General features: G+C 42.3%; 2 protein-coding genes and 1 long non-coding RNA gene across 3 annotated transcripts; 2 read left to right on the forward strand and 1 right to left on the reverse strand.

The window, feature by feature from the left end:
- The first annotated feature begins 23,489 nt into the window (after nucleotides 1-23,489).
- Nucleotides 23,490-40,648, forward strand: LOC128703493 (uncharacterized). The gene is made up of 5 exons (XM_070104708.1): nucleotides 23,490-23,624; nucleotides 27,444-27,524; nucleotides 34,258-34,381; nucleotides 39,541-39,652; nucleotides 40,249-40,648. Exons 1-5 carry the CDS (start codon nucleotides 23,505-23,507, stop codon nucleotides 40,511-40,513), a joined length of 702 nt encoding a protein of 233 aa, XP_069960809.1. The 5' UTR covers nucleotides 23,490-23,504; the 3' UTR covers nucleotides 40,514-40,648.
- A 6,637-nt stretch (nucleotides 40,649-47,285) lies between these two features.
- Nucleotides 47,286-82,073, forward strand: LOC128703397 (keratin-associated protein 9-1). The gene is made up of 7 exons (XM_070104662.1): nucleotides 47,286-47,314; nucleotides 55,306-55,489; nucleotides 58,093-58,268; nucleotides 59,891-60,659; nucleotides 69,256-69,421; nucleotides 70,469-70,608; nucleotides 81,883-82,073. The coding sequence occupies exons 2-4, from the start codon at nucleotides 55,366-55,368 to the stop codon at nucleotides 60,122-60,124; spliced, it is 534 nt and encodes a 177-aa protein (XP_069960763.1). The 5' UTR covers nucleotides 47,286-47,314; nucleotides 55,306-55,365; the 3' UTR covers nucleotides 60,125-60,659; nucleotides 69,256-69,421; nucleotides 70,469-70,608; nucleotides 81,883-82,073.
- A 31,680-nt stretch (nucleotides 82,074-113,753) lies between these two features.
- On the reverse strand, nucleotides 113,754-114,784 carry LOC138855412 (uncharacterized). The gene is made up of 2 exons (XR_011394652.1): nucleotides 114,411-114,784; nucleotides 113,754-113,907 (listed from the first exon to the last, which is right to left on the reverse strand). It is a non-coding gene; the product is annotated as an uncharacterized lncRNA (long non-coding RNA).
- Between the last annotated feature and the right edge of the window lie 20,206 nt (nucleotides 114,785-134,990).

A 134,990-nucleotide genomic window follows, 5' to 3' on the forward strand; every position in this document is an offset into this window, starting at 1 on the left:
AGCAGAAGTGTTATAAGAAGAGCAGAGTATATGGAGAGTAAAAGAAAGGTAAAGAGAGTGGTGAGAGAGTGCAAAAGGAGAGCAGATGATAGAGTAGGAGAGGCACTGTCAAGAAATTTTAATGAAAATAAGAAAAAATTTTGGAGTGAGTTAAACAAGTTAAGAAAGCCTAGGGAAAGTATGGATTTGTCAGTTAAAAACAGAGTAGGGGAGTTAGTAGATGGGGAGAGGGAGGTATTGGGTAGATGGCGAGAATATTTTGAGGAACTTTTAAATGTTAAGGAAGAAACAGAGGCAGTAATTTCATGCACTGGTCATGGAGGTATACCATCTTTTAGGAGTGAAGAAGAGTAGAATGTAAGTGTGGGGGAGGTACGTGAGGCATTACGTAAAATGAAAGGGGGTAAAGCAGCTGGAACTGATGGGATCATGACAGAAATGTTAAAAGCAGGGGGGGATATAGTGTTGGAGTGGTTGGTACTTTTGTTTAATAAATGTATGAAAGAGGGGAAGGTACCTAGGGATTGGCGGAGAGCATGTATAGTCCCTTTATATAAAGGTAAAGGGGACAAAAGAGACTAAAAATTATAGAGGAATAAGTTTACTGAGTATACCAAGAAAAGTGTACGGTAGGGTTATAATTGAAAGAATTAGAGGTAAGACAGAATGTAGGATTGTGGATGAGCAAGGAGGTTTCAGAGTGGGTAGGGGATGTGTAGATCAAGTGTTTACATTGAAGCTTATATGTGAACAGTATTTAGATAAAGGTAGGAAAGTTTTTATTGCATTTATGGATTTAGAAAAGGCATATGATAGAGTGGATAGAGGAGCAATGTGGCAGATGTTGCAAGTATATGGAATAGGTGGTAAGTTATTAAATGCTGTAAAGAGTTTTTATGAGGATAGTGAGGCTCAGGTTAGGGTGTGTAGAAGAGAGGGAGACTACTTCCCGGTAAAAGTAGGTCTTAGACAGGGATGTGTAATGTCACCATGGTTGTTTAATATATTTATAGATGGGGTTGTAAAAGAAGTAAATGCTAGGGTGTTCAGGAGAAGGGTGGGATTAAATTATGGGGAATCAAATACAAAATGGGAATTGACACAGCTACTTTTTGCTGATGATAATGTGCTTATGGGAGATTCTAAAGAAAAATTGCAAAGGTTAGTGGATGAATTTGGGAATGTGTGTAAAGGTAGAAAGTTGAAAGTGAACATAGAAAAGAGTAAGGTGATGAGGGTGTCAAATGATTTAGATAAAGAAAAATTGGATATCAAATTGGGGAGGAGGAGTATGGAAGAAGTGAATGTTTTCAGATACTTGGGAGTTGACGTGTCGGCGGATGGATTTATGAAGGATGAGGTTAATCATAGAATTGATGAGGGAAAAAAGGTGAGTGGTGCTTTGAGGTATATGTGGAGTCAAAAAACGTTATCTATGGAGGCAAAGAAGGGAATGTATGAAAGTATAGTAGTACCAACACTCTTATATGGGTGTGAAGCTTGGGTGGTAAATGCAGCAGCGAGGAGACGGTTGGAGGCAGTGGAGATGTCCTGTTTAAGGGCAATGTGTGATGTAAATATTATGCAGAAAATTCGGAGTGTGGAAATTAGGAAAAGGTGTGGAGTTAATAAAAGTATTAGTCAGAGGGCAGAAGAGGGGTTGTTGAGGTGGTTTGGTCATTTAGAGAGAATGGATCAAAGTAGAATGACATGGAAAGCATATAAATCTATAGGGGAAGGAAGGCGGGGTAGGGGTCGTCCTCGAAAGGGTTGGAGAGAGGGTGTAAAGGAGGTTTTGTGGGCAAGGGGCTTGGACTTCCAGCAAGTGTGTGTGAGCGTGTTAGATAGGAGTGAATGGAGACGAATGGTACTTGGGACCTGACAATCTGTTGGAGTGTGAGCAGGGTAATATTTAGTGAAGGGATTCAGGGAAACCAGTTATTTTCATATAGTTGGACTTGAGTCCTGGAAATGGGAAGTACAATGCCTGCACTTTAAAGGAGGGGTTTGGGATATTGGCAGTTTGGAGGGATATGTTGTGTATCTTTATATGTGTATGCTTCTAAACTGTTGTATTCTGAGCACCTCTGCAAAAACAGTGATAATGTGCTAGTGTGGTGAAAGTGTTGAATGATGATGAAAGTATTTTCTTTTTGGGGATTTTCTTTCTTTTTTGGGTCACCCTGCCTCGGTGGGAGACGGCCGACTTGTTGAAAAAAAAAAAAAAAAAATTTGTAAGTGCTTTTATAAGTGTATTTTTGAGGGTCTGAAATGGACTAATCTAACTTACATTATTCCTGATGGGAATAAATTCGTTCGGTAGTGGCACTTGAACAGCCTTCTGGACTGAAGAAAGTTCTATATTTGAGGTTCCACTGTATAAAGATGAGGTAATCAGTACCTCAGTCTTGAAGTTGGTGAAGAGCACCGTAGTCTTGCAGAAACTGAAGCACAGTCATGGAGCTTGTAGCTTATATACCAGCAAGAGGTGAAGGATGTGAATACAAGAACATAATGTGAAGAATTATATACTGTATTTCATGGCATGTTTTTTTTCCATAAAATGTCTCCAAAAACCATCCTGCATCCTATAAATTGAAGGTCAGTGACGGGAGCTATAAGTTTGGGGTGTGGGGTGGGCTGTAGCTCTCCCAGTTATGTCCAATGCTGAGCCGTTGAAACTAAAGCAAGAATATGAGTCGCGTCTTATAAGCCACGAAATATGGTACCTCTTGCCGGTATATAAGCTAAAACCTCCATGACTGTGCTTCGGTTCCTTCAAAACTATGGTGCTCTTCACCAACTTCAGGACTGAGGGAGTAGTTACCTCATCCTTGTATATAATTCCTCACATTATGTCCTTGTACTGATAAAGCCACTGGTTGGCGAAACGTCTGCCATGAAGATACCCAGATGCTGCATGTCTAATTTTCGTCTTATTAGTATTGTATACCATTCATGTACGACTCTTGTTCTGCCAGTACAGTGGACCCTGGTTAACGATATTTTTTCACTCCAGAAGTATGTTCAGGTGCCAGTACTGACCGAATTTGTTCCCATAAGGAATATTGTGAAGTAGATTAGTCCATTTCAGACCCCCAAACATACACGTACAAACTCACTTACATAAATACACTTACATAATTGGTCGCATTCGGAGGTGATCGTTATGCGGGGGTCCACTGTACTACACTAATATAGCCAATACCTGCACAAACACCTTCCTAATAAAGACAGTTGTTTCACTTCTCTCTGTTAATATTATGCATCATTTATATATGAAACACAAGTGTATTGTGTACTCACCTAGTTGAGGTTGCAGGGGTTGAGTCCAAGCTCCTGTGTATGAGGGTGTTAGTGATGCCTGGTGAGCAGTCAGTGTATCAGGGTATGGGTATTAAAACACCTGTACATACCCTGGATACCTGTGTGTGACAGGTATTGTAATACATGTACATACCCTGGATACCTGTGTGTGACAGGTATTGTAACACATGTACATACCCTGGATACCTGTGTGTGACAGGTATTGTAACACATGTACATACCCTGGATACCTGTGTGTGACAGGTATTGTAACACATGTACATACCCTGGATACCTGTGTGTGACAGGTATTGTAACACATGTACATACCCTGGATACCTGTGTGACAGGTATTAAAACACTTCAGAACAGGAAGTAAACATGACATGTGTTTTTATTTGTATTTTCTATTGTACTAGATTTTGTTAATAATTTTTTGGGTAATAAAATTTGAACAAAGTTGTGATGTTTTATTTGTTAGTTAATATTAGAATGATGTTAATGCTTGTTAGAATGATGTTAGTGCTTGTTAGAATGATGTTAGTGTGGGTTAGAATGATATTAGTGTTAGAATGATGTTAGTGCTTTGAATGTTACTGTTTGTTAGAATGATGTAGTGTTTATTAGAATGATGAAGTGTTTGTTAGAATGATGAAGTGTTTGTTAGAATGATGTAGTGTTTGTTAGAATGATGTAGTGTTAGAATGATGTAGTGTTTGTTAGAATGATGTAGTGTTTGTTAGAATGATGTAGTGTTTGTTAGAATGATGAAGTGTTTGTTAGAATGATGTAGTGTTTGTTAGAATGATGTAGTGTTTGTTAGAATGATGTAGTGTTTGTTAGAATGATGTAGTGTTTGTTAGAATGATGAAGTGTTTGTTAGAATGATGTTCATGTTTGTTAGAATGATGTAGTGTTTGTTAGAATGATGTAGTGTTTGTTAGAATGATGTAGTGTTTGTTAGAATGATGTAGTGTTTGTTAGAATGATGAAGTGTTTGTTAGAATGATGTAGTGTTTGTTAGAATGATGTAGTGTTTGTTAGAATGATGTAGTGTTGTTAGAATGATGAAGTGTTTGTTAGAATGATGTAGTGTTTGTTAGAATGATGTAGTGTTGTTAGAATGATGTAGTGTTTGTTAGAATGATGTAGTGTTGTTAGAATAATGTAGTGTTTGTTAGAATGATGTAGTGTTTGTTAGAATGATGTAGTGTTTGTTAGAATGATGTAGTGTTGTTAGAATGATGAAGTGTTTGTTAGAATGATGTAGTGTTTGTTAGAATGATGTAGTGTTTGTTAGAATGATGTAGTGTTGTTAGAATGATGAAGTGTTTGTTAGAATGATGTAGTGTTTGTTAGAATGTAGTGTTAGAATGATGTAGTGTTGTTAGAATGATGAAGTGTTTGTTAGAATGATGTAGTGTTTGTTAGAATGATGTAGTGTTAGAATGATGAAGTGTTTGTTAGAATGATGTAGTGTTTGTTAGAATGATGTAGTGTTTGTTAGAATGATGTAGTGTTGTTAGAATGATGAAGTGTTTGTTAGAATGATGTAGTGTTTGTTAGAATGATGTAGTGTTGTTAGAATGATGTAGTGTTTGTTAGAATGATGTAGTGTTGTTAGAATGATGTAGTGTTTGTTAGAATGATGTAGTGTTTGTTAGAATGATGTAGTGTTGTTAGAATGATGAAGTGTTTGTTAGAATGATGTAGTGTTTGTTAGAATGATGTAGTGTTAGAATGATGTAGTGTTTGTTAGAATGATGTAGTGTTGTTAGAATGATGTAGTGTTTGTTAGAATGATGAAGTGTTTGTTAGAATGATGTTCATGTTTGTTAGAATGATGTAGTGTTTGTTAGAATGATGTAGTGTTTGTTAGAATGATGTAGTGTTTGTTAGAATGATGTAGTGTTTGTTAGAATGATGTAGTGTTTGTTAGAATGATGTAGTGTTTGTTAGAATGATGAAGTGTTTGTTAGAATGATGTAGTGTTTGTTAGAATGATGAAGTGTTTGTTAGAATGATGTAGTGTTGTTAGAATGTAGTGTTTGTTAGAATGATGTAGTGTTAGAATGATGAAGTGTTTGTTAGAATGATGTAGTGTTTGTTAGAATGATGTAGTGTTTGTTAGAATGATGTAGTGTTTGTTAGAATGATGAAGTGTTTGTTAGAATGATGTAGTGTTTGTTAGAATGATGTAGTGTTGTTAGAATGATGTAGTGTTTGTTAGAATGATGTAGTGTTTGTTAGAATGATGAAGTGTTTGTTAGAATGATGTAGTGTTTGTTAGAATGATGTAGTGTTTGTTAGAATGATGTAGTGTTTGTTAGAATGATGAAGTGTTTGTTAGAATGATGTTCATGTTTGTTAGAATGATGTAGTGTTTGTTAGAATGATGTAGTGTTTGTTAGAATGATGTAGTGTTTGTTAGAATGATGTAGTGTTTGTTAGAATGATGTAGTGTTTGTTAGAATGATGTAGTGTTTGTTAGAATGATGTAGTGTTTGTTAGAATGATGAAGTGTTTGTTAGAATGATGTAGTGTTTGTTAGAATGTTGGTGTTTGTTACAATGGTGTTCATGTTAGAATGTTAGTGCTCATTACAATAACGTTAGTTCTTGTTAGAATGATGTTAATCTTCATTAGAATGATGTTAGTGTTAGAATGATGTTAGTATTTATAGAATGCTAGTGTTTGTTAAAATGGTATTAGTGTTTGTTAGAATGTTAGTGCATGTTAGAATGATGTCACTGCTTTTCAGAATGATGTTAGTGCTTGTTAAAATGTTAGTTGGTGCTTGTTAGAATGACGTTCGTGCTTGTTAGAATGACGTTCGTGCTTGTTAGAATGATCCACCACGAGGACTGGTCACAGACCGATCTATCACAAGAACCAGTCTGTGACCAGTCCTCGGGGTGGATCATCCTGGCCACACACAAACCAATATATGAACCACAGCCCGGCTGGTCAGGTACTGACATGTGCCTGTCCAGTGCCTTCTTGAAGACAGCCAGGGGTTTACCTGGAGAGGGTTTCGGGGGTCAACGCCCCCGTGGCCCGGTCTGAGACCAGGTCTCATGGTGGATCAGGGTCTGATCAACCAGGCTGTTGCTGCTGGCCACACGCAAGCTGATGTATGAACCACAGCCCGGTTGGTCAGGTGCCTGTCCAGTGCCTTCTTGAAAACAGCCAGGGGTCTATTGGTAATCCCCCTTATGTATGCTGGGAGGCAGTTGAACAGTCTTGGGCCCCGGACACTTATTATGTTGTCTCTTAGAGTACTCGTGGCACCCCTGCTTTTCATCAAGGGAATGTTGCATCTACTGCTGAGTCTTTTGCTTTCATATGGAGTGGTTTTCGTGTGCAGGTTTGGTACCAATCCCTCCAGGACCTTCCAAGTGTATATTATCATGTACCCCTCTTGCCTGCATTCAGGGGAATACAGATCAAGGACCTTCAACAGTTCCCAGTAGTTTAGGCGCCTTATCGCACTTATGTGTGCCGTGAAAGTTCTTTGTACACTCTCCATGTCTGCAATGTCGCCAGCCTTGAAGGGGACCATTAGTGTACAACAGTATTCCAGCCTAGAGAGCACAAGCAATTTGAAAAGAATCATCATGGGCTTGGCATTTATTGTTAATCTCCATTATGTATGCTGGGAGGCAGTTGAACAGTCTTGGGCCCCTGACACTTATTATGTCTCTTAGAGTACTCGTGGCACCCCTGCTTTTCATTGGGGGATGTTGCACCGCCTGCCCAGTCTTTTGCTTTTGTAGGGAGATTTTCGTGTGCAGATTTGGTGTTAATCCATCTTCGATTTTCCAAGTGCATATTATGTATCTTTCTCGCCTGTGTTCCAGGGAATACAAATCAATGGACTTCAATTGTTCCCAATAATTTAGGCACTTTATCATACTTATGTGTGCCATGAAAGTTCTCTGTATATTCTCCAGGTCAGTAATTGTGCCTGCCTTGAAAAGGGGTCTTTAGTGTACAGCAATATTCCAGCCTAGAGAGAACAAGTGATTTGAAGAGAATCATCATGGGCTTGGCATCCCTGGTTTTGAAGGTTCTCATTATCCATCCTGTAATTTTCTCAGCAAATGTGGTAAGATACGTTGTTCTGATCTTTGAAAGTGAGATTCTCTGACATTATCACTCCCAGGTCCTGCACATTAGTTTTTCGCTCTGTTGTGTGGTTGGAATTTGTTTTATACTCCGATACAGTTTTACAGTAGTGTTGTTACAGTAGTGTTGTTACAGTAGTGTTGCTACAGTAGTGTTGCTACAGTAGTGTTGTTACAGTAGTGTTGTTACAGTAGTGTTGCTACAGTAGTGTTGTTACAGTAGTGTTGTTACAGTAGTGTTGTTACAGTAGTGTTGTTACAGTAGTGTTGCTACAGTAGTGTTGCTACAGTAGTGTTGTTACAGTAGTGTTGTTACAGTAGTGTTGTTACAGTAGTGTTGCTACAGTAGTGTTGTTACAGTAGTGTTGTTACAGTAGTGTTGTTACAGTAGTGTTGCTACAGTAGTGTTGCTACAGTAGTGTTGCTACAGTAGTGTTGTTACAGTAGTGTTGTTACAGTAGTGTTGCTACAGTAGTGTTGCTACAGTAGTGTTGTTACAGTAGTGTTGTTACAGTAGTGTTGTTACAGTAGTGTTGTTACAGTAGTGTTGTTACAGTAGTGTTGCTACAGTAGTGTTGCTACAGTAGTGTTGCTACAGTAGTGTTGTTACAGTAGTGTTGTTACAGTAGTGTTGCTACAGTAGTGTTGCTACAGTAGTGTTGTTACAGTAGTGTTGTTACAGTAGTGTTGTTACAGTAGTGTTGTTACAGTAGTGTTGTTACAGTAGTGTTGCTACAGTAGTGTTGTTACAGTAGTGTTGTTACAGTAGTGTTGCTACAGTAGTGTTGTTACAGTAGTGTTGTTACAGTAGTGTTGCTACAGTAGTGTTGTTACAGTAGTGTTGTTACAGTAGTGTTGCTACAGTAGTGTTGTTACAGTAGTGTTGTTACAGTAGTGTTGTTACAGTAGTGTTGTTACAGTAGTGTTGTTACAGTAGTGTTGTTACAGTAGTGTTGTTACAGTAGTGTTGTTACAGTAGTGTTGTTACAGTAGTGTTGTTACAGTAGTGTTGTTACAGTAGTGTTGTTACAGTAGTGTTGTTACAGTAGTGTTGTTACAGTAGTGTTGTTACAGTAGTGTTGCTACAGTAGTGTTGTTACAGTAGTGTTGTTACAGTAGTGTTGTTACAGTAGTGTTGCTACAGTAGTGTTGTTACAGTAGTGTTGTTACAGTAGTGTTGTTACAGTAGTGTTGCTACAGTAGTGTTGTTACAGTAGTGTTGTTACAGTAGTGTTGTTACAGTAGTGTTGTTACAGTAGTGTTGTTACAGTAGTGTTGTTACAGTAGTGTTGTTACAGTAGTGTTGTTACAGTAGTGTTGTTACAGTAGTGTTGTTACAGTAGTGTTGTTACAGTAGTGTTGCTACAGTAGTGTTGCTACAGTAGTGTTGCTACAGTAGTGTTGATACAGTAGTGTTGTTACAGTAGTGTTGTTACAGTAGTGTTGTTACAGTAGTGTTGTTACAGTAGTGTTGCTACAGTAGTGTTGCTACAGTAGTGTTGCTACAGTAGTGTTGATACAGTAGTTTTCTTTATACATTGTATGAGTCACAGGTGGGGTAATAAGGCTACAGCTCCTGGGCCAGGATAAACGGCAACACTAATACCTCAGTTCTTCCAAGAACCCTCACAAGAACACAGTTTTTCCCTGGGACGCAACACTCTCTCAACATCATAAAAAGTTGTATCAGAAAAACAAGTTCTGGGAGTGTTACAAGGTAACATACTTCCTGTATCATGTTGTGTTCTTTGTTCTTTTTCAAGGTTCTTGATGTAAGGGAGGATAGTGCTGCTAGTGATAGTACACTATCACGGTTCTTGATGTAAGGGAGGATAGTGCTGCTAGTGATAGTACACTATCAAGGTTCTTGATGTAAGGGAGGATAGTGCTGCTAGTGATAGTACACTATCACGGTTCTTGATGTAAGGGAGGATAGTGCTGCTAGTGATAGTACACTATCAAGGTTCTTGATGTAAGGGAGGATAGTGCTGCTAGTGATAGTACACTATCAAGGTTCTTGATGTAAGGGAGGATAGTGCTGCTAGTGATAGTACACTATCACGGTTCTTGATGTAAGGGAGGATAGTGCTGCTAGTGATAGTACACTATCAAGGTTCTTGATGTAAGGGAGGATAGTGCTGCTAGTGATAGTACACTATCAAGGTTCTTGATGTAAGGGAGGATAGTGCTGCTAGTGATAGTACACTATCACGGTTCTTGATGTAAGGGAGGATAGTGCTGCTAGTGATAGTACACTATCACGGTTCTTGATGTAAGGGAGAATAGTGCTGCTAGTGATAGTACACTATCACGGTTCTTGATGTAAGGGAGGATAGTGCTGCTAGTGATAGTACACTATCACGGTTCTTGATGTAAGGGAGGATAGTGTTGCTAGTGATAGTACACTATCAAGGTTCTTGATGTAAGGGAGGATAGTGTTGCTAGTGATAGTACACTATCAAGGTTCTTGATGTAAGGGAGGATAGTGCTGCTAGTGATAGTACACTATCAAGGTTCTTGATGTAAGGAAGGATAGTGTTGCTAGTGATAGTACACTATCAAGGTTCTTGATGTAAGGGAGGATAGTGTTGCTAGTGATAGTACACTATCAAGGTTCTTGATGTAAGGGAGGATAGTGCTGCTAGTGATAGTACACTATCAAGGTTCTTGATGTAAGGGAGGATAGTGCTGCTAGTGATAGTACACTATCCAGGTTCTTGATGTAAGGGAGGATAGTGCTGCTAGTGATAGTACACTATCAAGGTTCTTGATGTAAGGGAGGATAGTGCTGCTAGTGATAGTACACTATCAAGGTTCTTGATGTAAGGGAGGATAGTGTTGCTAGTGATAGTACACTATCAAGGTTCTTGATGTAAGGGAGGATAGTGTTGCTAGTGATAGTACACTATCAAGGTTCTTGATGTAAGGGAGGATAGTGTTGCTAGTGATAGTACACTATCAAGGTTCTTGATGTAAGGGAGGATAGTGCTGCTAGTGATAGTACACTATCAAGGTTCTTGATGTAAGGAAGGATAGTGTTGCTAGTGATAGTACACTATCAAGGTTCTTGATGTAAGGGAGGATAGTGTTGCTAGTGATAGTACACTATCAAGGTTCTTGATGTAAGGGAGGATAGTGCTGCTAGTGATAGTACACTATCAAGGTTCTTGATGTAAGGGAGGATAGTGCTGCTAGTGATAGTACACTATCCAGGTTCTTGATGTAAGGGAGGATAGTGCTGCTAGTGATAGTACACTATCAAGGTTCTTGATGTAAGGGAGGATAGTGCTGCTAGTGATAGTACACTATCAAGGTTCTTGATGTAAGGGAGGATAGTGCTGCTAGTGATAGTACACTATCAAGGTTCTCGATGTACGGGAGGATAGTGCTGCTAGTGATAGTACACTATCAAGGTTCTTGATGTAAGGGAGAATAGTGCTGCTAGTGATAGTACACTATCAAGGTTCTTGATGTAAGGGAGGATAGTGCTGCTAATGATAGTACACTATCAAGGTTCTTGATGTAAGGGAGGATAGTGCTGCTAGTGATAGTACACTATCGAGGTTCTTGATGTAAGGGAGGATAGTGCTGCTAGTGATAGTACACTATCAAGGTTCTTGATGTAAGGGAGGATAGTGCTGCTAGTGATAGTACACTATCAAGGTTCTTGATGTAAGGGAGGATAGTGCTGCTAGTGTTAGTACACTATCGAGGTTCTTGATGTAAGGGAGGATAGTGCTGCTAGTGATAGTACACTATCAAGGTTCTTGATGTAAGGGAGGATAGTGCTGCTAGTGATAGTACACTATCAAGGTTCTTGATGTAAGGGAGGATAGTGCTGCTAGTGATAGTACACTATCAAGGTTCTTGATGTAAGGGAGGATAGTGCTGCTAGTGATAGTGCACTATCAAGGTTCTTGATGTAAGGGAGGATAGTGCTGCTAGTGATAGTACACTATCAAGGTTCTTGATGTAAGGGAGGATAGTGTTGCTAGTGATAGTACACTATCCAGGTTCTTGATGTAAGGGAGGATAGTGCTGCTAGTGATAGTACACTATCAAGGTTCTTGATGTAAGGGAGGATAGTGCTGCTAGTGATAGTACACTATCAAGGTTCTTGATGTAAGGGAGGATAGTGCTGCTAGTGATAGTACACTATCACGGTTCTTGATGTAAGGGAGGATAGTGCTGCTAGTGATAGTACACTATCACGGTTCTTGATGTAAGGGAGGATAGTGCTGCTAGTGATAGTACACTATCAAGGTTCTTGATGTAAGGGAGGATAGTGCTGCTAGTGATAGTACACTATCAAGGTTCTTGATGTAAGGGAGGATAGTGCTGCTAGTGATAGTACACTATCAAGGTTCTTGATGTAAGGGAGGATGGTGCTGCTAGTGACAGTACACTATCAAGGTTCTTGATGCAAGGGAGGATAGTGCTGGTAGTGATAGTACACTATCAAGGTTCTTGATGTAAGGGAGGATAGTGCTGGTAGTGATAGTACACTATCAAAGTTCTTGATGTAAGGGAGGATAGTGCTGCTAGTGATAGTACACTATCAAGGTTCTTGATGTAAGGGAGGATAGTGCTGCTAGTGATAGTACACTATCGAGGATCTTGATGTAAGGGAGGATAGTGCTGCTAGTGATAGTACACTATCCAGGTTCTTGATGTAAGGGAGGATAGTGCTGCTAGTGATAGTACACTATCAAGGTTCTTGATGTAAGGAAGGATAGTGCTGCTAGTGATAGTACACTATCGAGGTTCTTGATGTAAGGGAGGATAGTGCTGCTAGTGATAGTACACTATCAAGGTTCTTGATGTAAGGGAGGATAGTGCTGCTAGTGATAGTACACTATCGAGGTTCTTGATGTAAGGGAGGATAGTGCTGCTAGTGATAGTACACTATCGAGGTTCTTGATGTAAGGGAGGATAGTGCTGCTAGTGATAGTACACTATCGAGGTTCTTGATGTAAGGGAGGATAGTGCTGCTAGTGATAGTACACTATCGAGGTTCTTGATGTAAGGGAGGATAGTGCTGCTAGTGATAGTACACTATCGAGGTTCTTGATGTAAGGGAGGATAGTGCTGCTAGTGATAGTACACTATCAAGGTTCTTGATGTAAGGGAGGATAGTGCTGCTAGTGATAGTACACTATCAAGGTTCTTGATGTAAGGGAGGATAGTGCTGCTAGTGATAGTACACTATCAAGGTTCTCGATGTAAGGGAGGATAGTGCTGCTAGTGATAGTACTATCAAGGTTCTCGATGTAAGGGAGGATAGTGCTGCTAGTGATAGTACACTATCAAGGTTCTCGATGTAAGGGAGGATAGTGCTGCTAGTGATAGTACACTATCAAGGTTCTCGATGTAAGGGAGGATAGTGCTGCTAGTGATAGTACACTATCAAGGTTCTCGATGTAAGGGAGGATAGTGCTGCTAGTGATAGTACGCTATCAAGGTTCTTGATGTAAGGGAGGATAGTGCTGCTAGTGATAGTACACTATCAAGGTTCTTGATGTAAGGGAGGATAGTGCTGCTAGTGATAGTACACTATCAAGGTTCTTGATGTAAGGGAGGATAGTGCTGCTAGTGATAGTACACTATCAAGGTTCTTGATGTAAGGGAGGATAGTGCTGCTAGTGATAGTACACTATCGAGGTTCTTGATGTAATGGAGGATAGTGCTGCTAGTGATAGTACACTATCGAGGTTCTTGATGTAAGGGAGGATAGTGCTGCTAGTGATAGTACACTATCAAGGTTCTTGATGTAAGGGAGGATAGTGCTGCTAGTGATAGTACACTATCAAGGTTCTTGATATAAGGGAGGATAGTGCTGCTAGTGATAGTACACTATCAAGGTTCTTGATGTAAGGGAGGATAGTGCTGCTAGTCATAGTACACTATCAAGGTTCTTGATGTAAGGGAGGATAGTGCTGCTAGTGATAGTACACTATCAAGGTTCTTGATGTAAGGGAGGATAGTGCTGCTAGTGATAGTACACTATCAAGGTTCTTGATGTAAGGGAGGATAGTGCTGCTAGTGATAGTACACTATCAAGGTTCTTGATGCAAGGGAGGATAGTGCTGCTAGTTATAGTACACTATCAAGGTTCTTGATGTAAGGGAGGATAGTGCTGCTAGTGATAGTACACTATCGAGGTTCTTGATGTAAGGGAGGATAGTGCTGCTAGTGATAGTACACTATCAAGGTTCTTGATGTAAGGGAGGATAGTGCTGCTAGTGATAGTACACTATCAAGGTTCTTGATGCGAGGGAGGATAGTGCTGCTAGTGATAGTACACTATCAAGGTTCTTGATGTAAGGGAGGATAGTGCTGCTAGTGATAGTACACTATCAAGGTTCTTGATGTAAGGGAGGATAGTGCTGCTAGTGATAGTACACTATCAAGGTTCTTGATGTAAGGGAGGATAGTGCTGCTAGTGATAGTACACTATCGAAGTTCTTGATGTAAGGGAGGATAGTGCTGCTAGTGATAGTACACTATCAAGGTTCTTGATGTAAGGGAGGATAGTGCTGCTAGTGATAGTACACTATCGAGGTTCTTGATGTAATGGAGGATAGTGCTGCTAGTGATAGTACACTACCCAGGTTCTTGATGTAAGGGAGGATAGTGCTACTAGTGATAGTACACTATCGAGGTTCTTGATGTAAGGGAGGATAGTGCTGCTAGTGATAGTACACTATCGAGGTTCTTGATATAAGGGAGGATAGTGCTGCTAGTGAAAGTACACTATCGAGGTCTTGATGTAAGGGAGGATAGTGCTGCTAGTGATAGTACACTATCGAGGTTCTTGATGCAAGGGAGGATAGTGCTGCTAGTGATAGTACACTATCAAGGTTCTTGATGTAAGGGAGGATAGTGCTGCTAGTGATAGTACACTATCAAGGTTCTTGATGTAAGGGAGGATACTGATGCTAGTGATAGTACACTATCAAGGTTCTTGATGTAAGGGAGGATAGTGCTGCTAGTGATAGTACACTATCAAGGTTCTTGATGTAAGGGAGGATAGTGCTGCTAGTGATAGTACACTATCAAGGTTCTTGATGTAAGGGAGGATAGTGCTGCTAGTGATAGTACACTATCAAGGTTCTTGATGTAAGGGAGGATAGTGCTGCTAGTGATAGTACACTACCAGTGTTCTTGATGTAAGGGAGGATAGTGCTGCTAGTGATAGTACACTACCAGTGTTCTAGATATAAGGGAGGATAGTGCTGCTAGTGATAGTACACTACCAGTGTTCTAGATATAAGGGAGGATAGTGCTGCTAGTGATAGTACACTATCGAGGTTCTTGATGTAAGGGAGGATAGTGCTGCTAGTGATAGTACACTATCGAGGTTCTTGATGTAAGGGAGGATAGTGCTGCTAGTGATAGTACACTATCAAGGTTCTTGATGTAATGGAGGATAGTGCTGCTAGTGATAGTACACTATCAAGGTTCTTGATGTAAGGGAGGATAGTGCTGCTAGTGATAGTACACTATCAAGATTCTTGATGTAAGGGAGGATAGTGCTGCTAGTGATAGTACACTATCGAGGTTCTTGATGTAAGGGAGGATAGTGCTGCTAGTGATAGTACACTATCAAGGTTCTTGATGTAAGGGAGGATAGTGCTGCTAGTGATAGTACACTATCAAGGTTCTTGATGTAAGGGAGGATAGTGCTGCTAGTGATAGTACACTATCGAGGTTCTTGATGTAAGGGAGGATAATGCTGCTAGTGATAGTACACTATCGAGGTTCTTGATGTAATGGAGGATAGTGCTGCTAGTGATAGTACACTATCGAGGTTCTTGATGTAATGGAGGATAGTGCTGCTAGTGATAGTACACTATCCAGGTTCTTGATGTAAGGGAGGATAGTGCTGCTAGTGATAGTACACTATCGAGGTTCTTGATGTAAGGGAGGATAGTGCTGCTAGTGATACTACACTATCGAGGTTCTTGATATAAGGGAGGATAGTGCTGCTAGTGATAGTACACTATCGAGGTCTTGATGTAAGGGAGGATAGTGCTGCTAGTGATAGTACACTATCGAGGTTCTTGATGTAAGGGAGGATAGTGCTGCTAGTGACAGTACACTATCGAGGTTCTTGATGTAAGGGAGGATAGTGCTGCTAGTGATAGTACACTATCGAGGTTCTTGATGCAAGGGAGGATAGTGCTGCTAGTGATAGTACACTATCAAGGTTCTTGATGTAAGGGAGGATAGTGCTGCTAGTGATAGTACACTATCAAGGTTCTTGATGTAAGGGAGGATAGTGCTGCTAGTGATAGTACACTATCAATGTTCTTGCTGTAAGGGAGGATACTGCTGCTAGTGATAGTACACTATCAAGGATCTTGATGTAAGGGAGGATAGTGCTGCTAGTGATAGTACACTATGAAGGTTCTTGATGTAAGGGAGGATAGTGCTGCTAGTGATAGTACACTATCAAGGTTCTTGTTGTAAGGGAGGATAGTGCTGCTAGTGATAGTACACTACCAGTGTTCTAGATATAAGGGAGGATAGTACTGCTAGTGATAGTACACTACCAGTGTTCTAGATATAAGGGAGGATAGTGCTGCTAGTGATAGTACACTACCAGTGTTCTAGATATAAGGGAGGATAGTGCTGCTAGTGATAGTACACTACCAGTGTTCTAGATATAAGGGAGGTTAGTGCTGCTAGTGATAGTACAATACCAGTGTTCTAGATATAAGGGAGGATAGTGCTGCTAGTGATAGTACACTACCAGTGTTCTAGATATAAGGGAGGTTAGTGCTGCTAGTGATAGTACACTACCAGTGTTCTAGATATAAGGGAGGATAGCGCTGCTAGTGATAGTACACTACCAGTGTTCTAGATATTAGGGAGGATAGTGATAAATTAGACACATATGCAACTCTTGGGTATCTTTATTGAGGAAACGTTTCGCCACACAGTGGCTTCATCAGTCCAAACGTAGGAGAAACTACATGTCAACATGTCGGTTCTCTGAACCATTCATCTACAAATCTGTCAGACACTGCAACTTCTTGGGATCTTAATACTTAGGAATTCTTCGCTTGCCTAATTCTTGGGCTCGACCTACTTCCACATTGAACAAATGTGACACCACCTATGACTGCTACACCTCTCCTGCCATACGGTTTATAAGCTGCTTCTCCGCTGATATGCCGTATTCTATTCAAGATTGATGGACTGAACACATCGACTCAAGGTTGAGGGTCTGATTACCTCATTCTTCTCCTGTTCTTCAAGTTTCTCCTACGTATGGACTGATGAAGCCACTGTGTGGCGAAACGTTTCCTCAATAAAGATACCCAAGAGTTGCACATGTGTCTAATTTATCAACATGTCGGTTCTCTGAACCATTCATCTACAAGGGAGGATAGTGCTGCTAGTGATAGTACACTACCAGTGTTCTAGATATAAGGGAGGTTAGTGCTGCTAGTGATAGTACACTACCAGTGTTCTAGATATAAGGGAGGATAGTGCTGCTAGTGATAGTACACTACCAGTGTTCTAGATATAAGGGAGGCGTTTTCAAAGACCACAACAACGTATCTACCACATCTGCTAGGAAAATGATAGGAGAGATAATGAGAACCTTCAAAACTAGGGACGCCAAGCCCGTGATTCTCTTCAAATCACTTGTCCTCTCTAGGCTGGAATATTGCTGTACACAAACGACCCTTTTCAAGGCAGGCAAAATTACTGACCTGGAAAATATACAGAGAACTTTCACGGCACATATAAGTACAATAAAGCGGCCTGGTCTCAGACCGAGCCGCGGGGGTGTTCACCCCGACACCCTCTCCAGGTATACTCCAAGTATACCTAAATTACTGGGAACGGTTGAAGTTCATTGATTTGTATCCCGTGGAACGCAGATAAGAAAGATGCATGATAATATACATTTGGAAAACTCTAGAGGGACTAATCTCTAATTTGCACACGAAAATCACTCCCTACGGAAGTAAAACTCCTGAAGGGAGATTCCTGGACGTTTGTGAGGGACTCTTGATCTAGGGAATTGGATCTGTGCTCCGGTTCCCTGAATTAAACCTTCCATCCCCTCCCCGCCCACATGCGCTGTATAATCCTACGGGTTTAGCGCTTCCCTGTGATTATAATAATGCGAAAGCAAAAGACTTAGCAGGAGATGACACATTTCCCTAATGATGAGCAGAGGCGCCACGTGTACACTGAGAGACAATACAGTAAGTGTCAGGGGCCCAAGACTGTTCAACTGCCTCCCAGCATACATAAGCGGGGATTACCAATATACCCCTGGCACTCTTCAAGACCCCTGGTTGTCTTCAAGACCCCTGGTTGTCTTCAAGACCCCTGGCTGTCTTCAAGGCCACTGGCTGTCATCAAGACCCCTGGCTGTCTTCAAGACACCTGGTTGTCTTCAAGACCCCTGGCTGTCTTCAAGACCCCTGGCTGTCTTCAAGACAACTGGCTGTCTTCAAGATAACTGGCTGTCTTCAAGACCCCTGGCTGTCTTCAAGACCCCTGGCTGTCTTCAAGACCCCCTGGCTGTCTTCAAGACCCCTGGCTGTCTTCAAGACCCCTGGCTGTCTTCAAGACCCTTGGCTGTTTTCAAGACAACTGGCTGTCTTCAAGACCCCTGGCTGTCTTCAAGACCCCTGGCTGTCTTCAAGACCCCTGGCTGTCTTCAAGACCCCTGGCTGTCTTCAAGACCCTTGGCTGTTTTCAAGACAACTGGCTGTCTTCAAGACCCCTAGCTGTCTTCAAGACCCCTGGCTGTCTTCAAGACCCCTGGCTGTCTTCAAGACCCCTGGCTGTCTTCAAGACCCTTGGCTGTTTTCAAGACAACTGGCTGTCTTCAAGACCCCTGGCTGTCTTCAAGACCCTTGGCTGTTTTCAAGACAACTGGCTGTCTTCAAGACCCCTGGCTGTCTTCAAGACCCCTGGCTGTCTTCAAGACCCCTGGTTGTCTTCAAGACCCCTGGTTGTCTTCAAGACCCCTGACTGTCTTCAAGACCCCTGGCTGTCTTCAAGACCCCTGGCTGTCTTCAAGACAACTGACTGTCTTCAAGACCCCTGGTTGTCTTCAAGACCCCTGGCTGTCTTCAAGACCCCTGGCTGTCTTCAAGACCCCTGGCTGTCTTCAAGACCCCTGGTTGTCTTCAAGACCCCTGGCTGTCTTCAAGACCCCTGGCTGTCTTCAAGACCCCTGGCTGTCTTCAAGACCCCTGGCTGTCTTCAAGACAACTGGCTGTCTTCAAGACCCCTGACTGTCTTCAAGACCCCTGGCTGTCTTCAAGACCCCTGACTGTCTTCAAGACCCCTGACTGTCTTCAAGACCCCTGACTGTCTTCAAGACCCCTGGCTGTCTTCAAGACCCCTGACTGTCTTCAAGACCCCTGACTGTCTTCAAGACCCCTGGCTGTCTTCAAGACCCCTGGCTGTCTTCAAGACCCCTGACTGTCTTCAAGACCCCTGGCTGTCTTCAAGAAGGCGCTGAACAGACACCTCAAGTCAATACCTGACCAGCCGGGCTGTGGTTCGTACATTGGTATACGTGCGGCCAATAGTAACAGCTTGGTTGATCAGGCCCTGATCCACTACTAGGCCTGGTCATGGACCGGGTCGCGGTGACGTTAACCCCCGATACCCCCTGCAGGTATACTCCAGGTAAGGAGGTTAGTGTTGTTAGTACTAGTACAATACCACGGTTATTAATAGTGTCCCGTGGCCTGGTAGGCAACCCTCTCGCCTCACACCGAGTACCCGTGGTTCAACCCAAGCAAGGGTGGAAACAGCGTGTTTCCTTACACCTGCTATCCCGTTCACCTAGCAAGCAAGTAGGTACCTGGGTGTTAGGGGACTGGTGTGGGTGGCATCCTGGAGGACAAGATTGAAGGGTCACAATGGAAATAAGACAGAGTCCTCGATGACCCACTGACTTCCTTGAGTTATCCTGGATGGCTAACCCTCCAGGGTTAAAAATCCCAGCAAAATCTTATGTATCGTTTCTTATCTTAATATAAGGATGAGGAATAGTTATGCTAGTACTAGTGAGAGGAACAGGAAACACATAAGATGTCATCACAAGTGTTAGCACATTACCTCTATAAAGACCACCTGAAGCTCCCACCAGAGGTGACCTCTAACTTGATGTCCTGGGGGGAGGAGGTCCTTATAAGTGAGGGTGAGCACCTGTGAACTTCACTCTTGTGGCAGCTCTGACCAGGTACACAGCTCTGTCATGTTAAGCTGACACTTTGTCAGGTGTTGTGACCTGTGTACCTGACACTGTGTCAGGTATTGTGACCTGTGTAGGCACTGTGTCAGGTGTTGTGACCTGTGTAGGCACTGTGTCAGGTGTTGTGACCTGTGTACCTGACACTGTTTCAGGTATTGTGACCTGTGTAGGCACTGTGTCAGGTGTTGTGACCTGTGTACCTGATACTGTATCAGGTATTGTGACCTGTGTAGGCACTGTGTCAGGTGTTGTGACCTGTGTACCTGATACTGTGTCAGGTGTTGTGGCCTGTGTATCTTGACACTGTGTGTGTGTACTCACCTATTTGTGGTTGTAGGGGTCGAGTCTTAGCTCCTGGCCCCGCCTCTTCACCGGTTGCTACTGGGTCCTCTCTCTCCCGCTCCATGAGCTTTATCATACCTCGTCTTAAAACTATGTATGGTTCCTGCCTCCACTACATCACTTTCTAGGCTATTCCACGGCCTGACAACTCTATGACTGAAGAAATACTTCCTAATATCTCTCTGACTCATCTGTGTCTTCAACTTCCAATTGTGACCTCTTGTTTCTGTGTCCCCTCCCTCGAACATCCTGTCTTTGTCCACCTTGTCTATTTCACGCAGTATTTTGTATGTCGTTATCATGTCTCCTTTAACCCTCCTGTCCTCCAGTGTCGTCAGGGCGATTTCCCTTAACTTTTCTTCGTAGGACATTCCCCCTTAGCTCTGGAACTAGCCTTGTGGCAAACCTTTCCAGTTTCTCTAATTTCTTGATGTGATTGACCCGGTGCGGGTTCCAAACAGGTGCTGCATACTCCAGTATGGGCCTGACGTACTCGGTGTACAGTGTCTTGAACGATTCCTCACTAAGGTATCGGAACGCTATTGTCAGGTTTGCCAGGCACCCATATTCTGCAGCAGTTATCTGGTTGATGTGTGCTTCCGGAGACATGCTCGGTGTTATACTCACTCCAAGATCTTTCTCCTTGAGTGAGGTTTGCAGTCTTTGGCCACCTAGCCTATACTCTGTCTGCGGTCTTCTTTGCCCTTCCCCTATCTTCATGACTTTGCATTTGGCGGGATTAAATTCGAGAAGCCAGTTGCTGGACCAGGTGTCCAGGTCTCTTTGTAGTCCTGCCTGACACTGTGTGTGTGTCAGGTGTTGTGACCTGTGTACCTGACAGTGTGTGTGTGTCAGGTGTTGTGACCTGTGTACCTGACAGTGTGTGTGTGTCAGGTGTTGTGACCTGTGTACCTGACAGTGTGTGTGTGTCAGATGTTGTGACCTGTGTACCTGACACTGTGTGTGTGTCAGGTGTTGTGACCTGTGTACCTGACAGTGTGTGTGTGTCAGGTGTTGTGACCTGTGTACCTGACAGTGTGTGTGTGTCAGGTGTTGCGACCTGTGTACCTGACACTGTGTGTGTGTCAGGTGTTGTGACCTGTGTACCTGACTGTGTGTGTCAGGTGTTGTGACCGGTGTACCTGACACTGTGTGTGTGTGTCAGGTGTTGTGACCTGTGTACCTGACACTGTGTGTGTGTCAGGTGTTGTGACCTGTGTACCTGACACTGTGTGTGTGTCAGGTGTTGTGACCTGTGTACCTGACAGTGTGTGTGTGTCAGGTGTTGTGACCTGTGTACCTGACACTGTGTGTGTGTCAGGTGTTTTGACCTGTGTACCTGACACTGTGTGTGTCAGGTGTTGTGACCTGTGTACCTGACACTGTGTGTGTGTCAGGTGTTGTGACCTGTGTACCTGACAGTGTGTGTGTGTCAGGTGTTGTGACCTGTGTACCTGACTGTGTGTGTGTCAGGTGTTGTGACCTGTGTACCTGACAGTGTGTGTGTGTGTCAGGTGTTGTGACCTGTGTACCTGACACTGTGTGTGTGTCAGGTGTTGTGACCTGTGTACCTGACAGTGTGTGTGTGTCACGTTGTGACCTGTGTACCTGACTGTGTGTGTGTCAGGTGTTGTGACCTGTGTACCTGACAGTGTGTGTGTGTGTGTGTCATGTGTTGTGACATGTGTACCTGACACTGTGTGTGTCAGGTGTTGTGACCTGTGTACCTGACACTGTGTGTGCGTCAGGTGTTGTGACCTGTGTGCCTGACACTGTGTGTGTGTCAGGTGTTGTGACCTGTGTACCTGACACTGTGTGTGTCAGGTGTTGTGACCTGTGTACCTGACACTGTGTGTGTGTCAGGTGTTTTGACCTGTGTACCTGACACTGTGTGTGTGTCAGGTGTTGTGACCTGTGTGCCTGACACTGTGTGTGTGTCAGGTGTTGTGACCTGTGTACCTGACACTGTGTGTGTCAGGTGTTGTGACCTGTGTACCTGACACTGTGTGTGTGTCAGGTGTTGTGACCTGTGTACCTGACACTGTGTGTGTCAGGTGTTTTGACCTGTGTACCTGACACTGTGTGTGTGTGTCAGTTGTGACCTGTGTACCTGACAGTGTGTGTGTCAGGTGTTGTGACCTGTGTACCTGACAGTGTGTGTGTGTCAGGTGTTGTGACCTGTGTACCTGACAGTGTGTGTGTGTCAGGTGTTGTGACCTGTGTACCTGACACTGTGTGTGTGTCAGGTGTTGTGACCTGTGTACCTGACACTGTGTGTGTGTGTCAGGTGTTGTGACCTGTGTACCTGACTGTGTGTGTGTCAGGTGTTGTGACCTGTGTACCTGACACTGTGTGTGTCAGGTGTTTTGACCTGTGTACCTGACACTGTGTGTGTGTCAGGTGTTGTGACCTGTGTACCTGACACTGTGTGTGTGTCAGGTGTTTTGACCTGTGTACCTGACAGTGTGTGTGTGTCAGGTGTTTTGACCTGTGTACCTGACAGTGTGTGTGTGTCAGGTGTTGTGACCTGTGTACCTGACACTGTGTGTGTGTCAGGTGTTGTGACCTGTGTACCTGACACTGTGTGTGTGTCAGGTGTTGTGACCTGTGTGCCTGACACTGTGTGTGTGTCAGGTGTTGTGACCTGTGTACCTGACACTGTGTGTGTGTCAGGTGTTTTGACCTGTGTACCTGACACTGTGTGTGTGTCAGGTGTTGTGATCTGTGTACCTGACACTGTGTGTGTGTCAGGTGTTGTGACCTGTGTACCTGACAGTGTGTGTGTGTCAGGTGTTGTGACCTGTGTACCTGACACTGTGTGTGTGTCAGGTGTTGTGACCTGTGTACCTGACACTGTGTGTGTCAGGTGTTGTGACCTGTGTACCTGACACTGTGTGTGTGTCAGGTGTTGTGACCTGTGTGCCTGACACTGTGTGTGTGTCAGGTGTTGTGACCTGTGTACCTGACACTGTGTGTGTGTCAGGTGTTGTGACCTGTGTACCTGACACTGTGTGTGTGTCAGGTGTTGTGACCTGTAGACTGAAAGTCTGTCAGACTGACGTTGTTCAACACCGTTGTTCTGCACTGTTGTTCAACACCGTTGTTCAGCACTGTTGTTCAACACCGTTGTTCAGCACTGTTGTTCAACACCGTTGTTCAACACCGTTGTTCAGCACTGTTCAACACCGTTGTTCAGCACTGTTGTTCAACACCGTTGTTCAGCACTGTTGTTCAACACCGTTGTTCAGCACTGTTGTTCAGCCCTGAGCACTTCAGAAAGTGACATGTTAAGCGCAAGTCATGTCAGTCATGGAGGTGAAGGTGAACAAGTGAACTGCCAGCCATCTGAACACTCATTCTCTCACGCTGTTCACCTGCTCTTGATCCCAGGAGGTGGAACAGGAACACCTCACTCCCAGCTGCTGGGTGTCCCTTGCGGGTTTACCGTGCTTCCAATGTACTTTTTTTTATTACAGTACTGAGGCAGGATGGGCGTACGGGCGTGGGCGTGGGCGTGGGTGGTGTTGGTGGGAGTGATCCACCTGCCTGTGAGTGCTGGCGATTGTCAAGAATATTTTAAGTTTCCAAGTGAGAACCATCCATCACTGGTGAGTAAATAACAACATGAGGGAAGAGCACTGCAGGAGGCCTACTAGCCCATATTAGGCAGGTTCTTCTCAGTCACAAACCCACTAACATAAATATTCACCCCAACCCATTATCAGTGTTACCCAAGGAACAAGATAACCTTGTTAACAAGTCCCACTCACAACCCCTCTCATGTACAAGTCCCACTCACAACCCCCTCTCATGTACAAGTCCCACTCACAACCCCTCTCATGTACAAGTCCCACTCACAATCCCTCTCATGTACAAGTCCCACTCACAACCCCTCTCATGTACAAGTCCCACTCACAACCCCTCTCATGTACAAGTCCCACTCAAAACCCCTCTCATGTACAAGTCCCACTCACAACCCCTCGCATGTACAAGTCCCACTCACAACCCCTCTCATGTACAAGTCCCACTCACAACCCCTCTCATGTACAAGTCCCACTCACAACCCCTCTCATGTACAAGTCCCACTCACAACCCCTCTCATGTACAAGTCCCACTCACAACCCCTCTCATGTACAAGTCCCACTCAAAACCCCTCTCATGTACAAGTCCCACTCACAACCCCTCTCATGTACAAGTCCCACTCACAACCCCTCTCATGTACAAGTCCCACTCACAACCCCTCTCATGTACAAGTCCCACTCAAAACCCCTCTCATGCACAAGACCCACTCTCAACCCCTCTCATGTACAAGTCCCACTCACAACCCCTCTCATGTACAAGTCCCACTCACAACCCCTCTCATGTACAAGTCCCACTCACAACCCCTCTCATGTACAAGTCCCACTCACATACAACCCCTCTCATGTACAAGTCCCACTCACATACAACCCCTCTCATGTACAAGTCCCACTCACATACAACCCCTCTCATGTACAAGTCCCACTCAAATACAACCCCTCTCATGTACAAGTCCCACTCAAATACAACCCCTCTCATGTACAAGTCCCACTCACATACAACCCCTCTCATGCACAAGTCCCACTCAAATACAACCCCTCTCATGTACAAGTCCCACTCAAATACAACCCCTCTCATGTACAAGTCCCACTCACATACAACCCCTCTCATGTACAAGTCCCACTCAAATACAACCCCTCTCATGTACAAGTCCCACTCAAATACAACCCCTCTCATGTACAAGTCCCACTCACATACAACCCCTCTCCATTCATCCACTACTAGGTAGACTGTTCCACTCATCCACTACTAGGTAGACTGTTCCACTCATCCACTACTAGGTAGACTGTTCCACTCGTCCACTACTAGGTAGACTGTTCCACTCATCCACTACTAGGTAGACTGTTCCACTCATCCACCACTAGGTAGACTGTTCCACTCATCCACTACTAGGTAGACTGTTCCACTGATCCACTACTAGGTAGACTGTTCCACTGATCCACTACTAGGTAGACTGTTCCACTCATCCACTACTAGGTAGACTGTTCCACTCATCCACTACTAGGTAGACTGTTCCACTCATCCACTACTAGGTATACTGTTCCACTCATCCACTACTAGGTAGACTGTTCCACTCATCCACTACTAGGTATACTGTTCCACTCATCCACTACTAGGTAGACTGTTCCACTCATCCACTACTAGGTATACTGTTCCACTCATCCACTACTAGGTAGACTGTTCCACTCATCCACTACTAGGTAGACTGTTCCACTCATCCACTACTAGGTAGACTGTTCCACTCATACACTACTAGGTAGACTGTTCCACTCATCCACTACTAGGTATACTGTTCCACTCATCCACTACTAGGTAGACTGTTCCACTCATCCACTACTAGGTAGACTGTTCCACTCATCCACTACTAGGTAGACTGTTCCACTCATACACTAATAGGTAGACTGTTCCACTCATCCACTACTAGGTAGACTATTCCACTGATCCACTACTAGGTAGACTGTTCCACTCATCCACTACTAGGTAGACTGTTCCACTCATCCACTACTAGGTAGACTGTTCCACTCATCCACTACTAGGTAGACTGTTCCACTGATCCACTACTAGGTAGACTGTTCCACTCATCCACTACTAGGTAGACTGTTCCACTCATCCACTACTAGGTAGACTGTTCCACTCATCCACTACTAGGTAGACTGTTCCACTCATCCACTACTAGGTAGACTGTTCCACTCATCCACTACTAGGTAGACTGTTCCACGGATCCACTACTAGGTAGACTGTTCCACTCATCCACTACTAGGTAGACTGTTCCACTCATCCACTACTAGGTAGACTGTTCCACTCATCCACTACCAGGTTGACTGTTCCATTCATCCACTACAAGGTAGACTGTTCCACTGATTCACTACTAGGTAGACTGTTCCACTCATCCACTACTAGGTAGACTGTTCCACTCATCCACTACCAGGTTGACTGTTCCATTCATCCACTACAAGGTAGACTGTTCCACTGATCCACTACTAGGTAGACTGTTCCACTCATCCACCACTAGGTAGACTGTTCCACTCAACCACTACTAGGTAGACTGTTCCACTCATCCACTACTTGGTAGACTGTTCCACTCATCCACTACTAGGTAGACTGTTCCACTCATTCACTACTAGGTAGACTATTCCACTCATCTACTACTAGGTAGACTGTTCTACTGATCCATTTCTAGGTAGACTGTTCCACTGATCCACTACTAGGTAGACTGTTCCACTCGTCCACTACTAGGTAGACTGTTCCACTCATCCACTACTAGGTAGACTGTTCCACTCATCCACTACTAGGTAGACTGTTCCACTCATCCACTACTAGGTAGACTGTTCCTCTCATCCACTACTAGGTAGACTGTTCCACTCATCCACTACTAGGTATACTGTTCCACTCATCCACTACTAGGTAGACTGTTCCACTCATCCACTACTAGGTAGACTGTTCCACTCATCCACTACTAGGTAGACTGTTCCACTCATTTATGAATATACGTTCTTCCTGTTTTTTCTTGTCTCCTGTATGATTCTTAAGCTCAAGTTAGACATTTCCTATTTCTCTGGCCAGTGCCTCCCTTCGTATTTCAGATATACTGTCCCCTTTCAGCAGCTCTGTGATTTTTCGCCTTCGCCTGTATAGGGAGCGTCTCTCTCTTTCTAGTTTACATCTTCTCTTCTTATTTCTTATAGGAATGTGCCTTAAGCATACTTCAAGTGCCACAGAGTTAATTCTTTCTAGTCAAAGGTTTGGATCCGTGTTGTTTAAGATACTGTATCAACTTTTTTATTAAAGACATGTTTAATTCAATCTTGGTTGATAGTCTTATTATCAAAATTGCACACACAATACACGAATAACCCGCACATAAAAGAGAAGCTTACGACGACGTTTCGGTCCGACTTGGACCATTGACAAAGTCACACTAACCAGAAGTGGAGCAGGACGGCTATATATAGGCAGGAAGTGGTGGTGGTGGTAGTAGTAGTAGTACAAGAATGGTTATTTATCAAAATTGATTTTGGTGAAGGAACGATTATGACTGATCTCATTTTGCTGGTCATAACTTCTATGTATAACAGTCTGAACTTAGATTATGTTGTGATATGAATTAATTGTTTTTAATACTGTTATATTCCCTAGCAAATAATCATTATTAATAAAGTTAAGGTCCAATGTATTTTCCACTTTTGTTAGCTCCAATATTTGCTGGCTTAAGGTGAATTTGCTGCAGAGATTTAACAGCTCATGTATGTGTGAATCTGAGCTGTCTCCTGGGGTGATCTCTGTTATAACATTATTTGATGCCTTGACATCATGATAGACACCATGATAGACATCATCTCTGTTGACAGTTTGATGGTAAATGGGTGACTGTTGCCAGCACCAGGAGACTTATGCCTTGCCACACTCTACACTTCTCTCAGAATGGATCTGTAAGTATAGTCTATTGTCTATTTTAACTCTTATAGTCTATTGTCTATTTTAACTCTTATAGTCTATTGTCTATATTAACTAACTCGACTCTTATAATCTATTGTCTATCGTAATTAACTGTCAACTTTGTAATTAAAGCTTAATTAACATAGCTGACGAAGCAGTTACCAAAGATGCCTTCCCAGTCGATGCCTGACCCATACATGTTTAGGGCTTCATCCTCTGTATATGTGTAATGTGTTACAGAGGGTGGTGTATTATAATAATAATAATAATAATAATAATAATAATAATAATAATAATAATAATAATAATAATAATAATAATAATATATAGTCACTACCAGTACATGTACAAGGTATACCAGTACATGTACAAAGTATACCAGTACATGTACAAGGTATACCAGTACATGTACAAGGTATACCAGTACATGTACAAGGTATACCAGCACATGTACAAGGTATACCAGTACATGTACAAGGTATACCAGTACATGTACAAGGTATACCAGCACATGTACAAGGTATACCAGCACATGTACAAGGTATACCAGTACATGTACAAGGTATACCAGTACATGTACAAGGTATACCAGTACATGTACATCTACATATCTATAGTTCACTTATCTGTTACAAGCAAATTTAAGAAATTTGTCAGCAGCACTCATAGCGTGTCAGCGTGCCTCGTTGTGCTCCCGGTTATTCTGGTGTTTTCACGGTCGCTCTTACGTGCTAGAACTTTAATTTGTGTCATCAATCCTATACGATACATCCCTCTAGCGCCTGGAACCAATCTTGGGCGGAAAACATTATATACTGAGTAAAAAAAGGAGAATTAGTGTGCACTTCCTAGCAGAGTTTACTGCCAGAGGGGAATCATAGGCCTGTCCCGTGTGGGAAAATAATAATATTGAACTTTGTGTCAGAGGAAAGAAAGTCTCCCTGAAAGCATTGAGTATACATAGTGTATAGTGTATATTACAGTGGCTCCCTAGTATATTGATGATAAAGGCTAAAGTGTCATTTGAAAACATGTGAATTTGTAAATGAAGTGATAAGCCTATAGAGGCAGGTGCCAGAAGTCGCCAGAAACTTACCACAGGTCAGCTGTTTTTAATAATCTTCCTGGCTTGCTAGTGTACTCGCATATAATCTAGTGATACCAGTGAATAGCAGAATACAGTGTTGTAGTAGCAACTAACCAGTATTATAATGGTACTTAGTGAAGTGGAGTGACTTTCATTAGTTTCTTTTTCTTGAAATACGAGACGTTACTGTGAATTTCATATAACCTGTAGTTACCAGCGGTCGCAATATACACAACGAGAAGCAATTATTACTACAGAAAAAGCGCCCTTCCTCCAAAATTTGCACCAGTCAACTATAGTGATAATATAGCATTTATTGTGGTGGAGACGGAAAAAAAAAAAAAAATAGAGAAGCTAGATACAGCGATTGATAAACAAAGGTGGAGGCTCGACCGTTCGTCATTGTAGGAGTGCCAGCAGTCACCGGCTCTTCAACACGCAAGTTATACTTTTGTATCAATCAAATCACATATTACTCGGGTAGATAATTTCCAGTAGATCCTTCATGTGTTAGCTCAAATCACCGACCAGTATGGTTTAAATAAGTGACCCACTGATCAGATCAGATAGACTGGTCCGAACCCTTGACTGGTCCGAACCCTTGACTGGTCCGAACCCTTGACTGGTCCGAACCCTGGACTGGTTTCAAACGGTTTCGTTGTGCACCACCTAGCAGGTTATTAATAGAATATTCAAGAGGTTGCTAGTAGAATTGCAGTAAATCAACCATTCAAATCATTATGAAGCTGTGTGTAGTCTGTGGTCAGTCAAACAAACGGGCTTCCACATGCATAAATTGTCATTTCTGTGGAAATTGGTGTCACGCCCCTTGTGCAGATATCCAAGAACTAGCTACAAGCAGTATTAAAACAGGGAAGTGTTTTTGGGTATGCCCAAATGAGATAAATCTGTGGACTAAAATCACAAGGGTATTAAAAGAGGTCAACATCAAAGCTGCTTTCATAGAAAACCTGGAAGCTTTCTACAACAGATGGGAACATAAAAAGTCCGGGCTGAATGGTACTGCCCTTGATACTGGCCATGTAGTCAGAAACTGTAAGGCTGGAGATGATGTCCTGGTAGTCAGTAAATGGGGGGCTGATAGTGCTGTCCTGGGAGACAGTAATGGGGAAGCTGGAGGTGCTGTCCTGGGAGACAGTAATGGTGAAGCTGGAGGTGCTGTCCTGGGAGACAGTAATGGTGAAGCTGGAGATGCTGTCCTGGGAGACAGTAATGGGGAAGCTGGAGATGCTGTCCTGGGAGACAGTAATGGTGAAGCTGGAGATTTTGTCCAGGTAGTCGGGAATTATACGCAGGAAGGAATACATATAAATGACCGCATAGGGGACAGGAGCCATAGTAGGGAAACAAGTGTAGTCAAAGATAAGATAAAACCAATATTGCAAACTAGAAATACCGCAGGAAATAGCAAACAAGAGGACTCCACTAGCAATAGTGAGGATATATTACCAAAAACAAATGGTGGGAGCTCCATTGTTGGTGCTAGGGAGGATAGAAGTAAGACAGGGAAACATGCACCAACAGGGAATACAGTCACAGAAACCCAAGGCAAACGGAAACCAAGCCTGTGCACATACTATGCACTCGGTATCTGCTGGCATGGGAAATCTGGAAAAACAGATGGGACGTGCAACTATGACCACCCTAGGAAATGCCATGCCCATATGACAACAGGAAAATGCAAACTCCCTTCCTGTAAGCTTTTTCACCCTGAACTGTGTACCTCTTCAGTACAGGAAAGACTGTGCTATAACTTAAATTGCCAGGCATACCATCTAAAGGGGACAAAAAGATACAAAACATCCAGGCCATGGGAAAACCTGGGTAGCCACAGCCACTCAAGAGGGAGAGGTTTTTTAGTGCCAGGAAGGAAAAAAAACTGGCAGGAAATGGCAGAAATCGTACACCAAATCCAGTCATTCCTGGAGTGGAACCACAGTCGATGGCCTCCACTCCAAACCAACAGATACAGATACTAATGCCGGAAAAAAAATCCCCCCCCAGTACCAACAATACCACCAGTCCGATAACATTCTTCTTTGCAAATATACAGGGTCTAAAGCCAGCAACAAACAACAAAATACCTTTCATCCGTGGACTGCTTGCAGAGGCAAAGGCAATGTTCGCGGCTTTCACTGAGACCCACATAAAGGATCACTTGGACAACGAAATATGGATCCCAGGTTACAACCTATACAGATGTGACAGAGTGAACAGGCAAAAGGGGGGGGTTGGCCTGTACATTGCAGAGTCACTTGTTTGCACAGAACTGCTAAATGCCTCAAATGATGTAGTGGAAGTTTTAGCAGTAAAGGTCGAGAACCAAAACCTAGTCATTGTGATAGTCTACAAGCCTCCGGATGCAACATCCCAGCAATTCCAGGAACAGCTGTTAAAAATTGACCACTGTCTGGAAAACCTTCCAGCTCCTGCACCCAACATCTTGCTCCTGGGGGATTTCAACTTAAGGCACCTAAAATGGAGGAATATAGCAAATAATATTGTTGCAGTAATAACACCAGGAGGCAGCTCTGATGAAAACTCACACTCACGCGAGCTTTTAAATCTCTGCACAAAATTCAATTTAAACCAGCAAATAATAGAGCCTACTAGACTGGAGAATACACTAGACCTCATCTTCACTAACAATGATGATCTGATAAGAAATATCACCATATCAAAAACAATATACTCAGATCACAACATAATTGAGGTTCAGTCATGTATGCGCGGAGCCCCAGACCGACATAATGAGATTAGTCACGAGGGAGCATTCACCAAATTCAACTTCAATAACAAAAACATAAAGTGGGACCAAGTAAACCAAGTCCTAACCGATATAAGCTGGGAAGATATACTAAGCAACACAGACCCCAACTTATGCCTAGAACAGATTAACTCGGTAGCACTCGATGTATGCACAAGGCTTATTCCTCTAAGAAAAAGGAGGAGTAGATGTAAAACAGAAAGAGACAGGCGCTCCCTTTACAGGCGACGGAAAAGAATAACAGAGCGGCTAAAAGAGGTCAATATATCTGAAATGCGTAGGGAGACACTGGTCAGAGAAATAGCAAGCATCGAACTTAAGCTAAAAGAATCCTTTAGGAGTCAGGAATCGCGGGAAGAACTAAAAGCCATAAATGAAATCGAAAGAAACCCAAAGTATTTCTTCTCCTATGCCAAATCAAAATCGAGAACAACGTCCAGTATTGGGCCCCTACTTAAACAAGATGGGTCCTACACAGATGACAACAAGGAAATGAGTGAGCTACTCAAGTCCCAATATGACTCAGTTTTTAGCAAGCCGCTAACCAGACTGAGAGTCGAAGATCAAAATGAATTTTTTATGAGAGAGCCACAAAATTTGATTAACACAAGCCTATCCGATGTTATCCTGACGCCAAATGACTTCGAACAGGCGATAAATGACATGCCCATGCACTCTGCCCCAGGGCCAGACTCATGGAACTCTGTGTTCATCAAGAACTGCAAGAAGCCCCTATCACGAGCCTTTTCCATCCTATGGAGAGGGAGCATGGACACGGGGGTCGTCCCACAGTTACTAAAAACAACAGACATAGCCCCACTCCACAAAGGGGGCAGTAAAGCAACAGCAAAGAACTACAGACCAATAGCACTAACATCCCATATCATAAAAATCTTTGAAAGGGTCCTAAGAAGCAAGATCACCACGCATCTAGAAACCCATCAGTTACACAACCCAGGGCAACATGGGTTTAGAACAGGTCGCTCCTGTCTGTCTCAACTATTGGACCACTACGACAAGGTCCTAAATGCACTAGAAGACAAAAAGAATGCAGATGTAATATATACAGACTTTGCAAAAGCCTTCGACAAGTGTGACCATGGCGTAATAGCGCACAAAATGCGTGCTAAAGGAATAACAGGAAAAGTCGGTCGATGGATCTATAATTTCCTCACTAACAGAACACAGAGAGTAGTCGTCAACAGAGTAAAGTCCGAGGCAGCTACGGTGAAAAGCTCTGTTCCACAAGGCACAGTACTCGCTCCCATCTTGTTCCTCATCCTTATATCCGACATAGACAAGGATGTCAGCCACAGCACCGTGTCTTCCTTTGCAGATGACACCCGAATCTGCATGACAGTGTCTTCCATTGCAGACACTGCAAAGCTCCAGGCAGACATCAACCAAATCTTTCAGTGGGCTGCAGAAAACAATATGAAGTTCAACGATGAGAAATTTCAATTACTCAGATATGGTAAACATGAGGAAATTAAATCTTCATCAGAGTACAAAACAAATTCTGGCCACAAAATAGAGCGAAACACCAACGTCAAAGACCTGGGAGTGATCATGTCGGAGGATCTCACCTTCAAGGACCATAACATTGTATCAATCGCATCTGCTAGAAAAATGACAGGATGGATAATGAGAACCTTCAAAACTAGGGAGGCCAAGCCCATGATGACACTCTTCAGGTCACTTGTTCTATCTAGGCTGGAATATTGCTGCACACTAACAGCACCTTTCAAGGCAGGTGAAATTGCCGACCTAGAAAATGTACAGAGAACTTTCACGGCGCGCATAACGGAGATAAAACACCTCAATTATTGGGAGCGCTTGAGGTTCCTAAACCTGTATTCCCTGGAACGCAGGAGGGAGAGATACATGATTATATACACCTGGAAAATCCTAGAGGGACTAGTACCGAACTTGCACACGAAAATCACCCACTACGAAAGCAAAAGACTTGGCAGACGATGCACCATCCCCCCAATGAAAAGCAGGGGTGTCACTAGCACGTTAAGAGACCATACAATAAGTGTCAGGGGCCCGAGACTGTTCAACTGCCTCCCAGCACACATAAGGGGGATTACCAACAGACCCCTGGCAGTCTTCAAGCTGGCACTGGACAAGCACCTAAAGTCAGTTCCGGATCAGCCGGGCTGTGGCTCGTATGTTGGTTTGCGTGCAGCCAGCAGCAACAGCCTGGTTGATCAGGCTCTGATCCACCAGGAGGCCTGGTCTCAGACCGGGCCGCGGGGGCGTTGACCCCCGGAACTCTCTCCAGGTAAACTCCAGGTAAACCAGTCAACTAACACCCAGGATGTGACCCACACCAGTCCACTACCACCCAGGATGTGACCCACACCAGTCCACTAACACCCAGGATGTGACCCACACCAGTCCACTAACACCCAGGATGTGACCCACACCAGTCCACTAACACCCAGGATGTGACCCACACCAGTCCACTAACACCCAGGATGTGACCCACACCAGTCCACTAACACCCAGGATGTGACCCACACCAGTCCACTAACACCCAGGATGTGACCCACACCAGTCCACTAACACCCAGGATGTGACCCACACCCGTCCACTAACACCCAGGATGTGACCCACACCAGTCCACTAACACCCAGGATGTGACCCACACCAGTCCACTAACACCCAGGATGTGACCCACACCAGTCCACTAACACCCAGGATGTGACCCACACCAGTCCACTAACACCCAGGATGTGACCCACACCAGTCCACTAACACCCAAGATGCGACCCACACCAGAGTGGTATAATAATGTGGTATATATACCACCAGAGAGTGGTATATAATGTATCATGTGTTTCAGAGAGTGGTGGTGGAGGAGGGATGGAAGATGGCAGGATGGTCAGTATCAGCCTGGCACTACAACACCACTGCCACCCTGACTCTCAGAGATGAGCATCTCTTCGTTACTGATTTTTCCTTTGATGGTGAGTTGTGACCCCATGGTGTAGTGACCCCCTGGTGTAGTGACCTGGTGTAGTGACCCCTGGTGTAGTGACCCCCTGGTGTAGTGACGCCCTGGTGTAGTGACCCCCTAGTGTAGTGACCCCCTTGTGTAGTGACCCCTGGTGTAGTGACCCCTGGTGTAGTGACCCCCAGGTGTAGTGACCCCCTGGTGTGACCCCCTGGTGTTGTGACCCCCAGGTGTAGTGACCCCCTGATGTAGTGACCCCCTAGTGTAGTGACCCCCTGGTATAGTGACCCCTGGTGTATTGACTCCCTGGTGTAGTGACCCCCTAGTGTAGTGACCCCCCTGGTGTAGTGACCCCCTTGGTGTAGTGACTCCCCTGGTGTAGTGACCCCCTGGTATAATGACCCCCTGGTAAAGTGACCCCCTGGTGGAGTGGCCCCCCCCCTGGTGTAGTGACCCCCTGGTGTAATGAATGACCCCCTGGTGTAGTGACCCCCTGGTATAGTGACCCCCTGGTGTAGTGACCCCCCTGGTGTTATGACCCCCTGGTGTAGTGACCCCCTGGTGTAGTGACCCCCTGGTGTAGTGACCCCCCTGGTGTAATGACCCCCTGGTGTAGTGACTCCCGTGTCAGTAATATGTATTGGCTATGTGTTCCCACCTGTGTCCATTACTTAAGTGTCACGTGACTCCCACTTGAACAGCGCCCGGCTAGGCCGTAGGCCAACCTGTTGGATTCAGACCAGGATCGAGGGCAGATGTACAAAAAAGCTAGGCAAAAGACCGTCAGCCACCCAGTGTGCCACGTAGTCAGTCAGGCAGCTGACACCACTGTTTCACATCCCACCGTTACCACCATTTGTCTTGTTCCTCAATACACCATAAGATAAGATAAGATTTCGTTCGGATTTTTAACCCCGGATGGTTAGCCACCCAGGATAACCCAAGGAAGTCAGTGCGTCATCGAGGACTGTCTAACTTATTTCCATTGGTGTCTTTAATCTTGTCCCCCAGAATGCGACCCACACCAGTCGACTAACACCCAGGTACCTATTTGCTGCTAGGTGAACAGGACAACAGGTGTAAGGAAACGTGTCGAAATGTTTCCACCCGCCGGGAATCGAACCCGGGCCCTCCGTGTGTGAAGCGGGAGCTTTAGCCACCAGGCCACCGGGCCACCTATGACAGTCTACCTCACTATTCACTCTAAGAACAGAGCCTGACAAATAGTGTCAGAGGTGGGATGTGAGACAGTGGTGATAGTGAGTGGTGGGTGCCACCTGGTTGACTGACCACGTGGCACACTGGGTAACTGACTTACTGGCACCTACACTCTGGTGGTCAAACATCACAAGATGCTATAATTCACCTAACCAAAGACAATCTTACTAGACCTTCACCTAGAGTTTTATGACTTTCTGACCGCGGGTTCTAACCCCACCCGTGGTATGGGTTGTTTCAATCGTGTCATTACGATTTCGTGAGTCCCAGCAACAGTTTTTGATTCTTATTTCATACTTCGCGAATTAAAGTTTGCATCACCTACATCATCCACTACTAGGTAGACTGTTCCATTCATCCACTACTAGGTAGACTGTTCCACTCATCCACTACTAGGTAGACTGTTCCACTCATCCACTACTAGGTAGACTGTTCCATTCATCCACTACTAGGTAGACTGTTCCACTCATCCACTACTAGGTAGACTGTTCCACTCATCCACTACTAGGTAGACTGTTCCACTCATCCACTACTAGGTAGACTGTTCCACTCATCCACTACTAGGTAGACTGTTCCACTCATCCACTACTAGGTAGACTGTTCCACTCATCCACTACTAGGTAGACTGTTCCATTCATCCACTACTAGGTAGACTGTTCCACTCATCCACTACTAGGTAGACTGTTCCACTCATCCACTACTAGGTAGACTGTTCCACTCATCCACTACTAGGTAGACTGTTCCACTCATCCACTACTAGGTAGACTGTTCCACTCATCCACTACTAGGTAGACTGTTCCACTCATCCACTACTAGGTAGACTGTTCCACTCATCCACTACTAGGTAGACTGTTCCACTCATCCACTACTAGGTAGACTGTTCCACTCATCCACTACTAGGTAGACTGTTCCACTCATCCACTACTAGGTAGACTGTTCCACTCATCCACTACTAGGTAGACTGTTCCACTCATCCACTACTAGGTATACCGTTCCACTCATCCACTACTAGGTAGACTGTTCCACTCATCCACTACTAGGTATACTGTTCCACTCATCCACTACTAGGTAGACTGTTCCACTCATCCACTACTAGGTATACTGTTCCACTCATCCACTACTAGGTAGACTGTTCCACTCATCCACTACTAGGTAGACTGTTCCACTCATCCACTACTAGGTAGACTGTTCCACTCATCCACTACTAGGTAGACTGTTCCAATCATCCACTACTAGGTAGACTGTTCCACTCATCCACTACTAGGTAGACTGTTCCATTCATCCACTACTAGGTAGACTGTTCCAATCATCCACTACTAGGTAGACTGTTCCATTCATCCACTACTAGGTAGACTGTTCCACTCATCCACTACTAGGTAGACTGTTCCACTCATCCACTACTAGGTAGACTGTTCCACTCATCCACTACTAGGTAGACTGTTCCACTCATCCACTACTAGGTAGACTGTTCCACTCATCCACTACTAGGTAGACTGTTCCACTCATCCACTACTAGGTAGACTGTTCCACTCATCCACTACTAGGTAGACTGTTCCACTCATCCACTACTAGGTATACCGTTCCACTCATCCACTACTAGGTAGACTGTTCCACTCATCCACTACTAGGTAGACTGTTCCACTCATCCACTACTAGGTATACTGTTCCACTCATCCACTACTAGGTAGACTGTTCCACTCATCCACTACTAGGTAGACTGTTCCACTCATCCACTACTAGGTAGACTGTTCCACTCATCCACTACTAGGTAGACTGTTCCAATCATCCACTACTAGGTAGACTGTTCCACTCATCCACTACTAGGTAGACTGTTCCATTCATCCACTACTAGGTAGACTGTTCCATTCATCCACTACTAGGTAGACTGTTCCACTCATCCACTACTAGGTAGACTGTTCCACTCATCCACTACTAGGTAGACTGTTCCATTCATCCACTACTAGGTAGACTGTTCCACTCATCCACTACTAGGTAGACTGTTCCATTCATCCACTACTAGGTAGACTGTTCCACTCATCCACTACTAGGTAGACTGTTCCATTCATCCACTACTAGGTAGACTGTTCCACTCATCCACTACTAGGTAGACTGTTCCATTCATCCACTACTAGGTAGACTGTTCCACTCATCCACTACTAGGTAGACTGTTCCACTCATCCACTACTAGGTAGACTGTTCCACTCATCCACTAGGTAGACTGTTCCAATCATCCACTACTAGGTAGACTGTTCCACTCATCCACTACTAGGTAGACTGTTCCACTCATCCACTACTAGCTGAAATATTAGATGATTTCTCTACTTATATTTGTAAGCTGTTGAATGTATTCAAGGTGTCCTCTGAATCTTCAACCTTAGCAAGTCCAGACTGTAGAGAGTTTGTCTTGATATTGGCATATTCACTGCCTATGGTTCCATTAAGCAAGTGTTAACACTTTCTGCTTTGTATATGTATTCAACTAATCCACCGATATATGATGTTAGTAGTGTATATAAATGGTCCAGAGAACCGACAAGTTGATGAATTAGACACATCTACAACACTTGGGTTTCTTTATTGAGGAAACGTTTGGCATATGCTGTTTTCCTTTCAAGATTGATGGACTGATTACATCGAGTCAAGGCTGAGGGACTGATTATCTCAAACTCCTTTTGCTCTTCACCATTCTCCTTTGTATGGATTGATGAAGCCACTGTGTGGCGAAACGTTTCCTCAGTAAAGATACCCAAGTGTTGCAGATATGTCTAACTTATCAATGCTAGTAGTGTTTATGAAAGCCTTTGGATTACGTGGTTAATGAGTGATAACCGTAAGAGGACTTCGTGAGACCAAGACTCACACCTGTAGGGAAGCCACACCGAGCTGGATTGCTCCCTCACTGCCTCTCACTTCTATATTCCAGCCATCGTTATCCTGGCCCCTGTTTCTCAATGCGAGTGACTTATGTGCAGCCTGCAAGGGGTAAACCTGGAGAGTGTTCCGGGGGTCAACGCCCCCGCGGCCCGGTCTGTGACCAGGCCTCATGGTGGATCAAGGCCTGATCTGTGCCCAAGGATCAAAAACTGTTGCTGGGAAATATTAAGCATGAAGAAAAGTTTAATTTTCTGACCAACTTGTCACATTATGAAAATCATGGTTGGTGTTGAGGTTGTTAACTTCTCCAGGTGAAGGAGATCCAGTAAGACTGTCTTTGGCAAGTTGAATTATAGCATCTTGTGATACTATACCACCAGAGTGTAGGTGCCAGTAAGTCAGTCACCCAGTGTGCCACGTGGTCAGTCAACCAGCTGATGCCATTCACCACCACCACTGTCTCACATCCCACCACTGTCACCAAGTAGTGACCCCTTGTGTAATGACCCTCTGGTGTAGTGACTGGTGTAGTTATCCCCTGGTGTAGTGACCCCCTGGTATAGTGACCCCCTGGTGTAGTGACCCCCTGATATAGTGACCCCCTGGTGTAGTGACCCCCTGGTATAGTGACCCCCCTGGTGTAGTGACCCCCTGGTATAGTGACCCCCTGGTGTAGTGACCCCCTGGTATAGTGACCCCCTGGTGTAGTGACCCCCTGGTATAGTGACCCCCTGGTGTAGTGACCCCCTGGTATAGTGACCCCCTGGTGTAATGACCTCCTGGTATAGTGACCCCTGGTGTAGTGACCCCCTGGTATAGTGACCCCCTGGTGTAGTGACCCCCTGGTATAGTGACCCCCTGGTGTAGTGACCCCCTGGTATAGTGACCCCCTTGTGTAGTGACCCCCTGGTATAGTGACCCCCTGGTATAGTGACCCCCTGGTATAGTGACCCCCTGGTGTAGTGACCCCCTGGTATAGTGACCCCCTGGTGTAGTGACCTGGTATAGTGACCCCCTGGTGTAGTGACTAGTATAGTCTGCTATCATTATTACTATTATTCAAAATTGATGTCTTCTCAGGGTTGTTGATGGGCGGCCGTGTTGATATGGGCGTTGTGGGTGACCACATGTTGATGATGCAGTGTTTATCAGTACTGTCCGTACCAGTACCAGCCATATCTGTTTTGTCCAGGTGTGTACCAGCCATAACTCTTTTGTCTAAGTGTGTGTACCAGCCATAACTCTTTTGTCTAAGTGTGTGTACCAGCCATAACTCTTTTGTCTAAGTGTGTGTACCAGCCATAACTCTTTTGTCTAAGTGTGTGTACCAGCCATAACTCTTTTGTCCAAGTGTGTGTACCAGCCATAACTCTTTTGTCCAAGTGTGTGTACCAGCCATAACTCTTTTGTCCGAGTGTACCAGCCATAACTGTTTTGTCCAGGTGTGTGCTCACCTATTTGTGGTTAAAGTTATCGAGTCACAGCTCCTGGCCCCGCCTTTTTACTGGTCGCTACTAGGTCACTCTCTCCTTGCTCCATGAGCTTTATCATACCTCTTCTTAAAGCTATGTATGGATTCTGCTTCCACTACTGTGTGTGTATGTGCGTGATTAGATAGTCAGGGTCAGTAACTATCCAACTTACAACTATTCAACTAGCACCCCCCACATAGTCATCCCCCCACCATTTTACTACCTCCAGAATATCTTCTTAACCTCCTTAATCATTGCCTTCAGTAACTTTTTACGTCTTTGTCATATCTCCTCACCTGCACTTTATACCCACCAGGAGTGTGCCCAGTGACGCTGCAGCAGTGGTGATGGGTACACTGGAACACTTCAAGGTGCCCAGGACTGGTCAAGACGTGGCACTGGTGCAACATGCAGGGTGTCAGGAAGTGTCAGGGGTAGTGGTGGGAGGTGCCAGGGCTTCCATCGTTGACAGCGGCACCTTGGACGACACTGCTGACTTCCTCGGCGCCCTCGTTCCTGACACTCCACAACGTACCTGGTCTCTTGTCGACTCTCCTGACAATTACGCTGATTTTGTGTAGTTAGTGTCAGCATATCTACTGTCAGTCATTGTGTACATCTGTAGTGTCAACCATTGTACATGTGTAGTGTCAGCCACTGTACATGTGTAGTGTCAGTCACAGTGTACATGGGTAGTGTCACTCACTGTGTACATGGGTAGTGTCAGTCACTGTACTTGTGTAGTGTCAGCCACTGTACATGTGTAGTGTCAGCCACTGTGTACATGGGTAGTGTCACTCACAGTGTACATGGGTAGTGTCAGTCACTGTGTACATGGGTAGTGTCAGTCACTGTGTACATGGGTAGTGTCAGTCACAGTGTACATGGGTAGTGTCAGTCACAGTGTACATGGGTAGTGTCACTCACTGTGTACATGGGTAGTGTCAGTCACTGTGTACATGGGTAGTGTCACTGTGTACATGGGTAGTGTCACTCACTGTGTACATGGGTAGTGTCAGTCACTGTGTACATGGGTAGTGTCAGTCACTGTGTACATGTGTAGTGTCAGTCACTGTGTACATGGGTAGTGTCAGTCACTGTGTACATGGGTAGTGTCACTGTGTACATGGGTAGTGTCAGTCACTGTGTACATGGGTAGTGTCAGTCACTGTGTACATGGGTAGTGTCACTCACTGTGTACATGGGTAGTGTCACTCACTGTGTACATGGGTAGTGTCAGTCACTGTGTACATGGGTAGTGTCACTGTGTACATGGGTAGTGTCACTCACTGTGTACATGGGTAGTGTCAGTCACTGTGTACATGGGTAGTGTCACTCACTGTGTACATGGGTAGTGTCACTCACTGTGTACATGGGTAGTGTCACTCACTGTGTACATGGGTAGTGTCACTCACTGTGTACATGGGTAGTGTCACTCACTGTGTACATGGGTAGTGTCACTCACTGTGTACATGGGTAGTGTCAGTCACTGTGTACATGGGTAGTGTCACTCACTGTGTACATGGGTAGTGTCAGTCACTGTGTACATGGGTAGTGTCAGTCACTGTGTACATGGGTAGTGTCACTCACTGTGTACATGGGTAGTGTCACTCACAGTGTACATGGGTAGTGTCAGTCACTGTGTACATGGGTAGTGTCACTCACTGTGTACATGGGTAGTGTCACTCACTGTGTACATGGGTAGTGTCACTCACTGTGTACATGGGTAGTGTCACTCACTGTGTACATGGGTAGTGTCACTCACTGTGTACATGGGTAGTGTCACTCACAGTGTACATGGGTAGTGTCACTGTGTACATGGGTAGTGTCACTGTGTACATGGTAGTGTCACTCACAGTGTACATGGGTAGTGTCACTGTGTACATGGGTAGTGTCACTCACTGTGTACATGGGTAGTGTCAGTCACTGTGTACATGGGTAGTGTCACTGTGTACATGGGTAGTGTCACTCACTGTGTACATGGGTAGTGTCACTGTGTACATGGGTAGTGTCACTCACAGTGTACATGGGTAGTGTCACTGTGTACATGGGTAGTGTCACTGTGTACATGGGTAGTGTCACTCACTGTGTACATGGGTAGTGTCACTGTGTACATGGGTAGTGTCACTCACAGTGTACATGGGTAGTGTCACTGTGTACATGGGTAGTGTCACTGTGTACATGGGTAGTGTCACTCACTGTGTACATGGGTAGTGTCACTGTGTACATGGGTAGTGTCACTGTGTACATGGGTAGTGTCACTGTGTACATGGGTAGTGTCACTGTGTACATGGGTAGTGTCACTCACTGTGTACATGGGTAGTGTCACTCACTGTGTACATGGGTAGTGTCACTCACTGTGTACATGGGTAGTGTCACTCACTGTGTACATGGGTAGTGTCTGTCACTGTGTACATGGGTAGTGTCACTCACTGTGTACATGGGTAGTGTCACTCACTGTGTACATGGGTAGTGTCAGTCACTGTGTACATGGGTAGTGTCACTCACTGTGTACATGGGTAGTGTCACTCACTGTGTACATGGGTAGTGTCACTCACTGTGTACATGGGTAGTGTCACTCACTGTGTACATGGGTAGTGTCACTCACTGTGTACATGGGTAGTGTCACTCACAGTGTACATGGGTAGTGTCACTGTGTACATGGGTAGTGTCACTCACTGTGTACATGGGTAGTGTCACTCACTGTGTACATGGGTAGTGTCACTGTGTACATGGGTAGTGTCACTCACTGTGTACATGGGTGGTGTCACTCACTGTGTACATGGGTAGTGTCACTCACTGTGTACATGGGTAGTGTCACTCACAGTGTACATGGGTAGTGTCACTGTGTACATGGGTAGTGTCACTCACTGTGTACATGGGTAGTGTCACTCACTGTGTACATGGGTGGTGTCACTGTGTACATGGGTAGTGTCACTCACTGTGTACATGGGTGGTGTCACTGTGTACATGAGTAGTGTCACTCACTGTGTACATGGGTGGTGTCACTGTGTACATGAGTAGTGTCAGTCACTGACACACACACACACACACACACACACACACACACACACACACACACACACACACACACACACACAGGTAAATATTGTTGTTCAGTAATATTCAGTAATGTTCAGTGTTCAATAATAATGTTCGGTAATGTTTAATAATGTTCAAGAATGTTCAATAATATTAAAAGATGTTCAGTGTTCGAAATGTTCAACAGTATTCAATTAAACATTAACATTATATATGTAATTTTTATTTCCTAAGCCAAGATAACCCAGGATAACCCAGGATAACCCAGGATAACCTAGGATAACCCAGGATAACCCAGGATAACCCAGGATAACCTAGGATAACCTAGGATAACCCAGGATAACCTAGGATAACCCAAGATAACCCAGGATAACCCAGGATAACCCAGGATAACCTAGGATAACCCAGGTTAACCTAGGATAACCTAGGATAACCCCGGATAACCCAGGATAACCCAGGATAACCCAGGATAACCTAGGATAACCCAGGATAACCTAGGATAACCCAGGATAACCTAGGATGACCAGGATAACCTAGGGTAACCCAGGATAACCCAGGATAACCTAGGATAACCCAGGATAACCCAGGACAACCCAGGATAACCTAGGATAACCCAGGATAACCCAGGATAACCCAGGATAACCTAGGATAACCCAGGATAACCCAGGATAACCTAGGATAACCCAGGATAACCCAGGATAACCCAGGATAACCCAGGATAACCTAGGATAACCCAGGATAACCCAGGATAACCCAGGATAACCTAGGATTGATACAATGTTATGGTCCTTGAAGGTGAGATCCTCCGACATAATCACTCCCAGGTCTTTGACGTTGGTGTTTCGCTCTATTTTGTGGCCAGAATTTGTTTTGTACTCTGATGAAGATTTAATTTCCTCGTGTTTACCATATCTGAGTAATTGAAATTTCTCATCGTTGAACTTCATATTGTTTTCTGCAGCCCACTGAAAGATTAGGCGGACATCAACCAAATCTTTCAGTGGGCTGCAGAAAACAATATGAAGTTCAACGATGAGAAATTTCAATTACTCAGATATGGTAAAAATGAGGAAATTAAATCTTCATCAGAGTACAAAACAAATTCTGGCCACAAAATAGAGCGAAACACCAACGTCAAAGACCTGGGAGTGATCATGTCGGAGGATCTCACCTTCAAGGACCATAACATTGTATCAATCGCATCTGCTAGAAAAATGACAGGATGGATAATGAGAACCTTCAAAACTAGGGAGGCCAAGCCCATGATGACACTCTTCAGGTCACTTGTTCTATCTAGGCTGGAATATTGCTGCACACTAACAGCACCTTTCAAGGCAGGTGAAATTGCCGACCTAGAAAATGTACAGAGAACTTTCACGGCGCGCATAACGGAGATAAAACACCTCAATTATTGGGAGCGCTTGAGGTTCCTAAACCTGTATTCCCTGGAACGCAGGAGGGAGAGATACATGATCATATACACCTGGAAAATCCTAGAGGGACTAGTACCGAACTTGCACACGAAAATCACTCACTACGAAAGCAAAAGACTTGGCAGACGATGCACCATCCCCCCAATGAAAAGCAGGGGTGTCACTAGCACGTTAAGAGACCATACAATAAGTGTCAGGGGCCCGAGACTGTTCAACTGCCTCCCAGCACACATAAGGGGGATTACCAACAGACCCCTGGCAGTCTTCAAGCTGGCACTGGACAAGCACCTAAAGTCAGTTCCTGATCAGCCGGGCTGTGGCTCGTACGTTGGTTTGCATGCAGCCAGCAGCAACAGCCTGGTTGATCAGGCTCTGATCCACCAGGAGGCCTGGTCACAGACCGGGCCGCGGGGGCGTTGACCCCCGGAATTCTCTCCAGGTACTCCAAGTAACCAGCACCATTCTGAAATCCAATGATAAGAAACACCAATATGAAAAGCAATGTAGACAGGGCTTAATACACAAAGATATTCTTAAACACTATTCATCAGTTCTCACCAAAGTAATAAAGAAAGCCAAACAACTATACTACTCCAGTAGATTCACAGACACTAGAGGAGATATAAAAAAGACCTGGAAAATACTCTCTCAGATTCTAGGGACCCACAAACTGAAAAAAACCAAGAATATTGTCCTAACTAAACCTAATGAAACACCACTACATCCCACTGACACAGCTAACAAGATAAACGACTTCTTCTCAACCATAGGATCTAATCTCGCCAATAAAATCCCACATACCAATGCCCACGCCGGGGACTACCTAGATGGGAATTTCCCAGATTCCTTCTATCTTGCACCAACTGAGCCCTCGGAAGTCACCGAGATTATAAAGTCACTTAAAAACAACTCAGGGAATCTGTCTAATGTCCCACCATTACTGTACAAGCGAGCGGCCCATATCCTTTCGCATGCTATTTCATTACTTTTTAACAAGTCACTAGAAACTAGCACCTTCCCGAAACTACTCAAGATGGCAAGGGTTACACCAATACATAAAGGTGGTGACCCTACAGACTTAAACAACTATAGGCCAATATCAAACTTACCATTGTTATCCAAAATCTTTGAGAAACTCGTGCACAGGAGACTATATTCATTTATAACGGCACAAAACATACTCAACCCCTGCCAATTTGGATTCAGGAAAAATAAAAGCACTAATGATGCAATCATAAAAATGCTAGATCTGCTTTACACAGCATTGGAAAATAAGGAATATCCACTAGGAATTTTTATTGACCTAAGAAAAGCTTTTGACACAGTACACCACGACATCCTACTCCACAAACTTGACCATTACGGTATAAGAGGCCATGCGCTTGCTTATTTCAAATCTTACCTTACTAATAGGTATCAGTATGTCACCATTAAAGACACAGCATCAACAATACGGCCACTTGATACTTGAGTTCCGCAGGGAAGTGTCAATGGTCCCCTGCTCTTCCTCATATACATCAATGATCTTCCATACGTATCCCAACACCTGAAACCCATTCTCTTTGCTGACGACACGACTTATGTCATCTCTCACCCTAATCTTGCCACCCTCAACACCATTGTTAACGAGGAGCTGATCAAAATATCGACTTGGATGACAGCCAATAAACTTACGCTTAACACTGACAAAACCTACTATATTATCTTTGGTAGCAGAGCAGGAGATGCACAAATTAACATTAAGATCGACAACACTCTAATTACCAGACATAATGAGGGCAAATTCCTAGGCCTATACCTTGACAACAACCTGAATTTCAGCACCCATATCCAACACATAACCAAAAAAGTATCCAAAACGGTTGGGATCCTCTCCAAGATACGATACTACGTGCCGCAAAATGCCCTTCTCACACTATACCACTCACTGATTTATCCATACCTCACCTATGCTATTTGTGCTTGGGGATCAACTGCAGCAACACACCTAAAGCCAATAATAACCCAACAAAAAACTGCAGTAAGAATAATTACTAAATCTCATCCCTGGCAACACCCCCCCCACTCTTCATAGATCTAAACTTACTCCCTGTTCAGTACATCCACACTTACTACTGTGCAATCTACATCTACAGGACCTTAAACTCCAATATCAACCTTTACCTAAAACGCTTTCTTGATAGTTGTGACAGAACCCACAGGCATAACACTAGCCACAAACATCTCTACGACATTCCCCGTGTCCAACTAAACCTTTACAAAAATTCAATGTATGTCAAAGGCCCTAAAATCTGGAACACCCTTCCTGAGAACTCTAGAACTGCAGACACATTCATCACCTTCAAAACTACCATTAGAAAACATCTTATCTCCCTGATACACCCCGTCAACTAACTACACGAATACCACCTGGTGGTTCACACTTACACTCACTCACCCATTTGACCATAAACAGAAATATTAATCTCAATCTTAAAATAATGAATCCTATGATACTCCAATACTGAAACTATGTACTGTGCCAAAACAAAAGCATTCACATTGCTAAACTCACAAACTAGTATTTAGTCACTTAGCCATAATACCAACTTACCTCATAATTTGTAATATTTTAAAATAAAGAATTAAACTAAGTCTGCCCGAAATGCCTAGCCATGCTAGGCGTTCTAGTGGTACACTCTGTAATCATTATTTAACTACATGTAAACCACACAATAACCAAATTCTGTAAATCCAACATTGTAATCCTTATAGAGAATAAACTTTGAATTTGAGAGTAACTCAGGATAAGCCAGAGTAACCTAGGATAACCGAGCTGGAAGACCATGAGAGTGACATAGTGTAAGCGACCAACACAACATAAACAAAGTTGATCATGCTAACAGTGGTAGTTGTGCGTCAGTCTTGGTGGGGTGTAGATTTATTTATTTTATTTATTTTATTTAGAAATTTGAGCACACATACAGAGGTACAAAAAATACAGATAAGAGCAGCATGCCAAAGCCACTTATACTATGCATAGCATTACGCTGACTTAAGATTAACTAAGCAATGATGAAGTCAGTGATAAAACATTAATGTAAACAGGTTACTATAAAGCACAAGTGAGTATGATCATATGGTTGTATGCATTATTGTAAATTCAGTAGAATGGAGTATTCTGTTAGGTAGTGTATTTAAAAAATAATAAAGTTAGATTGGGTTTTAGGTTTAACATTTATGTGATATAATTGTGAGAAACATTTAAGATATACAATTTATAAGGTTCAGTTATTCAGGGTGTGAGTAAGTGAACTTTGAGAAGAGACTTGACTCTCACCTGAGTGTCTGTAACACATTTCGCCCGTTCTTTCTGGCACACTTGTCCTCATTTACTTTACCTAGCCGGCACATTACAACGGAAAACTGGTCATTATCTTACTTTTAACAAGCTCCATTTTTTTCCGCTCTGTGGATAATTTTAAGTTTTGGAAAGTCAGTTCAGTTACTGACCTTAAGTTGGGGTATGGACGTGCCCCTGCTGGTGCCCCACCTGATATAACTGGAAACTTTCAAGTTCCAATTTCTATTTGCAATGGAACTTTTGTTCCTTTTCTGCCAAGGCTCAACTTTGGGCACTAAATCGCGCTGTATAGCCCTTGTGGTTTAGCGCTTCTTTTTGATTATAATAATAATGGGCACTAAATCTTCTCCGAACATCTGGGAATTTTTGTAAACTCAACGTTAACAGTATTGTTGCTGGAGGTCCCCTCAAGGAAGGTTCCTTGATGTTGGTGAGGGGCTCTTGATTTAGGGAATTGGATCTGTGCTCCAGTTCCTCGAATTAAGCCTGAATGCCTTCCACATCCCCCCCCCCAGGCGCTGTATAATCCTCCGGGTTTAGCGCTTCTCCCTTGATTATAATAATAATAATAATGTTGCTGAAGGTGGAGGTTTACTGTCCAGTAATTAATGACAACAAATATTCTACGTAGTTGCCAGTTGGGTTTAGTTGATTGTATTCAACCTACACTTCCAGTTGGGTTTAGTTGATGGTATTCAACCTACACTTCCAGTTGGGTTTAGTTGATTGTATTCCACCTACACTTCCAGTTGGGTTTAGTTGATTGTATTCCACCTACACTTCCAGTTGGGTTTAGTTGATTGTATTCAACCTACACTTCCAGTTGGGTTTAGTTGACTATTCCACCTACACTTCCAGTTGGGTTTAGTTGATTGTATTCCACCTACACTTCCAGTTGGGTTTAGTTGATTGTATTCAACCTACACTTCCAGTTGGGTTTAGTTGATTGTATTCCACCTACACTTCCAGTTGGGTTTAGTTGACTATTCCACCTACACTTCCAGTTGGGTTTAGTTGATTGTATTCCACCTACACTTCCAGTTGGGTTTAGTTGATTGTATTCCACCTACACTTCCAGTTGGGTTTAGTTGATTGTATTCCACCTACACTTCCAGTTGGGTTTAGTTGATTGTATTCCACCTACACTTCCAGTTGGGTTTAGTTGATTGTATTCCACCTACACTTCCAGTTGGGTTTAGTTGATTGTATTCCACCTACACTTCCAGTTGGGTTTAGTTGATTGTATTCCACCTACACTTCCAGTTGGGTTTAGTTGATTGTATTCCACCTACACTTCCAGTTGGGTTTAGTTGATTGTATTCCACCTACACTTCCAGTTGGGTTTAGTTGATTGTATTCCACCTACACTTCCAGTTGGGTTTAGTTGACTGTATTCCACCTACACTTCCAGTTGGGTTTAGTTGATTGTATTCCACCTACACTTCCAGTTGGGTTTAGTTGATTGTATTCCACCTACACTTCCAGTTGGGTTTAGTTGATTGTATTCCACCTACACTTCCAGTTGGGTTTAGTTGATTGTATTCCACCTACACTTCCAGTTGGGTTTAGTTGATTGTATTCCACCTACACTTCCAGTTGGGTTTAGTTGATTGTATTCCACCTACACCTCCAGTTGGGTTTAGTTGATTGTATTCCACCTACACTTCCAGTTGGGTTTAGTTGATTGTATTCCACCTACACTTCCAGTTGGGTTTAGTTGATTGTATTCCACCTACACTTCCAGTTGGGTTTAGTTGATTGTATTCCACCTACACTTCCAGTTGGGTTTAGTTGATTGTATTCCACCTACACTTCCAGTTGGGTTTAGTTGATTGTATTCCACCTACACTTCCAGTTGGGTTTAGTTGATTGTATTCCACCTACACTTCCAGTTGGGTTTAGTTGATTGTATTCCACCTACACTTCCAGTTGGGTTTAGTTGATTGTATTCCACCTACACTTCCAGTTGGGTTTAGTTGATTGTATTCCACCTACACTTCCAGTTGGGTTTAGTTGATTGTATTCCACCTACACTTCCAGTTGGGTTTAGTTGATTGTATTCCACCTACACTTCCAGTTGGGTTTAGTTGATTGTATTCCACCTACACTTCCAGTTGGGTTTAGTTGATTGTATTCCACCTACACTTCCAGTTGGGTTTAGTTGATTGTATTCCACCTACACTTCCAGTTGGGTTTAGTTGATTGTATTCCACCTACACTTCCAGTTGGGTTTAGTTGATTGTATTCCACCTACACTTCCAGTTGGGTTTTGTTGATTGTATTCCACCTACACTTCCAGTTGGGTTTAGTTGATTGTATTCCACCTACACTTCCAGTTGGGTTTAGTTGATTGTATTCCACCTACACTTCCAGTTGGGTTTAGTTGATTATATTCCACCTACACTTCCAGTTGGGTTTAGCTGATTGTATTCCACCTACACTTCCAGTTGGGTTTAGTTGATTGTATTCCACCTACACTTCCAGTTGGGTTTAGTTGATTGTATTCAACCTACACTTCCAGTTGGGTTTAGTTGATTGTATTCCACCTACACTTCCAGTTGGGTTTAGTTGACTGTATTCCACCTACACTTCCAGTTGGGTTTAGTTGATTGTATTCCACCTACACTTCCAGTTGGGTTTAGTTGATTGTATTCAACCTACACTTCCAGTTGGGTTTAGTTGATTGTATTCCACCTACACTTCCAATTGGGTTTAGTTGATTGTATTCCACCTACACTTCCAATTGGGTTTAGTTGATTGTATTCAACCTACACTTCCAGTTGGGTTTAGTTGATTGTATTCAACCTACACTTCCAGTTGGGTTTAGTTGATTGTATTCAACCTACACTTCCAGTTGGGTTTAGTTGATTGTATTCAACCTACACTTCCAGTTGGGTTTAGTTGATTGTATTCAACCTACACTTACAGTTGGGTTTAGTTGATTGTATTCCACCTACACTTCCAGTTGGGTTTAGATTGTATTCCACCTACACTTCCAGTTGGGTTTAGTTGATTGTATTCAACCTACACATCCAGTTGGGTTTAGTTGATTGTATTCAACCTACACTTCCAGTTGGGTTTAGATTGTATTCCACCTACACTTCCAGTTGGGTTTAGATTGTATTCCACCTACATTTCCAGTTGGGTTTAGATTGTATTCCACCTACACTTCCAGTTGGGTTTAGATTGTGTTCCGCCTACACTTCCAGTTGGGTTTAGATTGTATTCCACCTACATTTCCAGTTGGGTTTAGATTGTATTCCACCTACACTTCCAGTTGGGTTTAGATTGTATTCCACCTACACTTCCAGTTGGGTTTAGATTGTATTCCACCTATACTTCCAGTTGGGTTTAGATTGTATTCCACCTACACTTCCAGTTGGGTTTAGATTGTATTCCACCTACACTTCCAGTTGGGTTTAGATTGTATTCCACCTACACTTCCAGTTGGGTTTAGATTGTATTCCAACTACACTTGGGTTTAGATTGTATTCCACCTACACTTCCAGTTGGGTTTAGATTGTATTCCACCTACACTTCCAGTTGGGTTTAGATTGTATTCCAACTACACTTCCAGTCGGTTTTATGAGATCATATTCGATCTACACTTCCAGTCGGGTTTAGGAGATCATATTCGATCTACACTTCCAGTCAGGTTTATGAGATCATATTCGATCTACACTTCCAGTCGGGTTTATGAGATCATATTCGATCTACACTTCCAGTCGGGTTTAGTAGATTATATTCGATCTACACTTCCAGTCGGGTTTAGTAGATCATATTCGATCTACACTTCCAGTCGGGTTTAGTAGATCATATTCGATCTACACTTCCAGTCGGGTTTATGAGATCATATTCAACATACACCTCCCCCACTAATCTGATGGGCTGCCTGAGAACTGAAATGCCGCTATGGAACTTCATAGGTATGGTAATCTTTGACTTGCAAAATCTACGGAATCGGGTCTGTGCTCCAGTTTCCTGAATTAAGTCTGAATACCTTCCACATCCCCCCACAGGCGCTGCATAATCCTACGGGTTTAGCACTCCCCCTTGATTATAATTAGACTTGCAAAAGGCCTTCCATACTGTCAACCACAATATATTATGTAAGAAATTACAAGCTATCGGCATAGGTTTTGTAGACTGGTTTAAGTCCTAACAACCACAGATTGTCAAAATCAACTAGACAGAATCAGAACCGCTGCCAATAGCATGTGGAGTTCCCCAAGGTAGTATTCTGGGTCCCTAATTATTTCTATGTTATGTGAATAACATGCTCATCAGCGTTAAGTGTAAGCTTCTGTTGTATGCGGATGACAGTGCTCAGTTAGTGTCAGGTGAAGACCCACAAGATATAGCTAATGTACAATCACTAGAATTGGAGTCCTGCTCTGGTGGCTAAAGCTGTCGCTTCACATGGCGAGGGTCTGGGTTCGATTCCCAGCCTGGGTAGAAACACTGGGCGTGTTTACACCTGTTGTCTATGTTCACCCATCAGTAAAATGGACCCCAGTGGAAATAAGTCAGTCTGACTTTTTTGGGTTATCCTAGGTACTTTACACATGCTGCTATGTATGATAATTTATGTAACTGTATTGGTGTATACCTGAATAAACTTACCTGCGTGTGGGTCACATCCTGGGTGTTAGTGGACTGGTGTGGGTCACATCCTGGGTGTTAGTGGAATGGTGTGGGTCACATCCTGGGTGTTAGTGGACTGGTGTGGGTCACATCCTGGGTGTTAGTGGACTGGTGTGGGTCACATCCTGGGTGTTAGTGGACTGGTGTGGGTCACATCCTGGGTGTTAGTGGACTGGTGTGGGTCACATCCTGGGCGTTAGTGGACTGGTGTGGGTCACATCCTGGGTGTTAGTGGACTGGTGTGGGTTGCATCCTGGGTGTTAGTGGACTGGTGTGGGTCACATCCTGGGTGTTAGTGGACTGGTGTGGGTCGCATCCTGGGTGTTAGTGGACTGGTGTGGGCCACATCCTGGGTGTTAGTAGATTGGTGTGGGTCACATCCTGGGTGTTAGTGGACTGGTGTGGGTCACATCCTGGGACAAAACTGACCAAATTTGCTGGAAATGCTCAGCATAACAAGCAACTTTCTATATAGTAGTATGTCACTGATGTCAGCTATGATCTGTATACCTTGTACATGTACTGGTAGTAAATAAAGATATTATTATTATTATTATTAAGAGGCTAGTAGACAACAAATTATCGTTACACCTCAGGAAAACGGAAGCCATACTCTTTGGCACAAAGGATAAATTGAAAAGGGTAAATAATTTTGATGTCCAGTGCAGTGGGGAACCCATCATTACAGTATCTTCAGTTAAATATCTGGGACTCCCCTTTGACCCATGCATGTCAGGAGAACTGATAGGGAACAGTTTAGTAAAGAAAGGGCCCCAATGGAGATTAGTCACTTTGTGTGACACTTTTGGGTTATCCCAGGTTCTCTACACATATGCTGATCTATCTAACTGTATTTGTGTATACCTGAATAAACTTACTAAAGTGAATGCCAGGGTAAAGTTCCTCTACTCATAGGCAGTGTCTACCTACTGAGGCTCGCAGGATCCTGTGTCTGGCTTTTATACATTGTCATGTAGATTATGCTTGCTCTTCATGGTACTCTGCCTTAACCAAAAAAAAAATTGGAAGATAGACTACAAATCAGCCAGAACAAAATGGTAAGATACGTCCTGGACCTGGGTCCATGAGAACATGTAGGCGAGGATGAATTATAACAACTGGATATGCTGAATATTGAAGACAGAATAAAACAATTAGTTATGTCACGTGTATAAAATTGCACACAACCACTGTCCAGAATATCTTGCTGCCAATTTTGTTAAGGTTGGGAACCAATCAGTGGTTAGGCTTCAAGTATTGCAATAAAAAGAGTGAAACATACTATCTGCACATGTCAAAGCCTGCCATAGCATGAGCAGGTTCAAGAGGAGAGCCAAGAGATACCTAATGAATGTAGCTACAGAAAGAGGAGTTATTTCTTGTATATCTAACATGTACTGTAATCTGATCCTATCTTTAATATTAATGTACATAAGTGAATTTACCTTATCCCTAGTATATCTCCTTTTATTGTAACTGCCCTTCACATAGTTAAATTAATTACCTGGTTTTTAATCTTTAATTTTAATCAGCTGAATTTGCTTTCCCTTTATTGTAACTACTTTTCACATAGCTAAATTACTTACCTGTTTTAACTTTAAGGTTTAAGAGGAGCCCAATGGAAATAAGTCACTTTATCTGACTTGTTTGGGTTATCCTAGGTAATCTATACATACGCTGCTATGTATGATAATTTATGTATACCTGTATGTGAATCAACGTACTTACTTGCTGAGTTTAACAACCCAGGATAAAACCTTCCCCAGGATGCCGCCATAGGTAAGGAGTGCTGGTAGTCGTGCCTGGGATGCTGCCTTTAAGATGCTGGGTGCTGCCTTAAAGATGATATTTTGTTGGGATTTTTAACCCCGGAGGGTTAGTCAGCCAGGATAACCCAAGAAAGTCAGTGTGTCATTGAGGGACTGTCTGCCTTATTTCCATTGTGGTCCTCAATGTTGCTCCCAGGATGCCACCCACACCAGTCCATTAACACCCATGTACCTATTTACTGCTAGGTGAATGGGACAGCAGGTGTAAGGAAATGCACTCAGTGTTTTCACCCTTGCTGGGGATCAAACCACGGACACTCAATGTGTGAAGCACACTGAATGTCCATGGCCACTAGGGATAAGGTAAATTCAGTGCCCAGGCCATGGGCCTGTAGGTCATACCTAAGGAATGGCCCAGTAGTAAGCAAGAAGCGAGCCTTATTACCTCTGCTTGAGAGTCTTGAAGACTATGGTGGTCTTCAGCTACAAGGCTGAGGGACTGATTACCTCATCTTTTGTATGTAATTCTACAGTCTTCATGTTATGTCCTTGTATTAATGAAGCCTCTAGATGGTAAAACTTCTACAGATAAAGATATTTTAGATACTAACAATGAAGCAATGCAAACTGGATTTTTCTATCGTCTAAAATTATAAAAATTTTTGTAGGCCTCACAAAAATCAGTTATATCTCGATTATTTGTTACTAATTTTTGTATTTTATTCCCATGATGTATAAAAATGGAGGGGATTATTGCCAATATTATTTGTTTGTAGAATAATGACCCTGGAATATCTATTTTACAAATAATAATGATTAATTCATAAATAATTGAGTTACAACAACAAATATTATATTATGTATAGGCCTACCACAACTGATGTCATCACCACATTTATTATAATTGTAATAACTCCATTTATAATTATGATACAGAGATGAGATGCACCAAAATTTTGCTAAATTTAAGAATTATTTTTTAGTAAGCTTAACTCATTTTTCCCTGATGGCTACTCCTCCTTAATAATTTCATTTCCTATCACTATTCTTTTTTAAGTTCTTTCTGTTTTTGTGTTTTTTACACATTATTTTTGCTGAATTAACTGAAATTGTATATTAAATATTACAAATTTTGTTTTCAGGAGGAAGGAAGTAACAGTAAAAGAGTGGAAAGTAGCAGTAAAGGGGTGGAAAGTAGCAGAATGAGAGTGGAAAGTAACAGAATGGGAGTGGAACAAGTAACACTTCCACACTCATGGAACAATCCTCCTCTACCTGCCATCTTCTGTATTGCCATAGCAATCTATATTCTCCTTGTCATTATAGGTAAGAACTTGGATATAATGATAGCTAAACCTAGCAGTCTACATTCTCCTTGTCATTATACCTGGAGTATACTTGGAGAGGGTTTCAGGGGCCAATGCCCCCCATGGCCCGGTCTGTGATATAATGATAGCTAGGCCTGACATTATACATTCTTCTTGTCAGTATTGGTAAGAACTTGGGTATAATGATAGCTTGGCCTAGCCTTATATATTCTCCTTGTCATTATAGGTAAGAACTTAGATTTCTAACATGGATATAATGCCAGCTAGGCATTATATCCATGCACATTACAATAAAAAAGTATCTGAATCAGTTGTCATCCTCTCCAAGATACATTATTATATACCTCAAACAGCACTGCTCACGTTATACTATCTCTAATCTGTCCCTACCTCACCTATGCTATTTGTGCTGGGTATCACTACAACAAATCACCTTAAGCCAATAACAACCCAGCAAAAGGCAGCATTACTAATGATCACTCAGTCTACTGGCAAACAACACACTCCCCCATTCTTCAGTCTGCTGCCAGACAACACACTCCCCCATTCTTCAGTCTGCTGCCAGACAACACACTCCCCCCACTCTTCAGTCTACTGCCAGACAACACACTCCCCATTCTTCAGTCTGCTGCCAGACAACACACTCCCCCTACTCTTCAGTCTACTGGCAGACAACACACTCCCCCATTCTTCAGTCTGCTGCCAGACAACACACTCCCCCCACTCTTCAGTCTACTGCCAGACAACACACTCCCCCATTCTTCAGTCTGCTGCCAGACAACACACTCCCCCTACTCTTCAGTCTACTGGCAGACAACACACACCCCTATTCTTCAGTCTGCTGCCAGACAACACATTCCCCCTACTCTTCAGTCTACTGGCAGACAACACACTCCCCTATTCTTCAGTCTGCTGCCAGAGAACACACTCCCCCCACTCTTCAGTGTACTGCCAGACAACACACTCCCCCATTCTTCAGTCTGCTGCCAGACAACACACTCCCCCTACTCTTCAGTCTACTGGCAGACAACACACTCCCCTATTCTTCAGTCTGCTGCCAGACAACACACTCCCCCCACTCTTCAGTCTACTGGCAGACAACACACTCCCCTATTCTTCAGTCTACTGCCAGACAACACACTCCCCCACTCTTCAGTCTACTGCCAGACAACACACTTCCCCACTCTTCAGTCTACTGCAAGACAACACACTCCCCCATTCTTCAGTCTACTGGCAGACAACACACCCCCACTCTTCAGTCTACTGGCAGACAACACACTCCCCACCCAGTCTTCAGTCTACTACCAGACAACACACTCCCCCACTCTTCAGTCTACTGCCAGACAACACACTCCCCCACCCTTCAATCTACTTCCAGTGAACCTTGGCTTTATTTGTTCTCACTGTTACACATAAATGAGGATGGGTATGGGGTGTATAATAAAGATATTAAACCCACTGTTACACATAAACATGTCTATCTATCTATATCTGTCTGTCTGGCTCTGTCTCTGCTTATCTGTCTTTCTCTCTGCCTGTGTGTGTCTTTCTTCCTGTCTGCTTGTCTCTGTCTCAGAGAGAGACCTGCTCATGAACGAATAGGTATTACACATGATGTGAACTGCATCTCACCTTTCGACAGTATATAAATCTCTGTACTGCTGCTTAAACTTCACACTGTTCCAGACTATGGACCCAAACTCTTCTCCAGGCTGAGAGACTCACCACCTCAACACTATGTATTCAAGGGTGATGGACTGATTACAACATCTTCATATCTCTACTGCCTCTGCCAAACTCTTCTGTATTTGACTGAAGAAGCCTACTGTGTAGGCAAAACATTTTGGACTAAAGACACCTAAGTGTTGCATATGTGTCTTACTTATATATTACACAAGATGCAGAGTCATCATGTCTGATTCCTGAACAAGTGAAAATGCGTATTACTGCTAGTCATGCTTATATCTACAAGCAGAGTATAGCACTTTGTCTGTTTTTTTTGGGGTTATCCTAGGTAATTTACAATATGTATGATAACTGTACCTGTGAGATAGAGACAGAGACAGACACAGACAGCCAAAGTCAATCAGCCAGCCAGCCTGCCGAAAACATATTGCACGTTCCAGAATTGTTTCTCTTTACTTGGGGCATAGGTTATAGGACATTTTGGCAGGATGAAACTACCAGTGGTATCAAAATTGAAAGATGTGATACAAATGTTGCACATGGGTTATTATTGAGGTTTTTGATATTTCCTCAATCACTTGTGATCACCGTCTGAAAACCACTAAACTCAGGGTCAGATCACTATCCTCTTAAAAGGGGAGTGTTAATGCATCATGGCATCAGTGAATCCCTGGTATTTGCCACACTGTTTTTTCTAGCTGGCACTCAGTTGAACTGGTGCTCCCAGATTTTTTTAATACTGTCTACACCAAGTGTGAAGACCCATTCTATACTGACCAGACATCTCAGGCCAATCGTGCCAAATTTGGAGGCAGGAAAAATAAAACATTGATCTACGTTTGGAATGCTAGCAGTGAAAATGTAGATCTAAGTTTGGGCAGTTAACAGGCTAATGTATAATGTAATGTTTTACAGGTTTGTGTATAAGGCAGTGTTTGTTGAAGAAAGGTGTGTGTGGAGGTGGGTGCCAGCAGGGACCATGTTGCAGCTGTGCAGAGTTAGGTCTACACTGTGCTCAGACCTGTTGCAACTGGGGCCCCAAGCCAACATGTTCCTCTTTGCTTGACCATTGTTGTCCTACTGCTCACCAGGTACCACAGACATGGGATCATTTCTTCCTTGTCATCCATAGTATATATGTATATACATTTTTTAGGCCTAGCTCTATTACTCACTTATAATATGATAGTGTAAACATGTTATCAGGCTTTTATGTGCATTTGAAAGTGGGAAAAAGGTTATGCTTTTCTTTACAGTGATTTTCACTTTACAGCAGTAGCCTGGAACCTAACCTGCTGTATAAGTGGGGCACTCCTGTACAGGTATAGCCCAGAACCTAGCCTGCTGTATAAGCAGGGCACTCCTGCACAGGTATAGCCTGGAACCTAACCTTCTGTATAAGCAGGGCCCTCCTGTACAGCAATAGCCTGGAACCTAACCTGCTATATAAGCAGGGCCCTCCTGTGCAGCAATAGCCTGGAACCTAACCTGCTATATAAGCAGGGCCCTCCTGTACAGCAGTAGCCTGGAGCCTAACCTGTTGTATAAGCAGGTTCGCTTATGCAGTACTACACTACACACTCAGAAAGTAGCATTTTTACCAATATTATCTTTTGCGTTCTTCTTTGTCTCGATTTCTTAGTTTCTTTGTTTCCACAGTGTTGCTGACAGCCTAGCCTTAGTCCAGCAGTGACACACTCTTGTCTGTCTTAGTCTAGCAGTGACACCACCTTGTCTTAGTCTAGCAGTGACACCATCTTGTCTTAGTCTAGCAGTGACACCATCTTGTCTTAGTCTAGCAGTGACACCATCTTGTCTTAGTCTAGCAGTGACACCATCTTGTCTTAGTCTAGCAGTGACACCATCTTGTCTTAGTCTAGCAGTGACACCATCTTGTCTTAGTCTAGCAGTGACACCATCTTGTCTTAGCCTAGCAGTGACACCATCTTGTCTTAGTCTAGCAGTGACACCATCTTGTCTTAGCCTAGCAGTGACACCATCTTGTCTTAGCCTAGCAGTGACACCATCTTGTCTGCTGATCTTATTTCTTTCTCAGCAGACATTACGTATATCTGTCACTCTTCATTATACGTAATTGATAATGGAATGGATCTGCTGTTACCTCTATTATTCTACTTTCTTCAAACTCTGGCTGTTTAACCTAGCCAATATAGGGAATGTAAGTCAGTTAAACTCTGGTTGTAATTATAGCCGTACATCACTAATACAGCAGGTTAGATCCCAGATTGCAGCTGTAAAGCCAGTATCACCTTTAAGCAAAACAGTCTTTTTTAACTTGCCAGTGCATATAAAAGCCTAAAAACATGTTTACATTATCATTTATTAAGTGCACAATAGTGCTAGGCTTGAAAGTTAGATGCAAAAGTAAAAATAATAAATAAAAAATGCTGCTGTACTGTATTGTTAACTTTTAAGAACAAAGCACCAAGGATAATAAACATGAATATTTATTGAAAGCGCCGTGTTAGTGAAGTACTCTAGAGCAAAGCACCAAAAAGTGAGGTGCACTTTTTAGATTTTTTTCCAAAACAGTGGCCATCCCCCACCAAGGCAGGTGACCTGAGAAAGGAAGAAATGATAATTTTCCTTCTTTTTGCATTTGGTAATTTCTTGGTTATTAAACTGCATTAATATATTCATATACTGTAATTGTAAAATTGTGTACTTATTTAATTATGATAATCTGTTACAGGGATGTAACTGTCTTAAGTGTTTATCTTGTGAGATGTGCAGTTGTAACACTTGCACAGGTGATATCTGCCAGGACTCCTGCAAGTGTTGTAGTGGCTGGTGTGTAGCTCCTGGTCTCTGTACTGTTGGATCACTGTGTAACACCTGCTACTGCACTACACCTCAGTGTTCCACCATCAATTGTATGTGTTGTGAAATCACCATCAAGGGTCGTGGACCTCAGCAAGAAACTTAACAGTGACTGTAAGGATATTATTCTTCACTATTAACCTGTATGCTGGAAAATCTTAATTGAGACTTAGAGGAATAAACAGACTGATGACTCTAACAGATACTGACAACCTGATGAATAGTCTAAGGTCTATATATATACAGTAATACCTCATTAATACAGTGTGTTAGCTCCAGACTGCCGCAGTAAAACTTATACGTGTATCTTGTATCACATTATAGTGAATCACAGCCTTTTTTTCACTTGCCAGTGCATATAAAAGCCTTAAAAATGTTTACGCTATCATTTATTAAGTGTGCAATAACACCAGAACTAAAAAATTAATAAATAAAAATGCTGAAAATCATCTTAAGAAGACGACAAGCGCCAGAAATAATAAACATTAATATAACTGAAAAACTTCCGTATTAGTGAAGCACTAAAGTGAGGTACACCTATAATGGCTCAGTGAAGGATTTCTCAGCACCAGCACGAGGCTCAGACAGTGAAAAAGAATCCATGACAGTTCGTAGAAATATAGCCAAGCTTGATGTGAAAGGTACTAGTATATCGACAACATATTTATGTTTATTAAGCTTAGTGGCTTTATATGTTAATAAGAACTTAAATTTAATTGTTGCCTTGGCAGGGAGCGAATGCAGTTGTACAAGTAAGAACCACAATGGAAATAAGTCACTTTATCTTACTTGTTTTATCCTGGTAGTAATTTAGGCATATATTACTATGTATCATAATTGTACTTATGTGTAGCTATACTTTTTTGGGTTATCTGGTAGGTAATTTACACTTATGTTACTGTGTATGATGAATATACTTGTGTGTACCACTACTTAAAGTAGCTAACTTCAGTTGGGAGTAAAAATACCAGTCCAGTACAGACTGAAATCTTTCATAGGCAACAAGTGTGTACTGTAGTTAAATTAACTTCTTTCAACAAACCAGCCATATCCCACAAAGGCAGGGTGACCCAAAAGGAAAAACGAAGGTTACTCCTTTTAAATTTAGTAATGTATAGAGGAGAAGGAATTACTAGCCCTTTGCTCCTGGCATTTTAGTTGCCTCTTACAACGCGCATGGCTTACGGAGGAAGAATTCTGTTCCACTTTCCCATGAAGATTAGACTAACTCATAAACCAATAATTGCACAAATCAGTTTGACAGGAAACAATGTAGATAAGGACCAAAATGCTGTGCTCCTGAGTGTTGTCTAAAATGAAAGAGGATAAAGTAACCAAGATAGTTGGTTTTAAGACTGAGAAATTACCAGAAGGTAGGGATATAGTTTTGCAATAGTTGGTATATTGCTTCAGTATACAGTGGACCCTCGACCAGCGATGGCATCGATTAACGATAAATCTGACTAGTGATACATTTTATCGCAAAAATTTTGCCTCGATTAGCGCTAAAAAACTCGACCAACGCTATTCCTTCCGTCTGAGACGCGTCCACTTCTGGCCAGTGTTTACAAGCCAGCCAGCCACCGCGGTTGCTTCCAAGCATACAATCGGAACATTTCATATTATCACAGCCTTTTTAGTGATTGCACCTGCAAAATAAGTCACCATGGGCCCCAAGAAAGCTTCTAGTGCCAACCCTACAGCAAAAAGGGTGAGAATTACTATGGATATGAAGAAAGAGATCATTGCTAAGTATGAAAGTGGAGTGCGTGTCTCCGAGCTGGCCAGGCTGTACACAAAACCCCAATCAACCATCCCTACTATTGTGGCCAAGAAAACGGCAATCAAGGAAGCTGTTCTTGCCAAAGGTGCAACTATGTTTTCGAAACTGAGATCGCAAGTGATAGAAGATGTTGAGAGACTGTTATTGGTATGGATAAACGAAAAACAGATAGCATCTCTCAAGCGATCATATGTGAAAAGGCTAGGAAGTTGCATGACGATTTAATTAGAAAAATGCCAGCAACTAGTGGTGATGTGAGTGAATTTAAGGCCAGCAAAGGTTGGTTTGAGAGATTTAAGAATTGTAGTGGCATACATAGTGTGATAAGGCATGGTGAGGCTGCCAGTTTGGACCAAAAAGCAGCCGAAAAATATGTGCAGGAATTCAAGGAGTACATAGACAGTGAAGGACTGAAACCTGAACAAGTGTTTAATGGTGACACTGACAATGTTGTGAAACACTAGGAATGTCATAAAGGAACGGGAGGTACAGGCCTCTATGGGCAGATATGTTGTGCGACAGAGGTCCAGTGACTCTCAAGCTGGTCCTAGTGGCATTAAAAGAAGAAGGGAAGTAACCCCGAAAAAGGACTTGCCACCTCAAGTCCTAATGGAAGGGGATTTCCCTTCTGAACACTAAGACCATCAACACACTCCCCTCTTCCCATCCCATCAATCATCACCAGATCTTCAATAAAGGTAAGCGTCATGTAACTGTGCATGTCTTCTTCAGTTTGTGTGTATTAAAATTAATATTTCATGTGTTAAAAATTTTTTTTTTCAATGCTTTTGGGTGTCTTGCACGGATTAATTTGATTTCCATTATTTCTTATGGGGAAAATTAACTTGACTAACGATGAGCTCTCAGGAACGGATTAATAGCGTTAGTGGAGGGTCCACTGTATATACATACAGCCTCTCCTTACTTAAGGACGGAGTTCCATTCCTAAGACCATGTCGGTAAATTAATTCATCCCTAAGCAAGGAGCATACTATAATGGTAGTGGGTTTGTGTCAATCATCTTTGATATTGTTTTAATGTTAACTTTGCACCATTTATAACATTTTTAAATGTTTATACAGTAGTGTACTGTATATTGTAATAAACAGAATATAGGAAATCAGAACTAGTATACTACTACTACTACCACCACCACCTCTTCCTGCCTATATATAGCCATCCTGCTCCACTTCTGGTTAGTGTGACTTTGTAAATGGTCCAAGTCGGACCGAAACGTCGTCGTAAGCTTCTCTCTTTTATGTGCGGGTTATTTGTGTATTGTTCCAGTCACGGTATTGTACCTTTTTTTGTTATTTTAGAACTAGCATACATTATTTAGGTATGCATAGTGATCAGAAAGCCTGTCATAAGTCCGAATCGTCAGTAAATGAGTATACCGCTAAGTGAGGAGACACTGTGCTTGAAAGTTGAGGAATGAGACACTTGGGTAAGTTTATTGTGGAAATATTTTGCCAGCCAGTGGCTTCTTCTGTCTAATATAGAAAAGAATGATGGAAAATGAGGTAATCAGTCTCTCAGTCTGGAGTTGATGTGTCTCAGCCCATCAGTCATGATCAAGATTGATGGCCTGAACACATCCACTCCAGGCTGAAGGACTGATTACCTCAAGCTCCTCCACATCTTCCCCCATTCTTCTCTGTACTGGACTGAAGAAGCCACCGGCGGGCAAAATGTTTCCACAATAAACATTCCTAAATGTTGCACAAGTGTCTCATTGGGTGTCATCCGCAAAGGAAGACACGGTGCTGTGGCTTACATCTGTCTATATCAGATATAAGGATGAGGAACAGGATGGGGGCAAGTACAGTGCCTTGTGAAACTGATCTTTTCACTGTAACTACCTCAGATTTTACTCTGTTTACTGTAACTCTTTGTTAGGAAGTTATAGATCCATCTACCAACTTTTCCTGTTATTCCTTTATCATGCATTTTGTGCGCTATCACACAATGGTTGCACTTGTCAAGGGCTTTTGTTCAAACATTGACTTGCAAATGGTTGGTTGACCCGCTAATCGTCGTTCGTCCTGGACGCGTACTCACGGCTCTGAGCCGCCTCGGCCTCCGTTCCCAGCCAGTGTGCCATTGTTTACCAGTGAGCGACGGTCCCCTCACTTGTTCATATGAAATGTTTCATAATATTCCATTCATTTTAGTGCTTGCAAGTGCTAAATAAGCTACCATGGCTCCAAAGAAAGCTCTTGGTAAAGAAGGTGAGAAATATGATTGAATTTAAGAAAAACATTATTGAACAATACGGAAGTGGCGTACATGTGGCCGAACTGGCCAGGATGTATAACAAACCCCATACAACCATATCTTCCATCGTGGCAAAGAAAAAGGAAATCAAGGAAGCTGTGTTCTTCAGGATGAATGTACTTCAGTGGCCAGTGAAGGTAAGGGTACTACTGCCCCTGCTAATGGAGGTAAGCGCATTCTTGTGGTTGGTGACTCTCAGGTAAGATACATTGACCGTGCTTTTTGTAATAGGAATAAGAAGATGAGAGATAGAGTGTGCTTCCCTGGAGCTGGTGTTGGGGACATTGTCAACAGGCTGGATAATATCATGTCAGGTAATGGGAGCAAGCCCATTATCTGTCTCAGTGCTGGTGGAAATGATATTGGGAAGGGTAGGAGAGAAGAGCTGCTAGATAAGTACAGGTCAGCTATAGATTTCATTAAGTCTAAGGGAGGGATCCCAATCATATGTAGCATCTTGCCTAGAAGGGGAGTAGGAAATGAATGGTTGTCTAGGGCAATTGGTGTAAATTGCTGGCTAGACAGATACTGCAAGGAACTTGCAATCCCATTCATTGACAACTGGAACAACTTTTATGGCAAACATGATATGTATGCAAGGGATGGGGTACATCTCTCTGGGGCTGGGGTGGTAGCACTTGCAGACTCGATTGAGAAGGCCATTGGTGAAATGCCTATGATTTTAAACTGATGGAAGATAGAGGTATGGGTGTGTGTGGGAAACAAGCAGGTTGCAACACTTGGGTTGGAAACAGTAAATGTATAAAAGGCATTCAGCATGAAGTTATAAATAAAGACAATAGATCAGGTCAGCAAACAAAGGGGGACAGCAGAGGGCAGCAAGGGACTAGCTCCCTTAAGGTTTACTATACTAATAGCAGGAGTGTAAGAAATAAGATAGATGAGCTAAGATTAATTGCAAGTGCAGGAAACATAGATATTATTGCTATAACAGAGACCTGGCTCAATCTGAAAGATAGAGAGATGCACTCTGAATGTCACATACAAGGCTATAAATTATTCCACACTGACAGGGTCAACAGGAAAGGTGGTGGAGTAGCGATGTATGTCAGAGACAATTTAAATTGTTGTGTTAGACAAGATATTAAATTAGAAGCGTCAGCCACTGAATCTGTTTGGTTACAGCTTCTCGAGGGCCGAGAAAAACTAATTTTGGGTGTGATTTACAGGGCCCCAAATCTTGATAGGGAGTGCAGTAAACTTCTATGGGACGAAATTCGTAAGGCATCTACATACGAAAATGTTGTGCTAATGGGAGATTTCAACTATAGACAGATTGACTGGAGCAATTTGACAGGAAATTTAGAGTCAGGTGACTTTCTTGATACGATCCAGGATTGTTTTTTAAAACAGTTTGTGACAGAGCCAACTAGGGGAAATAACCTCCTTGACTTGGTTCTTGCCAGTAGGGAAACACTAATTAATAATCTTGTGGTTAATGATGAGCTTGGGGAAAGTGATCACAAATCACTCAGTTTTAATATATCATGGAATTCCCCTAATAATGGCAATCAAGTCTCCGTCCCTGACTTTCGCTTGGCTGATTTCATAGGACTGAAAAATTACTTAGGTGGGCTGAACTGGAATGACCTGACTAAGGGTCAGGTAGGTGGTGATGGTTGCCGATATGATGCTTTCCAGGGCATAGTTCTAGCTGCTCAGTCAAATTATGTTCCAAATAGGGAAATCAGATCAAACAAAAATGATCCTAAATGGATGAACAATAGATTAAAATATCTGATTGGTCAAAAGAGAGGCATATATAGGCAAATCAAAAGAGGAGAGGGGCAATTGAGAAATCGATATATTCAGTTAAAGAGAGAAATAAAAAAGGGAATTAGAAAAGCAAAAAGAGATTATGAGGTTAAAGTTGCAAGAGAATCGAAGACTAACCCAAAAGGATTCTTTCAGGTATACAGAAGTAAGATCAGGGACAAGATAGGCCCACTCAAAAGTTCCTCGGGTCAGCTCACTGACAGTGATAAGGAAATGTGTAGAATTTTTAACACATACTTCCTCTCAGTTTTTACACAGGAGGATACCAGCGATATTCCAGTAATGATAAATTATGTAGAACAGGACGATAATAAACTGTGCACTATTAGGGTCACAAGTGACATGGTCCTTAGGCAAATAGATAAATTAAAACCTAACAAATCCCCAGGCCCTGATGAACTGTATGCAAGGGTTCTAAAGGAATGTAAAGAGGAGCTTAGCACACCTTTGGCTAATCTTTTCAACATATCACTACAAACTGGCATGGTGCCAGATAAGTGGAAAATGGCAAATGTGATACCTATTTTCAAAACAGGTGACAGGTCCTTAGCTTCGAACTATAGACCAATAAGCCTAACCTCCATAGTGGGAAAATTTATGGAATCAATAATTGCCGAGGCAGTTCGTAGCCACCTTGAAAAGCATAAATTAATCAACGAATCTCAGCATGGTTTTACAAAGGGGCGTTCCTGCCTTACGAATTTATTAACTTTTTTCACTAAGGTATTTGAGGAGGTAGATCATGGTAATGAATATGATATTGTGTATATGGACTTCAGTAAGGCTTTTGACAGGGTCCCACATCAGAGACTATTGAGGAAAATTAAAGCACATGGAATAGGAGGAGAAATTTTTTCCTGGATAGAGGCATGGTTGACAAATAGGCAGCAGAGAGTTTGCATAAATGGGGAGAAATCAGAGTGGGGAAGTGTCACGAGCGGTGTTCCACAGGGGTCAGTGTTGGGCCCCCTGCTGTTCACAATCTACATAAACGACATAGATGAGGGCATAAAGAGCGACATCGGCAAGTTTGCCGATGACACCAAAATAGGCCGTCGAATTCATTCTGACGAGGACATTCGAGCACTCCAGGAAGATTTGAATAGACTGATGCAGTGGTCGGAGAAGTGGCAGATGCAGTTTAATATAGACAAATGCAAAGTTCTAAATGTTGGACAGGACAATAACCATGCCACATATAAACTAAATAATGTAGATCTTAATATTACGGATTGCGAAAAAGATTTAGGAGTTCTGGTTAGCAGTAATCTGAAACCAAGACAACAGTGCATAAGTGTTCGCATGCTTGGAGAAAATTGTGGCCAGATTGTGTCCACGAGGGATTTTGAAGGGTTTGTGGCTGACCCTGATGAGCCTATGTCAGTTGTGAAATCTATTGTGGCATTGGGGAGTTCCATGGGGTTGGATGTGAGTTTGGAGGATGTGGAAGAGGACCACAACGAAGAGCTGCAAGAGCTTCAGCAGGAACAGCAACAGATCGCAGCTCAGAATCTTTCTGCAGAGGAGGAGGAAGAAAGATGGAAGAAGGTGCCTTCTTCAGAAATTAAGGAGATTTTTGAAATGTGGGGTAGGATGGAAAGATTTATGGAGAAACATCACCCTGAGAAGGAAGTTGCAAGCCATATCGGCAACTTGTACAGTGACAGAGCCTTGGCCCATTTTAGGGAAGTTTTAAAGAGACGCCAGAAACAGAGCTCTCTGGACAGTTTTTTTGCGAGACAGGACTCCAGTGACTCTCAAGCTGGTCCTAGTGGCATTAAGAAACAGAGAAGTAACCCCAGAAAAGCACTTGGTACCTGAGGTGTTGATGGAAGGGGATTCCCCTTCCAAACAGTAATTCAATGTCTCTCCTCCTCCAGTCTTCCATACACTAAGAAGAATCGCCAATAAAGGTGAGTGTTATGCTGTTAATGTTTCATTCATCATGTGCCATTGTATTGTTTATGCACTACATCTATATTTCATGTAAAAAAATTTTTTGTTTTAATACTTCTGGGTGTGAGGAACGGATTAATTGTATTTACATTATTTGTTATGGGGAAAATTGATTCGAAAATCGTCTATTTCGATAATCATCGCACTTCCAGGAACGGATTAACGATGACAAACGAGGGACCACTGTACTTTACTAGGCAGTAAAAGTAATTAAGTATATTTACAGTGAAATATATACTTCACTGTCTATCCATATACAGTATATACATATGTTGGTTTATATACACTGGTCATCCAGAATATAGGTCAGATTTGAATTATTATAATAGTTTGGCAGCATTTATGATGATGACTTGTTAAATATCCTCTCTACTGTGGGTGACTTGATGCTGGTGAAGTGCTTTTGATCCTAGGAAGTGAAGCTACCCTCTTCTGTGGATCAAAAGTGATCATCTCTTGTGACCAGATAGTTCAACACTCCCCATAATTACCATCTGCATTATCATTTATAAGTATTAACCTTATTATCATTCTCATCTTGTGAATATAATGGTATACAGTATGAATAAATTGATAAGTAAGGTATCTTTAGTCCGAAACGTTTCGCCTACAGGGTAGGCTTCTTCAGTTGAATACAGAGGCAGTAGAAACAGTGATATAAAGACAATGTAATCAGTCTATTTTATCTTATTACCCTGGAAGATGTAATTTTGAGTTGGTCAGTCCCTCAGCCCATACAAGTGTTCAGCTACATAATGTGAATTGTGGTCCTGATTAATAAGGTTATCCTAGCATAACTGCACAAATTAGTTAAAAATCAAACGAATATTTAGGAATTTAAAACATTTACGGTTAGGTTTATTTAGGTATGAGTACACAAGTAGCTACATAAATTTAGGTCATTACAATTATTTTGCATAGTAACATGTAAATTATCTATCAGGATAACTAAAAAAAAGAAAAAAGGTTTGTGACTTATTTCCATTGGGGACCTTGTAAGATCTTATTAGTAGCCTAGCTCTTATATACAGCAGAATGGGATGGGGGAGGGTAGGTGTGATGAGATTTAAATGCTCTTGATTTGAGGAATTAGAGCTACCCTGTCATTTACTAAAACATTGTATATAAACCAAAGGATGCATGTATCAGTGTATATACACTGATAGTTTACATTATAAACTATTTTAGGTATTAAAGTATTCTTGACTGGTGGTGTACAAGTGACATGTATCTCTCAGAATATTATCAGTTTAAGCACTGAACCTGTAAGGCTCATACAGCACTGATCTCACAGGATGGTTATTACAGATGAGGGGAAGGGAGATTGGGTGGAGATTGTGCCAAGATATGTCTGAATGGAAACCCAAGAATAAAAATAGTCTTGCTTTGAAATGTTTTTCTGACGTCTGCATTGACTTCCGTAGGACAGTGAAAGTGGCAACTCTCACGTGTTCCTGTTCTCGTGGTGTCTTCCTCTGCTGCCCCCACCCTATGCTGCCTATCACATTATGTGAAGAAAATTGCAGTCTCTTTAATGGGAAAAGTACTGTATGTGGAGGTTGACTGAAGCACCACAACTGGCGAACAAAGGTAGGCAAGCTATTTTTGACCATTTGTCATATTCTATTATTAAGCGAATGTCTCGTGTTGTGGACGAGAGGGTAGTGGTCCTTGGGGCAATACTGGTGCTTTAGGATCAAAAGTGGTCCCTGGGGCTTGTTCAGGGTTAAAAGTAGTTGTGCTTGTTCAGAGTCAGAAGTGGCCTTGTGAATGTCTCAGTTTCCATCACCTGCCAATCAGACAACAGAATATCAACACTTGATCAGGGTAAATATAACTATATTTTATGAAGACCAACACATTCATTTGTATTATGATGACTCGAAATTGTAATAACACGATTGTAAACAAATTACAGAACATGTGGGATTTGAACCCCTGGCAAGTGAGTCTTAAAACTCAGAGCAGTGTGTTAACCACTTATCCAGCCCAGTGGTTAATGCACTGGCCTTCGAGTTTTAGGATTCACCATTGGGGCAAAGCCTATGTGCTCCGTTTGTACATGTATTATGATTCTGATTGGGAAGTTTCAGCTTTCCTGTGCGATTGTCTCTGATGGGTTGATAAGCCTCCACATCTGTAGCCCTAACTGGTATTACTGCTTTACATATGCTTCTCAGACTCATAAGATTGCAAGCTTGGTGCTAGTTTCTGGATTTGAGTCCTGTTAGACTGACTTTAAGCAAGAACTGCTGTTGATGTCCTCAATTGCTTTTCATATTCAATTTTCCCCCACAAGTTGATGCCATCTTGGTGGTGGGGATGTTTTTATTCATCAAATCAAAATGGGTTCATCATTGGTGTTAGCACCATACTATATAGTGAGAACAAAAGCAGCTTTTCCCTGTCATATTTCAAAACAGAGGATGGCTTTCATACTTGAGGTAATATAATATGTCAGCTTGAACCAGAAAACTTCAATAATTACAAAAGTTTTGCAAATTTCGTTGCAGTAGAGCTTATTTTTTAGAGGGGGGGGGAGGAGATTGTGACCTTTTTTTCCTGAGAGCCAAATAAAAATGTTATAGTAATGTTGACTTTGAAATGTTTTTCTAATAGCAAAATGTACTTCTGTAGGAAAGTCGTGCCTGGATGTGTCCTGCTGCTCGTACCAGGTACTGTGCTGTGTTGCCTGTCACACATTTTTGAAAATAATTGGACATTTGTGTGGCAGAAGTACTACTGGAGGTTGCCTGCAGATCCACCACTGAGTAAAGGTTTATGGATTTTATAATTTGTTTGTTTTCCATTGTTAGGTGAATGATGTTTGTGAGGGAGGGTGGCGGTGATCCCTGGAAAAGGCAGTGCTGGAGTTCCTAAGCTTAAATGATGGATTTCTTTTTCCTTAATGTGATGGATGTACTATGTACCCTTTCTCAACACAAGGACTGAGATACTTTGTATTCTGCCAAGCAGAATACGAAGAGCATAGAACCACATTTTAAGATTTCTTGTAGACATAGTGTTTATTTTGAACCATGTATGTAACCAATACTTAAGTAACCTTTCATTACATTTAGAAAAAGCATAGGGGAGCAATGTGATAGATGTTGCAAGTGTATGGAATAGTTGGTAAGTTACTGAATGCAAGTCTCAGTTTAAGGTATGTAGGAGAGAGGGAAATTATTTTATAGTGAAAGTAGGCCTTTAGACAGGGATGCATGATATCACTGTTTTTTTTTTTTTATTAACACATCGGCTGTTTCCTACCAAGGCAGGGCGACTAGATAAAGAAGAAACACTTTCATCATCATTCACACCATCACTGTCTTGCCTACATCATAGTTAAAAAACTGCAACATATCAACACCCCCCTCATTTAGACACTGTACTTTCACCTGCAGGACTTTGAGCCCAGCTAACTGGTTTCCCTGAATCCATTCGTGTTACTTTACACACACTCCAACAGCTTGTTGTCATAAAAACCCACTTGCTCATATTTAACATGTTCACGCACACTTGCTGTAAGTCCAAGCCCCTCACATAAAAAAATCTCCTTTACCCCTTCCCTGCCTTCATTCCACTATAAATTTATATGCCCTTCAAGTCATTCTATTTTGTGCTATCTCTATATGTCGAAACCACCTCAACAACCCTTCCTCTACCCTCTGGAAACCCCGCACCTCCTTATCTCAAGCTAGGGATTGTCCTAATTATATTCACACTGCCCTCAGGTGCATGACTGCCTGATCCTAACACTTTGTTTTGATTAAACAGTGGAACCTTGGCTTATGAGCCCCCCCACCATGCGAGTTTTCCAGGATATGAGCCGTCACTCAGTTGATTTTTTGCTTCTGGATACAATTATTATTATAATCAAAAAGAAGTGCTAAGCCACAAGGGCTATACAGTTCTGGATACAAGCTTCACCCTCAATGGAGGTTCCTTGATGCTGGTGAGGGGTTCTTGAATCTGTGCTCTAGTTCCCCAAATTAATAATAATAATAATAAGCGAGTTTCAGAACATCACCAGATCTGTGCAATGTGTTTATGTTGCAGTGGAAGCATTTCTTATGTTATTATTGCCAAATTTCTTTTTTCTAACCATGGGTCCTAAGAAAATAAGGGGAAAGGACAGTACTGAGAAGAAAAAGAGGATGATGTCTATGGAATTACATGAAATCATAGATAAACAAGCGAGGTGTGCGGTGGCAGTAGGAGCTAGTAGCCTATCTTCCACTCTCCACACTTTATTTCTTTACATTCTCCATTATGTTTTTATACAATATTTCTTATTTATGAAACTAGTGCAGTTAGCCTCACAAACACATTGTTTTCTCTTATAATAAAAGCATGAGAAGATATAGTCAGCGGGAGAGGGAATGGACGCTGCTGCCACCACTTCCCATATTATGGCCTATTTTATTCATGTAGAGTATAGTATATCATATTAGATGAATTGTGATAGATATACAAGCCATAGAGTTGTATTGAAGTACGCTAGGTCACGGAACAGATTAAAGTCATAAGCCAAGGTTCCACTGTCTCCATCCTTGTTGTTGCAACACTCAACACCCATATAAGAGTATTGGTACCACTGTACTCTCATACATTTCCTTTATTTACACAGTGCTCCACTCACCTTTTTCCCCTCATCAATTCTATGATTCATCAACCCATCTGCTGACAAGTTCACTCCCAAATACCAGAATACATTCACTTCCTCCAATATTTCATTACTCTTCTCTTTCCAAGATTCATTTTTAATTTCCTTCTTTTACATACGTTTTCAAACTCCCCCAAAAGCATAGTGTTATCCGCAAAAAGCAACTGGGATAACCCACTTTGTATTAGATTTTTTATCTCTTGCCAACACCTGAGCATTCACTTCTCTTACAACCGCGGGGACATCACACATCCGTGTGTAAGGCATACTTTTACTGGGAAATATCTCCCTCTTACATACTCTATCCTTGTAAACACTTAATTGCCTTCAATCACCATGGTTGTTTAACATCTTTATAGATGGGGTAAGAGAAGTGGGATTAAAAGATAAAGGATATAATACAAAGTGGGAGTTACCAGTTTCTGCTGATGACACGATCCTTTTTGGGATTCTGAAAGAGAAGTTGTAAAGGTTGGTAAACTATATAAAAGAAGGAAATTAAAATTGAACGGTAATGAAAAATTTATTGAGAGAATGGAAATGGGGGGGTGCATGGAGACAAAAGAACCTTATCCATGATATTGCATCTCTGCTTCCTTTCCCCTATTATTAGTTTGTGGCCACAATTGATAATACATTAAAATCTAATGTTACTTGACAAAGTTAATGGTTAGGAGTTAAACTTTCAAGATTATCACCAATAAACTCTTGTGACCTACCTAACCTTCACGCTTGTTCGAGTCAATAAAATGACGTTTTTCTTCTATTGTATAAAACTCTGAAGACTAGATATTCTAATCTGAAGGAATTATTATAATCAAAAAGAAGTGCTAAACAATACTCTGAAGGAATATCTATATGTTTGTGCTCTGTAACCATAATCTAGAAAACGAATGTGCAATTAATATTATTGGCAAATATTATCTTTTATATTAGTCTTCAATAAAACTTATTTAAATATAGTTGAAGATTATGCTATGCATAAGGCCTTTTATAGACCTGGGAGCATGACAATGATGGCAAAGGGGAATATGTACCTTATTAGTAGTGAAGCATGGATTTTCAATATTAGTGAGGAGGCTGGGATTCACTATGAATATTATGCAGAGAACTAAGTTTTGGGATTAGATAAACAAAATAAAATGACTATGGAAGGCAAGATTATTATAATCAAAAAGAAGCGCTAAGCCACAAGGACTATACAGCATGGAAGGCAAGATTAAAATAAGTGCTAAACCCACAAGGGTCATATATCAAATCAAAGGTTGGAAAGGGGTAATTATTATTATAATCAAAAAGAAGCGCTAAGCCACAAGGACTATACAGCTGGAAAGGGGTAAATAAAGCTAGGTGAGGGGCTTAAACATTTTATATTTCATATACTTGAGTGGAAGGTTTTATGATATGACATACTATTAGAGTAAAATAATTAAGATCAAGGAAACTGGTTAGCCATACTAGTCTTGCACTTTGAAGGATGGGTAGAGATATATGAATTGATAGAGACATTGAGTGAATGATGGTAAATGTTTTTCTTAAGGCCACCCAATCTCAGCAGCAGATAGGCAGTGTGTTGATAAAAGAGACACTTTTGTGCAACATTTAGATATCTTTATTTTTAAAATGTTTTGCCTTCAGTCTAAGTCAGAGAAAGGCAAATGAGATTGAGGTAATCAGCCTAGAACTATAGTATTCATTTCATCAGTCTTGTTGAAAATGCAATATATTCATGGGGCTTGTATACTGCTGACAAACGAGGTGGTCAAAAAAAAAAACCCACTAGCAAAAGTAGGTTAGACAAGTTTTGAAGAGGAAAAATATTTCTCCCTTCCTTAGGGATGGAGTGATGATGTCCAGTCATCGTGTACTCCTGTAGCTGAAGTTACTGCAATGGTCCATAACTTGATCTTTGCCTCACCTGAAAGGAGAAAACTGATTACTAAATCAGAATTTATTTTTATTATAATCAAAATCAGATAGAAACATTGTGGACAACTGACTGATCATGTGATAATCAAAAGTGAACATTTAGTAGCAAGAAAATCAAGCAAGTGTTCCCAGTCTAGAGACGTCTCAGCAACACCCTCGACAGCCTACATATAAAAATTATTCTTGGTTATATTCTATTATCTGAGAGGGCAAATTTTATACAAGATAGGCCTGGGGACATTAATGAACAGGAAAATTTGATTAAGCTGCAATAATATTAAATGATAAAAGTTGGATGCACCTGGGAGTGACAGAAAAGGGTGTTTTAATAGGCAATAGTTATTTTGAAGACAAGAGAATGTATGTGATATGATACTGGATGTAATGATAGTAGTATGATAGAGAAAAGGTTAATGGGAAGATTACTGGATGTACATGTTTTTAAAGGTACAAGAGATGTCTGATCATTAATGATAGCTAGAGTAAGAATTAGATGGTACATGGAGACTTGCCCTCTCAGATAAAAGAATATAACCAAGAATGATTGGTCATGGTTTAGACCCAATAAAATACACCTACCATCCAACTTACGACCGTGTTTTTTATGCCAAATTTTTGGGAAATAAACAACTTTGTGCTGTACACAGTGTTTATCCTAAACCTTACAGTATAAAATACAGTAAAGTAAAACATGAAATACCAAAATAAAACAATAAAATAAAGTCATTACAAAAATGTTTTGTTGATATTCAGTAGTAAAGTTCGACTTACGACCGGTTTCTCGGAACTGAACTCGGTCGGATGGTAGGTGTACCATAAAACACAGGAAAATTGCAAAAATCAAATATTTCTGCCACTTTCAGGCCACTTCTAAATCTGACCAAAATCATAAAAATCACCCTAGAAAATGCCCTAAAGTTGTCATTTTAAACCAAACTATCAGAAAGGTCACTGTTCCCATTATGCACTGTGGCAAGCTTTTTTTTTGTTATAATATGTACATCCAGAAATCAATCATGCACTGCACACTCATTGCATATTTGAGGGCACAGTGATTAAGTCAATTTTCAACAGCAGAATCTTTGTTAAAGCCTATGAACGTGTTTACAAATGTCCTCAAAATTTTCTTTTGTGTGCCGTTCATACATTGCTTTGTGAATTCTTTCCATACTGAAGCAATGTTCCTGATACCAGCATCAGTAGAAAGTATCATACAGCATATCGCTAACCCAGGAAAAGATTAAAGTTTGATGACTGCCGAATACGCATCGCTATCACACCTCTGTAAAGTTGAACAATTGTAAAGCAAGGAGCATCTGTAAATACATCCACTTCCCCCATACTGCCTCACTCCACTGATATTCAGTCTGTCATTGCCTATCCTCTTGCAGTTTTCTACATTCACTTTAAATTTTCTTCTTCTTTAACTTACCCTCCAAATTCATCCACCTACCTTTTTATTTTGTCTTCAGTATCTCTAAAAGATGTGTACTGTCAGCAGAGAGCAACTGGCATAACTCTCACATTCAACATCTTGTATTCCCATACCTCTTCCTAATACCCTAGTGTTTACATCCTTTACTACTCAAGCTATAAATGTTAAATAAACTACAGTGACACAGACAAGGGATGCATAATGTCTGCTTTTACTTGAAAATAATCTCATGCCTCCTACATACTCAAACCTTAGCCTTATTATCCAAATAAACATAACTGTTTTTGTAACAACCTACCTGTTCCATACACTTGCAACATGACTCTTGTATTCTATCTACCTTTTATGATTTTTCTAGATCCACAAATGCAACAAACCTGTATCTACATACCTCTCACTTACATGGTTCAAACACTTAGTATATGCATCCTCTACCCTTGCTGCTCTGCAGTCCTATTTTCTATTACCACTCTCTCAATAATAATTCTAATCATAATCTGGTATACTCAGTAGGTGTTGTCCCTTATAATTCTTACATTCTCTATTGTCCCCAAATTTCTTACACAAGGAGCTGCAAGCTCTGCCAATTATTTAATGTATGTATTGAACAACCACTCCAACACCTTATGCCTACCTGCTTTAGCATCTGTCTTGGCTCCATCTATCCTAGCAGCTTTATCACCTTTCATTTTACACACACTTCCCACGTCCACCTCAGGATATTCTTCGTTCATTAACATTATCTGTGCCCAGTGTATGAAATCAGTGCCTCCCATGCATCAACAACATTAATAAATGCCATGTGCAACATCTGAATAACTTTATTCTGCACAAGTGTCTCATTTATCAACTTGTTAGTTTTGTAAACCATTTATTCACATCAACATTTAACATGTTACAATATCCTCTCCATGTTTCTAGTGCCTCCATCTCCCCTCTTTTGTTCTGTTAGGTTCATATGCTTTCTAGGCTTCCTCACTTTACTGAGCTCTCTTCAAAACAACAACACTCTCAGCAGAGTTTGCTGATAGGGCCTTGCTGCCCATTTATTCATTACTTTCCTTTTGCATTACCTCTCCAGATATACCCTCTTTACCTCATCATTCCCGAGTTGCTCCTCTTTCCACCTGCACTTGCCCTCCTATACCCACAAACCTTTACTGCACACACTACCAGTGTATTCTTAAATTTACCCTATACCTGCTCCTCATCTGCAACTTCTCTAACTCACCCTTTCCCCAGTAGTTGATTATATCTTTTCCAAAAGTCTCCCCCACATTAATTTATTTTCACCATTACTGGAGGGTAAGTTAAAGAAGAAAATTTAAAGTGAATGTAAAAAAGGGCAAGATGATGAGGGTAACAAGTCTAGGCAATGACAGACTGAATATCATAGCAGAGCGAGGCAGTGGATGTATTTACAGGTGCTCCTTGCTTTATGATGGTTCAACTCGACAAAGATGCGTTAGCAATGCATTTTCAGTAGTAGTCAAACTTTAATCTGTTCCTGAGTGATGGCACTGTCAGGAACACTGCTGCAGCATAGGAAAAAGTCACAAAGCAATGTATGAATGGTATATGGAAGAAAGCTTTAAACACGTTCAAAGGCTTTAATAAAGATTCTGCTGTTGATGAAATAAGATTTATATGTATTCATTCATTTTATTTTTCAATACTGGTATTTATTATTTTTTTTTTTATTATCACACCGGCCGATTCCCACCAAGGCAGGGTGGCCCGAAAAAGAAAAAACTTTCACCATCATTCACTCCATCACTGTCTTGCCAGAAGGGTGCTTTACACTACAGTTTTTAAACTGCAACATTAACACCCCTCCTTCAGAGTGCAGGCACTGTACTTCCCATCTCCAGGACTCAAGTCCGGCCTGCCGGTTTCCCTGAATCCCTTCATAAATGTTACTTTGCTCACACTCCAACAGCACGTCAAGTATTAAAAACCATTTGTCTCCATTCACTCCTATCAAACACGCTCACGCATGCCTGCTGGAAGTCCAAGCCCCTCGCACACAAAACCTCCTTTACCCCCTCCCTCCAACCCTTCCTAGGCCGACCCCTACCCCGCCTTCCTTCCACTACAGACTGATACACTCTTGAAGTCATTCTGTTTCGCTCCATTCTCTCTACATGTCCGAACCACCTCAACAACCCTTCCTCAGCCCTCTGGACAACAGTTTTGGTAATCCCGCACCTCCTCCTAACTTCCAAACTACGAATTCTCTGCATTATATTCACACCACACATTGCCCTCAGACATGACATCTCCACTGCCTCCAGCCTTCTCCTCGCTGCAACATTCATCACCCACGCTTCACACCCATATAAGAGCGTTGGTAAAACTATACTCTCATACATTCCCCTCTTTGCCTCCAAGGACAAAGTTCTTTGTCTCCACAGACTCCTAAGTGCACCACTCACTCTTTTTCCCTCATCAATTCTATGATTCACCTCATCTTTCATAGACCCATCCGCTGACACGTCCACTCCCAAATATCTGAATACGTTCACCTCCTCCATACTCTCTCCCTCCAATCTGATATTCAATCTTTCATCACCTAATCTTTTTGTTATCCTCATAACCTTACTCTTTCCTGTATTCACCTTTAATTTTCTTCTTTTGCACACCCTACCAAATTCATCCACCAATCTCTGCAACTTCTCTTCAGAATCTCCCAAGAGCACAGTGTCATCAGCAAAGAGCAGCTGTGACAACTCCCACTTTGTGTGTGATTCTTTATCTTTTAACTCCACGCCTCTTGCCAAGACCCTCGCATTTACTTCTCTTACAATCCCATCTATAAATATATTAAACAACCACGGTGACATCACACATCCTTGTCTAAGGCCTACTTTTACTGGGAAAAAATTTCCCTCTTTCCTACATACTCTAACTTGAGCCTCACTATCCTCGTAAAAACTCTTCACTGCTTTCAGTAACCTACCTCCTACACCATACACTTGCAACATCTGCCACATTGCCCCCCTATCCACCCTGTCATACGCCTTTTCCAAATCCATAAATGCCACAAAGACCTCTTTAGCCTTATCTAAATACTGTTCACTTATATGTTTCACTGTAAACACCTGGTCCACACACCCCCTACCTTTCCTAAAGCCTCCTTGTTCATCTGCTATCCTATTCTCCGTCTTACTCTTAATTCTTTCAATTATAACTCTACCATACACTTTACCAGGTACACTCAACAGACTTATCCCCCTATAATTTTTGCACTCTCTTTTATCCCCTTTGCCTTTATACAAAGGAACTATGCATGCTCTCTGCCAATCCCTAGGTACCTTACCCTCTTCCATACATTTATTAAATAATTGCACCAACCACTCCAAAACTATATCCCCACCTGCTTTTAACATTTCTATCTTTATCCCATCAATCCCGGCTGCCTTACCCCCTTTCATTTTACCTACTGCCTCACGAACTTCCCCCACACTCACAACTGGCTCTTCCTCACTCCTACAAGATGTTATTCCTCCTTGCCCTATACACGAAATCACAGCTTCCCTATCTTCATCAACATTTAACAATTTCTCAAAATATTCCTTCCATCTTCCCAATACCTCTAACTCTCCATTTAATAACTCTCCTCTCCTATTTTTAACTGACAAATCCATTTGTTCTCTAGGCTTTCTTAACTTGTTAATCTCACTCCAAAACTTTTTCTTATTTTCAACAAAATTTGTTGATAACATCTCACCCACTCTCTCATTTGCTCTCTTTTTACATTGCTTCACCACTCTCTTAACTTCTCTCTTTTTCTCCATATACTCTTCCCTCCTTGCATCACTTCTACTTTGTAAAAACTTCTCATATGCTAACTTTTTCTCCCTTACTACTCTCTTTACATCATCATTCCACCAATCGCTCCTCTTCCCTCCTGCACCCACTTTCCTGTAACCACAAACTTCTGCTGAACACTCTAACACTACATTTTTAAACCTACCCCATACCTCTTCGACCCCATTGCCTATGCTCTCATTAGCCCATCTATCCTCCAATAGCTGTTTATATCTTACCCTAACTGCCTCCTCTTTTAGTTTATAAACCTTCACCTCTCTCTTCCCTGATGCTTCTATTCTCCTTGTATCCCATCTACCTTTTACTCTCAGTGTAGCTACAACTAGAAAGTGATCTGATATATCTGTGGCCCCTCTATAAACATGTACATCCTGAAGTCTACTCAACAGTCTTTTATCTACCAATACATAATCCAACAAACTACTGTCATTTCGCCCTACATCATATCGTGTATACTTATTTATCCTCTTTTTCTTAAAATATGTATTACCTATAACTAAACCCCTTTCTATACAAAGTTCAATCAAAGGGCTCCCATTATCATTTACACCTGGCACCCCAAACTTACCTACCACACCCTCTCTAAAAGTTTCTCCTACTTTAGCATTCAAGTCCCCTACCACAATTACTCTCTCACTTGGTTCAAAGGCTCCTATACATTCACTTAACCTCTCCCAAAATCTCTCTCTCTCCTCTGCATTCCTCTCTTCTCCAGGTGCATACACGCTTATTATGACCCACTTCTCGCATCCAACCTTTACTTTAATCCACATAATTCTTGAATTTACACATTCATATTCTCTTTTCTCCTTCCATAACTGATCATTTAACATTACTGCTACCCCTTCCTTTGCTCTAACTCTCTCAGATACTCCAGATTTAATCCCATTTATTTCCCCCCACTGAAACTCTCCTACCCCCTTCAGCTTTGTTTCGCTTAGGGCCAGGACATCCAACTTCTTTTCATTCATAACATCAGCAATCATCTGTTTCTTGTCATCCGCACTGCATCCACGCACATTTAAGCAACCCAGTTTTATAAAGTTTTTCTTCTTCTCTTTTTTAGTAATTGTATACAGGAGAAGGGGTTACTAGCCCATTGCTCCCGGCATTTTAGTCGCCTCACGGAGGAAAGATTCTTTTCCACTTCCCCATGGACAATAGAAGAAATAAAAAAGAACAAGAGCTATTTAGAAAAAGGAGAAAAACCTAGATGTATGTATATATATATATGCATGTGCGTGTCTGTGACGTGTGACCAAAGTGTAAGTAGGAGTAGCAAGATATCCTTGTTATCTTAGCGTGTTTATGAGACAGAAAAAGAAACCAGCAATCCTACCATCATGCAAAACAGTTACAGGTTTTTGTTTCACAGTCATCTGGCAGGACGGTAGTACTTCCCTGGGTGGTTGCTGTCTACCAACCTACTACCTATTTTAGTTAAAAGTAATTATTTTAGTTAAAAGTAATTATATGCTTATGTCATTCATATTCAACTCAAGACTTAGATATTTTAAATTTAGAATGGATTCATCAAAACATAACACCATCATAAGTCAAGGAGCACCTATACAATGTATATTCAAGAGTGGACATGCCAGCAGATAGATCTGTGAAACAGTCTAGATGAAAAAAAGAAAAAGGGAGAGTGATATGCTGAAGTATCTGTGGAAAAGTTTATCCATGGAGGGAAAAGAAAATGTATCAGTGTAGTGGTGCTAACATTTTGTGGGTATGAGGCAGTGAAAAGTAGGCTAGAAGCAACAGAGATGTCATGTTCAAGAGCAACAAGTGGTGCTAATATGTAGAGATTTCACAGTGTAGAAATTAAAAGGTGATGTGGGGTGACCAAAAGTATAATTCAAGAGTTGAGGTAGTTTGAGCATGCAAGGTAGAGTGAGATAGGTTGGCAAAGGTGTATAAATCTGGAGTAGAAGGTAAGAGAAGGGGTTGTCTCGGGAGGTACAAGAGGCTTGAGCATCCAGCAAGCTTTTGAGTGTGTTAGATAAGAGTGCATGAAGACAAGTGGCAACTGAATGAATGCTGGTGTTTTCTTTGCATCACCCTGCCTTGGCAAGCTATGACCATCGAGTTATGAGATATATATATGTACAGTATGACCTTGCTCCTCAGGAAAAAATGGATTTCATTAATGAACTATTCACATTTAATATATTTTCTCTCTTACAGCATGAAGAAACCAGTGAGAAAGTTACGCCATAATCACGATTTCTACGTTCATCAAGTTGACTTCCCAAACAAGTAGCCACCAAAAGCAATTGCAGATTATCAAATCTCTGAAGCCACATAAATGAAGAACAATTACATGGAAAATACATCATGAAGCAGCGTAGTGCATGGGAAATAAAACTACTTAATCACTACTGTCTCACTTTAACCTAACCTAAATATATACATCATGAAGCAGCGTAGTGCATGGGAAATAAAACTACTTAATCACTACTGTCTCACTTTAACCTAACAAATATATACATCATGAAGCAGCGTAGTGCATGGGAAATAAAACTACTTAATCACTACTGTCTCACTTTAACCTAACATGAATGCATTTGTTAGTAAAATATTGAAAATCACCTACATATAAGACAACTGTTAGATCTGGCCACACTAAAGTTAGACTAAGATTAAATTTGGTTAGGATATATTAAGAACTTTTTTTCTTCTCTTAACTAAACTGTTCAATTTGGGTAGTTGTTGCCAGGTCACCTAGTAATATTGCACATACAATAATGTACAAAAAAAGTTAAATTATGAATCTTTCAACATTTAATCTGTTGTGAATGCACCTGGCCATTTTCACATGAAATCAATTCATTCTGAAATGTTTAAACAAGTGATTTGTGATCGCTTTCCCCAAGCTCATCAATAACCACTTAAGATTATTAACTAGTGATTCCTTGTTAGCAAGAACCAAGTCAAGCAAATTGTTTCCTCTAGTTGCTTCTGTCACAAACTTTAAAAAAAAAAAAAATCCTGGATCGTATCAAGAAAGTCACTAGACTCGAGATTTCCTGTCAAAATACTCATAATAAATAAATGCTCAAGCAGTTCAAATGTATCATGTGTACAGGATAAAAATATTTGGAGAAAGTTTCACACAAGTATTCTATATTCCCTGTAACACAGGTGAAGAAGATACATGATAATATATACTTGGAAAATCCTAGAGGGATTAGTACCAAACCTACAAACGAAAATCACTCCCTACGAAAGCAAGACTCGGCAGGAGATGCAACATTCCCCCAATGAAAAGCAGGGGCGCCATGAGTACACTAAGAGAACACAATAACTGTCAAGGGCCCAAGACTGTTCAATTGCCTCCCAGCACACACAAAGGGGATTACCAACAGATCCTGGCCGTCTTCAAGAAGCATTGGACAGACCCCTAAAGTCAGTACCTGATCAGCCGGACTGTGGTTTGTACATCTTTTTACATGCAGCCAGCAGTAACAGCCTGGTTAATCAGACCCTGATCCACCACAAAGCCTTGGTTTCGGGGTGCTGACCCCCGAAACCCTCTCCAGGTAAACTCCAGGAGGCCACTTCATAAGAAATACAATTATTGCTATTAGCTACACTTTTCAAGATTTTTTTTTCAAAACATTGGCCATTTCCAACCGAGGCAGGGTGACCCAAAAAGAAAGAAAGAAAACAAAAAAACAAAGAAAAAGCTTTTGATATTGTTCAACACTTTCACCATCATTCATACATAATCGCTGTCTTTGCAGAGGTGCTCAGATAAGACCATTTAGATGCCACACTAAACTGCCAACGTCGCAAACCCCTCCTTTAAAGTGCAGGTATTGTACTTCCCACCTCCAGGACTTTAGTCTGTCTAACTGGTTTCCCTGAATCCCTTCACAAAATAGTACCCTGCTCACGCTTGCTGGAAGTCCAAGCCCCTTGCCCACTAAACCTCCTTTACCCCCCTCCCTCCAACCTTTCCTAAGACAACCCCTACCCCACCTTCCTTCCACTACAAATTTATATGCTCTCCAAGTCATTCTACTTTGCTCCATCCCCTCTAAATGACAAAACCATCTCAACAACCCCTCTTCAGCCCTCTGACAATACTTTTAGTAACTCCACGCTACAAATTCTCTGCATAACATTTACACAACACATTGCCCTTAGACATCTTCACTGCCTTCAGCCTCCTCACTGCAGCATTTACAACCCATGCTTCACATCCATATAAGAGTGTTGGTACCACTATGCTCTTGTATATTCCCTTCTTTGCCTCCATGGATGACGTTTTTTTTGTCTCCAGATACCTCAAAGCACCACTCACCTGTTTTCCTTCTTCAATTCTATGATTAACCTCATCCATCATAAACCCATCTGCTGACAAGTCAGTTCCCAAAATGTCTAAACACATTCACCTCTTCCATACTCCCTCCAATGTGATATCGCCTTACTCTTATCTACGTTCACTTTTAACTTTCTTCCTTTACACACCCTCCCAAACTCATCCACTAACCTTTGCAACTTTTCTTTAGAATCTCCCAAAAGCACAGTATCATCAGCAAAAAGTAATTGTCTCCTCCCATTTTGTATTTGATTTCCCATAATTTAATCCTACCTCTCTCCCCAACACCCTACCATTATTCATTCCCAAAAATAATGAGGGGATTCCTCTTACCAGGTAACTGTACTGAAGCAGAAAGGTGGAGTCTGCTATGGGTCACAATGGCTAGTTTTCCCTTCTCCACACGTGGCCACTGTAATAAAATAGAATGAGAAAGGTGCAGGCTAATCAAACACACTAATTTACATATATAAATAGCAATGGATAAATGTGTTTTAAAACATTACTTGAGTCAAGCTGAAATACTTATATTTCCTTGCTTTCAGCAACATGTGTTCCTGTACCATGGTATAGTGAACTTACAACTGCTACTCCACTTTCTTCCTCTCTTCATCCTGTCCTTGTTCTACTCTCCTACATATACTGGCTCCCTCACCTTCGTGTGTTAGTGTGACTTGTAAATGGTCCAAGTTAGACTGAAATATCATAAGCTTTTCTCTATGTGCTGGTTATTTGTGTATTATTAACGTGAGTGTGTGCACACTGAGAGTATATACTTCCCTAATACTATATGATTAACAGTCAACATATACTGACTGTGGCATGCAAAGAGTACGTAACCTTTATTCGGCGCATGTACACACCCTCATTTACAGGCTATCTCCCCCAACCAGCGAACCAGGTTGCTAAGAGTTGATGATGGGGCCCCGTCGTTCAACTAGTGACCAGGTTCTAGCCAATAAGAAGATGGTTTTGGCAATCGCAGAGGTTATGTGGGTACCGCTCTCCTGTCTGCCCTTGTCATTCCCATTCTAGAGCTGGTTGAAGCACGGTCTGCTATCTTGTGGCTTCTATTTCTGCTTTGCTTACCGTGGAGTGCACTATACTTATCTCTGTACATAGTGTACATATTGCTGTTATAAATTGGTGAAGGATAATATAAGTCTAAACTTTTTCTACTGTGTTTATTTTGCTCCCATTACACCCGGGGTAACAGGCCATTTGAATCCTGGGTTGTAATATGGGTAGCCTGTCCGAGAGCTGGAGCTGGACTTAGAGAAACGGTTGAGCTTAAGGTGAAGCTCGTAGCAGGAACATTGTGCAGCTTGCTGTCTGGCATTGCTTTACAAATTTTGCGTGTCAGTTGTTACTAGCCTGTTCGGTGTGGAGAATTTTGCAGTCAGCTTTGCTTGTATGCGTATTCTGCAATCGTACTGTGCATAGCTAAGCGTGTTCTGCAAATTAACGTGTTACGTTGGGGTATTCTGCAATCGTACTGTGCATAGCGAATAACTTATGCCACCTAGACGAGTCAGACGTCTGGTGTCGACATATACAGTGGACCCCCGCATAACGATGGCATCACATAGCGATTTTTCCGCATACCGATTACTTTTATCGCAAAATTTTTGCCGCGCATACCGATTAAAAACCCGCTTACCGATTTTCGTCCGAGACGCGTCCAATGTGCCCTCAGCCAGCCTCACATGTGCCAGCCGTCCCATTGTTTACCAGCCAGCCTCCGCGGTAACATCCAAGCATACACTCGGAATATTTCGTATTATTACAGTATTTTCGGTGCTGTTTCTGGAAAATAAGTGACCATGGGCCCCAAGAAAGCTTCTAGTGCCAACCCTACACCTCAAAGGGTAAGAATTACTATAGAAATGAAGAAAGAGATAATTGATAAGTATGAAAGTGGAGTGCGTATAGCCGACCTAGTCAAGCTGTACAAGAAACCCCAATCAACCATCGCTACTATTGTGGGCACCAGAAAGACAATCAAGGAAGCTGTTCTTGCCAAAGGTTCAACTGTGTTTTCGAAACAAAGATCGCAAGTGATGGAAGATGTTGAGAGACTCTTATTGGTGTGGATAAATGAAAAACAGATAGCAGGAGATAGCGTCTCTCAAGCGATCATATGTGAAAAGGCTAGGAAGTTGCATGAGGATTTAATTAAAAAAATGCCTGCAACTAGTGATGATGTGAGTGAATTTAAGGCCAGCAAAGGTTGGTTTGAGAGATTTAAGAAGCGTAGTGGCATCCATAGTGTGATAAGGCATGGTGAGGCTGCCAGTTCGGACCACAAAGCGGCTGAAAAATATGTGCAGGAATTCAAGGAGTACATAGAAACTGAAGGACTGAAACCTGAACAAGTGTTTAATTGTGATGAAACAGGCCTGTTCTGGAAGAAAATGCCAAGCAGGACCTACATTACTCAGGAGGAAAAGGCACTCCCAGGACATAAGCCTATGAAAGACAGGCTTACTTTGTTGATGTGTGCCAATGCTACTGGTGATTGCAAAGTGAAGCCTTTATTAGTGTATCACTCTGAAACTCCCAGAGCGTTCAGGCAAAAGAATGTCCTCAAGGATAATTTGTGTGTGCTGTGGAGGGCAAACAGTAAGGCATGGGTCACTAGGGAATTTTTCTATAACTGGTTACACCATGCATTTGCCCCCAATGTGAAAGATTACCTAACTGAAAAGAAATTAGAACTTAAGTGCCTCCTGGTGTTAGACAATGCCCCTGGTCATCCTACAGACGTGGCAGAGCGACTTTATGGGGACATGAGCTTCATTAAGGTGAAGTTTTTGCCTCCTAATACCACTCCTCTCCTGCAGCCCATGGACCAGCAGGTTATTTCCAACTTCAAGAAACTGTACACAAAAGCTCTGTTTGAAAGGTGCTTTGTAATGACCTCAGAAACTCAACTGACTCTAAGAGAGTTTTGGAGAGATCACTTTAATATCCTCAATTGTGTAAACCTTATAGGTAAGGCTTGGGAGGAAGTGACTAAGAGGACCTTGAACTCTGCTTGGAAGAAACTGTGGCCAGAATGTGTAGACAAAAGGGATTTTGAAGGGTTTGAGGCTAACCCTGAGATGATTATGCCAGTTGAGGAATCCATTGTGGCATTGGGAAAGTCCTTGGGGTTGGAGGTTAGTGGGGAGGATGTGGAAGAGTTGGTGGAGGAGGACAATGAAGAACTAACCACTGATGAGCTGATAGATCAACTTCAAGAGCAAGAGGCCAGACCTGGGGAAACTGGTTCAGAGGAGGGGACAGAGAAATTGAAGAAGTTGCCTACTACAAAGATAAAGGAAATCTGTGCTAAGTGGCTTGAAGTGCAAACCTTCATGGATGAAAATCACCCTCACACAGCTATTGCAAGCCGTGCTGGTGATTATTACACTGACAATGTTGTGAAACACTTTAGGCAAGTCATAAAGGAACGAGAGGTACAGGCCACTATGGACAGATATCTTGTGCGAAAGAAGTCCAGTGACTCTGAAGCTGGCCCTAGTGGCATTAAAAAAAGAAGGGAAGTAACCCCAGAAAAGGACTTACTACCTCAAGTCCTAATGGAAGGGGATTCCCCTTCTAAACACTAACACTCTCTCTCCCCTCCTCCCATCCCATCAATCATCACCAGATCTTCAATAAAAGTAAGTGTCATTTAATTGTGCATGCCTTTTTCAGTTTGTGTGTATTAAAATTAACATTTCATGTGGTAAAAAAAAAATTTTTTCACACTTTTGGGCGTCTTGCACGGATTAATTTTATTTCCATTATTTCTTATGGGGAAAATTCATTCGCATAACGATTATTTCGCATAACGATGAGCCCTCTTGCACGGATTAAAATCGTTAACCGGGGGTCCACTGTACTTTGCATAACCTACCTAAATTGTCCCTACAGCGTTGTTGGCAAATTGCTCGTTCCATTGGCATTACATACAAACACACTCTCACAGCTGCGCAACTGCGTTCACTGATTGCTGACAAACTTATAGAAGAAGAGATGGAAGAAGGTAGTAGGTTGGTAGACAGCAACCACCCAGGGAAGTATTACCGTCCTGCCAGATGACTGTGAAACAGAAACCTGTAACTGTTTTGCATGATGGTAGGATTGCTGGTTTCTTTTTCTGTCTCATAAACACGCTAGATAACAGGGATATCTTGCTACTCCTACTTACACTTTGGTCACACTTCACAGACACGCACATGCATATATATATACATACATCTAGGTTTTTCTCCTTTTTCTAAATAGCTCTTGTTCTTCTTTATTTCTTCTATTGTCCATGGGGAAGTGGAAAAGAATCTTTCCTCCGTAAGCCATGCGTGTCGTATGAGGCGACTAAAATGCCGGGAGCAATGGGCTAGTAACCCCTTCTCCTGTAAACACTTACTAAAAAAGAGAAGAAGAAAAACTTTATAAAACTGGGATGCTTAAATGTGCGTGGATGTAGTGCGGATGACAAGAAACAGATGATTGCTGATGTTATGAATGAAAAGAAGTTGGATGTCCTGGCCCTAAGCGAAACAAAGCTGAAGGGGGTAGGAGAGTTTCAGTGGGGGGAAATAAATGGGATTAAATCTGGAGTATCTGAGAGAGTTAGACCAAAGGAAGGGGTAGCAGTAATGTTAAATGATCAGTTATGGAAGGAGAAAAGAGAATATGAATGTGTAAATTCAAGAATTATGTGGATTAAAGTAAAGGTTGGATGCGAGAAGTGGGTCATAATAAGCGTGTATGCATCTGGAGAAGAGAGGAATGCAGAGGAGAGAGAGAGATTTTGGGAGATGTTAAGTGAATGTATAGGAGCCTTTGAACCAAGTGAGAGAGTAATTGTGGTAGGGGACCTGAATGCTAAAGTAGGAGAAACTTTTAGAGAGGGTGTGGTAGGTAAGTTTGGGGTGCCAGGTGTAAATGATAATGGGAGCCCTTTGATTGAACTTTGTATAGAAAGGGGTTTAGTTATAGGTAATACATATTTTAAGAAAAAGAGGATAAATAAGTATACAAGATATGATGTAGGGCGAAATGACAGTAGTTTGTTGGATTATGTATTGGTAGATAAAAGACTGTTGAGCAGACTTCAGGATGTACATGTTTATAGAGGGGCCACAGATATATCAGATCACTTTCTAGTTGTAGCTACACTGAGAGTAAAAGGTAGATGGGATACAAGGAGAATAGAAGCATCAGGGAAGAGAGAGGTGAAGGTTTATAAACTAAAAGAGGAGGCAGTTAGGGTAAGATATAAACAGCTATTGGAGGATAGATGGGCTAATGAGAGCATAGGCAATGGGGTCGAAGAGGTATGGGGTAGGTTTAAAAATGTAGTGTTAGAGTGTTCAACAGAAGTTTGTGGTTACAGGAAAGTGGGTGCGGGAGGGAAGAGGAGCGATTGGTGGAATGATGATGTAAAGAGAGTAGTAAGGGAGAAAAAGTTAGCATATGAGAAGTTTTTACAAAGTAGAAGTGATGCAAGGAGGGAAGAGTATATGGAGAAAAAGAGAGAGGTTAAGAGAGTGGTGAAGCAATGTAAAAAGAGAGCAAATGAGAGAGTGGGTGAGATGTTATCAACAAATTTTGTTGAAAATAAGAAAAAGTTTTGGAGTGAGATTAACAAGTTAAGAAAGCCTAGAGAACAAATGGATTTGTCAGTTAAAAATAGGAGAGGAGAGTTATTAAATGGAGAGTTAGAGGTATTGGGAAGATGGAGGGAATATTTTGAGGAATTGTTAAATGTTGATGAAGATAGGGAAGCTGTGATTTCGTGTATAGGGCAAGGAGGAATAACATCTTGTAGGAGTGAGGAAGAGCCAGTTGTGAGTGTGGGGGAAGTTCGTGAGGCAGTAGGTAAAATGACAAGGGGTAAGGCAGCCGGGATTGATGGGATAAAGATAGAAATGTTAAAAGCAGGTGGGGATATAGTTTTGGAGTGGTTGGTGCAATTATTTAATAAATGTATGGAAGAGGGTAAGGTACCTAGGGATTGGCAGAGAGCATGCATAGTTCCTTTGTATAAAGGCAAAGGGGATAAAAGAGAGTGCAAAAATTATAGGGGGATAAGTCTGCTGAGTATACCTGGTAAAGTGTATGGTAGAGTTATTATTGAAAGAATTAAGAGTAAGACGGAGAATAGGATAGCAGATGAACAAGGAGGCTTTAGGAAAGGTAGGGGGTGTGTGGACCAGGTGTTTACAGTGAAATATATAAGTGAACAGTATTTAGATAAGGCTAAAGAGGTCTTTGTGGCATTTATGGATTTGGAAAAGGCATATGACAGGGTGGATAGGGGGGCAATGTGGCAGATGTTGCAAGTATATGGTGTAGGAGGTAGGTTACTGAAAGCAGTGAAGAGTTTTTACGAGGATAGTGAGGCTCAAGTTAGAGTATGTAGGAAAGAGGGAAATTATTTCCCAGTAAAAGTAGGCCTTAGACAAGGATGTGTGATGTCACCGTGGTTGTTTAATATATTTATAGATGGGGTTGTAAGAGAAGTAAATGCGAGGGTCTTGACAAGAGGCGTGGAGTTAAAAGATAAAGAATCACACACAAAGTGGGAGTTGTCACAGCTGCTCTTTGCTGATGACACTGTGCTTTTGGGAGATTCTGAAGAGAAGTTGCAGAGATTGGTGGATGAATTTGGTAGGGTGTGCAAAAGAAGAAAATTAAAGGTGAATACTGGAAAGAGTAAGGTTATGAGGATAACAAAAAGATTAGGTGATGAAAGATTGAATATCAGATTGGAGGGAGAGAGTATGGAGGAGGTGAATGTATTCAGATATTTGGGAGTGGACGTGTCAGCGGATGGGTCTATGAAAGATGAGGTGAATCATAGAATTGATGAGGGAAAAAGAGTGAGTGGTGCACTTAGGAGTCTGTGGAGACAAAGAACTTTGTCCTTGGAGGCAAAGAGGGGAATGTATGAGAGTATAGTTTTACCAACGCTTTTATATGGGTGTGAAGCATGGGTGATGAATGTTGCAGCGAGGAGAAGGCTGGAGGCAGTGGAGATGTCATGTCTGAGGGCAATGTGTGGCGTGAATATAATGCATAGAATTCGTAGTTTGGAAGTTAGGAGGAGGTGCGGGATTACCAAAACTGTTGTCCAGAGGGCTGAGGAAGGGTTGTTGAGGTGGTTCGGACATGTAGAGAGAATGGAGCGAAACAGAATGACTTCAAGAGTGTATCAGTCTGTAGTGGAAGGAAGGCGGGGTAGGGGTCGGCCTAGGAAAGGTTGGAGAGAGGGGGTAAAGGAGGTTTTGTGTGCGAGGGGCTTGGACTTCCAGCAGGTATGCATGAGCGTGTTTGATAGGAGTGAATGGAGACAAATGGTTTTTAATACTTGACGTGCTGTTGGAGTGTGAGCAAAGTAACATTTATGAAGGGGTTCAGGGAAACCGGCAGGCCGGACTTGAGTCCTGGAGATGGGAAGTACAGTGCCTGCACTCTGAAGGAGGGGTGTTAATGTTGCAGTTTAAAAACTGTAGTGTAGAGCACCCTTCTGGCAAGACAGTGATGGAGTGAATGATGGTGAAAGTTTTTCTTTTTCGGGCCACCCTGCCTTGGTGGGAATCGGCCAGTGTGATAATAAAATAAATAAAAAAATGGCACATCAGACTCCTCCCTCTACGGGAGCTGGGGCAAAAACTCCTATGTTCTCGCAGGAGGAAGATGATACACCTTCGGAGCAAAATGGTCAGTATAGTGCAGCTGGGTTGTCTCAGGGTGAATCAGCGTCGTTGGCACTTGAGCTGGCAAAAATCAATCTTGAGCAAACTAGGGAACAGAGAGCATTCGCAAGGGAAGAATTTGATAGGGAAAGAGAAAGGAGGCAGTTTTCGCATTCTGTAAATAATTTTAGTTTACAGAAAGCAGTACAGTTTGTTCCCCGCTTCAATGAGGCCGAACCAGAGCAATTTTTCGAAAGCTTCGAAAATCAGGCTCGAGCCTTGAGGTGGCCGGAACAGCATTGGGCATCGTTGGTTCATACAGCATTATCGGGTAAGGCACAGAAATTTACGTCAGTATTAAATGACGCTGAATTTTCTGATTATCAAGTAGTGAAGACCACAGTGTTGGGAGCATATACGTGTATCCCAGCCAAATACCGCAAGAGTTTCAAATTGGGCAGACGGCAGCTTGGTCAATCCCTAGTCGACTTTGTGAGACAGCAAATCAAAGCTTTTACCAGCTGGTATAAAGCAAGTGGTGTCTCTACCTTTGAGGATCTGGTGCAGCTTATTCTGATTGATAACCTGCTGGATTCTGTGGGACCAGAGGTTCGAGTCTTTCTGCAGGATCGTGACTTAACCACTGCATTGGAGGCAGCCAGGTTAACTGATACCTTCGAAACTAACCGCTCCTTGTCCGAGCGGTCCCGTCTCTCTTTTCAACAGCCTGGCATCAGCAGAGATCGTCAACCTTGGAGAATGAAGTGCCAGCCGGAGGGAGAACGTCTACGTCAGCCAACCAAGTCACCTGGTGAGCCACGCTTCTCAACATATGGTCCACCTGCGGAGAGGCAAACTACTCATGGTGCATCTCGACAACAGTATCCAGAGAGACACCAGCCAGAACGACACCATTTGCAACGTCAACAGGGAGTAAAGGGCAAGCCTGTCGTCTGCTTCAGGTGCAATAAAGTAGGTCACATCAGTTCCAACTGCCCCCATAAACCCCAACCTATTGGGAAAATCTCTAATATCCCTAGTAACATGTCCCCTAGAGAAGTAGAAAAAGGTATGGCCCCTTACTATTGCAAAAGTCTTATTTCCCTTCAGGAAAACTCAGAAACAACTAAGGTAAAGACCTTTAGAGATACTGGAGCATATTGCTCACTTGTAAGAGAGGGAATATTACCCCTTTCAGAGAATACTTCTTTGAATTCCTCTGTTTTATTGGAAGCATATGGAGGAGCTATATATTCTGTTCCTTTGCATAAAATTTATGTACAGTGCAAATATTACACTGGGTACTTGACTGTAGGTGTCTCAAAAGGATTCCCCTTGAAAGATGCAGTGTTATTACTGGGTAATAACATTACTACTGTTAGTTCATGTCCTGAACCTATAATGATTAATTCTTCTCCGGTGTTGGCCATAACTCGGGCAACATCCCAAGGGTTGTCTGGAGAGAATGTTGACCTATCCTTGGACGACTCCGATCTCGGAATAGCCACATTGTTTTACGAGGAAAACTGGCCAGAGCCTCGTAGATCAAGTGAACAGACCCCGATCAAGCCTTCCTATTGCCAGATGTCTCTGTTTCCATGCCCGAGGGACTGTCCTTCCGGGAGGAACAACGAAAGGACCCTTCTTTAAAATTCGCTTTTGAGGCAGCCATGGGTAAATCCTCTTTGGGTCATCCGGTCAAGTATGAAGTTAAAAACAATTATTTGATCTGCACTGAGACTGGTAAGGAGATAGAGGGCCGGCAATTGTATGACAGGTTAGTGGTTCCAACGAAGTATAGACCTCAAATATTAAATATAGCTCATAATACGTCATTAGGAGGTCACTTAGGAATTACAAAAACCTTGTATAGAATCACAAAAGAATTTTATTGGCCAAAATTAAAGAAAGATGTGAAGAATCATATTAGGTGTTGCCGAGAATGTCAGCAAGTTGGAAAACCTGGACATTCCATTAAACCTGCACCTCTCCAACCTATACCTGCTGATGGAGAACCTTTTGCAGATTTAATTATAGATTGTGTAGGTCCACTACCTAGGTCAAAATCTGGAAATCAGTATTTATTTACGATTATGGATAAAGTAACCAGATATCCTGAAGCAATTCCCATGCGTAGTATTAATACTAAAGCTATTCTCAAAGCTTTAACAAAATTCATTTCTTGTTTTGGCATTCCTAAAACTATTCAAAGTGATCAAGGTACTAACTTCACTGCCAAAGCATTTAGGGAAGTATTAACTAGGTTAGGGATAATCCACAACTTATCCACTGCCTATCATCCTCAGTCCCAAGGCGCCTTGGAAAGATTCCACCAGACATTAAAAACAATGATGAGAAGTTTTTGCATGCACTTTCCTACAGACTGGGATGAATCACTACCTTTGTTGCTGTTCTCAGTACGAGAAACGGTGCAAGAGTCTACAGGGTATAGTCCTTTTGAGCTGATCTTTGGGCACAATGTACGAGGTCCTCTTCGGGTGCTCAAAGAAGGATGGATGGGAGAAGACGTTAGTTCAACACTCTACAATCCGTCTTCAAGTTTGCAGGTGGCACGTCAGTTAGCCAAGGCTAACCTAAAGACAGCTCAAAGCAAGATGAAACAGAGGTATGACAGAAGTGCACAATTCCGCTCCTTCCATCCAGGAGACAAGGTGTTGGTGCAGGAACCTATACCTGGCCACACCTTGAAAGCTAGATTTACGGGACCTATGCAGATTGTAAGTAGATTATCTGATGTAAATTATGTGGTAGCTCCCATTGATAAGACCTCAAAAACAAAAACTTACCACATTAATCAATTAAAATACTTCCGTACACCAGATAAAGTCCCAGTAATGACTCTGTCCTCTACCTCTGAGGACGACTCTGACTCTTTGCACTCTATCTCTGAAATTAATATTAAACTTTCAAATTCTGTCCTCCTCAAGGATCCTAGCCCTTTAATGGAGAGATTATCTGAAACTCAAGCAACAAATTTAACTGAGCTTCTACAGTCATATCCTAATATTTTTTCGGATGTGCCGAAAAAATGTACGTTAGGTTACCATGATGTAGATGTGGGAGACTCTAAACCAATTAAACTCTCCCCCTACAGAGCTAATCCTGAAAAGCAAAGGCTACTTCAGCAGGAAGTAGAATTTTTGTTAAAGCATGGTTTAGTGGAGGAGTCGTCTAGTCCATGGGCTTCACCGTGCATCCTTGTGAAGAAGGCTGATGGAGGGTTTCGTATGTGTACAGACTACCGTAAAGTGAACGAGGTCACAATTACAGATGCTTACCCTCTTAAGAACATAAGAACATAAGAACGAAGGAACACTGCAGAAGGCCTACTGGCCCATGCGAGGCAGGTCCAAGTCTCCTACCGGCTTAAGCCAATGCACCCAACCTAGTCAGGTCAGGTCACATTGACTTAAGGGAGGAACACGGCAACCGACCTGGTAGCACAAGCTATCAGGTCTAACTCACACCCACCCACATCCACTCATGTATTTATCCAACCTATTTTTAAAGCTACACAACGTTCTGGCCTCTATAACGGTACTTGGGAGTTTGTTCCACTCATCATCAACTCTATTACCAAACCAGTACTTTCCTATATCCTTCCTGAATCTGAATTTTTCCAATTTAAAACCATTGCTGAGAGTCCTGTCTAGGCTAGATATTTTCAGCACACTATTTACATCCCCTTTATTTATTCCTGTCTTCCATTTATACACCTCAATCATATCCCCCCTAATTCTACGTCTTTCTAGAGAGTGCAGATTCAGGGCCCTTAGTCTATCCTCATAGGGAAGGTTTCTGATACATGGGATCAACTTTGTCATCCTCCTTTGTACATTTTCGTCTGGATGACGTAATTGACTTTGTGGGTAAGGCTACTTTTGTGTCCAAATTAGATCTCCTCAAAGGCTACTATCAGGTACCTTTGACAGATAAGGCGAAGGAAATCTCTGCCTTCGTAATTCCAGGAGGTCATTATCAATACACAGTTACACCCTTCGGAATGAAAAATTCCCCCTCTTCATTCCAGAAACTTATCCATCAGGCTATTAAAGGACTTGAAGGCACGGCAGTGTACCTAGATGATATTGTTGTGGTGTCTGATACTTGGGATCAACACCTACTTAGACTTAAGGCTCTGTTTGAGACCTTTAAGAGTTCCCATTTAACAGTTAATTTATCTAAATCTTCCTTTGGCCAGGCCACTGTCACTTTTCTAGGCCATGAAGTAGGTAGTGGTAAAGTTGCACCTAAACTTGCTAAAGTTCTTTCTATTAAAGATTATCCAGTTCCTCATGATAGGAAATCTCTTCAACGTTTCCTAGGCATGATAGGATTTTACAGAAGATTCTGTAAGAATTTCTCAGATATTGTAGCCCCTCTTACCAGTCATAAAGTTCCCTTTAATTGGACGTCAGACTGTAACACTGCTTTTAATAAAGCAAAAAGATTATTGTGTACTGCACCCATTCTCTTGTCTCCAGACTTCTCCAAACCTTTTTCATTACAGGTTGATGCTTGTGAGTCTGGGGTTGGGGCAGTACTATTACAAATCGGGAACAAGGAGTTGCAGCCTGTAGCATACTTTTCAGCAAAGTTCCAGCCGCATCAGAGGGCTTATTCTACCATTGAAAAAGAAGCCCTCGCGCTGGTACTGGCTTTGGAGCATTTCGATGTTTATGTGGGCCAGACATCGCAGGTGGTCACAGTCTACAGTGATCACAATCCTCTAGTATATCTCCAAGCCATGAAGAACCACAACACAAGGCTTATGCGATGGACGCTAAGGCTGCAACCCTATAATCTGTCCATTAAATATATTGCCGGCAAAGAAAATATGTTGGCAGACTCTTTATCTAGAGTATAATATATTATTTAGGTTAGGATGTTATTTGTGGTAACCCCTTTTCATGCTCTTTTTTTTTTATCCCCTGGTGTGGGGGTTTTTTTTTAGTGAGGGGATGCGGGCTACCGTCCGCCTGTATCTTGGACCTATGCTAGCCTGTCTGACTGCTGTCTCACTCTTAAGTTTAGAGTTTGGCTTTTGGTCACGAGAAAAGCTGAGCTCTATCAAAGAGTTGGATGGTGGAGAGGAAAGGCGGTCCCATTATTTTGTGCCATGGCGGCACGGTTACCACTGGGAGGTGGCAGCCTAATCCTGAGCCTTCTCGGGGTGGGGGTGTGGCATGCAAAGAGTACTTAACCTTTATTCGGCGCATGTACACACCCTCATTTACAGGCTATCTCCCCCAACCAGCGAACCAGGTTGCTAAGAGTTGATGATGGGGCCCCGTCGTTCAACTAGTGACCAGGTTCTAGCCAATAAGAAGATGGTTTTGGCAATCGCAGAGGTTATGTGGGTACCGCTCTCCTGTCTGCCCTTGTCATTCCCATTCTAGAGCTGGTTGAAGCACGGTCTGCTATCTTGTGGCTTCTATTTCTGCTTTGCTTACCGTGGAGTGCACTATACTTATCACTGTACATAGTGTACATATTGCTGTTATAAATTGGTGAAGGATAATATAAGTCTAAACTTTTTCTACTGTGTTTATTTGCTCCCATTACACCCGGGGTAACAGGCCATTTGGATCCTGGGTTTGTAATACTGACAATCATACTAAGGCATTCCACTGCTGAATCAACTTGCTTAACTAACATGACAAGAAACTCTGTACTTGATGAGGAGTGTACATACACACACCAACCCTTCACTGATCTACATTTCCCTTCCTTTTTCATCAAAGACTGCAAGAAAAGAGCCCTTCAGATCAATTCTCCACGCACTAACATCACTCCTAACAAAGTTATAATATTTCCCTACAGTTAGGTTGCAATGAATGTCTCTAAAGTACTTGCACAAGCTAACACTAGAGTGGCCATTGCAACTAGTACTTCCATAAGAGATCTAGGACAAAACTGACAAAAATTGAGCCAATCAACACAGGAGTTTATATTATCCCCCATGGAGGTTGTGATAGAATATACATAGGTGACATGGTAAGAATCTTGAAACACAAATGCATGTAGGAATGACTAAGTTGAACAATGCCTGCGCACAACATCGAAATTCTGCCAATCACCTGACGAAATTTAACAATGCCCAGCTAGTGATCAAAGAACCCAATTTCTGTAGATGTAATGCCTTGATTCATCATTAATCACTATTTCTAACACAACCAAACAGAATAAAGGCACCTTCATTATCTCTGAAACATTGGCAAGAATTCTCAGAACAATAAACTCTGCCACCACATAGCTGCTACAACTACTACAACCACAAGTATTACTACTACTTACAACGATTATATTATGTTTTGTACCTCACTCTGTACCTATATATTCCTGTGTGTCCCTGTATTATTTGTAATGGCTTGACAAAGCTCCTGGAGAGTGAAACGTTGCCACAATAAAATGTTACATTAGTTGCACTTGTGTCCTTTTACTTAGCAAGACCTGCCTTGTATGGGCCTACTGCACTGTTCCTCCATTCTTATGATGTTGCATATATTGACAGTCATACTGAATCATACCACCAATGGATCAACTTGCTTAACAACCAACATACACTGACACACATTAAGCTTCTTGCTAATTTAGATAATTTACAATCTGCACAACCACCAAGGAGGAGTCTAATTTACCAGTCACAGCTCACAATAGTACATACAAATAGTATACAGATTCTTTGTGATTAATGAACATACAAAAACCATAAAATCATGTTTGCATCTTTTACTAATACAGTGGACCCCCACATAACGATTACCTCCGAATGCGACCAATTATGTAAGTGTATTTATGTAAGTGCGTTTGTACGTGTATGTTTGGGGGTCTGAAATGGACTAATCTACTTCACAATATTCCTTATGTTAACAAATTCGGTCAGTACTGGCACCTGAACATACTTCTGGAGTGAAAAAATATCGTTAACCGGGGGTCCACTGTATATGCAGTTTCTTTGCCATTAACACCTTGGTGACTGCCTCTATTTCCACCACTGCTGTCATCACCGCTATGATAATTATCACCTTGTCGGCCTTCCTATGTCTGCTGCCACCATCTATGTTCCTGTGCAAAAAAAATCCACATTAAAGTGATGACTATTCTTAACTGTGACCCCTGGAACTCTCTCCAGGTAAACCTGGAGGGTGTTTCAGGGGTCAATGACCAGGCCTTGCAGTGGTCAGGGCCTAATCAACCTGATCTATAATGATTGAGATGTCTTAAAAACTGTGATTTCAGTAATGTACATATTCCAAAATTTAGGCAACAAACATGCAGAAAAAGCAGGATTTTAAACCATGGCAAGCCAGTGGTAAAACAAGCCTGATAGGATGGACACTAGCTTAGCATGGGTGCCAAGTTTGTTTTATGCACTTGTAAAAAAAAATAAATATTATTACAAGTCTGCTCATTCTACCAAGTTGTTTACAAACTTAAGATTTCACAAGTCAAATTTATTAAGTTTACTTAGGTACAGGTACACATAAGTACAATTATCATACATAGTTTAACGTGTGTAAATTACACACCAGGAAAACAAAAAAGTCAGTGACTTGTTTCCATTGGGGTCCTTGTAATATCTTACCATTTACAGCCTAGCTGTAAGTCACAAGTTATTTACTTTTAAGAACTAATGACATTATTAATTAATAGGATAAAACATAATGAATAAAAAATTCATACTAATTGCCTGGAACACTACACAAAGAGCCTTCCCTTCTTATTTTAGTGTGACTTGTCAATGGTCCAAGTTGAACCAAAATGTGTGGATAAAGCAAGTCATTGTATAATATTTCTTGGTTCTACTTTACAGTCAACTTTCGAGGATGTTACTGTGTATAACTGTACTTGTACCTAAATAAATTTCAGTTTGGAGTAAAAATACAAATTCAGTACAGACCGAAATCTTTTATAGGCAACAAGTACTGTAGTTAGACTTAACTTTTTTCAACAAACCGGCTATATCCCACCAAGGTAGGGCGACCCAAAAGGAAAACGAAAGCTTCTCCTTTTAAATTTAGTATTGTACAAAGGAGAAGGGATTACTAGCCTTTTGCTCCTGGCATTTTAGTCGTCTCTTACAACATGCATGGCTTATGGAGGAAGAATTCTGTTCCACTCCCCCATGGAGATTAGACTAACTCATAAACAGATAATTGCACAAATCAGTTTGACAATTAACAATGTAGATAAGGACCAAAATGCTGTGCTCCTGAGTGTTGTCTAAAATGAAAGAGGATAAAGTAACCAAGGTACATAGTTGATTTTAAGACTGAGACATTACTAGAAGGTGGGGATATAGTTTTGCAGTAGTTGGTGTATTGCTTCAATATATATACAGCCTCTCCTTACTTAAGGATGGAGTTCCATGCCTCTAAGACCACGTCGGTAAATGAATTCATCGCTGAGCAAGGAGCATACTATAATGGTAGTGGGTTTGTGTCAACCATCTTTGATATTGTTTTAATGTCACCTTTGCACCATTTATAACATTTCTGGTATATTTTTAAATGTTTATAGAGTAGTGTACTGTATATTATAATAAACAGACTAGAGGAAATCAGCTCTAATATACATTATTTAGGTATGCATACTGGTCAGAGAGCCTGTTGCAAGTCCGAGTAGTCGGTAAACGGGTACCTCGCTAAGTGAGGAGAGGCTGTACATAAACAAATCTACTCCTACCTCCTATCCTGAGGAAAATACTGTATATATTTTCCAGAAATACAGTAGTTATATGTAAATAAATGGCCATACTGTATTTAATAAAAATTTGTTATAAAAAATGGTTAGCTGCGCCTGCGCAGAGGAGACTCGCCAAGTTTGAACTAGTCAACAGAAAGTTAGTAAAATCGGAAGAATTTTCGTGCTCTAGAGGTTAAAATTGGGCTGACACCTCTCAAATAGGAGCCGAAATTGTTGGATGTGCATTCCTGCATAACTTTAGATATCAGACAACTGGACAAGACAGCTCCAGGAACCTCAGATAAGCTATATAGATTTGTGTTATAATTCTGGCCAGTATTATTTTCATAAATTTAGTTAGTGAGGTTTTCTGAGTATGATACACCTTGATCTCCAGTGAAATTGGCGAGTGATTTTAAGATATTCCCCTTCTGTTATGTAAATGTGTACATATATAATCCTTTATTAATTTAATATACAGTCCACAAATTTATATATTTACCAGAATTTCTGGTGATACATATTTCATTTGAAATTAATAGGTCTAGAGCAACTTGTCGATATGACAGTTTTAGGTTTCGAAGGGGGACATTTTTGCGACCTAGGTGTCCCAAATTCCTACTTGTCTATGTAACTGATAACAGTAAATGATAACAAAGATAATTATTATTTATGTACATAATGAGTTACAATCAGATAAATGTATTTTTCCACATTTAATTTGCCCGTTGGTCCTTCGAACCGGATACAATGGGCAAATTAAATGTGGAAAATTACATTTATCTGAATGTAACTCATTATGTACATAACAGTAAATGATAAAGATAATTATTATTTATCAGTTACATAGACAAGTAGGAATTTGGGACACCTAGGTCGCAAAAATGTCCCCCTTCGAAACCTAAAACTGTCATATCCACAAGTTGCTCTAGACCTATTAATTTCAAATGAAATATGTATCACCAGAAATTCTGGTAAATATATAAATTTGTGGACTGTATATTAAATTAATAAAGGATTATATATGTACACATTTACATAACAGAAGGGGAATATCTTAAAAATCACTCACCAATTTGACTGGAGATCAAGGCGTATCATACTCAGAAAACCTCACTAACTAAATTTATGAAAATAATACTGGCCAGAATTATAACAAATCTATATAGCTTATCTGAGGTTCCTGGAGCTGTCTTGTCCAGTCGTCTGATATCTCAAGTTATGCAGGAATGCACATCCATCAATTTTGGCTCATATTTAAGAGGTGTCAGCCCAATTTTAACCTCTAGAGCACGAAAATTCTTCCGATTTTACTAACTTTCTGTTGACTAGTTCAAACTTGGCGAGTCTCCTCTGCACAGGCGCAGCTTCCCATTTTTTATAACAAATTTTTATTATATACAGTATGGCCATCTATTTACATATAACTACTGTATTTCTGGAAAATATATACAGTATTTTCCACATATCCCTTAATATATTGAACCCCTGCTAGTTTGGGTTTAGGCTGAAAGAAAGCATGAATGATGCAATTGTTCAGATGCTCGAATTACTAAATACAGCAATTGAAAAAATGAATATCCTCTGGGGCTCTTCACAGACCAACAGAAAGCATTTGATACAAAAGACCACAATATCTTGCACCTAAAACTAGAGCATTATGGGATCAGAGGACATTCTAAATTACCTAAAATCTTATCTTAGTGGTAGACACCAGTATGTATACACAAATGGCATGACCTCCAATATTCAGCCTGTAGTTGTTCAAATGCCACAGAGAAGTGTCCTAGGTCCTCTACTCTTTCTTATTTACATCAATGACCTCCCAAATGCATCGCGACTCCTTGAACCAGTTCTATTCACAGATGACACCACTTACGTCTTCTCCCACCTAAACCCGGCTATACTTAGTAACACTGTAAACAGCGAGCTACATAAAATGTCAAACTGGATGATGACCAATAAATTTGCTCTCAATACAGACAAAACCTATTTCATGCTTTTTGGAAAGAGCATTAAATATCCAGCTAAACATATCAATAAATGGTTCCTCCATTACAAGACACACTGAGGGCAAATTTTTAGGTTTCCACCTTGGCTGTAATCTTAAATTTCAGACCCACATCCAGCATATAACTAAGAAAGCTTCCAATACAGAAGGTATCCTTTTCAAGATATGAGACTATGTACCCCAACGGGAACTCCTTACTTTATATCACTCTCTAATATACCCTTACCTCACCTATGAACTTAATATACATGTAAGTACAAAATATACAAACGTATTACTGTGCCTACCATATATACAGAACATTATACTCCAATATCAACCCGCCAGTTAAACTTCAAGACAGCTTCAACAGAACACACACGCATAACACGAGGCACAAAATACTTTCCGACATCCCTCGTGTCCATCTCACTATGCAAAAATGCAATGCACAAAGGGCCTGAAGATCTGGAACTCTGCCTGAAACAGCACTAGGTCCCCTGCCCACAAATCAGTTTAGGACTACGTTGGAACCTCTGGTCATGACCATAATTCGTTCTAAACCTCTGGTCACGACCACAAATCATTCCAAAACTCTGGTTGCAACCCGATTTGGTCGTGACCCAAACCAAATTTCCCCACTGGATTGTATGTAAATACAATTAACCCATTCCAGACCCCTACGAACTATATGTATTGTTTTTCTTTTTAATATTTTTAAGCACAAAAATAGTTAATTATACCATAGAATGCAGTGTAGTAATAAACTAAATGTAAAAACTCTGAATAACACTGAGAAATCCTTGAACAATAAAGAAAACACTGCACGAGTCCTAAAGAGTTTTTATAAATCCCGCTTTGATCGTCTGCGGAGTCTTTTGCTTTCGTAGTGAGTGATTTTCTTGTGCAAGTTCGGTACTAGTCCCTCTAGGATTTTCCAGGTGTATATAATTATGTATCTCTCCCGCCTGCATTCCAGGGAATACAGGTTTAGGAACCTCAAGCGCTCCCAGTAATTGAGGTGTTTTATCTCCGTTATGCGCGCCGTGAAGGTTCTCTGTACATTTTCTAGGTCAGCAATTTCACCTGCCTTGAAAGGTGCTGTTAGTGTGCAGCAATATTCCAGCCTAGATAGAACAAGTGACCTGAAGAGTGTCATCATGGGCTTGGCCTCCCTAGTTTTGAAGGTTCTCATTATCCATCCTGTCATTTTTCTAGCAGATGTGATTGATACAATGTTATGGTCCTTGAAGGTGAGATTCTCTGACATTATCACTCCCATTCTATTGTGTGGTTGGAATTTGTTTTATACTCCGATATAATTTTAACCCTTTGAGGGTTTTGGTCGTACTAGTACGTCTTACGCGTAGGGGTTTTTGACGTACTAGTACGCATAAATTCTAGCGGCCTCAAATCTAGTGGGAGAAAGCTGGTAGGCCTTCATATGAAAGAATGTGTCTATGTGGTCAGTATGCACAGTCTAAAAAAAATCCTGCAGCACACAGTGCATAATGAGAAAAAAAAAACTTTGACCATTTTTTTGGAATAAATGAGCGACTTTGCAGTGTATTTTCGTATGGTATTTATTGTTGTATTCTAGTTTTCTTGGTCTCATTTTATAGAATGGAAGACATATTACAGAAATTGAGATGATTTTGACTGGTTTTACAATGAAAGGTACCTTGAAATTGAGCTCAAAGTAGCAGAAATGTTCGATTTTTACCAAACTTCAAAAGTAAAGAAATCGTGCCAAGCGTGCAATACTCGTCAACTGGTGAGTCTAATATTCTTTCACAAGTGCAGCAATAATATTTATACCATTTTTTACACTAATGCAGTAGTCTGCATAACAGTAAATCTTATATTTTTTGTGAGAATAAAAATTCAAAGTGGAAAGCAAAAGAATATAAGAGGGGCCTTGAGACGTGACTAATGACTAGAGGAAATGTCATTTTAGTGCCAGGAATGTCTTTCTTGTTTATTCTGGACCCTATTCGGAAATTGGCATCTTTTGAAATTTGTGTGAAATTGGCAAAATTGCTAAATTCTGACCACTGCGCTGGATAGTTGAATTTCATAAATGGGTGGTTTCTTGCACCCATTCGATAGAAAAAATGGAGTTCTAGCGAAATATTCATGTTTTTTGTCGACTAGTACAGTGAAATTGGCCGAAAATGGGGCTCAAAGTGGGCAAAATCGCCGATGCGTAAACATCGCCGAGACCGCTAACTTTGCGAGAGCATAATTCCGTAAGTTTTCTATCAAATTACAAACTTTTGGTGTCTTTATGATCAGGAAAAGATTCTCTATCTTTTCATAAGAGAAAATAATTTTTTTTTTTAAATTTGGCCGACCCTGAGAACGAGTTTCGGAGAGGGCCTGTCGACCCTCGAAGGGTTAATTTCCTCACGTTTTTCATATCGGAGTAATTGAAATTTCTCATCATTGAACGTCATATTGTTTTCTGCGGCCCATTTAAAGATTTGGTTGATGTCCACCTGGAGTCTTGCAGTGTCTTCAATGGATGACACTGTCATGCAAATTCGGGTGTCATCTGCAAAGGAAGACACGGTGCTGTGGCTTACCACTATCAAAACTAAGCACTAAACCCAAAGATGTCAAATACGTAAGCCCAACATCAAGGAGACTGTTTTCAACACGAGTCCAAGGACATTGTTCATTAGAATTACGAATATTTGGCAAATGAGTGTGTTTGGGCTAGTGTTCAGGTCTTTTCAGATATCAAGGCCACGTTAACACACAGTAACAAGACTGTGTTAGTTCCTTAGTAATTACCAAGTGACAACCATCCCTCCTACCCCTCCCCATCACCCTCCCACCAGTAACAACTAACTACTCAGCTGCATTACCTTTGTAAATTGAGAGTTCATTACCTTTGTAAATTGTGAGTTCATTACCTCTGTAACTTGCTCAGCTATCAAAACTTTGGAGTCCAGTCCCTGGACCAATTATGTACCTCTGTAATCTTTTGACTACCGCCCACAGGATGGGTATGGGGTGCATAATAAACATATTAAACTAAGCTGCAAACCCCCGATCCTTCCCTTAACGACCTTCCCCCTCCCCACAAACAACCACTGACGTCATCACCCTTCCCCCTCCTCCATGTCAATGGCGCCATTTAGCCATGGAGGTCAAGAATAGTGGCGCCACTAGTCACTCCTCTGCCATCCACCACACCAACAACACCTCCAGGTCCATCAACCTCTGGTAATGCAAAAACTTGAATTACTCCAATTTCATGGTAATTTTTGATCAACTTCGAAAATATTTTAGCTATTTTTCTTTCTACAAAATGTTGAAGGAAGCATTCTAGATATATAGTAAGACTTTAAACTATTGCTTACTGCAGTTAACGAATAATCTAGTAATGCCCATACTTTTATCTTTGCAGACACTGTTTTGGGGTGTTGCTGCTGGTGATGACATATCTGAAGACTTGCAGCTGCCCACAACACGGTCTTCGCCACACAGCAGCTGCCCACAACACGGTCTTCGCCACACAGCAGCTGCCCACAACACGGTCTTCGCCACACAGCAGCTGCCCACAACACGGTCTTCGCCACACAGCAGCTGCCCACAACACGGTCTTCGCCACACAGCAGCTGCCCACAACACGGTCTTCGCCACACAGCAGCTGCCCACAACACGGTCTTCGCCACACAGCAGCTGCCCACAACACGGTCTTCGCCACACAGCAGCTGCCCACAACACGGTCTTCGCCACACAGCAGCTGCCCACGACACGGTCTTCGCCACACAGCAGCTGCCCACAACACGGTCTTCGCCACACAGCAGCTGCCCCCATGAATATCTTCAGTCTACAAGATTTGATGATCTTAAGTTTATCAATTAAAATGTAATAAATAAAAGTGTCTTTATCACAGCAAAATGTTAAAGGAACACAATGGTGTTCAAAGAACACAAAAGAAATAGAAAAAAGAAACAGCTTTGAGGAGCCTCAACTGCTGTTTGTCAGCAGGAGACAACATTCACACAACTCGGGAGCTTTAAGCTCGGGGGAGAAAAAAAAAAAAAAAAACCTACCCCAACCCTACTAACAGTAGTAATGAGGCGAACAGCCTCAATGCTGCCATTGTTAGTAGTTTGAGGTATGATACATTTTTTTTTAATGAAATAGACCTGGTGTTTGGTTCCTGATAATACAAAGTGTTTACCTGGAGAGAGTTTCGGGGGTCAACGCCCCCGCGGCCCGGTCTGTGACCAGGCCTCCTGGTGGATCAGCGCCTGATCAACCAGGCTGTTGCTGCTGGCTGCACGCAAACCAACGTACGAGCCACAGCCCGGCTGATCAGGAACTGACTTTAGGTGCTTGTCCAGTGCCAGCTTGTACACAAGTCACACATAGGCTATTAGAACACTGGTCTCCAGTCATGATCACGTCTTGTCAGGAGGATTCTGCTGCAATTAAACAAGTTGGAGGGTAAACTCCGTAACAGATACATTACAACCTAACCAAACCTACTCCTAATCCTTATAGGCGTCTATTTAACTGGAGGAAAAGAAAAAAATTATAAAGCCAACTAGCACTACTCTCCTCTGAATCAAACCTGATTGACTTTCATCGACCTGTCCCCCGAGAGTTTACCGCTTCCCCCCCCCCCCCCATTCAAACAATTTTACATTGGGTAAATGTGCACCTAACAAAATTTCCCATAACTATATATTACCCATAAGGGTTATACACATTGCCCAAGCTGTTGGGCAATCAGGTTTGATCCAAGGAAGGGGAGGGTACTCGCAACTGCTTGTCTCAAGATACCTTCACTAATCGACACCCCTTGAAGGGAATCCAAATTTAACATGAAAATGGTCCTAACTACCAAGACAACAGTCTTACCAGTTGGAGAAGCGCTGTCGTGTACCAGTCTCCTAACACACTACTATGCTAAGCCTGAATTCATAAGGTAGGTTATTTGCCAGTCATGGCTGGCATCCTGGTCACCACTACATTCCAGCCCCCACACACTTTACCTATTATTGGGGTTTCTAACCCAGCAGGGTTAATAATCTTATTCTCACTAATACCAGTCTAAATCACCCCCCTAACTATACTCGTCAACATCAAATAATAGTGAAGCCTTTCTGCCGACTAACACTTCACTTCAGATCTCAGAGGTTTTCATTTTCATCATTAATGTACTGTTGCCAGAAGTGTTAGACTTCACTACTTACAAACTATCAAACCAACTGTAATTCTGAACGCTAGTACTTTTATTTTCATGGGAACCTGAACGCCGCTTAAATTTTCCAAATATGAAATTGTGTAAACTCAATGAACCAATATTAACCATACCACGGGCGGGAATAGAACCCGCGATCAGTCACAAAACTCCAGCCCGTCGCGTTACCCACTAGACCAGCTAGCCACAATAAGATTCGTCCAACTAGGTATATTTCTACACCATAGGAAGGTTAGCATAGGCCACCACTGTGACCACAAATGCATGTTTTCACAGACGAATCTCCAGCTAGCGTGGCCGTGACGAACTCTAGCTCAAGCCCCCTCAAAGCCGTTAACATGACTCACTAAATCGTAATGACATGATTACAAACCATACCATACCCGCCCGTGGTACAGTTTGTTTGCAATCATGTCATTACGATTTCGTGAGTCATGTTAACTTTGCACAGTTTGGCCAAAGGCATAAAAACGTAGAACACCCACCACTACCACTACCCAAGCTGGCACTGGACAAGCACCTAAAGTCGGTTCCTGACCAGCCAGGCTGTGACTCGTACACTGGTTTGCGTGAAGCCAGCAGTAACAGCCTGGTTGATCAGGCTCTGATCCACCAAGAGGCCTGGTCACAGACCGGGCCGTGGGGGCGTTGACCCCCGGAACTCTCTCCAGGTAAACTCCAGCCCGAAACCCACCAAAATCCCCACGGAAACCATGTGCAATAACAGACTGCAGACAGCTACTGAAGGTCGTTGGTGGGTTCCCAGGCTAACAGTTCTACGTAATCTATGCCTTCAGGGGAGATTACTCTCCCCTGCTATATGCATTCATAATGCATATAGCAGATTCTCCAGTTCTATACCTTACCTATTCTACTTAACATCCCCTAATTCTACAAGTTACTTTGATATTAAAACTAAGTAACTGTAGGCCTACAAAGTGCAGCATACTCCAGATATAGGCCTTACTAATTAATAAGCAAGTAAGTTTATTCAGGTATACACAAATATATTATCATACATAACAGCGTGTGTGTAAAGTACCTAGGATGACCCAAAAAGTCAGACTGACTTATTATTTCCAGTGGTGGCGCAAAGGGGGATGAAGGGAGGTAAAGGTAAGATGAAGGGGGGGTCTAGGAAAGATCAAGGGATCAAGGGGTCTAGGTAGGATCAAGGGGGATCTAGGTAAGATCAAAAAGTCTACGTAAGCTCAAGGGGGTCTAGGTAAGATCAAGGGGAGGCTAGGCAAGATCAAGGCGAGTCTAGGTAAGACCAACTGGAGTCTAGGTAAGATCAAGGGGTCTAGGTAAGGTCAAGGGGGTCTAGAAAAGATCAAGGGGGTTTAGATAAGATCAAGGGGGTCTAGGTAAGATCAAGGGGGTTTAGATAAGATCAAGGGAGGTCTAGGCGAGATCAAGAGGGGTCTAGGTGAGATCAAGAGGGATCTACGTAAGATCAAGGGGGTCTAGGCAAGATCAAGGGAGGTCTAGGTAAGATCAAGGGGGTTTAAGTAAGATCAAGGGAGGTCTAGGTAAAATCAAGAGGGGTCTAGGTAAGATCAAGACGATGTAAACTCAATATTTAACTTTGCACAGTTTGACCAAAGGCATAAAAAACGTAGAACACCCACCACAACCACTACCCAAGCCCGAAACCCACCAAAATCCCCACGGAAACCATGTGCAATAACAGACTGCAGACAGCTACTGAAGGTCGTTGGTGGGTTCCCAGGCTAACAGTTCTACGTAATCTATGCCTTCAGGGGAGATTACTCTCCCCTGCTATATGCATTCATAATGCATATAGCAGATTCTCCAGTTGTATACCTTACCTATTCTACTTAACACCCCCTAATTCTACAAGTTACTTTGATATTAAAACTAAATAACTGTAGGCCTACAAAGTGCAGCATACTCCAGATATAGGCCTTACTAATTAGTAAGCAAGTAAGTTTATTCAGGTATACACAATTACATTATCATACATAACAGCGTGTGTGTAAAGTACTTAGGATGACCCAAAAAGTCAGACAGTGACTTATTTCCAGTGGTGGCGCAAAGGGGGATGAAGGGAGGTAAAGATAAGATCAAGGGGGTCTAGGTAAGATCAACTGGGTTCTAGGAAAGATCGAAGGTGATCTAGATAAGATCAAGGGGGTCTAGGAAAGATCAAGGTCTAGGTAAGATCAAGGGGAGTCTAGGTAAGATGAAGGGAGTCTAGCTAAAATGAAGGGAGTCTAGCTAAGATGAAGGGGGTCTAGGTAAGATCAAGGGGTCTAGGTAAGATCAAGGGTTCTAGGTAAGATCAAAGGGAGTCTAGGTAAGATCAAGGGGAGTCTAGGTAAGATTAAAGCGTCTACATAAGATCAAGGGGGATCTAGGTAAGATCAAAGGGGTCTAGGTAAAATCAAGCGGGGTCTAGGTAAGATCAAAGGGGTCTAGGTAAGATCAAGCGGGGTCTAGGTAAGATCAAGGTCTAGGTAAGATAAAAAAAAGTCTAGGTAAGATCAAAGAGTCTACGTAAGCTCACGGGGGGTCTAAGTAAGATCAAGGGAAGATCAAGGCGAGTCTAGGTAAGATCAAGGGAGTCTAGGTAAGATCAAGGGGAGTCTAGAAAAAATAAAGGGGGTCTAGGTAAGATCAAGGGGGTCTAGAAAAGATCAAGGGGAGTCTAGGCAAGATCAAGGCGAGTCTAGGTAAGATCAAGGGGTCTAGAAAAGATCAAGGGGTCTAGGAAAAATCAAAAGGGTCTAGGTAAAGATCAAGAGGGTCTAGGTAAGATCAAGGGTGATCTAGGTAAGATCAAGGGTGATCTAGGTAAGATCAAGGGTGATCTAGGTAAGATCAAGGGTGATCTAGGTAAGATCAAGGGGGGTCTAGGTAAGATCATGGGGAGTCTAGGCAAGATCAAGGGGAGTCTAGGTAAGATCAAGGGGGTCTAGGTAAGATCAAGGGGATCTAAATAAGATCATGGGAGTCTAGGTAAGATCAAGGGGGTCTAGGTAAAATCAAGGGGGTCTAGGTAAGATCAAGGGTGATCTAGGTAAGATCAAGGGTGATCTAGGTAAGATCAAGGGTGATCTAGGTAAGATCAAGGGGGTCTAGGTAATATCAAGGGATCTAGGTAAGATCAAGGGGGTCTAGGTAAGATCAAGGGGAGTCTAGGTAAGATCAATGGAAGTCTAGGTAAGATTAAGGGTGTCTGGGTAAGATCAAAGAAGTCTAGGTAAGATCAAGGGGGTCTAGGTAAGATCAAGGGGGTATAGGTAAGATCAAGGGGAGTCTAGGTAAGATCAATGGGAGTCTAGGTAAGATCATGGGGAGTCTAGGTAAGATCAAGTGGGTCTAGGTAAGATCAAGGGAGGTCTAGGTAAGATCAAGGGCGTTTAGGTAATATTAAGTGGGTCTAGGTAAGATCAAAGGGTCTACTTAAGATCAAGGGGGGTCTAGGTAAGATCAAGGGGAGTCTAGGTAAGATCAAGGGGGTCTAAGTAACATCAAGGGGGTCTAGGTAAGATCAAGGGGATCTAAATAAGATCATGGGGGTTTAGGTAAAAATCATGGGAGTCTAGGTAAGATCAAGGGGTCTAGGTAAAATCAAGGGGTCTAGGTAAGACCAAGTGGGTCTAGGTAAGATCAAGGGGGGTCTAGGTAAGATCAAGACGATGTAAACTCAATATTTAACTTTGCACAGTTTGACCAAAGGCATAAAAAACGTAGAACACCCACCACAACCACTACCCAAGCCCGAAACCCACCAAAATCCCCACGGAAACCATGTGCAATAACAGACTGCAGACAGCTACTGAAGGTCGTTGGTGGGTTCCCAGGCTAACAGTTCTACGTAATCTATGCCTTCAGGGGAGATTACTCTCCCCTGCTATATGCATTCATAATGCATATAGCAGATTCTCCAGTTGTATACCTTACCTATTCTACTTAACATCCCCTAATTCTACAAGTTACTTTGATATTAAAACTAAATAACTGTAGGCCTACAAAGTGCAGCATACTCCAGATATAGGCCTTACTAATTAATAAGCAAGTAAGTTTATTCAGGTATACACAAGTACATTATCATACATAACAGCGTGTGTGTAAAGTACCTAGGATGACCCAAAAAGTCAGACTGACTTATTTCCAGTGGTGGCGCAAAGGGGGATGAAGGGAGGTAAAGGTAAGATAAAGGGAGTCTAGGTAAGATCAAGGCGGGACTAGGTAAGATCAAAAGTCTAGGTAAGATCAAGGGAAGTCTAGGTAAGACCAAGGGGAGTCTAGGTAAGATCAAGGGGGTCTAAATAAGATCAAGGGGGTCTAAATAAGATCAAGGGGGTTTAAATAAGATCATGGGGGTCTAAATAAGATCATGGGGGTCTAAAGTAAGATCATGGGGTCTAGGTAAAAATCAAGGGCGTCTATGTAAGATCAAGGTCTAGGTAAGATCAAGGGGGTCTAGGTAAGATCATGGTGGTCTATGTAAAATCATGGGGTCTAGGTAAAATCAAGGGCGTCTAGGTAAGATCAAGGGGGTCTAGGTGAAATCAGTCTACAAAGTCTCTAAATATACACTGTGTAACCAAATTTCAAAACAAATCCCCCCCTAGACGCTCTAATACAGACTCTGGAGTCGTAAGCGCTAAACCCACAAGGCTATACTACTGAAAATATTTCTGGGACTTCAGAACATAAAATTACTTGGCCATGTCCTCTACAACACTACTGAAAATAGGAAGATGATGTGTGGTTTTAAAATTATTTTAGATAAAGACATGAGTGGATGTGGGTGGGTGTGAGTTGGACCCGACTAGCTTGTACTGCTAGGTCAGATGCCGTGCTCCTTAAGTGAATGTGACCTGACCTGACTAGGTTAGGGCGTTGGCTTAAGCCTGTGGGAGACTTTGACCTGCCTCGCATGGGCCGGTAGGCCTGCTGCAGTGTTCCTTCTTTCTTATGTGAAGTGCCGATGGATATAAGGGAACATCCCCACTTGTGCCAGGGATCGAATCTCGGTTCTTCAGTTGACGCCACTACCAAATGAGCCATGATATATCACTTACACATTTCATCTCTGCTTCCTACAATCTTGTAGGCTGGCTATAGGCTGCATATTATAGATACCACACTAACTAAAACTTGTAATAAAGTTGGTAGAATTACCGACAATATGTAAAGTAAAAGGACACAAGTGCAACTAATGTGCCATTTATTGTGGCAACGTTTCGCTCTCCAGGAGCTTTATCAGGATAAAGCTCCTGGAGAGCGAAACGTTGCCACAATAAAATGTCACATTAGTTGCATTTGTGTCCTTTTACTTTACATAACTAAAACTTCCTAAAATCTAATCAGTCGTCAATTCTAAGCTTTACAACCCATTTCTCTAATTTTTATCTCCACCCCATTGAAGGTAACCTATAGAATACATTCCTCATTATTTCCCGACCAGAGATTTCATCTCTGGTCGGGAGGTAAGTTAATACTTCCCACTAAGTTACTTCTGATATTAATTACTTCCAGTTTTTTATACTCTCACTACCACCTCCCTAATACAATTACTATCTGCTTCAGTAACCAAACTCTAGTGGACTTATAACCTGGAAATACCTTACAAGTGGGCCCCGCCCACCTCTAACGAGGTCTCCAACTGCTGCATCTCTAAATCACACTAAATGTTATGGGTCAAACCATTTACTAGTGTGGTTGTCTCCACCCCTCAGACTGGTCAATGTTGCCGTGTTGATCAATGTTGCCGTGTTGATCAATGTTGCCGTGTTGATCAATGTTGCCGTGTTGATCAATGTTGCCGTGTTGATCAATGTTGCCGTGTTGATCAATGTTGCCGTGTTGATCAATGTTGCCGTGTTGATCAATGTTGCCGTGTTGATCAATGTTGCCGTGTTGATCAATGTTGCCGTGTTGATCAATGTTGCCGTGTTGATCAATGTTGTCGTGTTGATCAATGTTGCCGTGTTGATCAATGTTGTCAATGTTGCGTGTTGATCAATGTTATCAATGTTGCGTGTTGATCAATGTTGCCGTGTTGATCAATGTTGCCGTGTTGATCAATGTTGCCGTGTCGATCAATGTTGCCGTGTTGATCAATGTTGTCGTGTTGATCAATGTTGCCGTGTTGATCAATGTTGCCGTGTTGATCAATGTTGCCGTGTTGATCAATGTTGCCGTGTTGATCAATGTTGCCGTGTTGATCAATGTTGCCGTGTTGATCAATGTTGCAGCAGACACAGCCTGGCACAGCAGTCCTCAGTTACCACACCTGAAACAAAACATTCACATTATAACCATGAACATTACACACATTTATATAAACATTACCACGTAATATAAACTAGTAACATTACTGATATAAACATTAATATTAAGCAGTAATCTTTTTCTTTAATATTTCTTTTACATGGACCTGATGACTTAATTTGTTTATATGGAAATTATCTGGATCACGAGGCGCAAGTTCCTTGGATCAAGAGACATTGTTATTTTTTAATAATGGAAAAAATAACCCAGAACTGGATACACAATTATGGGTTATGTAACGTCTAGTGTGAGAGTTATTGTTTGATCAGAGGAAGTGGAGCAGCTCCAGTTCCTTGCATCAAAACTCCTCCACTAAGGTCAATCCCCCTCCCCCCCCAAAGACATTCGACCCCAAAGAAAATTAAGACAAAATATTAATAATTTGGTGACCTAACTGGTGGGGACCAGGAGCTGCAGCTCAACTCTGCTGTCGTACTGACAAATGCGTCACCAGACAATACTTACGTTATTTAGGTGTATTAAGAGGCTGATGAAGCGGTAAAGCCGGCGGGGCGGCAGGAGGAGGAGGAGCAACACGTCTTTCCTGTACGATCACTGAAGTTCAACTAACTTTTAGTGACCTTGAGGTTGGTCACTGTCCTGACCTTCACTATAACACCAACACTGATAACCTGACTAACTCTGACTACCACCACTAGATGGCACTGCTACACCACTATCAGTACTACTCATGATAGAGCGCTCAACCCGTGGGTGTCATGCGCCACCTGGGAGGATAAGTTCACTCCCAGGTGGCATAGATCACATTCCTTGGATCAAGAGACCATCATCATCACCTTAGATCACATTCCTTGGATCAAGAGACCATAATCACCACCTTCAAAGAACCTCTCTCAAGGCCGGATTTAGACCTTGGGGGCCCCGGGGAACTTTAGGTTTGGGGGCCCTCAATATGGACATTAAATTGAATTTTAAATAAGAAATGAACTAAAATGAATGATAAACAGCAGTTTTTGAAAAAAAAAATTAGGATTTGCAGACAGGAGCGACCTGTTCTAAACCCATGTTGCCCTGGGTTGTGTAACTGATGGGTTTCAAGATCACCACCCATCTAGAAACCCATCAGTTACACAACCCAGGGCAACATGGGTTTAGAACAGGTCGCTCCTGTCTGTCTCAACTATTGGATCACTACGACAAGGTCCTAAATGCACTAGAAGACAAAAAGAATGCAGATGTAATATATACAGACTTTTCAAAAGCCTTCGACAAGTGTGACCATGGCGTAATAGCGCACAAAATGCGTGCTAAAGGAATAACAGGAAAAGTCGGTCGATGGATCTATAATTTCCTCACTAACAGAACACAGAGAGTAGTCGTCAACAGAGTAAAGTCCGAGGCAGCTACGGTGAAAAGCTCTGTTCCACAAGGCACAGTACTCGCTCCCATCTTGTTCCTCATCCTCATATCTGACATAGACAAGGATGTCAGCCACAGCACCGTGTCTTCCTTTGCAGATGACACCCGAATCTGCATGACAGTGTCTTCCATTGCAGACACTGCAAGGCTCCAGGCGGACATCAACCAAATCTTTCAGTAGGCTGCAGAAAACAATATGAAGTTCAACGATGAGAAATTTCAATTACTCAGATATGGTAAACAGGAGGAAATTAAATCTTCATCAGAGTACAAAACAAATTCTGGCCACAAAATAGAGCGAAACACCAACGTCAAAGACCTGGGAGAGATCAAGTCGGAGGATCTCACCTTCAAGGACCATAACATTGTATCAATCGCATCTGCTAGAAAAATGACAGGATGGATAATGAGAACCTTCAAAACTAGGGAGGCCAAGCCCATGATGACACTCTTCAGGTCACTTGTTCTATCTAGGCTGGAATATTGCTGCACACTAACAGCACCTTTCAAGGCAGGTGAAATTGCTGACCTAGAAAATGTACAGAGAACCTTCACGGCGCGCATAACGGAGATAAAACACCTCAATTACCGGGAGCGCTTGAGGTTCCTAAACCTGTATTCCCTGGAACGCAGGAGGGAGAGATACATGATTATATACACCTGGAAAATCCTAGAGGGACTAGTACCGAACTTGCACACGAAAATCACTCACTACGAAAGCAAAAGACTTGGCAGACGATGCACCATCCCCCCAATGAAAAGCAGGGGTGTCACTAGCACGTTAAGAGACCATACAATAAGTGTCAGGGGCCCGAGACTGTTCAACTGCCTCCCAACACACATAAGGGGGATTACCAACAGACCCCTGGCAGTCTTCAAGCTGGCACTGGACAAGCACCTAAAGTCAGTTCCTGATCAGCCGGGCTGTGGCTCGTACGTTGGTTTGCATGCAGCCAGCAGCAACAGCCTGGTTGATCAGGCTCTGATCCACCAGGAGGCTTGGTCACAGACCGGGCCGCGGGGGCGTTGACCCCCGAAACTCTCTCCAGGTAAACTCCAGGAAGACGTCTGATTATATTATTCTCAGTTTTATTGACTTAAAGAATAACTTTGCCTATATTTTTCAGTTTAATATATTTCATCTATAGTATATAATAATTATGGATGTGTATTTATTTAATTCTTTGGTGTCAGGTTTTCAGTATCTATATATTTTCTTTCATAATTTTTCCAGTCTGCAGCAAATCACCAAATTAACAAATCAAACATTACGTAAGTAACTGGAATTAGCAATCCATACATCACATTTATGCATCACATGGCCTGGTGGCTAAAGCTTCCGCTTCACACACGGAGGGCCCGGGTTCGATTCCCGGCGGGTGGAAACATTTCGACACGTTTCCTTACACCTGTTGTCCTGTTCACCTAGCAGCAAATAGGTACCTGGGTGTTAGTCGACTGGTGTGGGTCGCATCCTGGGGGACAAGATTAAGGACCACAATGGAAATAAGTTAGACAGTCCTCGATGACGCACTGACTTTCTTGGGTTATCCTGGGTGGCTAACCCTCCGGGGTTAAAATTCCGAACGAAATCTTATCTCTTATCTAACATCTGCCAAATCTTTAACTAACTCATCAAACTATCTTCTTGAGGACACTGATCTCAACATCCAATAGGCACAAACCTGGAGTTTACCTGGAGAGAGTTCCGGGGGTCAACGCCCCCGCGGCCCGGTCTGTGACCAGGCCTCCTGGTGGATCAGAGCCTGATCAACCAGGCTGTTGCTGCTGGCTGCACGTAAACCAACGTACGAGCCACAGCCCGGCTGATCTCATTCTCAGATAATTATTCATCAGAGCCAATTTGCTGAACGATCTTTCTCCCTCACAACTAGTGTCCATCATGTTCAAATATATTCTAAGGGCTACATTAACATCTCCCCTTAAGGGAGGTTCCTTGACGCTGGTGAGCGGCTCTTGATCTAGGGAATTGGATCTGTGCTCCGGTTCCCTGAATTAAACCTGAATACCTTCCATCCCCCACCACATGAACTGTATAATCCTACGAGTTTAGCGCTCCCTCTTGATTATAATAATACTAATAACAATACATTCATCTGGACAGGTATCAATAAGCCCTTTATCATGTAGTGAAACAGGACCTGAGCTTGACAAAGGCTGCAAACTGGACAATTTCCTCAATAAACACACTAAAGTCTTGAAGGTAAATAATGATAAGTTTCTTACAGCAAGTACAGGGACATAAGCCAACAGTATCAATTTGTCCCAGTGGGATCAGAGACCTTGGGATCATGGGGTAAAAATACCACGTTTCCTTAAAGAATTGGGTTCCAGACTCATCAACACCACCAGGGACCCAAGGGCAGCCACTTTCATGTTCCAGCACCTCAGTGTGGCCATCCAGAGGGGAAATGCTTGCTGCATACTTGGCTCGCCTCCAGCTTCGGAGGAGCTGGAGGAAATTCATGATCTTTAATACATTGTACCATTGTATTCATGTTTGTGTTTTTCTGCACATGTATTCTGTTTATCAATAAATGTTTGCATAGTATATATATACATATATATATATATATAATGTGTGTGTGTGTACTCACCTATTTGTGGTTGCAGGGGTCGAGACTCAGCTCCTGGCCCAGCCTCTTCACTGACTGCTACTAGGTCCTCTCTCTCCCTGCTCCATGAACTTTATCATACCTCATCTTAAAGCTACCTCACTTGCCAGACTATTCCACTTCCTGACTACTCTGTGACTGAAGAAATACTTCCTAACATCCCTTTGACTCGTCTGAATCTTCAAATTCCAATTGTGACCCCTTGTTTCCGTGTCCCATCTCTGGAACATCCTGTCTCTGTCTGCCTTATCTATTCCTCACAGTATTTTATGTGTCGTTATCATGTCTCCCTTAACCCCCCTGTCCTCCAGTGTCGTCAGGCCGATTTCCCTTAACCTTTCTTCATAGGACATTCACCTTAGCTCTGGAACTAACCTTGTTGAAAATCTTTGCACTTTCTCTAATTTCTTGACGTGCTTGACCAGGTGTGGGTTCCAAACTGGTGCTGCATACTCCAGTATGGGCCTGACGTACAGTGTCTTCAACGTGTGTGTACTCACCTAATTGCGGTTGCAAGGGTCGAGACTCAGCTTCTGGCCCCGTGTGTGTGTGCGCATGTGTGTAACAGTATAAGATATAATTGAAAAACGATGATATATTGCAAGCCTTTGTGAACAACACACGTGTAAAAATCGGACACCACTGCCTACCACTAATTGACTCATTGGCTATTGACCTCTACACTTGACACTAACCAGAAATAGCCCTTCTGAGGTCGACATAGCCAATCAAAGACATACATGCAATACAGACACACACACATGGTGGGTGCAGACATGGGTGCACAAGGCTCCGAGAACCTTCGTGTTTTTGAGGCATGCAATAACCGCTAGCAGTAATCAGTGGTAGTGACAAAGTCAGTGAACAAACCTACGAGTGATAACTATAGTTATTAGTTGAAAAAATTCGAGAGGAAACCTGAATTCAGTATTTTTTTTTTTAAAGTGCCAAACCGTTGTGGATCTATTAGGCACTGTTACCACACAGATACAAACATAAAAAGATCAAAGTGAGTGTGGAAATGGGTGATCAAGAATTACCAGCGTTTGGAAATGTGGGGCATCGTAATGTGAGAGTGAAAAAGTTAATAAGCAAAAGGAGAAAGAAAAAATAAAATATACAACAAGGGAAGGTGGCAGTAGGCCTACTGAAGCAGTGATGTCACAACAGTTTGTATGCCATTATACATATAAAGTGTAACACCGAATGTGAAGTGTATTCTGTAATAAGCGAAAAGTGAAATCACTTGAGGAACGCGGGATGCATGAGCATATATGGTTATAAACATCACGGGTGAAGGAGTTACAAAATAGTGATAGAAGGCCTATGTACGATGACTACGTCATCAGCATCTGGCAACTTGTCATCACACCGCTGTCAGCGCAAGTATTCACCTGTTGAGGTTGCATTTTGCAAGGTTGAGTCTGGTCCTGCATCACTGTTAGATACTGATCACTCACTCCTGCAAGCCATTACCAGAATTAGAGTAGAAATAGCATAGACGAGGGTGCAAGGAGTAAAGCGGTAGTGAGGGGGTAACGTCAGACACTTAACTGAGACAAGCTAAATTTTACAGCCTAGCTACTTTCTGAATTTTAGAAGTACAATTGATAAGTGTTACAAGTATTGGTAAGCTTAGAATTACTGGTATCTACCGGTATTTATTAGCAGTATGAATACTTAGAAGTGGGGGCACACACACACACACGCACACACACACACACACACACACACACACACACACATACACACACACACATACACACACACATACACACACATACGCATGGGTCCGTGGGGTGCAGACGTGGGTAACAAGGCTCCGAGAACCTTAGCATTGTAAGGCATGCAATAACAGCTAGCAGTATTCAGTGGTAGTGGAACGTCAGTGAACAATACTATGAGTGATAATTAAAGTTATTAGTTAAAGAAAGTGAGAGGAAAGCTGAAATCATAATATTTCAAAGTGCAAACCGTTGGGGGTCTTAGGCGCTGTTGCCACATTGGCAGCGGTAGGCCTGAAGAAGTGACGTCACGACAAGTTGTGTGCCATTATACATATAAAGTGAAGTGTATATAATGTGAAGTGTATACTATCATCAGTGAAGAGTGAAATCGCGTGAGGAAGCGGGATGCATGAGAATATATGGTTATAAACATCACGGGTGAAGGATCTCCAAAATAGGGATTTAAGGCCTACGTACGACGACTTCATCATCAGCAGCTGTCAACTGTCACCGCACCATTGCAGCGCAAGTTTATTCGCCTATTTGTGGTTTGCATGTTGACGGCCCTGGCTGGCCTTGCATACTGTTTGATACTGGTCACTCACTCCTGCAACCTATTACCAGAATTAGAATAGAAATAGCATAGACATAGAGAATATAGTGTTGACAAGTGTGAGAAGGTAGGTGGGACAAGCTTTTAAGGGCAACATTGTAAGATGGTGCTAGGGTCAAGTCCCAGGAGGGTTGTGTCAGGTCACAAGAAGTTGCGGCCAGTCATTACACCGCACAAGACACTCTCACACACTCACACACACACACACATGCACACACGCACACAGGCAGTGTTACTACCGGTAGTTATTAGCAGTAAGAATACTTAGGAAGCTAGAAAGTCCTCTCTCAATGTGAACAAGGAAAATGATAATAACCAGCAACAATTAATATGTAAATCCAGAAAGGGCAATAAGTGGAGAGTAGCATAATTGGGAAAGATAAATGAGACTAAATTTGTGCCTACACGACAGATCTTTCAACCACACCACCTACCCCCCCCTAACCCTCCCTCCCTCACACACACACACACACACACACACACACACATACACACACATACACACACACACATACACACACATACACACACACACAAACACAACACGTAAGGGACACTACAAGAGAGAGAGGAGAGGATGAACCAGCAAGACTGGACTTAGTATTCACCTTGAGTAGTGCAGATATTGAGGACATCACATATGAAAGACCCCTTGGGGCCAGCGATCATGTGGTTTTGAGCTTCGAATACACAGTAGAGCTACAAGTGGAGGGGGAAGCAGGAAGGCAAGGACAAATGAAACCAAACTACAGGAAAGGGGACTACACAGGAATGAGGAACTTCCTGAATGAGGTTCAGTGGGACAGAGAACTGGCAGGGAAGCCAGTTAATGAGATGATGGAATATGTAGCAACAATGTGCAAGGAGGCTGAGGAGAGGTTTGTACCCAAGGGTAACAGGAATAATGAAAAAGCCAGGATGAGCCCATGGTTCACCCAAAGATGCAAGGAGGCAAAAACCAAGTGTGCTAGGGAATGGAAGAAATATAGAAGGCAAAGGACCCAGGAGAATAAGGAGAGCAGTCGTAGAGCCAGAAACGAATATGCACAGATAAGAAGGGAGGCCCAACGTCAATATAAAAACGACATAGCAGCAAAAGCCAAATCTGACCCGAAGCTGTTATACAGCCACATCAGGAAGAAAACAACCGTTAAGGACCAGGTAATCAGGCTAAGGAAGGAAGGAGGAGAGACAACAAGAAATGACCGTGAAGTATGTGAGGAACTCAACAAGAGATTCAAAGAAGTGTTCACAGAGGAGACAGAAGGGGCTCCAGAAAGACGGGGAGGTGGGGTACACCACCATGTGCCGGACACAGTACACACAACCGAGGAAGAAGTGAAGAGGCTTCTGAGTGAGCTAGATACCTCAAAGGCAATGGGGCCAGATAACATCTCTCCATGGGTCCTGAGAGAGGGAGCAGAGGTGCTATGTGTACCCCTAACAACAATATTCAATACATCTATCGAAACAGGGAGATTGCCTGAGGCATGGAAGACAGCAAATGTGGTCCCAATCTTTAAAAAAGGAGACAGACATGAAGCACTAAACTACAGACCAGTGTCACTGACATGTATAGCATGCAAAATCATGGAAAAGATTGTCAGGAGAAGAATGGTGGAACATCTAGAAAGGAATGATCTCATCACCAGCAGCCAACATGGTTTCAGAGATGGGAAATCCTGTGTCACAAACCTACTGGAGTTCTATGACATGGTGACAGCAATAAGACAAGAGAGAGAGGGGTGGGTGGATTGCATTTTCTTGGACTGCAAGAAGGCTTTTGACACAGTACCACACAAGAGATTGGTGCAAAAACTGGAGGACCAAGCAGGGATAACAGGGAAGGCACTACAATGGATCAGGGAATACTTGTCAGGAAGACAGCAGCGAGTAATGGTACGTGGCGAGGTGTCAGAGTGGGCACCTGTGACCAGCGGGGTCCCACAGGGGTCAGTCCTAGGACCAGTGCTGTTTCTGGTATTTGTGAACGACATGACGGAAGGAATAAACTCCGAGGTGCCCCTGTTTGCAGATGACGTGAAGTTGATGAGAAGAGTTCATTCGATCGAAGACCAGGCAGAACTACAAAGGGATCTGGACAGGCTGCAGACCTGGTCCAGCAACTGGCTCCTGGAGTTCAATCCCACCAAGTGCAAAGTCATGAGGATTGGGGAAGGGCAAAGAAGACCGCAGACGGAGTACAGTATAGGGGGCCAGAGACTACAAACATCACTCAAGGAAAAAGATCTTGGGGTGAGTATAACACCAGGCACATCTCCTGAAGCGCACATCAACCAAATAACTGCCGCAGCATATGGGCGCCTGGCAAATCTCAGAACAGCATTCTGACATCTTAATAAGGAATCGTTCAGGACCCTGTACACCGTGTACGTTAGGCCCATATTGGAGTATGCGGCACCAGTTTGGAACCCACACCTAGCCAAACACGTAAAGAAACTAGAGAAAGTGCAAAGGTTTGCAACAAGACTAGTCCCAGAGCTAAGAGGTATGTCCTACGAGGAGAGGTTAATTATTATTACAATCAAGGGGGAAGCGCTAAACCCGGAGGATTATACAGCGCCTGGGGGGGGGATGTGGAAGGCATTCAGGCTTAATTTGGGGAACTGGAGCACAGATCCAATTCCCTAACTCAAGAGCCCCTCACCAACATCAAGGAACCTTCCTTGAGGGGAGGAGAGGTTAAGGGAAATCAACCTGATGACACTGGAGGAGAGGAGAGATAGGGGGGGACATGATAATGACATACAAAATACTGAGAGGAATTGACAAGGTGGACAAAGACAGGATGTTCCAGTGATTGGACACAGTAACAAGGGGACACAGTTGGAAGCTGAAGACACAGATGAATCAAAGGGATGTTAGGAAGTATTTATTCAGCCACAGAGTAGTCAGTAAGTAGAATAGTTTGGGAAGCGATGTAGTGGAGGCAGGATCCATACATAGCTTTAAGCAGAGGTATGATAAAGCTCACGGTTCAGGGAGAGTGATCTAGTAGCGGTCAGTGAAGAGGCGGAGCCAGGAGCTCGGACTCGACCCCCGCAACCTCAACTAGGTGAGTACACACACACACACACACACACACATGCATGCATGCACAACCTGGTCACCTCTGACTTCATGGTCTGGTCATTTACCTCTAAATTCACACTAACCAGAAATAGTTAAGATATTCAAAGGGAGAGGGGGTGGGGGCACCCTTTATTTCTATTTCCTGATGCTCCCCCACACACTTTACCTGCATCTCCTTTTATTAATTAAACTAATTTATTTATTATTGCATTTTGTTATAAAGGAAGTCCTTCGTTGGGGGGCCCCTCTGGCAAGGGGGCACCAAGGCATTTGCCCCCTTATAAATTCGGCCCTGAGTAGTGCGCCTGCTTATCATTGGGGAATGTTGCCTCATCCCCTGAGTCTTTTGCTTTCATAGGGAGTGATTTTTATGTGCAAGTTTAATATTAATTCCTCTAGGATTTTCCAAGTGTATATAATCATGTCTCTCCTGCCTGCATTCCAGGGAGTACAGGTTGAGGAGCTTCAAGTGCTCCCAGTAACTAAGGTGATTTATAGCAGTTGTGCCATGAAGGTTCTCTGTACATTTTCTAAGTCAGCAATTTCACCTGACCTGTAATGTGCTGTTAGTGTGCAGCAATATTCCAGCCTAGATAGAACAAGCGACCTGAAGAGTCTCATCATGGGCTTGGCATCCCTAGTTTTGAAGGTTCTCATTATCCATCCTGTCATTTTTCTAGCAGATGTGATTGATATAATGTTATGGTCCTTGAAGGCGAGATCCTCCGACCTGATCACTCCCAGGTCTTTTACATTAGTTTTTCACTCTATTATGTGGTTGGAATTTGTTTTATACTCCAATATAGTTTTAATTTCCTCACATTTTCCGTATTGGAGTGTTGTGATAGAAACACAGGCCTTATCTCTAGGCTTTATTGAACATAGAATCTTCATAGTACTTCTGCAACAACAAAATATAATGACTAGTACATCTAATAATGGCTTCTACAGGGATGGTGATGTCTTGCATATGTCAAGAGAAAAGTTATAACTACAGGCCACATATTTAAACTCACCATGTAATCTGCATCGCAGATAAATGGATAAAGTATAAGAGAATCACACACCATGTGTTGGAGCCCATGACCACACCAAACTGTTGTTGTTGTTGTTAAGGGCCCCTAGAGGTGGTGCAGTATTATCCTGCTGCTGCTCCTCACAGGACCAGTATCACTACAATCTCCCCCTTCTAAAATATCAGAGACAGTAATCTCCCAAACTGTTAGGTGGGCGACGTACACGTCCCGACCTTCGTAGCCCTTGAGCCTCTTCACCAGGTTCGATATTTTCCAGCGGGGTTTGATTAACTGCTGGAGCAGAATCCTCTATTTCCATAGGGGTAGTCTCAAGGGGCTTTCCAGGAGAAAACGAAGCATCTTTCACATCTATTGGTGTATCTTGAGATTCCACACTAATAGGGATTTCAACTGGGGCTAAATGTCTTGTAGATACTGTAGTCTCTTCACCATTTTGGTAGCGAATGTGGGCGTAATGTGGATTAGCTTGCAGGAGCTCTACCTCTTCCACTAAAGGATCCGTCTTGTTCATCCTACGGTGACTCTTCAGGAGAACGGGTCCAGGATGACATAACCAAGTGGGCACGGAGGCTCCCGTAGAGGAACGACGTGAATAGTTGAGGAGTCTTTCATGAGGGGTTGCATTAGTAGCTGTGCACAGCAGTGATCTAATAGAGTGAAGAGCATCCGGTAGGACAGTTTGCCAGTGTTGAACAGGTAGATTGCGCGACTTTAATGTCATTGTAACTGCCTTCCATATAGTACCATTGAACCGCTCCACTTGACCATTGCCTTGAGGGTTGTAGCTTGTTGTTCTGCTGCAGGCAATACCTTTGCTAGCCAAAAACTCCTGAAGTTCGTTACTCATGAACGAGGATCCCCTGTCTGAATGGATATAAGCTGGCATACCAAAAATAGAGAACAACTGTGAAAGACAACTAATAACAGTTGAAGCAGCCATATTTGCACAGGGGAATACAAAGGGAAACCTTGAATATTCATCTACTATGTTAAGGAAATACCTATTCTGATTTGTGCTTGGTAGAGGTCCTTTGAAATCTATATTCAATCTTTCGAAAGGCTGGGTGGATTTTATGAGATGAGTCTTCTCTGGCTGATGAAAGTTTGGCTTGCACTCTGCACATACTCTGCATGCTCTGATCACTTGTCGCACATCTTCCACTGAGTAGGGCATGTTCTTTGATTTGACAAAATGGTACAGGCGTGTAACTCCTGGGTGACACAAAGCCTTGTGGAGAGATGAGAGTGATTGCAAATCATGACATGCTGCTCCACAGTGGGACCTAGAGAATGCATCAGGTGAGATGTTCTCTTGACCCGGTCGGTACAGGATATCAAAGTCATAACACGATAGTTCCATCCTCCAGCGTAATATCTTGTCATTCTTTATCCTACTTTTGTGCCTCTTGTCGAACATATACATCACGGACCGTTGGTCAGTCCTTATGGTGAAATGTCTACCAGTTAAATAATGCCTCCAGTGGCGAACTGCTTCTATGATGGCCTGGGCTTCCTTTTCTACAGCAGCATAACATTTCTCTGATCCTTGAAAAGTTCTCGAAAAGAAGGCTACTGGTCGTCCTGCCTGAGATAAGACTGCAGCAATGGCAATGTCAGATGCATCCGTTTCCACTTCGAATGGTAGGGACTCATCAATGGCTTGAACTACTGAGTTTTCAATGTCCTGTTTGAGAGTATGGAAAGCGGCTTCTGCTTCCTTTGTCACAGGAAATGTGGTAGCACTCAATGGGCGGACTTTACTTGAATAGTTGTAGATCCATTGTGAGTAATAAGCAAAGAGACCAAGAGTTCTTCGGAGTGACTTTTTGTCTTGAGGCATTGGAAGTTCCCGTAGAGGTCGTAGTCGTTCAGGGTCTGGGAATATTGAACCTCCTTCCACTACATAACCAAGGATGCTAAGCCTTTTAGTTGAAAAAGTGCACTTTTCCTCATTGTAACTGATATTTTTCTTCTTGGCGGCTTCCAAAAACTTATCAAGGTTTGCATCATGTTCCTCCTGGGTCTTGCCACAAATGGTAACATTATCTAAATACGCGTAAGTTCCCATGAGTTGCTCTTCCTGAATGAGTGAATCCATAATTCGTTGGAAGCAGGCTACCCCATTGGTGACTCCAAAAGGGACTCTGGTAAACTGATACAGGCCATCACTAGCCTGAAACGCTGTGTATGGTTTATCTTCATTCCTTATAGGGACTTGATGATAGGCACTCTGCAGATCAATTGTGCTAAACACGTAGTACTGAGCAATTTTGTTCACTGTATCGTCAATTCGAGGTAGAGGGTACCCATCAAGAAGTGTAAATTTGTTGATTGTCTCAGAGTAATCGATAGCCAGTCTCCGTTTCCTATAACCATCTTTAACAACAACAACCTGTGCACGCCAAGGAGAATCACTCGGTTCTATAATACCCTCCTTCAGCAGCCTCTGAGTTTCTTTCTCAATGAACATCCGATCCTCATAAGAATAGCGGCGTGACTTAGCTGATATAGGATGGCAATCCGCGGTAAGATTTGCAAACAGCTTTGGTGGGTCTACCCTTAAAGTGCTAAGTCCACAGACAACAAGAGGAGGCAGTTCACCTCCATATGTTAAGGTGACACTACCATGCAGCTTCTGAAAGTCCTGACCAAGGATAACATCAGAGCACAGTTGTGGCAGAATAGCTAAATGTACATCTTGATAATCCTTTCCATTAACTCTGAGATTTACCTTACAAAACCCTAAGGTCTGAATAGAGAGAGATGTTGATGCCATGGAAACGGTACCTGATGAGTGATGTAGAGTCAAGGAGAGCCGTTTAACTAAGTCAAGGTTGATGAAACTCTCTGAGCTGCCACTATCAATAAGACCATCTACTTCTGTTCCTTTGATGAATACTTTCACAACTGCCTTTGACAGTGAATTTGGAGTAGCCGCAGAAGTCACTGTTGCTAGAGTCGCATGATCACTGGAATGTGTGGAGGCACTAGCTCTTGTTGATGCATTAGCACGACATACTTTCGCAAAGTGACCTTTCTTGTGGCATTTATGGCACATTGCTTCACGAGCAGGACACTTTGGACGTGGATGTCTTGAAAAACCACAAAAGAAACACACCGTACCTGCTGCTGCTGTCACTGAGGCAGGTTCCACAGTAACTTCATTGCAAGAGTCTTGGTCAGGAATGGCAGCACTTACCACTCGAGAAGGCTGAGCGGTACTGTATACTTCAGAATTCTTCTGGGCTGAATCTAGAGCTCTTGCCTGGTCAAAGGCAGCGGCTAAGTCGAGAGTTTTATTCTCCAATAAACGCTGCCTTATTATTGGTGATTGCAGGCCACTGATAAAAGCATCCCTGATGGACTCTTCACAATACTGAGCAGCTGTCACTACTTGGAAGTGACAGTCCTTACCTAAGATTTTCAGTGCTTGAAAGTATTCCTCTAAGGACTCATCAATCTGCTGGCGGCGAGTTGCAAGGCGATAGCGTGCAAAGATTTCATTTGTAGGTTTAATATACTGAGACTTGAGGGTTTTGATAGCATCTTCGTAGGTATTACACTCAGAAATAGCCTCATATATCTTAGGTGACACAAAATTGATGAGCAGACTTAGTTTATCTAGATCTTCTTTAGGAAGGGCTCCCAAGAAGTTTTCGAAAGTCTTAAACCAGTGCTTCCATTCCTGAGCAGCCGTTGATAAGCTGGGGTCACAGTCTAGCCTCTCAGGTTTCAGTAAACGCTCCATGTTGTGATGTAGTCTAGCGCAGGATCACCACCAGGTAGCCCATGGAGTAATTGAAATTTCTCATAAATTGAACTTCATATTTTCTGCGGCCCATTTACAGATTTGGTTGATGTCCATCTGGAGTCTTTCACAGCACACATAAGTACGGTAACGCACGTAAATTACTGGGGACAGTTGAAGGTCCTTTATCTGTATTCTCCAGAATGCAAGTGAGAAAGATACATGATAATATACACTTGGAAGGTCCTGGAGGGATTGGTACCAAACCTGCACACGAAAATTACTCCCTATGAAAGCAAAAGACTCAGCAGGAGACGTAACATTCCCCCGATGAAAAGCAGTGGCACCACGAGTACATTGAGAGACAACACAATTAGTGTCTGGGGCCAAAGCATACATAAGGGTGATTACGAATATATGCCTGGATGTCTTCAAGAAGGCACTGGACAGGCACCTAAAGTCAGTATGTGGCCAACCAGACTGTGGTTCGTATGTCAGTTTGCGTGTGGCCAGAAGTAACAGCCTGGTTGATCAGACCCTGATCCACCATTAGACCTGGTCTCAGACTGGGCCATGGGGGCGTTGGTCCCCAAAACTCTCTCCAGGTAAACCTCAGGTGTCTTCAATGGTGGACACTGTCATGCAAACTCGGGTGTCATCTGCAAAGGAAGACACGGTGCTGTGGCTGACATCCTCGTCTATGTCAGATAGGAGGACGAGGAACAGGATCGGAGTACTGTCTCCTGTGGAACAGAGCTTTTCACAGCAGATGCCTCAGATTTTACTCTGTTTACTACTACTCTTTGTGTTAGTTAGGAAATTATAGATCCATCAAGCAACTTTTCCTGTTATTCCATTACTACGCATTTTGTGCACTATTACACCATGGTCACACTTGTGAAAGGCTTTTGCAAAGTCTGTGTATACATCTGTATTTTGTTTGTCATCTAGAGCATCCAGGACCTTGTCATAGTGATCTAGTAGTTGGGACAGGCAGGAGAGATCTGCTTTGAACCCATGCTGCCCTGGGTTGTGTAACTGTGGGGTATCTAGATGAGTAGCAATCTTGCTTCTTAGAACCCTTCAAAGATTTTTATGATATGGGATGTTAGCACTATCAATCTGTAGTTCTTTGCTATTGCTTTACTGCCACCTTTTTGGAGTGGGGCTATGTCTTGTTTTTAGCAGATTTGGGATGACCCCTGGGTCCATACTTCCTCTTGCATGATAAGTGGTTTCTTGCAGTTCTTGATGAACACAGAGTTCTATAAGTCTGGGCATGGGGTAGAGTGCATGGGCATGTCATTTATCGCCTTTTCGAAATCATTTCACGTAAGGATAGTATCAGATAGCTTTGAGTCTACCAAATTATGTATCTCACTCTTAAAAAACTAATTTAGGTCTTCGACTCTCAGTCTGGTTAGTGGCTTGCTAAAAACCAAGTCGTATTAGGACTTAAGTATCTCGCCAATTTCCTTGCTGCCATCTGTGTAGGACCCATCTCGTCTAAGTAGGGGCCCAATACTGGATGTTGTTCTTGACTTAGATTTGGCATAAGAAAAGAAATATTTTGGGTTTCTTTCAATTTCTTTTACGGCTTTCAGTTCTTCCCGCATTTTTTGACTCCTGTAAGATTCCTTTAGCTTAAGTTTGATGTTCGCTATTTCTCTGACCAGTGCCTCCCTTCATATTACAGATACATTGGCCTCTTTCAGTCGCTCTGTTATTCTTTGCCTTCGCCTGTATAGGGAGCGTCTTTCTCTTTCTATTTACATCTTCTCTTCCTTTTCCTGAAAGGAATATGCCTTCAGCATACCTCGAGTGCCAGAGTTAATTTGTTCTAGACAAAGGTTTGGATCCATGTTGCTTAGGATATCTTCCCAGTTTATGTCATTTATAACCTGGTTGACTTGGTCCCACCTTATGTTGTTGTTGTTACTGAAGTTGAATTTGGTGAAGGTTCCCTTGTGATTGATCACATTTTGTTGGTCTGAGGTCCCGCACATACACGTATGAACCTCTATTACATTGTGATCTGAGTATATTGTTTTTGATATGGTAATAATTCGTATCAGATCATCATTGAAGATGAGGTCCAGTGTATTATCCAATCGTGTTGGCTTTATTATTTTCTGGTTTCAGGTCAATTTGGTGCAGAGATTTAAAAGCTCATGTGTGTGCTAGTTTTCATCTGAAGTGCCTCCTGGAATTATCTCTGTTTACCTGGATTATTATTATTATAATCAAAAAGAAGCGCTAAGCCACAAGGGCTATACAGCTCTGTTTACCTGGAGAGAGTTCCGGGGGTTTTCTGCAAAAACATCATCTGCATCATTTAAGGCATTAAGTAGTTCTGAGCATATCAGATCATTATAAACAGGTGTACTAGAGAGGTCATCATAAACAGGTGTACTAGACAGGTCATCATAAACAGGTGTACTAGACAGGTCATTATAAACAGGTGTACTAGACAGGTCATCATAAACAGGTGTACTAGACAGGTCATTATAAACAGGTGTACTAGAGAGACCATTATAAACAGGTGTACTAGACAGGTCATTATAAACAGGTGTACTAGACAGGTCATTATAAACAGGTGTACTAGACAGGTCATCATAAACAGGTGTACTAGACAGGTCATCATAAACAGGTGTACTAGAGAACAATAAGTCATTATTAACCGGTATTATCTTTATTTATACAGCAGCTGCTTCATTATAACAACATCAATAACCACAAATCACAGAATAAAAGTTAATATTATCTGTCAAGTCTAGAAAATAACCGTTACTGACTTTTAATTAACTAGAAATGGCCTCATTAACTATCTAAATTACACCTCTATCAACACCTTCTCTAGGCTCTACACTCTCCTCTATAAACCTCTAAATGGCTTCTTCCACTCCTCTAAATGGCTTCTTCCAATCCTCTAAATGGCTTTTTTTTTTTTTTTGCTTCTGTAAAAATTTTTTTTTCAGTTATTTTTTTTAACTCTTGTAAATTTCTCTTTTACTTATGTAAATTTTTTTACTCAGGCAAATGGCTTTTTTACTTTTGTAAATGACGTTTTCTTTTTTTTTTCGTTCCTGTAAATATTTCTTTCCATGTAAATGGCTTTTCTTTCATAATTGTTTTTTTTTCACTGTAAATGGCTGTCTTCCCTCCTCTAAATGACTTTATACTCTAAATGGCTTTAATTCCTCCTCTAAAGAGCATTATTCTCTCCTCTAAATGACTTTATACTCTAAATGGCTTTAATTCCTCATCTAAAGAACATTATTCTCTCCTCTAAATGACTTTATACTCTAAATGGCTTTAATTCCTCCTCTAAAGAACATTATTCTCTCCTCTAAATGACTTTATACTCTAAATGGCTTTAATTCCTCCTCTAAATGACTTTATACTCTAAATGGCTTTAATTCCTCCTCTAAATGACTTTATACTCTAAATGGCTTTAATTCCTCCTCTGAAGAACATTATTCTCTCCTCTAAATGACTTTATACTCTAAATGGCTTTAATTCCTCCTCTAAATGGCTTTAATTCCTCCTCTGAAGAACATTATTCTCTCCTCTAAATGACTTTATACTCTAAATGGCTTTAATCTAAATGGTTGAAAAACTTCACTAAATAGGATGCATTTAAAGGCCTTTTTATAAACATGATCTTCAATTTTATCTGAGCCTTTTAAATGGCTTTTATAACTGTATAGATGTTATATGAGAGTTGTACTCTAAGAAGGTTACTATGGCACTAATAATGGTGCACTATGATGGTGCACTGATGAGTTGCACTGATAGTGCAGTAGTGATGGTGCACTGTGATGGTGCACTGAGTTGCACTGGTGCACTGTGATGGTGCACTGAGTTGCACTGAGTTGTACTGGTGCACTGTGATGGTGCACTGAGTTGTACTGGTGCACTGTGATGGTGCACTGAGTTGCACTGGTGCACTGTGATGGTGCACTGAGTTGCACTGGTGCACTGTGATGGTGCACTGAGTTGCACTGGTGCACTGTGATGGTGCACTGAGTTGCACTGGTGCACTGTGATGGTGCACTGAGTTGCACTGGTGCACTGTGATGGTGCACTGAGTTGCACTGAGTTGTACTGGTGCACTGTGATGGTGCACTGAGTTGCACTGGTGCACTGTGATGGTGCACTGAGTTGCACTGGTGCACTGAGTTGCACTGGTGCACTGTGATGGTGCACTGAGTTGCACTGGTGCATTGTGATGGTGCACTGAGTTGCACTGGTGCACTGTGATGGTGCACTGAGTTGCACTGGTGCACTGTGATGGTGCACTGAGTTGCACTGGTGCACTGTGATGGTGCACTGGTGCACTGTGATGGTGCACTGAATTGCACTGGTGCACTGAGTTGCACTGGTGCACTGATGATGCACTAGTGATTGTGCACTGATGTTCAACTAGTGATGGTGCACTAGTGATAGTGCACTGTGATCCTAGCTTGATGATGGTGCACTGTGATCCTAGCTTGATGATGGTGCACTGTGATCCTAGCTTGGTGATGGTGTACTGTGATCCTAACTTGGTCATAGTGCACTGTGATCCTAGCTTGATCATGGTGTACTGTGATCCTAGCTTGATGATGGTGCACTGTGATCCTAGCTTGATGATGGTGCACTGTGATCCTAGCTTGATGATGGTGCACTGTGATCCTAGCTTGGTGATGGTGTACTGTGATCCTAGCTTGATCATGGTGCACTGTGATCCTAGCTTGATCATGGTGCAGTGTGATCCTAGCTTGGTCATGGTGCACTGTGATCCTAGCTTGATCATGGTGCAGTGTGATCCTAGCTTGGTCATAGTGCACTGTGATCCTAGCTTGATCATGGTGCACTGTGATCCTAGCTTGGTCATGGTGCACTGTGATCCTAGCTTGGTCATGGTGCACTGTGATCCTAGCTTGGTCATGGTGCACTGTGATCCTAGCTTGGTCATGGTGCACTGTGATCCTAGCTTGGTCATGGTGCACTGTGATCCTAGCTTGGTCATGGTGCACTGTGATCCTAGCTTGGTGATGGTGTACTGTGATCCTAGCTTGATCATGGTGCACTGTGATCCTAGCTTGGTCATGGTGCACTGTGATCCTAGCTTGATCATGGTGCACTGTGGTCCTAGCTTGGTCATGGTGCACTGTGGTCCTAGCTTGGTCATAGTGCACTGTGATCCTAACTTGGTCATAGTGCACTGGTCATTGTGCACTGTGATCCTAGCTTGGTGATGGTGCACTGTGATCATAGCTTGGACATAGTGCACTGTGATCCAAGCTTGATCATGGTGCACTGTGATCCTAGCTTGGTCATGGTGCACTGTGATCCTAGCTTGGTCATGGTGCACTGTGATCCTAGCTTGGTCATGGTGCACTGTGATCCTAGCTTGGTCATGGTGCACTGTGAATCTAGCTTGCTCATGGTGCACTGTGATCCTAGCTTGGTCATGGTGCACTGTGAATCTAGCTTGGTCATGGTGCACTGTGATCCTAGCTTGGTCATGGTGCACTGTGATCTTAGCTTGGTCATGGTGCACTGTGATCCTAACTTGGTCATGGTGCACTGTGAATCTAGCTTGGTCATGGTGCACTGTGATCCTAGCTTGGTCATGGTGCACTGTGATCCTAGCTTGGTCATAGTGCACTGTGAATCTAGCTTGGTCATGGTGCACTGTGATCCTTGCTTGGTCATGGTGCACTGTGATCTTAGCTTGGTCATGGTGCACTGTGATCCTAGCTTGGTCATGGTGCGCTGTGATCCTAGCTTGGTCATAGTGCACTGTGAATCTAGCTTGGTCATGGTGCACTGTGATCTTAGCTTGGTCATGGTGCACTGTGATCCTAGCTTGGTCATGGTGCACTGTGAATCTAGCTTGGTCATGGTGCACTGTGAATCTAGCTTGGTCATGGTGCACTGTGAATCTAGCTTGGTCATGGTGCACTGTGAATCTAGCTTGGTCATGGTGCACTGTGGTCCTAGCTTGGTCATGGTGCACTGTGATCCTAGCTTGGTCATGGTGCACTGTGAATCTAGCTTGGTCATGGTGCACTGTGGTCCTAGCTTGGTCATGGTGCACTGTGAATCTAGCTTGGTCATGGTGCACTGTGAATCTAGCTTGGTCATGGTGCACTGTGAATCTAACTTGGTCATGGTGCACTGTGAATCTAGCTTGGTCATGGTGCACTGTGAATCTAGCTTGGTCATGGTGCACTGTGAATCTAGCTTGGTCATGGTGCACTGGTCATTTACACTGATCCAGCTAGTATGTGCACATTATGTGGTTTTAATCCAGCAGTTATGTCAACACAGTCATGGTGTGTGCGTGTACTCACCTAGCTGAGGTTGCAGGGGTAGAGTCCTAGCTCCTGGCCCCATGTGTGTGTGTGTGTGTGTGCTCACCTAATAATCATCTAATTGTGGTTGCAGGGGTCGGGTCACAGTTCCTGGCCCTGCGAAGATGCAGGGCCAGGAGCCACTAGATTACTCTCTCCCTGCTCCATGAGCTTTATCATACCTCTTCTTAAAGCTATGTATGGATCCTGCCTCCACTACATCACTTCCTAGATTGTTCCACTTCCTGATAACTCTATGGTAGAAGTAATTCCTAAGATTATTGTGACTCATCTGAGTTTTCAACCTCCAGTTGTGTGTGTGTGTACACACACACACACAGTGTGTATATACACACACTGTGTATATACACACACAGTGTGTATATACACACAGTGTGTATATACACACAGTGTGTATATACACACTGTGTGTACACACACAGTGTGTATATACACACACAGTGTGT

Source organism: Cherax quadricarinatus, chromosome 93 (assembly GCF_038502225.1).
Source record: "Cherax quadricarinatus isolate ZL_2023a chromosome 93, ASM3850222v1, whole genome shotgun sequence".
NCBI lineage: Eukaryota > Metazoa > Arthropoda > Malacostraca > Decapoda > Parastacidae > Cherax > Cherax quadricarinatus.

Excerpts from the sequence above, each read along its gene's own strand:
- LOC128703397 (XM_070104662.1), top strand. The coding sequence starts at position 55,366 with ATGAGAGTGGAAAGTAACAGAATGGGAGTGGAACAAGTAACACTTCCA. Across the intron at positions 55,490-58,092 it reads TATTCTCCTTGTCATTATAG|GTTTGTGTATAAGGCAGTGT; the intron begins GTAAGAACTTGG and ends AATGTTTTACAG. Across the intron at positions 58,269-59,890 it reads GTTGTCCTACTGCTCACCAG|GGATGTAACTGTCTTAAGTG; the intron begins GTACCACAGACA and ends AATCTGTTACAG.
- LOC128703493 (XM_070104708.1), top strand. The coding sequence starts at position 23,505 with ATGGGCGTACGGGCGTGGGCGTGGGCGTGGGTGGTGTTGGTGGGAGTG. Across the intron at positions 27,525-34,257 it reads ACTTCTCTCAGAATGGATCT|AGAGTGGTGGTGGAGGAGGG; the intron begins GTAAGTATAGTC and ends CATGTGTTTCAG. Across the intron at positions 34,382-39,540 it reads TACTGATTTTTCCTTTGATG|GGTTGTTGATGGGCGGCCGT; the intron begins GTGAGTTGTGAC and ends ATGTCTTCTCAG.